This window comes from Odocoileus virginianus, chromosome 15, assembly GCF_023699985.2.
Source record: "Odocoileus virginianus isolate 20LAN1187 ecotype Illinois chromosome 15, Ovbor_1.2, whole genome shotgun sequence".
NCBI lineage: Eukaryota > Metazoa > Chordata > Mammalia > Artiodactyla > Cervidae > Odocoileus > Odocoileus virginianus.
Genome location: NC_069688.1, coordinates 55,220,254 through 55,364,432, shown reverse-complemented (window position 1 = coordinate 55,364,432; position 144,179 = coordinate 55,220,254). Strand labels below are relative to the sequence as shown.

At 42.7% G+C, this 144,179-nt stretch overlaps 2 protein-coding genes and 1 long non-coding RNA gene across 6 annotated transcripts; 1 reads left to right on the top strand and 2 right to left on the bottom strand.

The window, feature by feature from the left end:
* Positions 1–18,796: 18,796 nt before the first annotated feature.
* Positions 18,797–22,448, bottom strand: LOC110132990 (uncharacterized). Of its 3 annotated transcripts, none has more exons than XR_002312624.2 (3): positions 22,143–22,448; positions 20,007–20,095; positions 18,797–19,183 (listed from the first exon to the last, which is right to left on the bottom strand). It is a non-coding gene; the product is annotated as an uncharacterized lncRNA (long non-coding RNA). The 3 variants fall into 3 exon arrangements; XR_002312625.2 differs by having other exon boundaries at positions 18,797–19,180; XR_002312626.2 differs by having other exon boundaries at positions 22,229–22,448.
* A 7,553-nt stretch (positions 22,449–30,001) lies between these two features.
* CDH17 (cadherin 17) lies at positions 30,002–117,922 on the bottom strand. Of its 2 annotated transcripts, XM_070477393.1 has the most exons (18): positions 117,842–117,922; positions 97,227–97,297; positions 91,561–91,659; positions 78,845–78,979; positions 77,811–77,949; positions 75,252–75,410; positions 74,945–75,144; positions 70,397–70,528; positions 69,926–70,076; positions 65,462–65,677; positions 61,595–61,671; positions 58,877–59,068; positions 45,560–45,804; positions 40,514–40,644; positions 37,843–38,082; positions 33,241–33,357; positions 32,990–33,103; positions 30,002–30,840 (listed from the first exon to the last, which is right to left on the bottom strand). In XM_070477393.1, exons 2-18 carry the CDS (start codon positions 97,275–97,277, stop codon positions 30,740–30,742), a joined length of 2,499 nt encoding a protein of 832 aa, XP_070333494.1. In that variant the 5' UTR covers positions 97,278–97,297; positions 117,842–117,922; the 3' UTR covers positions 30,002–30,739. The 2 variants fall into 2 exon arrangements, with proteins under 2 accessions (XP_070333494.1, XP_070333496.1); XM_070477395.1 differs by lacking the exons at positions 74,945–75,144; positions 77,811–77,949; positions 78,845–78,979; ... (1 more) ...; positions 97,227–97,297; positions 117,842–117,922 and having other exon boundaries at positions 75,252–75,308.
* Positions 117,923–132,041: 14,119 nt separating this feature from the next.
* On the top strand, positions 132,042–133,343 carry LOC110132989 (MKI67 FHA domain-interacting nucleolar phosphoprotein-like). The gene is given in 1 exon segment (XM_070477392.1): positions 132,042–133,343. A coding segment is annotated over 1 exon segment (891 nt). The 5' UTR covers positions 132,042–132,075; the 3' UTR covers positions 132,967–133,343.
* The last annotated feature ends 10,836 nt before the right edge of the window (positions 133,344–144,179 follow it).

Sequence of the window (144,179 nt, the reverse complement as noted above, 5' to 3'; positions counted from 1 at the left end):
ACTATCCTCAAGAAAAAGAAATGCAAAAAGGCAAAATGGTTGTCTGAGGGAGACTTACAAATAGCTGAGAGAAGAAAGAGTGAAAGGCAAAGGAGAAAAGAAAAGATATATCCATCTGAATGCAGAGTTCCAAGGAATAGCAAGGAGAGAAGAGAGCCTTCCTCAGTGATCAAAGCAAAAAAATTAGAGGAAAACAATAGAATGGGAAAGACTAGAGATCTCTTCAAGAAAATTAGAGATACCAAGGGAACATTTTATGCAAAGATGGACACATAAAGGACAGGAATGGTATGGACCTAACAGAAGCAGAACAGATTAAGAAGAAGTGCAGGAATACACAGAAGAACTGTAAGAGAGCCTTGGAGAAGGCTCTTCAGAGTCCTGTGACAACAAGATCAAATCAGTCAACCCTAAAGGAAACCAACCCTGAATATTCATTGGAAAAATCATCAGAAGGACTGATGCTGAAGCTCCAATACTTTGGCCACCTAATGTCAAGAGCTGACTCACTTGAAAAGCCCCTGATGCTGAGAAAGATTGAAGGCAGGAAGAGAAGGTGGTGACAGAGGATGAGATGGTTGGATGGCATCACCAACATGATAGACATGAGTTTGAGTGAGCTCCAGGAGTTGGTGATGGACAGGGAAGCCTTGCGTGCTGCAGTCCTTGGAGTCGCAAAGAGTCGGACACGACTGAGCGACTGAACAACAATATGGCTAGTAGTGGGATTGCTGAGTCATATAGTGTTGATGTTTGTTTTTACTAAAAGCTAAAAAATATGATACAAAAAGTAAAAATTACCTATAATCCCAATAGCCAGACGTAACCACTGTTAACTACTGAGATAATCTCATTTAACTTGTGGCAAATTGTCAACAGTTGAAGGAGTTCATTATACTTTCAACTTTTCTGTGTTTGAAATTTTTTATAATAAAACATTGCAAATAATGGTGCAATGATTAACTCTTTTGTATATATTTTTTTGTCCATGTCTCTGATTTAATCCTTAATTTTCTGTATGATTAATTCCAAACTAGAGCCATTGGGTCAAAAAGTATGGCCTTAATACACACTCTCAAAGTGCCCTTTCAGAAGGTTGCTCCACAACATGTGAAAACCTTCATCTCATTCTCTCTATGCCATCATTGAATGACATGATTTCTTATGACTATTTGTTATTTTAATAGGAAAAATAGTACATCATTGGATTTCTTTGGCTATTAATAACTTTGAATTATTTTTCTTATTTTCATTAGCTCTTTGTATTTCTTGAATTGTAGTCTTGACCTATTTTTCTGTTGAAAACTTAATGTTTACTCATGTCCTTGAATGGATTTTTTTTAAGATTATTGTTTATTTTTTTCTGAGCAATATATGGACCAAATATACCATTTAACATTTAATTGTAGGATGAACTAGTAGTCCCTGCTCTACTTCCCCCACCCCCAGGGATGACCTCTTTAAAGAGATTTTTAAAAAGAGCTATTTCTTCCTGTGTTTTCTCTAAGTAACATGCTTCTTCTTCTTCTTTTTTTTTTTTTTACTGATTTCAAATTCATTAAGGTATAGCTTACATACAATAAAATGCACATATTTTAACTGTACTGTTGATGAGGGTTTTTTGTTGTTCAGTTGCTGAGTTGTGTCTGACTCTTTGTGACCCCATAAACTGCAGCACACCAGGCTTCCCTGTCCTTCACTATCTCCAGCAGTTTGCTCAGATTCTTGTCCATTGAATCAGTGATACCATCTAACCGTCTTATCCTCTGTTGCCCCCTTCTTTTCCTGCCCTCAATCTTTCCCAGCATCAGGTCTTTTCCAACTAGTTGGCTCTTCACATCAGGTGGCCAAAGTATTGGAGCTTCAGCTTCAGCATCTTCCAGTGATCTTTCCAATGAATGTTCAAGGTTGATTTCCTTTAGGATTGACTGGTTTGATCCCCTTGCTGTCAAGGGACTCTCAAGAGTCTTCTCCAACACTACAGTTCGAAAGCATCAATTCTTTGGTGCTCGGCCTTCTTTATGGTCCAACTCTCACATCCATACATGACCACTGGAAAACCATAGCTTTGACTATACAGACATTTTTGCCAGCAAAGTGACGTCTCTGCTCTTTAATACTCTGTCTAGGTTTGTCATAGCTTTTCTTCCAAGGAGCAAGTGTCTTTTAATTATGAATCCTTTTAAATTAGGTTAAAAAACATAACACAACATTTACCTTAACCATTTTTAAGTGTACAGTTCAGTGGTGTGAACTATACTTACTGTGTTGTGCAACAGATCTCTAGAACTTTTTCATCTTGCAAAACTGCAACTCTGTACACACTGACCAACACTCTCCATACACTCTTCCCCATCAGCCCCTGACAATACCATTCTACTTTCTGTTTCTGTGAATTTGACTAGTTATCTTATATAAGTGGACTCATGCAGTATTTGTCTCTTCGTTTATTTCACTTAGCATAATGTCCTCCAGAATCACCCATGTGAACATAAATGGCAGAACTGCCTTCTTTTCAAAGGCTACATAATATTCCATTGTGTTTGTATACCACATTTTATTTCTCCATATATTCACCTATGGATATTCACTTTTGGCTGTTGTGAATAAGGCCGCAATGAACATTAGCATACAAATACCTCTTCAAGACCCTGCTTTCACTTCTTTTGGATATATATGTGCTGTGTGTGCTAAGTCACCTCAGTCGTGTCCAACTTGGTGCAACCCGATAGACTATAGCCTGCCAGGCTCCTCTGCCCATGGGATTCTTCAAGCAAGAACAGGTTGCCATTTCCTTCTCCAGAGGATCTTCCCAACCCAAGGCTCAAACCCATGTCTCTCGTGTCTCCTACATTGGCAGGTGGGTTCTTTACCACTAGCACCACATAGGAAGCCAGATATATATTTAGAAGAGGAATTACTGAATTATGTGGTGATTCTATTTTTAATTTTCTATGGAATCTCTGTAGTGTCTAAATATTTAACAGAAATTTCTTGCTATTTTTCCTGATTTTATAGACATTATTGATTGACTTTATACCCTGAAAGATAAGCTATATGATACTTCTCTTCCATCTCCATGGGCTTCCCTGATAGCTCAGATGCTGAAGAATCCACCTGCAATGCAGGAGACCCCAGTTCGATTCCTGGGTTGGGAAGATCCCTTGGAGAAGGGATAGGCTACTCACTCCAGTATTCTTAGGCTTCCATTGTGGCTCAGCTGGTAAAGAATCCGCCTGCAATGCGCGAGACCTGGGTTTAATCCCTGGGTTGGGAAGATCCTCTGGAGAAGGGAAAGACTACCCACTCCAGTATTCTGGCCTAGAGAATTCCATCGACTGTATAGTCCATGGGGTTGCAGAGTCGGACACAACTGAGCGACTTTCACTTTCACTTCACTTTCATCTCTATACATTTTTCAAGTATATTCATATCCAAAGTATGTTTATATCCCAAGTTCTGGTTAAAATACTATTTTGTGTTTATATTTTTATATCTAGTCAAGCATTGTTTATTTTGCTTTCCTGTAGAAGGGCTTGTTTTTCTTGGAATTAAGGATCATGTTTTTTTTTTTTATTCCTTTAGTTTATGTTTTGTATTTACCACCAATTTACAGCCAGTCACACTTACAAAGCTGTAAAGTTTCCCTCAACGTGATCAAACACATCAGGCAACCTATTTTTTTAAATAGTTTTATTTGTGTATTTACTTTTGGCTGTGCTGGGTCTTGGTTGCTGTGCTGGCTTTTCCCCAGTGGCGGTGAGTGGTGGCTGCTCTCCGGGTGCGGTGTGCAGGGCTTCTCCCTGGAATGGCTTCTCTGGTTGCAGAGAGTGGGCTCCAGGGGGCCTGGGCTTCAGTAGTTGGGGCACACAGGCTTAGTTGCTCTGGGGCATGTGGGATCCTCCCAGACCAGGGATCAAATCCATGTCTCCTGCATTTGCAAGCAGATGCTTTACCCCTGAGCCGCCAGGGGAGCCCCAGGTAACCTATCAATCACACTTTTCCTCGGAGACACCCTCTCTTCTTCTGCTTCTTCACCTCTGGTCTCTTTGTAGGCCTGCTGCAGGCCTGAGCTGTGGTCCTGGGACTGACTTTTACCATCATCCTGGTTATCTTCTCCATCTCCTTGTGTTAGGTTCCCTATATCCTGGATCTTAAGACATAGCTTTCCTCAAGGCTGCTGATCCTTGGTTGCTTGTTTATATTTAAGAGTTGAAGCTATGCCTTTACATAGAGACTGACAGGGCAAAGACTGATTGCATATTATGTCCCAGACACTACTGAGTCCATGCGGCTTGAAAGCTAAATAAGACTCAAAAGGAAAGAAATGCAAATACATAATTATAAATATGGAATAAAGATATGGCTATAGTATTCCAGGATAACAGTGGCACAGGGAAGGAATAACTAGCTCCTCTTGGGCAGCCTTCTCCTTTAGAATATCCTAATAATATTATCAGTTGTGGTATCACTATCAGTTATAAATGCCCACTCTGTACAAGCACCATTATCCATTTAAGACCAAAGTTTTTCTTTGGTTTTGAAATGATGACCTTTCTGAATTTTGCGAACAGAATGCTATTGCCTTGAGAAGAATGTGTCATATATCAAAAATATTTGAAGAATCAGCATAGGTTGACAAGTGGTGTTTTGAATCTTTGTTTCTCCTTCAGTCTCTATCTTTTAAAATGAAACAAAGGTACAGCTTTATTAAAAGAAGTGCCCTTGTGCAGGGCACTGTGTATGATATATCATTTGCACGGATATTTTTGCATAAATCCATATTTGGCAAACATTTTTCTAGAAAGACAGGGCTTCCTTGGTGGCGCAGACAGTAAAGAAACTAACTGCCTGCAATGCAGGAGATCTGGGTTCCATCCCTGGTTTGGGAAGACTCTCTGAAGAAGGGCTTGGCAACTCACTCCAGTATTCTTGCCTGGAGAATTCCATGGACAGACATCCTGGTGGGCTACAGTCCATGGACTTGCAAAGAGTTGGACACGACTGAGTGACTTCTTTTTTTCTAGAAGGACACACAATAGACTGTGGACACCCCCCAGAAAGGGTTGGGACTTTTAAACATAGGTAAGTTGGGAGAGAGCTTTTTCATAACTTTTCTGTGCTTTTGATCATTTTAAATCACGTACATTTGCTTCTGCGTTCAGTCCCTTGGTCTTGTCCAACTCTTTGCAATGCTATGGACTACAGCCCACCAGGCTCCTCTGCCCGTGGGATCCTCCAGGCAAGAATACTGGAGTGAGCTGCCATTTCCTCCTCCAGGGGATCCTCCCGACCCAGGAACTGAACCCAGATCTCCTGCATCTCTTGCACTGGCAGGCGGATACTTTGCCACTGAGCCACATGGGAAGCCTCATGTAAATTTATTTTACTTTTATAATTAAAAGCTAATTTAAGAGATTTCCCTGGTGGTCCAGTGGTTAAGAATCTGCCTGGCAATGCAGGGGGCATGGGTTCAATCCCTGGTCGGGGACCTGAGATCCCACGTGCCACGAAGCAACGAAGCCTGTGAGCTGCAACTACCGAACCCGTGCGCCACAGCTAGAGAGTCCATGTGCTGCCCGGAAAGATCCCAAATGGTGCGTGAAGGTCCGGGGTGCAGCAACTGAGACCTGACACGACCAAATAAATAAATATTTTTAAAAAACTAATTTGACATAAAATAAAAATATAAACATGTAAAATGTCATCACAACATAGTAGATGAGTGATCATACTGGGAAACACCACCGACATAATTCTCAGGGCTGTTCCCAGGTCACTGGGAGGGGAGCGTGACAGCCTGCTGCCCAGGTCAGAGAGAGGAGTAGGGAAAATGCGATGAAAGGCAGGTTTTAGGAGTCTCACCACTGCTCTGCGTGTCATCGCTGCCCTGCAGGGACTCCCAGCCTGTTGGTGGTGGTGGCTCAGGTCAGAGCTCGGTCCATCCGGTTCCTCCCTGCTGTCACCTCGGTGCCCCTTCCTCCAGAGCAGGGATCACAACCTGGACGAGAGCCAGGGCTGCTGATATCCGGGTTCGCTTTGGGGCTGGAAATAGGGTGAGGACTGAAGCAAAAAATCATGGACTGAGCAGGCAGAAATGAGCCAGTCTGACGGCAAAACCAGTTGGTGGAAACAAGAAGTCAGGAGTGGTTAAGGCTTAGGTTCAGACTATATCTGTGAATGCACACAGGTGCCAAGAGTCGGACACGACTGAGAGACTGAACTGACTGATCCCTGTGAATGCAGAAGTCCAAGCAGGTGTCAACACCAAGGAGAAGAGGCAGAGCCAACTCCTCAGGGGTTCACTTGACTGATCATTCCAATGACTCTATGATGTCAGCTCAGTTGAGTTGCTCAGTCGTGTCCGACTCTTTGTGACCCCGTGGACTGCAGCACACCAGGCCTCCCTGTCCATCACCAACTGCCAGAGTTCACCCAAACTCATGTCCATCGAGTCAGTGATGCCATCCAACCATCTCATCCTCTGTCATCACCTTCTCCTCCTGCCTTCAATCTTTCCCAGCATATGGGTTTTTTCCAATGAGTCAGTTCTTTCCATCAGGTGGCCAAAGTATTGGAGTTTCAGCATTAGTCTTTCCAATGAATGTTCAGGACTGATTTTTTTTTAGGATGGACTGGTTGGATCTCCTTGCAGTCCAAAGGATCTTAAGAGTCTTCTCCAACACCACAGTTCAAAAGCGTCAGTTCTATTCTAATGCCATTTTATAGATGAATAAACGGAGGGACAGGCAGATGTGGTGGTTTGCCCTTGTTATACAGCTGGTAGGTGTCAGAAATAAGATTTAAGTCCCAAGAGGTCAGCTCGAGAGCCAGGAACTGTGTTAACAATGGGGATAAAACACTCACTGCATTAACTACTGACTTATTGCTAATAAATGTGATTACAAGCTGAGGTAAGAGGTTTGAAGAGAGATACAGACCTACACTGCAGGGTTAGGTGAAGCTGGGTAAAGGAAAACTTGAACTGAGATCTAAATATTGAGTTACTAAGATAAAAGGCTGGAGGAAGGGGAGTCAGGAGGAGAGAGCTCCAGAGGGAAGGCGGAGCACTTGGAAAGGTTCTGAGGTGAAAGAGAGAAGGCCGAGTTTGAGAAGAGCAAGTCCAGCAAGTGCTGACTGGTCTCAGGGAGAGCGGGAAGCAGTGACAGAACCTCTTGGAGGTTTGTGGAGGTTAAGACTGGATAGCAGACTTCATACCTGGGATCCAGGGTAAAGAAGGGCTCTGGGGTGAAGCACTCAGACCCTCTGTGGGCATTTCATGTGAGTGTGTGTGTCAGCCTCTGGCACGAAGCTTGCAGGCACATTGGCTTGTTCTTCTACGAGCCCCCCATTCTTCACTTCCGCTACATTCCTGATTCTGTGGCTCAGACAGAAGTGAGTAGCCATGCCCAGTTTGCGCCAAGACCTGGGATGTGGTTAGGCCGGTTCCACATCTTTGCAAAAAGGCCCCTTTCCTCCTGCCGCCTCCCCTGTTGAGAATGACTCAGCGCAGCGGAGAGGCAGGCAGCAGGAGAGCCTTTGGCCAAGGCCAATAGCATATTGTGTTGCGGAGCCCGTTGGCTCTCCCTACCTCGGGCTTTCAAAAGCAATCCAAATGAAGACGAGCTAGGTGCCCGGTTCATTGATCTGCATCTGTCACAATTGAGGCGGATGGCAGCCGTGTCCCCATTTGGCAGCCCCCTTCCATGGCTGTGCCAGAAAGGCGCTGGAGGATGCCTACCGGGGGTGCGATGGAAAGCTGGCTGTCTGGCTTCCACTCACTTTGTTCATCTGGGTCTCTGCCTAGTGGCACGGCCACTACCCAGCACAGAACTGCGATGCTAGGATGGTTTAGCTTTGGCACCTTCTCTTGTTTTCATTCCTATGAGTAAAAGATTATTCATTGAATAATCAGGGGTCAATTGGTTACTCAAGAACATTCTGTAAGTGTTACAGGATCAGTCCTTGACTTTTAGAAATAAAGAAAACAGATCTTCAGAGACTGGGTAAGATCCAGCTTAGAAACTGCGGTCAAAAGGGGGAGGATGTTAGCAAGGTCCTTCCAAAACCCCCTCGAACCTGGACTGGCTTTGGAGAGCTCAGGGCTGTTATAGCAGAGCTGTTTCTTTACCCATGTAGAATCCCAAACGCTGAAAAGTATACAAAAACAATATTCACTAACTACCTAACACTGAGCCCAGCCCTGTTCAAGGTCCTGGAATCCCAGAAGGAGAGGCTCCTGGTGGAGTGAGGACAGGTGTTAACTCTTGGTTTCCTCAGAGGAACCATCAATGACCCTAGCAGAAGTTCACACAAGATGAAATGAGAGCAGGGCAAAGCCAGGCATATGTGTTGGTGGAAGAGACCATCAGAAAAAGACTCAGCAATCTCTCTGATCCTCACACCCTTCTTCACAAGGGCCTTGTGAAAGCCTTTCATTTCTAAGGGAATTCCTTTACAACACCTTTGGTTTATGATCCCCTTTCTCCACTTCTATCCCTGTGATGCCCTCACCAGAGAGAGGCCTCTGATTGGGCTCTTGGCTTAGTGGGAATAATTTGACATTTATTGAATTCTTACCAGGAACCAGCCATTGCCCTACATAAGCCATATCTCATTCAATTTTAGAACATTTCCATGAAGCACCTTTTATCCCCATTCCCGCTTACAGATAAGAAATCTAACAGTTGGAGGGATTAAGTGAATTGACCAAGGTCCCACAGTTGGAGGCAGTGGGGTTGTAACACGGGCAGTCTCATGGCAGAGACCTCACTCTAAACCAAGAGTCGGCAAATTATGGCTGGTGGGCCAAATCTGGCCCGCAGCTTGTTTTTATAAATAAAGTTTTATTGTAACACAGCCATGTCCATTTGTTTACTATTGTCTATGGCTGTTCTTGTGCTGCAAAGGCAGAATTGAGTAGTTGTTACAGAGATGTTATGGCTTACAGGGCCTGAAATATTTACTGTATCACTCTTTTCAGAAAAAGTTTGCTGACCCCTGCTCTCCATCAGCCTCCCTTCAAATTAAACCAAAATCTCTCAGAAGGCATAGACTGTCTCATTCATCCTGGCTATCTCCTCAGCGTCCAACCTGGGAGATTCTATTATTGATGGTTGCACTTCAATGGACCTTTACATATTTGCTCAATTAAATGGGTTTAATCTGTATTTAAACAATCCTAGACCTCCTTCTAAAACTGTAAATATTCAGGCAAAAATCGTATTGGCTGCAATCTTCATTAGGTGAGACAAATCCCAGAGGTCAAGACTGGTGCTCTAACAGGACAGCAAGGACAATCCTAAATTAAAGTATGTGCTACATTTGTAGCAACCTCTTTCTAAAATTAGTTATTCTGTGAGTGGCTCTGCAATAAACTGCATGGAAAGAAGAAAAAAAAACAATATATCTTTCAGCACTTTGGAAACTGGAAAGTATACATAAGCAAAACCTCAAGGAGACAAGAATAAATAAAGCCTACACTAAGTCTCTGGTGCTTTGCAGACAGCCCAGGAAGAAAGCAGAAGCAAAGGATGATGTGCAAAGTGGGTGTCCATTTGCAGCAGTGGGGAGGGAAGGGGGACCTGGACAGGGTTGCACATTCTGTTGGGTGCCTTTGAATCAAGGGGGACCACACCCCCAACCCCACTCAGTCTTTATCACGGTACATGTGTGCATGCCAACTAGCTTCAGCATGTCCAACTCTTTGTGACCTTATGGACTGTAGTCTGCTAGGCTCTGTCTGTCCGTGGGATTCTCCAGGCAAGAATACTGGAGTGGGTTGCCATGCCCTTCTCCAGGGGATCTTCCTGACCCAGGGATCAAACCTGTGTCTCTTAAGTCTCCTGCATTGGCAGGCAGATTCTTTACCACTAGTGTTTATCCTGGTATTTACCCAATTTTGGTGAGTACCCAGTCAAGGACTGCAGTGGCATTGGGAGGAGCATTGGGCTGGTATGGAAGCTCTGGGGTCAAGTCCCAGCTGCTGTATGCCCTGATGACTTCCTGGCCATGTCACCTCGCCCAGAACCTGACTCTGAGTAAGTCAATGAATGGGTGTCTAACACAATGAGATGTACACAAGTGCTGGAGCCAGAGAGCTCTGTATTTAAATCTCAACTCTGCCTTCACTCTTTTAAAAATTTATTTTATTGAAGTATAGTTGGTTTACAATGTTATGTTGATTTCTGCCTTGACTCTTTTTTTGCCTTTACTTGTAATATCTTGTCCAAGACAGTGACAACATCCTGTTTATCTTTGTATTCCCAACTCCTAGGAAATAATTGGTGCTGAACATTGAATGAATGGATGTCTCTTTTTAACTTTTCTTTGTATAGTTGGTATATTGGTATAGCATTGTTGATTTACAATATTGTGTTAGCTACAGGTGTACAACAAAGTGAGTCAGTTATGCACTCTTTTTGAGATTCTTTTCCCATACAGGCCTTTACCGAGTACTGAGTGGGGTCCCCTGTGCCCTACAGTAGGTCCTTATTAGTCATCTCTTTTATATGTAGTTGTGTGTATATGTCAATCCCAACCTTCCAATTTATCCCTCCCCCAGCTCTTTTGCCTCCTAGTAACCATAAGTTTATTTTCTCTGTGACTCTATTTTTATGTTGTAAATAAGTCCACTTGGACATTTTTTAGATTCTACATATAAGTGACATCATATGCTATTTGCTTTTCTCTGACTTACTTTACTCAGTAAGACACTCTCAAGGTCCATCCACGTTCCTGCAAATGGCCTTATTTCATTCTTTTTTATGGATGGTTGATATTCCATTGTGTATCTGTACCACATCTTTTTTTAAAAATATCCACTGGCTATCTATTTTACATATGGTAATATTCATGCTTCCATGCTTTCCTCTCAATTCGTCCCACCTTCTCCTTCCCCCACTGTGTCCCCAAGTCTGTTCTCTGTGTCCACCTCTCCAGTGATGCCCTGCAAATAGGTTCACCAGTACCATCTTTCTAGATTCCAAATATATGCATTAATATATAACACTTGTTTTTGTCTTTCTGACCAAATTCACTCTGTATGAGAGGCTCTAGGTTGGTCCACCTCATTGAATCACTGATTCAAATGGGGTCTTTGTTATGGCTGAGTAATATTCCATTGTATATATGTACGACAACTTCTTTATCTATTTACCTGTCCGTGGACATCTAGGTGACTTCCATGTCCTAGCTATTGCAAATAGTGCTGCAGTGAACACGGGTACACATGTCTCTGTTAATTATGGTTTCCTCAGGGTGCATACCCAGTAGCAGGGTTGTTGGGTCATATGATAGTCTTATTCCTAGTTTTTTTTTAAGGAATCGCCATACTGACTATATCAATTTACATTCCCACCAACAGTGCAAGAGGATTCCCTTTTCTCCACTACCTCTCCAGCATGTATTGTTTGTAGACTGTTTTGATGGTGACCATTCTGACTGGAGTGAAGTGCTACTTTATTGGAGTTTCTATTTTCTTTTCTCTAATAATTAATGATGTTGAGGATCTTTTTCGTGTACTTTTTCGCCATTTGTATGTGTTCTTTGGAGAAATATTTATTTAGCCACAGGGGAAGACCTCTGGGAAAGGAAAGAATCATCTCTCCGAGAATATCACAAATCACAAGACAGTCCACAAAGTTCTTGTTTCTAACAAATGTCAGAACAGAAAGTTGTGTTGGAGAGTTGTAAAAAAGAAAGAAAAAGAACCCTTAAAAGTATTTCCATGGAAGTTCATTAAAGAATAAATCTTTTTGATTGCAGGAAAAATTTTGGAGAAGATAGGAGCTCAGTGAATAGTTTTAAACAGAATTGGAGGCAATACAAGTAAAGATGCATAAAATTCAGCTTGGCTAAAGATGAAATCAAAAGTGGATTAGAATTAAGTGTATCTCAGGGAGTGGAAAAAATGTTCTAAGAGTTCATATTAATAGAATGGGTTTATCTGAGGAGCAGATAGATAGCCAATGACTCTTTTATTATGAAGTAGAAAAACAGAAGGATTGGGTGACTCTAGATTATTTTAGGAAGGAGTGGGACGGTGTCTGTTACAGGTTTATCCCTTTATATTCTCTTATAACTCCCCTGCCATTGTGAGAACTCAGCATTTGTTTCTCTCCTAAGCTTGACTTTAGTGCACCACTGACAATGTTTCTGTGACTGGTCTGTGCTGGCTGCTTCTCCAAAAAGACTCCCTTGAAAACAATTAGAACTGCCTTACCCAGCATGTTCCTATCCTGCAAAATTGGGTTTCAGTAAAAAAGGTTCAGTGCTTTTATTTATGTTACATCCCCTACTCATAACTTGGAATAGACTCCTATACTTGTTTCTAAGGTGACATCATGGGCAAAACGTGACCTAGAAATAACAGCTAGTATTTGTAGTGGCACGTGTACCATACGCCAGGCAGGGCTTTACATACATACATGACTGCATTCAATCCTGATAGTCACCCTCTATGTAATCTCTGTCTCTTACTAGCTATGTGACCTCAGGAAGGTTCTTACCCTTTCTTCAACTTTTTTCAACTTAAAATGCAATAATGATAATAGAGTCTACACCATGGAGTTGTGAAGGTTGCAGGAGTTTAACATACTTAGTGTGCTTATAATAGTGTTCTGTATGAAGTAAATCTCAATAAAGTTATTATTATTAAAGTTGCTGATTGTTGTTTAGGTGCTAAGTAGTGTCTGACTTTTTTGCAACCCCATGGACAGTAGTCAGCCAGGCTCCTCTGTCTATGGGATTTCCCAGGCAAGAATAATGGAGCAGGGTGTCATTTCCTTCTCTGGGGGATTTTCCCAGATGTAGGGATTAAACCTGTGTCTCGTGCATTGTCAGGCAGATTCTTTACCCCTGAGCCACCAGGGAAGCCCATTATTACTATGGAAGAGCTATTATCATCCTTATTTTACATATGACAAAACTGAGACACAACTTGGTTTTTTCCCCCAATGTCAACACAGCCAGGTGGTAAGTGGTGGAGCTGGATGATACCAGAGCAGAATCCAGTTAGTGCATGCTCCACTGTGTCAGACTCTTTGCAACCCAATGGGAGACTGCAGTCCACCAGGCTCCTCTGTCCATGGGGTTTTCCAGGCAAGCATACTGGAATGGGTTGCCATTTCCTACTTCAGAGGATCTTCCAGACCCAGGGATTGAACCTGTGTCTCTTGGGTCGGCAGATGGATTCTTTACCACTGTGCCACATGGGAAGCCAGAAAGCAATTAGACTAGAGAGCAAATAAAGCTCCATGCTTCAAGAAAGAAAGGTAAGGCATCATGGTTGTGTGGATCCCAATCTCACCGCCCTTCCTTGTCACCTGGAGGTGGCACATGACTCTCCTGCTCCTTTTGCTTACATGCCCGGGTGGTTTGCATGGATTTCCTTGGGCACTAGCAGTCTTTTGAAATTCTGTGAGCTTTACTTTCCTCCAAGTGGATAGAGCACAAGCCATTTATGGGAGAAAAAAGTCTTCTCTGAACCTTGACCACAAATATCTTCTACACAGGGAGTTATTCTGGGGGGAACCTTGGTGGTTTTTCATGTAAAAAGAAACATGAGTCATGGGATTTGCAGTGAATCATAGAGGCAAAGATTCCTTCATATGAAATATTGTCACAGGCTTCTGTTGGGGAAACATTGAATGCGACTTCATTTACTTTTCCCGATCCCCTTAGGAGCTGACTCCTTGTTAGCATATGTACCTCTAAAAAAACCTCAATACTCTTCTTCACGCTACAACTGAGGCTTAATCAAGTTTCATTATGCCACATGGAGAATCTCAGTCTTGATTTAGCCATTCTGATGTGTAGAAACTTCCTGTCCTGGTATAGTGTCTTTCCAGTGGCCAAAAGGGATTCTGAAGCCTCTCGTTTATTTCTTCTCTCAGCACTGTTTTTACTACATAGCTATTATTGTTGCTGCTAATCTGCTGGTGTCAAAACTCAGGCTCACTGATGCTAAGGAATGGTTCTAAGATTTTACAGCCAATCAAGGGAAGAGTTGAATGACAGTCCCCTTCTGTCTTCGTTGTTTCCTTGGTTATGGGGGGTATTTAAAGGTGCCCTAGTCTTCTCTTGGGCTTCCTTGGTGGCTCAGCAGTAAAGAATCCACCTGCCAATGCACAAGATGCGATAGACATGGGTTTGATCCATGGGTCAGCAAGATCCCCTGGAGAAGGAAATGGCAATCCACTCCAGGAGTCTTGCCTGGGGAATTCCATGGTCAGAGGAGCCTGGCAGGCTACAGTCCATCAGGTCGCGAAAGAGTCGGACACAACTTAGCAACTAAATAGTAACAGCAAGTCTTCTGTTAAGACTGCTCAGTTGCAAGTAAATGAAAGCTCAATATGGACTGTTTAAATAAAGAGGGGTTTTTTTCTTACATATCAATAGTAAAAAAATCCATAAGAAGCCCATTATTTCCATTACCAATTCAACAGCTAAAAGATGTTAGGACTACTGTCCCTGCCATTTTCTTATTTGCAAGAGAGCTGCTGAACTTTTTCACCTTTTATCAAGGTAATTCCCCCACTCTTTAGCAGATATCTGCTTATAATTCTTGCCAGGTTGGTGCATTTGGCCACCTTCATCTAGCTGCAAAGAAGGCTTAGAAAATAAGCAAGAGAGAAGGGGATTGGGAATGGCTGTCAAGTAAGCCAACGCAGTGTCTTCACATCTAAATCTTGAAGGCTAGGTTTGTAAAACTCCTAGACAATTGACTCAGGCCATTCAGCAACTCCATGGAAACTATCTGGAGATGTGTTTGGTGGTGCAGTGTTCAATTGCTGTTGCATATTTTATTGTTTAATGGGTTTGACTTTATTTGGACACCCTAATTCTGGCTTTCCATATTCACTCAGAGGTAAAGAATCTGTCTGCCAATGCAGGAGACTCAGGAAACATGGGTTTGATCCCTGGGTCAGGAAGATCCCCTGGAGAAGGAAATGGCAATTCACTTCAGTATTATTGCCTGGAAAACCCATGGACAGAGGAACCTGGTAGGCTACAGCCCTACTCGAAAAAAGTAGGACACGACCTAGTGTCTAAAACAACAAAAACAAACAACCCTGCTCAAATCTTCTATAATTTTGGTCCACTGATGTATTTAGATAAAATCTAATCAAAACCAATGGTTTTCAATAACATGCAGTGAATCAGTGCTCGGGTGACTCCATACGAATCAGATATTCATTCCTGAGTCAGTTTTGATAATTTGAGTCTTTCAAGAATTTGTCCATTTTGTCTAAATTTTTTAGTTTGCTGGCATAAAGTTGTCCGTAACCTCAGTTTAACGTCTGCAAGATCTACAGTGATATTTCTCCCTTCCTTTCTGATGTTGGTAATGTGTGTCTTCTCCCTGTGTCTCTGTGTGTGTGTCTCTCTCCCTTTTTGACCAGTGATCTTTTCAAAGAATCAGCTTTTACACGAACTGATTTTAGCTACTTTTTTTAAGTTTTTGGCTTTTTATTATTTCTTTTTTCTGTTTACTTTGGGTTTAACTTACTCTTCATCTCGTTTTTTAAGGTGAGATTTTAGATCAGCAATTTTGGCCATCTTTTCTAATATAACTCTGTGTGTGTGTGTGTGTGTGTGTGTGTGTGTACTCTACTGTGTCCGACTCTTTGCGACCCCTTAGATGGACTGTAGCCCGCCAGGTTCCTCAGGCCATGGGATTTTCCAGGCAAGAATACTGGAGTAGGTTTCCATTTCCTTCTGCAGGGGATCTTGCTGACCATGAATCAAACCCCTGTCTATTGCATCTTCTGCATTGCAAGCAGATTCTTCACTGCTGCGCCACCAGGGAAGCTAGGGTAGTCTAGCCACTCCAAAGTAATAGAGTCCTGTTACTATGATGTGATTCTTCTGGGCCCTCTACCGAATGTTGCTGATGATGTAAAGGATTCATCAGACTGACTGACCAGATTTCAAATTTTTCCCTCCCTGTGTGAGCTTTGGGAATTATTCAGTTTATAACTCTGGTCATTCTGTACGCAGGCTTGTGGAATTTCACACTTTATACAGCATAGTACTCAGCAGAGACTCAAAGGAATCCCTACACAAGTAAGTTCTTTTTCTGTGTTACTCCCTCCTTTCTGGAAGTCTGTCCCATAAGCTCAGCCACCTCCGTCTCCGCCAAACTTTGTCTCTATCTCTTCAACTCAGCAAGTCTCTAGATTCCCTCCTGCCATATTACTGATCCATAAATTGCCTGTGGGCAGAAGGTTGGGGGATTCACAGGGCTCATCTTATCTCTTTTACTTCTCTCAAGAATCAATGTGCTACCTGTTGTCCAATGCATGAAAACAACTGTTTCATCTATTTTACCCTATTTTCTAGTTGTTTATGGTCTGAAGTTAAATCCAAACCTCCTTACTCTTCACAGGAAAAGTGAAATTTTTCTCCTTAAGCTTCACAGGAAGGTGAAATTTTTCTAGATGGTTCTTAATATGCAACCATGTTTGGAAATTCCTAATATTAACAACTTTACATAGTTCTTTTTTGTTTTTGGCCACATCACATGGCATGTGAGCCTGTAGGACCTTAGCTTCCCAACCAGGGAACAAAACCATGTCCCCCCACAGGGGAAGCATGGAATCTTAACCACTGGACCACCAGGGAAATCCTAATAATTCTCATCTATATTTTATCAGCTTATGATGTTATCAATGGAATTGCCTTCCTAGATTCAACTTAAACATACACATTTCTGATAACAATACTACTAGTATAATATAGGATTATATTATCTTGAATTCTTAACCACTATATTACAGAGTGGTTTATGCTAATATTATATATTTTATTATAGAGGATTAAAATAGTGTATAGTATTATATACTATATTATAGAGTATATTATCTTATATTCTTAACCATTACATTATAGTGCATTCCAGAGAGCACTTCATGTAACTGCTATCCATCTACGTTTAAATCTGGAAAACATTTACATAAGTTATATTAGTGGATATTACACATTTTGAGTAAGGTCACATAAGCAAAGAGATATTAGCAAAAATAATATACCCCCAAGTACTTAACAATTTGCAATGGCCATATTGATAATCAGATTATTTGAATATCCCCCCAAATTGTGCCACTAAAATTTTACATTTTAAATATCATTCTATAGTACTCTGAAATTGTCATCTTTACCAAACCCCTAAGTTTCATCTCATCATCAACTACTACCTAGAAATTAAGATCAGAGTGATCCAGGATGAGGGAGGGTCAGGACAGAAAGATCCACTAATTTACTGGGCATATCACTTGGAAATTTTTAAAAATAAACAGCATTTTTCATTTTCATCGGAATACTGGGATCAAAACAGTTACATCAAAACACTTCCTAAATCAAAATAACCACATCCAAATGGCTGTGTTAATCGGTTCTGTTAAACTGTTTTCCTTCAGGTTATCTTTTTTCAAAAGAGAAAGTGACTTAAAAATAAACCTTATTTTAAAAGATCACAGTTTCTGAAATATTTTGTTTTGGCTCTTAGTCATCTATTTTTGTCTATCGAGTCAAAACAGATTGGAATTTTCTAAACAGACCTTGAAATGGTAAGTGAAACCATGAATTAGGAGACTAAAGAGTAAATTGAATGTGAAAGGACATCTATCTTCTTTGCTCGGTCATTGAGAAAGGCTATCTTGCACGTTTATCCTTAAGCCCATAGGGCCATCACTCTTTGCTGTTAGGTCGGGGAATGGCTGCAATGTGATTTTCAGTAATATTAATAGCACAGTAGTACTTCTTGAGATAAATGAAAGCAATCCATGTCTATTAATACATATTCCTAACACAGTAAATGACTATAGGAATGTGCTTGGATGCCCATGGCTGCTGGCAGGCCTCGGGTTCACCCTGGCTATCACCCAGAAACAGGAGGGTTTTTGTCACATGACTGTCTCCTTAGGACAGCTCCAGGGTGGCAGCCGGCTTCCACAGAGCAAGCAAATCAGAGAGTGAGAATGAGAGGGCAGCCCAAGAGAGAAACCACAGTCTTTCTCTTACCTAATATCAGAAGTGACACCCGTCACTTCTTCCAGACTCTATTCACTAGTATTCCGTCACTAAACCCCACCCACACTCTTGTTAAGGGGATGATACCAGGGAATGCATAGGGAGTTGGAGGCAACATCTACTTAATTTATCTTGCATGCAAATTGAAACTATCATCTTCCAGATCACCAGGTTGTTATTAAATTTGCTTGACACTGATCAGTCCAAGGCATCTCACTACAGTTGAGCTTGTCAACCACTTACTCCTTTTTATGATTTTCTTCTCTGACTTTTGTCAGCACTTTAGTCTGCAAGATTTTGTCTTATTTTTTGGCCTCTGTTTTTATTCTTTCATAGGGATACTTACTCTGCCAAGAGTTTTCACCTTATTCTCACCACAGATATTATTTATCCGTGTGTTTGTATATCACTGAAATGAACATTACTGAAATCTAGCACGTATTAAGTGTCCTGACATCAACCACTCTAATTGGCAGAACCATTTAAAGATTAAACTCCTTTGAGTCAGTAGCCCAAGCTTATTATTTTTACATATTTGGCTCTGAGGGCAGACGTACTGGAGATGTCTTTGTATTAAATCTGAAATCACCTGCATAAACAGGTGGGAGTAGGAACAGACCACTCTGCTTTATTGTTTTCCATTTTACTTTTGGAACATATGATGTGGTTTAAAAGCCTGGGTTTGTTCTGCATTTGCTCATCTGAAAGTGATTTCAGTTGAGTAATTTAATGATTGGAACATTTCAGAGCTTTTTCCAGGGCACCAAAACTTTTAATATGGTTTATGAATTTCTGCATCACTTTCTAGCTGACTGTTCTCAGCTGCTGGGGAGTCTACCAAGTATCTCCGTAACTCCATAGTTCTGACCTCAATAAAGGGATTTTCATACCTTTTATTTCCTTAAAATGTTTGCCAAATGATCTTAGACTCTGATCGTGGTGAAATACCAGAGATAGGAACAGTCCAAGGTGGGCAAAGATTACTGTAAACATTTACTTAATAACCTTTTGGTGGAACAGTCCTTAAACCTGGAGTCAGGGAACATCCAAAATTCCTTCCAAAGACTTGACAGTAGTGGAGTGAAATGACTGATAGAAGGAAACTTCATGAGCAAAGGCATACGGTTGTCATCACTGCTTCTGCCTACTTCTTAGGAATAAAAAAAAAGTAATAGTCATTTGTGGATTAACTGAATAATGCATGAACCTAAAGAAGATAATCCTTAGCTAAATTCAGAGTGTCCTAATTCAGGGGGCAAATGTCATGTCAATCACTGGGCTGACTCTTTGGATAAGGCTGTCATTGACAGAGCAGTTTTCATCATGCACTCTTGTTGAGGGTTCACTCATCCTCAACAAATGCTTTCCTCCTTACTTTCCTTTCCTTTCCCTTACTCTGAGCATCTTTCCACGCTTCCTTTATATTTTAAACATGATTTTATAAAGAAACTATGAGCATTACTAATGCTAAGCTGTTTTAAAGAGCTGGGCATATGTCAAGAAGAAAACTATTTCGGCACAGTTCCAGAAAACACATGCCCAAATGACTTCATTCCTAGCTCCATTGCATGGTATTGTCCTTGGCAGAAATGTGGCAATTAAATCCCTACAAATTCTGAAATAGCTAGATTCCTGGGTTGAGGTTTGTGGCAAAGAGTTTTGCTTAGAGTTTTAAATTGTTATTTCACTATAGCAGAAAGTTATTTTTAACTTTCAGTTCATTTTTCTGTATTCTTGTTCAATAATGTCTAATCGTGGGTAAGGCGAGGCTTCCCAAATTAAGTCACAGACCAGTTAAAGCTAAAATGAGATCTCTGCCCTTTAACAGTCTTTGACAAGAAGGACACGGATTTTGGATTATACAGTTAAGAGGCAAACAACCTTGGGCTCAGGTGAATTGAGGCAACTTTGCTAAAAAAGGGAACTGAACTTCTGGAAGGTCTTAGAATGCTTCAGTTTAATTCAACACTTACCAAGAAACTGTTTAAGATTCTTTGCTGGCAGCAGAGTTACAATGATAATAAGACCTGGTCTCCTGCCCTCAAGTTGTGCAGAGTGTGTGCTGGATAGGGATGGGGTGAGGGGAAGTGAACACATGAATAAATAATTAAAGTAAGACTTAATGCTTTACAGACATCCTTCTAGACATGTAAGATGAATAAGGCAGAACATGTGTAAAATGGTAACAAGTCTTAACTTTCAAAATGTACAGTGTGGAAATTCATGAAATTCAATGTTGTGCAAGTACAGCTCTTAAGCAAGTGAATCAAATAACATGCTCTATTAGACCTCGATGTGGGGTGGGGGAGAATAGCTGACTGAAGACACTATAATTGATGAATTATATCTGTGTCTACATTCCTTGAAGGGCTTCTAAAATATGACCATCTGAGGTCCTTTCTGGACTTTGTGTGTTAGTCGCTCAGTCGTGTCCAACTCTTGCAATTCCATGGATTGTAGCCCACCAGGCTCCTCTGTCCATGGAATTTTCCAGGCAAGAATACTGGAGTGGGTAGCCATTTCCTTCTCCAAGAGATCTTCCCCACCCAAGGACTGAACCCAGGTCTCCTGCTTTGCAGGCTGATTCTTTACCCTCTGAGCCACGGACTCTGGGGATCACTCTTCATGAGGTGAGGCAGCATCCATGCTGGTTTTCCCCCAAACATCCTCATTCCTGAGCTGAGCCATAGGCGAGTTCAATCTCAGGGTTGTGTTTGGTCCCCCAAGGGAGTCCACCAGAGCACTCTGGGGAAGGAAGTTTGGACAACTGGCCACTGTGGCCTTTGCTCATGTTCCAGTAAGTAGGAGGAGGGCGCACGGGGTAAGTAAAGCTAGACGGATTGCAGGTACTGAAACTGAAGGTGCTTCAAACCTGTAGGGAAGAGAAAACTATTTTTGTGTTCTCCCACAGACTGGATTTTCTCTCCTAGCTGGTTCTTCTCCAGGGTTATCCCTATGTCTTTGGATTCTGCCCACCCTGTTCAATGCTTGTACCTCCTTGACATTTTCTGCCCACATTTTCTCTCCATTCATTGAAAGTTCAGCAGCTAACTCTTCTCTGCCATCGATGTATATCTTGGCTCCATAATTAGATTCTAAGTTAAGCTATTCACTTATTCAAATACAGAGCCTCTCCTACATGCCAGCACCATGCTCAGTGATGGGACACAACAGCGAACAAGGTTTCTGCCCCTAAAGATGCAAACTAATAAAGGATATAATATACACTATGAAAGTGCTAGGAAGAAAATTAACAGGTGTAAAAATAACAGACAGGACAGCTTGGAGGAGACCAACTTAACACTGAGACCTAAAGCAAGAGAAAAGGGCAGACACCAAAAAGGGGGGTTAGAAATAGGAGAATCTTCCAGGCAGAGGCACATGTAAAGGAACAGAAGGGGAAGGAATTTGCCCCCTCAAGGAAGTGCCAGATGGTCGGTGTGACTAACGCATGGTGAGTAAGAGGGAGGAGGCAGGAGATGAGGTCAGAGCGGGTAGGGGTTGGATAAGAGAGGCCTGCAAAGGAATTCAATGTTATATTTCATTCAAGGAACATTTGATGCTCAGTCCACGACTTCATTCAAAAGTCCTCTGGATGCCCAGCACAGATCTTTGCCTGAGATGAGCTTTCAGCAAAGACTTGCTCATTGAAATGACTGAGTGCCCCCAATCTTGCACCAACGCTTGCAGAACCTCCTGCCCATCACTCATCCTCTGCCCAACTTCAGAGTTAGGTCTTTGCTATGCCAAAGGTCTCTCTTCAACCCTTGGGTTGGACAATGCTTAGCCCTCACACGTGCTTTTCCCAGGAAATGGAGAGCTCAGTGGATAAGAGTGATCTTGGTGAGCAGGTCTCATCACCAATCCTCTTCTTTTTTTTTTCCATTTTATTGAGAAATATAGCAATGGACAAATAACAGCAAGAGACTTAAAAGTATACAAAGTGATGAGTTGATATACGTACGTGTTATGAAAGAATTCTTCCCACTGAACTAATTAATCAACACAGCCATCACCTCACATATTTACCTTCTGTGTGTGAGAGAGAACATTGAAATTCTACTCTCTTAGCAAATTTCTGGTGTACAGTACATTGTTCTAAGACTAACCTGCTTCCCAGAGGTGGCTCTGCGGTGTAGTTAAAACCTGAGAGTTGGGAGCTGGGCTGCCAGAGATCCTTATCCTGGTACATTACCTATTAGTTGTGCTGTAGGAGATGAATCTGTTCACCTCCTGAGCCTTGGGATTCTTCCTCGTAAGGGTGCTTTCTCAAAGGGTTTCTGTGAAGATTAAATGGGATTATGCATGGAAAGCCCTAAACATGGTGCCTGACACGTGGTGAAGACTAAACGATTAGCTATTGTTAGCTACTGCTGGTTATTAATAGCATTCTTATTAGCAACCATGGCCCTTAAAACACCCCAGATTTCCCAATTCTATCCTTCCCTTCCCTATTTGGAGAAATCCTAAGGCAAAGCTGGGCACCACTTCTGCGATGGGTTCCCAGACCCTCAGATAGAAGTGAAGACCGCCCCTTTCTGCCACCGAAGCAGTCCGTGTGTGCACCACCTTGGTGTGACTTGATGCTCAGCTCACTGCACGACAATCATTGAAGTTGTCTCCCTTGTGCAACTGTGCCGTAGAACAGAGACAGTGCCTCTTTGTAACAATGATCAATTCAAGACTTGCTTTCTTTTTCACACTTTAACCTCTCTGCAGTTGAGGATGCATCTTACTAATAATGGAATGGCAAAGTTGATCTGCAGAGCTCTTTTCTTTCTTCTCTGGTGGCTCAAATAGTAAAGCGTCTGCCTGCAGTTCAGGAGACCTGGGTTCGATCCTTGGGTTGGGAAGATCCCCTGGAGAAGGAAATGGCTATCCACTTCAGTACTCTTGCCTGAAAAATCCCATGGACAGAGGAGCCTGGTGGGCTACAGTCCATGGGGTCGCAAAGAGTCAAGACACGACTGATCGACTTCACTTTCTTTCTTTCTTAGTGTCACTTGAAATAACAGTGCATCTTATAAGAGCTGGTTCCTTAGATTAGATGAAATATGGTAGTTTGGGACATGGACTTCAGAGTTACGACTTCTAGGGTTGTTTACTTGGTATGAGACCTTGAGCAAGTTACATACTTCACCTTTCTCTATTACAGTTTCTGATCTGTACAATAGACATAATAATTGTACCTCCCTCATACAGTTGTTGTAAGGATCCAATGACAATATTTTGCAAGGCGTTGAGAACAGTACAGGGCACATGATAAATGCTGTAGAATTACTAGCTAATGTGATTTGTGTTCCCAGTGCCTAGTTCAGTATCAGGCCTTGATGTGGTTGTTGTTATTTTAAGTCTCCAAGTAGTGCTGGACTCCTTGTGACCCCATGGACTGTAGCCCCCAGGCTCCTCCGTCCACGGGATTTTCCAGGCAAGAATACTGGAGTGTATTTTATTCTATTTCATTTCTCCAGAGGATCTTTCCTCAGAGATTGAACCTGAGTCTCCTATATTGGCAGGAGGATTCTTTACCTCTAGCCATGGTGGAGACTCGACAAATATCTGGCCTAATGGATAAGCAAAAGGACAAGATGGTCACCTAACTATGACAGCCATGGGATAGGGGTGGGGGCAGGCTCAGATGTTCCCTCAAGAGGCCCCCTCACTGCAGGAGCTGGAGGATCGCCACCTCCACCTTCAGATCACATCCCCAGTCAGCAGCCTGGCGGAGCAGGGGTTCTGAGATCAGAGGCTTCTGAGATCAGAAGCCCAACGTGGGCTTCTCCAACAGTCTTTGCTTCGAGCTCGGCCTAGGCCTGGCCCCGGGCTCTCAGAGCTGCACAGCGGGCCTGAGGCTCCTCCTAAAGGTCTTCCCGCCCTCCTTGGCTCCTTTAACACCCAGCACCCGTCGGTCACAGCCCGGGCTCCCCTTACCCTCGCGGTTCCTTCCCTCCATCCCTCACAGGCCTTGCCTCCCACAGAACTTCTCCTTGCCTGGTTCTTTCTCAGCCTTCACTTCCTGAAGGGCCTTCCCGGAGAACACACGGGCCCAAGTAACCCTTCAGGTCACCGAAACTGAGCTGGGAGGATGCGGAGCAACCGGGGAAGAACTCACACCCCGAGGAAGCCTTACCCCAGGACCGACTTCCGGCTCAGCCGGAACCGGAACCGGGACTCCAAGAAGTGATCCAGCGCGGAGTCGCGTGGCCTGCTTACTCCAGGGACGGCCTCCCTTTCAGAGGCCCCACAAAGGCGCTCTGAGATCCCCGCACAGAGGCCCACACTCGGCAGGGAGCCCTCCGAGGCCTCTCCCCTCCTGCCCCTCAGGGGACCTTCCCCGGTTCTTTGTGTCTGCAGCCAGCCAAGGCTGTGGCAGACCCCTGGAAATTCCGCCTCTGGGATCTTCTCTCGGCCAAGAGCCAGAAAGTCTCAGTTTAACTTCTGTTACTAAAAATAGGTTCTGTTTCCTCCCAGTCCTGTGCTTAATTCAACTAAAATGCTGCGAGCACACAGGTGCTATTTTTATTCCCACCTCCCTCTCGTCTGCCCTCCTCCCCTTCCAGAGTAGCTTTCCAACTCCGGGACTTACCCCTCAGCCCAGCTGTTGCAATGGAAAAAGTGAGAACTCTTTCTCCCCATCAGAGGAGCCCTTGTTTCCATAGCCCGGCTTCACTCCTCTTTCTGTCCAACCACGCACTCCCAGGATGAGGATCTGGTGTAAAAAGGTGGGGGGTGGGCTTTGATTTCTGTCCCCAAACACCAAGGGCTGTTGGAGACAAGTAACTCGTGGAGGCCCCAAGTGTGACTTGTGCCCTAGCTGTGGACATTGTTACCCCTGGGTTCCAGGACAGTCCCTTCTCCTTTAGAATTATCTACCCTGTCAGGATGCAGCCTTCCTTGTCCCAAGGGCCCAGATGGCTGATACATGACTAGCACGTAGCATACAGTCCTTTTGACATGTCGAATGGTGCCTGAACCGTGCTCGAGGTACAAGTGGAAAACCAATAAAATGGGAAGTGAAAAACAGAGACATTACTTTGTCCACTAAGGTCTGTCTAGTCAATGCTATGATTTTCCCAGTGGTCATGTATGGATGTGAGATTTGGACTATAAAGAAAGCTGAGCACAGAAGAATTGATGCTTTTGAACTGTGGTGTTGGAGAAGACTCTTGAGAGTCCCTTGGACTGCAAAGAGATCCAACCAGTCCATCCTAAAGGAGATCAGTCCTGGGTGTTCATTGGTACGACTGATTTTGAAGCTGAAACTTCAATACTTTGGCCACCTGATGCAAAGAGCTGACTCATTGGAAAAGACCCTGATGCTGGGAAAGATGGAGGGCAGGAGGAGAAGGGGATGACAGAGGATGAGATGGTTGGATGGCATCACCGACTCAATGGACATGGGTTTGGGTGGACTCTGGGAGTTGGTGCTGGACAGGGAGGCCTGGTGTGCTGTGGTTCATGGGGTCGCAAAGAGTCATACATGACTGAGCGACTGAACTGAATTGTGTTATGAAAAATATTGTTTGTCTTTAACACTGCCAGGAAGTAGTGTTAGTCGTTCAGTCGTATCCGACTCTTTGCAATCCCATGGACTGTAGCCCGCCAGGCTCATCTGTCCATGGGATTCTCCGGGCAAGAATACTGGAGTGGACTGCCATTTCCTTCTCCAAGGGATCTTCCTGACCTAGGGATCAAACCCAGTCTCCTGTGTTGCTGGCAGATTCTTTACCATGTGAGCTATAGGGAAGACTGTCAGGAATGTCCCTTTAAATAACCAAGTCTCCAAGCACAAGAAGATCACTTTACAGGAATGTGTGTTTTCAGAGTAATTTTTGCTCTAGTCTACAAAATTTCTGCTCTTCCACAGGTGAAAGCCATATCTTTCTTTTCAGCTTCATGGTTGGAGTTCACAGGCTCCAAAATGCCGGCAGGGTGACCTGGGTCTGAACCCACAAGGCCTCTCTCAGCAGAAGGATCTTTGAGGGCTGAGGAATGGCTCTCTTGACAGCACCCACCCCCACTCCCCCACCTTCCCTGAGCTCTAGGTCATGGTCCGTGTTTCCAGCTGGGATAAGATTAAGGCCTGATTAAGGTTAAAGGTGCCAGAAAGTTGAGAGGCTTGGGAAGCTGATGTTCTGAAGAAAGATGCTGATTCAGACCCCACAGAGGATCATATTCCACACCAGCCTGGTGCTAACCCCTCTGAGGATTGCCTGGAATAAGGGATTTCAGCCGTGGTTGCACATTAGACTCACATGGGGATTTTTTTTTTCTCCAGAATATTAAAGTTTAAACACCCTGCCCAGAGATGCTGACTCATTCGGGGATGGGGCTCTGGAGTGAGTATTTTTTAAAAACTCCCCCAGGTGATTCTAACATGTGTCCACTGAGCACCCCTGTGGTAGAGAGCTGGCCATCCAACAGCTGCCCATAGTCTTGGGATTCAGCCAGAAGGATACAGGCTTCAGTGAGAAGAAATTTAGGAGCAGTGAGACTGTGTGTGTGTTTGGAGAACCCACATGCATTGTGTATGCATTGTATGGATATCTTCATAGATGTGTAAAATGTAGATCTACGTGTAGAAGGCCATTTGCAGCAGAATCAAAAGTGGCATTAGCTTTGAGACAGTCTCCTCGTAAGATAACTCCTAGGTTTGAATGCTGTTTTTTCTCTCTTACTATTTTAAAACCTGTTTGAAAACACTGATATGATGAACAAATAGTGTATGATACCTGATTCATGGAGGCAGAAGGTCAGAACAGTTGTTGCCAGGGACTAGGGGTAGGAAGGGATGAGGAGTTCATGTTTAATTGTTTCATTTAGAAACTCTACACATTCATGAAAAAGTTCTAGAGATGGGTGATGGTGATGGTTGTCCAATAATGTGAATGGACTTAATGCTACTGAACTGTACCTTTTCAAATAGTTTAAATGAATTTTAAAAATAAAATTGTAAGACATCATTTCTTTTCAGGTAATTCTTAAGTTTCCAAGTTTAACAAGTTCCCATGATGCATATAGCATCACACAGAACCTTGAAAACAAATTCCTTCCTTCTAGCCCTGGATACTTCTTGCCCTGGATACCTCCCAAGGTAAACTTAGCTTCCTGCCTGTGAGTATCTGGACCATGGACCACCCCCAGCCCATCGCCGCTACCACCACCACCCGAGATCTGGCCTCTTCATTTACTGCGGTTCAGAAACCCCCAAGGCTTTCCTTAGAGCTTCTCCCGGGAGTAACCCCACCCCCGCTCCTGAGACCCTCTCTCTCTCTCACAGCCACTTGTCAATCATCCAGAAACTCTTGTGGGCTTTGTCACTCACAGGCCTCACTCACCACTGCTTTCAGCTCCGAGGATGTCTGAACGGTGCATCAGTTTACATGTAGGGAAAAGCAGGGTGGTAAAGTGGGAGCTTAAGGGATCCTTGAAGATACCGTAACTAAACACAGAATGGATTAGTTTCGATTTTGTCTGATGGGTGCCCCTTAAATGACAATAGCATAAATGGCTTAAATGAATCAGGTATTTCATATATTCATTCTTTTTTTTTTCCATTTATTTTTATTAGTTGGAGGCTAATTACTTTACAACATTGCAGTGGTTTTTGTCATACATTGAAATGAATTAGCCATGGATTTACATGTATTCCCCATCCCGGTCCCCCCTCCCACCTCCCTCTCCACCCGATCCCTCTGGGTCTTCCCAGGGCACCAGGCTCGAGCACTTGTCTCATGCATCCAACCTGGGCTGGTGATCTGTTTCACCCTAGAAAATATACATGTTTCGCTGCTGTTCTCTTGAAACATCCCACCCTCGCCTTCTCCCACAGAGTCCACAAGTCTGATCTATACATCTGAGTCTCTTTTTCTGTTTTGCATATAGGGTTATCATTACCATCTTTCTAAAGTCCATATATATGTGTTAGTATACTGTAATGGTCTTTATCTTTCTGGCTTACTTCGCTCTGTATAATGGGCTCCAGTTTCATCCATCTCATTAGAACTGATTCAAATGAATTCTTCTTAATGGCTGAGTAATATTCCATGGTGTATATGTACCACAGCTTCCTCATCCATTCGTCTGCTGATGGGCATCTAGGTTGCTTCCATGTCCTGGCTATTATAAACAGTGCTGCGATGAACATTGGGGTGCACGTGTCTCTTTCAGATCTGGTTTCCTCGGTGTGTATGCCCAGAAGTGGGATCATATATTCATTCTTTAAAAACTTACGGAGGGGCTGCTATGAGCCAAGACTTGTCAGAGAGACACTGAAAGGATTCAGAGAAACCCCAGACTAGTTGGGGAGGTCAAACGTGCTCCAGTTGTGGAACAGAAGGTCCACAAATAAGTTACAAACATCCAGTCTTCTACTTGCCAGGGCAGAAGTCCACTGAGTTTTAAGTAAAAAGGAACATACTGCCTCACAGGATGGCAAAGTCCAGAGCAAGGCTGCCCTCAGACAGAGCTGGAACAGGCACTCAGCATTTTCAAAGCCTCCTCTGAGCTCTTGTGGGCCTTGCTCTGAAACAGGCTTACCTCTTATGGTGACGAGAATGCTCTAAGCTTATTTTCTACTAGTTTAGCAAATTGTACTTAAAGAGAGCTGTTTTCTGAGAGTTTCGACACAATTCTAGAAGTGAGTCTAGGGACATGAGGAAAAACAGGAAATTGACGCCTCAAACTGTACAGATGGGGTGTGGAAAAGCTGGAGAATGCGGAGGGGAAGATGTCTTCCAGTGGAAATGGAACCAATCTCACCCGCAGAGGGAATAGATCCTGGCATTTTCCTCACCACAGTGTAGAGGTTTAGAGGAGATGGTGGCCGGGTCCCTGTAGTTTCCTCAGAGAAGGCTTCCCAAAGGGACCAGTATTTGAATTGGTCTTGAAGACTCTAAGAATGGGTAGGATCTGGTCATGAAAGGAGTAGAAGGTTTAGAGGGAGGGCCCCCAAGGGGAAAAAGCATGAATAGTAATCAGTGATTTTAGATGAGAAGGTTATGTGTGATCAGTCTACTATTAGGTGATACAAGTTGGTCTAGAGAGGACAACCCTGAACTGAGGCAGGAAGGTTCTTGAGCCCCTTGAGCAGACCTGCACGGAAGTGCCTGTCTTTCAGGAGTGATAAAGGGATCTGGCATTCTGAAGTCCGTGGGGTTGCAAAAAGTCGGGCACAACTGAGAAACTGACCAACAACAAGGATGCAATTTTAAGTGACCTAGATCACAGTCACTTTTGGTCAAAAACCCACAAGAAAATTTCCTATAGAAGTTAGACCATTCTTTAGGCTGGGGTATAATTTGTGCAGTAGATTTGCTTTTGGCGCTCCTAGATTTTTGTTTTCTTTTGTTTGGTCTTTCAGCATTTGGTGAGACAAGAGCGAACCTCACCCATCATGAGACTTCCAGTGAGTCTTGTGTGAAAAAATAACAGGTAAAAAAGCTCAGTATGATGCTGAGACACAGGATAACATTATGCAAGAAAGTAATACTGAGGTCTTAGAAACAGAGTTTACATGATTTCTTTTGTCTTTTTTGCTTTCAAAAAAATATAAAGCCCACAAAGAGGGTTATTTATGAAAAACAGAATTCCACAGCCTGCTTTAATCATCAGTGTAGGAGCACCTTTTCAGATGCAAGTTGTTTTCCCCAAAATTCTTGAAAATTCTGAGAGGTTGTGTAATATTGAATGATTTCAAAGACTCAAATCGGGAGCCAGACAACAGCTCCAGGTCCTAGAAGTGCTTCCAAATCTAAGGTTTTCTTATTTAAAAATTTAAAATTACTCATGTATCTGCCTTGAACATCCCAATCCATGATCATAAGCACAGTGAATTTTTATTTCATTGTGGACCCCTCTTTATGGGTTAATTCTACATGAGAGGTAATTTTGATTAATGATAGGTAACCACTGCTATCTAGTCCTTCCCTCAAGAAATGCAAAGAACCATGAAGTAGAACCAAAGAAATCCAAGAAACAAAACCACAGCCAATGTTTATTCTTGATTGTTGTCACTACATCTTTCATGCTTCCTTATTTTCCTTCACCATTAAATATATAATAACCAAAACTTTATTAATATACACATAAAAGAAACGTGCACAGCACACAAGCATGGTAGGTAGTGAGTAAACATGGTGAGTGGTTGGTGCTTGCAACCAGGGTCTGTGACTCAGGCCTCTTCAAACGATGAAGTGTTTCTGTTCAAACTGAGGGACAGGTCTGCCCTTTTATTTTTTTTTTTCCTGAGATTCTGCTTTGTTCTTTTCTCCAACAAATGTTTTAAAATTAGTGAAATACCAAGGGAGATATGGTGGAAGGAGACACAGGATGGAATTAGAAAAAAGCATAAATGGAATCCTGAAAGCTCTGTGATGGGTGACTGATAAAACCTCTTGAGGAAGCAAAAATAAACAGAGTATTTCATCAGCCCCTCATTCCCTAAGAGGGAAAAACACACACATTTTTGTTTTTGGAGAAATAGCTATGGCATTTGCAGAGCAGAAAAGTGTCATGAGAAATTGGAAAATATCTCTAATGTCTATAGCACATGAAATATCTAAAAGTAATAAAATATCGAAAGACAAGAGAGTTTCTCTGTAAAACTGACCATGCACATGTTGGGTGAAAAGTAAAAGTATGGCATTAAATGGTTGTGTCACTGAAATAGCACTTGGTACATAAACTCAAACATTTTTTTTCACATTCAGTTTCTCAGAGGCTTGACTTCAGATGCCTGAGCACTTTCAGCATTATGTTGGCCTTTATCCCTCTTCATCCGGAAAAACACCACTGCTAAAATTATCCCTAAAAGAGAAAAATCAGAGTCAAATAGATGAAATCTTACAATGTACTGTCACATTCATTTATAAAGTAGCACTCTGGTAGGAAAAAATGACTCATATAATTTCACTTTGTGAGTGGGTCAACAAAGCTTCGTTGTCATGGTGATTAAGGGCTTCTAGGCATGGGTTTTCTTGGATAAGTACGATTATCACTTATCTTGCTGTCAGTGTGTAACAAGTCCCAAGTTATATGTAAGCTGATGACTATCCCCAGGCCTCTGTCAAGGGATATAGGACTTTATGCCTGCACTACCCTGAAGACTAAGTGTATGAGCAGCTGACAGAGCTCCTGAACTGAGGACACAGTCAATAGATGTTGATTCCAGTCCTCCTTCTCCTTCCCTGGAGGAAATAGTCCAGTGAGAACAACCAAAGAGCTTTTCTTGGATTTGTCTACCTACCTAAAGCCTACTTTCACCAAGTATCACATTTTCTTTCACACCTTCCTCATGGCTCCAGCTTGAGTAGACTACCTAACCTCTCTGCTTCCCCTCATCTCTGACCTCGTACAAAATTACATTGTGTGTTTTAGCACAAACCAGAGACCTATATGGAAAAGGAGATTGTTTTTAGGAAATTAACCTGGCATTAGGGTCACAGGAGGAATAATGGCAGAAAAGACTGGATGCTCAGAGGCCCATTAAGAATCTTACAATAATCCCAATCCTCCTATTTTGAAAAAAAGTAAGGATATGAAACTACAAGATCCTATTACTTCTATCTGTAGATCACCAAACTCATCCAATCTTTAACTTGTGGTAAAATTTTGAGAGTCAATGGTCATGCTAGAAAACCATGGCATGTAAGCTCAAAAATCCTTTCAAGTTGAGAAGACTAATAGAATAAGGAAAGGCATAGACGTAGAGGGGAGTTTGGTAAGTGAGTAAACCTCAAAAGCCAGCTCAATTAGCATAGATTTGCAGCAAACTGTTGTCAGAGAGAAATAATGGTCACCATGCACATATTAGGGACTTCCTTGTAGCTCAGACAGTGAAGAATCTGCCTAAATGCAGGAGACCCAGGTTTGATCCTTTGGTTGGGAAGATCCTCTGGAGAAGTGAATGGCAACCCACTCCAGTATTCTTGCCTGGAGGAGCCTGGTGGGCTATGGTCTGTGGGGTCGCAAAGGGTTGGACACAACTGAGCGAGTAACACTACTATTACTATGAACAGATTAGGATGGGCCATGGTCAAGTCACAAAACCCCTTCTATGTCATAGTAATGAGGAATACAAACAGAAGGGTATAAGGAAATGAGATCCCTTTTAGAACTATGAATCAGAATCCAGGGTGGTAGACCGAATGATGGCAGAAAAGAACAGATGCCAAGAGAACAATGAAGAAGACTTAGAATAACTCCAGCTCTTCCTTTAAAAGAGAAAGGATGTGAAACTGTGTCAACTTCTTCACTCAGGTGCATGTGAACTGATGAAGTATCTATTTCTAATACTTAATTTGTGGTGAGAACAACCGTTGAAAGAGGGTAAAGACTAGAGTAGACACTGAGCTGTTTACAAAAAAGAAGACAGGGAACTCTGCTCTCTAGGGGCCGAGGCAGAGTGAGGCCTGCGATGCAGTGGAATTATTCTGAGATAATAAAGAATCAAGGTCCACAGTCACATTAACACAAAAGGGGGAGTTCTGCAACGTGTCAGGTACTTCGGACATGCCCGCGTCTCCACTGGAAGGCTAGCTTCTACCTATTCCAACAATGGCGGACTAGACCCTAAGCTCTGTGAGTGAAAGATCCGTTTATGTCACCGTGTCTCCCACCAGGCACAGTACCTGACACATAGCAGAGGCATAGCTACTGCATTTCTTTCTCCTTCATCATGAAAGCTTGGCAACTCTGAGTGAGATACAATCATTTATTCTTTAAAGCTGCATATGTGGTGTCTCCCAAATTAACCAGCAAGGCAGTGATGGATGGAGGGTATACCAAAGCAGTAACTCCCAACCAGGAAGGCTGGCTGTGGTTTACTGGTGATCTATATTCTTGGTTATTGCTCAGGTTGCCATTTGAGCAGCCCCAGCTTAGCCTATGAAGTCAGACCCTCGTGTAAGCTCATGTTTCTGAGGCCCAGGGCAGAAATCCTTGAAACTATACTCACCAATGACCAACAAGGTGGCAAGGAGTATGCCAACTGCCATGCCCACCGGGGGTATCCCAGGCATGTGAGCCGCTGGCTGGAAACACCTATTTTCCACACACTTGCAGAAAGTAACTGAGAAACAGAATAATATTTGGTAGATAAATTTTCAAGCAAACAACTGCAGGATCCTGTATTAAAGATAAGAATTCTCACAAGTTACCATATTGAGAGACAACATTATCCCAAGTTGCCTGCAGCAAAATATCTACCTGGTAAAGAGACAGTCCCTTCCATGGGTTGCCGGCCACTGTCACTGATGCGGATGGGGATGTTGTAAACTCTCTCCTCAAAGCTCGTGTGCTTGGTGGAGAGGTGGGCATGAGTTCCTGTCAGAATAGGGGAAAAAAATGACTGACGTGAAAACACAACTGTGGGCCCCTAGATGACCAGGAATAAAGCTAATCTCTGCCTCATATATGAATGGTTAGATGAAAGGGTGAGTTAAACTACCACAAGTATCACCACTCCACAGGTACCCCACATAATGTTAAAAAGGATGCTGAAGTATCCAACAAATTCTCAATTCCTGACTTCGCTGTAGAAATGAACACTAAATGCAGTAGGTTGTCATTACTCCTGGTAGTTATGTTCCATAAAGTGGCCACAAACACTGAATTAGAAAACATATTTGAAGAAGTAATTGCTAACATCTTTCCAAATTTGATGAAAACTCTACATCCTCAGATCCAAGAAGATCAGCAAATCTCAGGAAAAAGAAAAGTGAACACAACTACACCAAGGTACATAATACTCAATTTACTGAAAATTAGTGAAAAAGAAAATCTTAAAGGTATCCAGAGAAAAAAATAAAGAAGAACCAACACAATCCAGAACACAGTGAAGAAATGTCTATAAAGTACTGAAAGAAAAACTCTGAGTAAGTTTTTTTTTTTTTCCATTTATTTTTATTAGCTGGAGGCTAATTACTCCACAGCATTGCAGTGGTTTTTGTCATACATTGAATTAGCCATGGATTTACATGTATTCCCCATCCCGGTCCCCCCTCCCACCTCCCTCTCCACCCCATCCCTCCGGGTTCTGAGTAAGTTTAAAAGTACTCCAATCACATGTTCTCAGGTCACTATGGAATTAAACTAGAAATCAGTAACCAGGAAAATGTGGGCAGTCCCTACATATATGAGAACCAAATAGCCTACTTCTAAATAACCCATGTGTCACAGGAGAACTCTAAAGGGAAATTAGAAAGTGTTTTGAACTGAATGAAAATAATACATCAAACTTTATGGAATATAGCTACTAAGACACTGAGATCAATTATAACACCAAATGCCTACATTAACAAAGAAAAAAATTTTCAGTTGCTTCAGCTTCCACCTTAATCAAAACAGAACCAAAAAGCAAGTTAAAAACAACATAAGAAGAATATAGGAAATAATAAAGATCCGAGCAATGAAATATAAAACAAAAAATAAGGCAAAATCAATGAAACCAAAAGTTCATTCAGTGAGATTAATAACCTCTAGCCAGACTGTTCAGGACCAAAATAGAGGCAAAACTTTCCAATATTAGAATGAGGTGATATCACTACATATTCTGTAATTATTAAAAGTAATAAAATATTATGAACAACTTTGTGCCAATGAATTAGACAAATTAATTGAAACAGAGAAATCATTTGAAAGATACAAACTAGCAAGCTCAACCAAAAATAAATCTATAACTTGAGTAGTCCCTTGTCTATTAAAGAAATCGAATTTGCAGTTAAGACTTCCTACAAAGAAAACTTTGGGCCAGAAGGCTTCACTGGTGAATTCTATCAAACTTTAAGGAAAAAATAAAAAGCAATTTTACACAAATTCTTCCAGATAATTGAAGAGGTAGAACACTTTCTAAATCATTCTATGAAGCCAGCACTACTCTGATACCAAAATCAGACAAAGGCACTATAAGGGAAAAATATAGGCCAATGTCCCTTATGAATATAGATAGAAATATTCTTAAAATTTTAGCAAATCGAATCCAATCAGTTATAAAAATGCTAATATTTCACATCAAGTAGGCCTTATCTCAGGAAAAGACTGAATTAAGATATAAAAGTTGATTGAAATATTTCACCAACTAACAGACAAAAACAACAAAAACCTAAATTAACCAACAACCATCTAAATAGATGCAGAAAAAACACCTGAAATTTTTAGCATCATACTTCATTTTTAAAAAAAACAACAACCTCTCAGCAAGTTAGGAATAAAAGATAAAATCCTCACTCTGATAATGGACATCTACAAAAACTTATAGCTAATTTTATACTTAACAGTGAGAGACCATGAATGCCTTCTCCCTGAGATCAGAAGCCAAATTGTTTCTTCTCTCACTACCGTCATTTAACATTGTTCTGGCGATTTTGACCAGTAAGAAAGCAAGCTAAATATATAAAAAGCCATCCAGATTGGAAAGGAAATAAAGCTATTATGATTCACAGACAACATGTAGAAAAACTATGAAAATGTAAGGAAAAGGGGGAGAGAGAACTTACAAGTGAGGTCAGCAATATTATATGCTACAAGATCAGTACAAGAAAATCATCAGTTATATTTCTATATCCTGGAATTAAAATTTTTAAGTATTTATAACAGCATAAAAATATGAAGCGCTTAGGGGAAATTCTGTAAAACTATACTTAGAAAATTAAAACACATTGCTCAGAAAAATTAGGAAGACCTAAATAAGTGGAGACATAATCATATTCATGGATTGGGAAATTCAATTTTGTTAAGATTTAAATTCTCCCCCAGATTCAGGCACAGATTCATACTATCTCAGTCACAACCGGCATAGGTTTTGGGGGTAAAAACAGACAAGCTAAATTCTAAAATTTATATATAAATGCAAAATAAACTTGAAAAAGAACAAAGAGAGGACATTTACACTACCCGATTTCAAGTCGTATTATTGAGCTGCAATTATCAAAACATTATGGTGTCACTATAAAGATAGACAAAGAACTCAATGAAACAGTAAAGAGAGAGTCCAGAAATAGACCCATATATATGTGGTCACTTGATTTTTGACAAAGCTGCCAAGACAATTCAATGTGAAAAGGATATTTTCAATAAAGTGTTTAATTAATTAGATAGCCATATTAAAAAAAAATGAACTTGACATTCACCATACATGCACAAAAAAATTAACTTAAAATGGATCATAGAGCTAACTGTAAAAGCTAAAACCATAGCTTCCTTTTCTCTGGAAGAAAAAAAATAAGAAAAATTTAATGACCTTGACAAAAACTTCTTAAAGAATATGCAAAAAAGTCACAAATTATGAGGGAAAAATATCAGTAAATTAGATGTCATCAGAAAAATTTAATTTGCTCTTCAAAAGGTACTGTTACAAAATAAAAATGTAACAGTGCCTGGGAAGAAATATTTGTAAACATATATCTGACAAATAAAGACAACAATAGAAGTAAAATCTTTGCTAAATTTTTTAAGCAGGCACAATATTTGACCAGACACTACACCAATGAGGATATATGGATGGCAAATAAGCTTATGAAAAGCCGTTCAACACCATCAGTCATTGCTGCCGCTGCTGCTAAGTCGCTTCAGTCGTGTCTGACTCTGTGAGACCCCATAGACGGCAGCCCACCAGGCTCCGCCGTCCCTGGGATTCTCCAGGCAAGAACACTGGAGTGGGCTGCCATTTCCTTGGGCCATGTAAATTAAAACCATAACGAAATACTACACTCCCACTTCAATGGCTAAAATTAAAAAGACTGAGCATAGCAAGCATTGAGAATATTAAGCAACAAGAATTCTCATTCACTGGTGGGAATGTAAAGTGTTACAGACTATTTGGGAAGCAATTTGATATCCTCTTAAAAATTTGACCATATAGCTACCATATGACCACTTCCAGGTATTTAACCATGACAAATGGAAGCACAGGCTCTTACAAAGTACTTCACAAATGTTCATAGCGGCTTTATTTGAAATGGCAAAGACTGGAAGCAATTTAAGTAATAATCAATAAGTCAGTGAATAATAAATCATAATATACAATGGAAAACTCCTCTGTAATACAAATGAGTGCTGTGCTGATAATATGCAACAACACGGTGAAATCTCCAAATAAGTATACTAAGTGAAATTAACCAAACAAAAAAAGAGTACACACTGTTATTTTATTCACATAAAACTCTTGAAAATGCAAACCAATTTACAGTGACAGGAAGCAGATCAGTGGTTACTCGAGGGAGATGGACAGGAAAGCCTGGCCTGCTGCAGTCCATGGGGTCACAGAGTTGGACACGACTGAGCAGCTGAGCTGACTGAGGGATGGATGAACAGCCTGGGGTGGGAAATAGGGATTGCAACAGACTACGAACAAACCGGTGGAGCTGGTGGAGCTGTTCTTACCTGATTGTGCAGATGGCTGCAGTGGCGCATACATATGTCAACTTTTATAAAACTGTATGCTTTAAATGTATGCTGTTAATTGCATGTCAATGATATTTCAATAAAGCTGTTTTTAAAAGATCATGACAAAATCTGTTTCTCAGCTGCCACTGGTTGCTCTGCAATGCTGCTCTGATTGCAAAACCATGCATGTACACCAACTACTGTCCAACTGTTCGTGTACACCAAAGGGGACACTGAGCATTAACAATCTGTCCTTTCCCAACCTTGGGGGCTTTCACCCCTCTGGGGAGCTTGCCTGTGCAAGTCTCCACGGCATGAACTTCCTTTCGGGAGCTCTGTGCCGAGTGCTGCACACACACCAAGGCAAATTAAAAACTCATCTCATCGCCCATCGGTGTTTTTCTCAAGGTTCTTTTGACAACTCACCATTGATTTTGGAAACTTCCCAGTCTTTTTGTAAGCTTTCGCTGCCAAGGGAAAACGTAAAGTGTTGACCCCGAAATGTCGGTTGATCATCATCGGTGGCCTCAAAAATGAGACTTCCGGGTGCTTTGAGGGGATAGCAAAAGAACAAGCCTGTGTACTCCTTGACCAGCCGTGGGGCGTTGTCGTTCACATCCGTAAGGGTCAGGTGGAATTGTGCCGTGGAACTCAAGGAGGATCCACCTAAGGAATTGAATCATTGAAATACGGTGTCTGCTCTCATTCTCCTCTCAATCAGAAAGGCTATTTCCTTTCCTTAAAAAAAAATTTACAATTCAGACCTAGTTTCATTTTCTGCTTTAAAAGTCTTGATAATAAAAATAACTAAGAATTATGAATCTGCCTGCCATCGTAGGAGACGCAGGAGACACAGTTTCGATCCCTGGGTTGGGAAGATTCCCTGAAGGAGGAAATCGCAACCCACGCCAGTATTATTGCCTGGAAAATTCCAAAGACAAAAAAGCCTGGTGGGCTACAGTCCATGGAATTGCAAAGAGTCAGACACAACTGAGCACACACTCACACACCCAAGAATTATGAGCTAATGTTTTATACACGTTACTTCAAAACAATACCGGCATACATTTATTGCTGAGAAGACTGGAGCTCAGAGAAGTTGTGTGACTTGCCCAAGGTCACACAGCAGTGGAGAGTCTTCCAACTCGGGAGATCTGACTCTAGAGCCCACAACTTCAGTTGCTCCTCATCACTGACTTAGGCATGGTTAAGTTTTCTAAGCCTCAGGACTTCCCTGTGGTCCCGTGGCTGAGACTTTGCCTTCTAGCCCAGAGGGTGAGGATTTGATTTCTGGTCGGGGAACTAAGATCCCACCGGCTGCAAGGCAACTAAATCTGTACTCCACAACTACCGAGCTGAGCCTGCACACCACAGCTAGAGGGAAGTCCAAGTGCCACAACTAAGACCCGAGGCAGCCAAATATAAGTGAATAAATATATATTTTTTAAAATTTTCTAAGCCTCATTTCTTCAGCTATAAAATGTGACTTTATGAGGATCCAACGTGTAGTATTCTTAGAAAATTGTACAGAGCTGTACAAATGTTATTTGCTGGGGTATCATGGTAAAAATTTTGACCTTGCTGCCTGAGCAATTAGTAGCTGTGTGATCACTGGTGAGTTACTTATCAGTATCTTGGTTTCTGTATCAAATATGATCAATTATAATCCCTCCCCATAGTGTTGTGTGAGAGGTAAGTTGCTTAGAAGGAGATGGTTAGTATAGTGGGAACACTGATGGTTCTCATTCTCCCTGATGTTTCTACAATTTCTGACTCCAACCTGCTTCAATTCCATAAATTCTATTTGCCTGCTTTTCCCGTCAGCTGTCTCCTTAACCAAAGGAGGAAGAGCTACCGTGTTCTTGAAGTCATTTCATCGACATGGATCACGAGAGGGCCAACAGCTGCACACCAGGCGGGGTTTTGAACCCTGTTTTTGATTCCCGACACTTCTAAACCGTGAGAGGCTTTAGGACATGTCTAAAGTGAAGTGCTGACCCCACGGTATATTTTAGCAGAAGGCGGAGCACAAAGACTTCACCAGAAACTTCCTGCTGATGAAATCAGGAGCTTTTTAAATCAAGAGTTAAATGTGTAGAGTGTAATAGTGGTATGTGTTAGCAGCACATTAACTAGAAGCAAGAGAGAGAGCGCCCCCAACCCACCTCATCGAGGTCCGTGCGCTCACCCGCAACCATTTCAAATTCAGCACACACATCTGCAGGTCCAGCCTCTTTGGTTTAACATGACTATAGTACTTTTGCTCCTCTTCATCTTCTCACAGACGGGGACCATTTTCATGATTCCCACCTACTGGAATTTTCCCTATTCCTATTCCCAAACCTGGGCTTTATGTTTTGAAAGTTTCTTTCTTTGCTCTAAATCTGTGTTTATTTAGTCATACTTTGCTCAGTTCTCTCTTTCTTTTTTTTTTTTTTTTGGTATGTCAGGCAGGTATATTACTATATATTATATAATTCTGGGGCTTCCCTCATAGCTCAGTTGGTAAAGAATCTGCCTGCAATGCAGAAGACCTGGGTTCAATTTCCTGGGTCGGGAAGATCCCCTGGAGAAGGAATAGCAACCCACTCCAGTATTCTTGCCTGGACAATTCCATGGACGGAGGACCCTGGCGGGCTACAGTCCATGGGTCCAAGGGTCAGACACTACTTAGTGACTAAACCACCATCACCATATAACTCTGTATTACTACACAGTGCTTTGATCCCGCTCCCTGGAGAAACCCACAGCCACTTTGGAGGAAGGCGGGGTAGTTCGGTGGGGGCACAGGAAGCTTCCTAGAAGCCGTGGTCCCTGCAGGACCCCACAGAGGGAGCAGCAGCCCTAAATCCTGCCAGCCTCCAGGGGCAGCCCGGCCTGAAAGAGCCCTGTTGCAGGCACAAGTGTTCTCACCCGGATCACAGCCAAGGAGGGGTGAGCCCTGCCCTCCCTGTTGGGACTCTTCTCGTTTCTCCACTGTCAGATGTTCCGGCCATTTGACCCAGTAGGGTTTCCCACTCACCTCGCCTTCCCTCCCACTTCTACGGGCATAGCCCCGATCACTTGTGTTACCTTTTACGTATTTGTGTCGGCTCACCTACTTCCGTTGCCACCACTTGTACCCGATACAGACTTTCAGCTTCCCTGTCCAGCGGTGCCGCACTGAAGATCTCACCAGTGACGGGGTTGATTCTTAGCCAGCCTCTCTTGTCACCTCTCAGTGAATAACTTCAGTAAGAGAAAAGAGCAAAAGAAAGCCCACGTTACCCTGCATGAAAATGTGGAGATAGTTTATGCACCTCTATGCTGTTATATCAGCACTGTCCCTTGCAGACTATTGACAACATATGTAAAGAAGCATAATTTAGTATTACTAATGCTTGGCAACCCACTCCAGTACTCTCGCCTGGAAAATCCCATGGATGGAAGAGCCTGGTAGGCTACAGTCCATGGGGTCTCAAAGAGTCGGACAAAATTAAGTGACTTCACCTTCACCTTCAATGCTTTCTTTGCCTACTGTCTGCCTTCAAAAGAAGGATTTGTTCATCCCTACAAAGTGGTTTTTGTACTTGTTTTAATTATTTAAAAAAAGGTAGAGTCACAAACTCTAGTGAAAAAAGTTAAACTTCCTTTTCAAATAAAACAACCTTGAATTGTCTATTAAAACCACTCTCTCTATGAAAACATGAACACTCATTGGTGGAAACATGTGAATAGGTAAATACTCAGAGGCATGGTTTACTCTTCATTCAACAGACATCTGCTGAGAGATAGCAAACATCAGGCTGTGGACCAAGAGAGGAAATTACCAAAGGGCCAGTGGAGGAGACAGAGACAGATAATTCTAGTGTGATGGTTATCAGGGTCCATGTGGAATCCCAGATAAGGTAATGGGAATCAGAGAAGTCTTCTGAAAGAGTGTGCTGTGCTGTGCTTAGTCGCTCAGTCATGTCTGACTTGTTGCAACTCCATGGACTGCACCCCACCAGGCTCCTCCGTTCATGGAGATTCTCCAGGACAGAATACTGGAGTGGGTTACCATGCTCTCCTCCAGTGGATCTTCCCAACTCAGGGGTCAAACCCAGGCATCCCACATTGCAGGCAGATTCTTTACCAGCTCAGGCACCAGGGAAGCCCCTCCTGAAAGAGTTCAGTTCAGTTCAGTTGCTCAGTCGTGTCCGACTCTTTGCGACCCCATTAACCACAGCATGCCAGGCCTCCCTGTCCATCACCAACTCCCAGAGTCCACCCAAACTCATGTCCATTGAGTTGGTGATGCCATCCAACCATCTCATCCTCTTTTGTCCCCTTCTCCTCTTGCCTTCAATCTTTCCCAACATCAGGGTCTTTTCCAATGAGTCAACTCTTTGCATCAGGTGGCCAAAGTATTGGAGCTTCAGCTTCAACATCAGTCCTTCCAGTGAACACCCAGGACTAATCTCCTTTAGGATGGGCTGGTTGGATCTCCTTGCAGTCCAAGGGACTCTCAAGAGTCTTCTCCAACACCACAATTCAAAAGTATCGATTCTTCAGCACTCAGCTTTCTTCACAGTCCAACTCTCACATCCATACATGACCACTGGAAAAACCATAGCCTTGACTAGATGGCCCTTCGTTGGCCAAGTAATGTCTCTGCTTTTTAATATGCTGTCTAGGTTGGTCATAACTTTCCTTCCAAGGAGTAAGCGTCTTTTAATTTCATGCTGCAATCACCATCTGCAGTGATTTTGGAACTCCCCAAAAATGAAGTCAGCCACTGTTTCCACTGTTTCCCCATCTATTTGCCATGAAGTGATGGGACCAGAGGCCATGATCTTATTTTTTTCTGAATGTTGAGCTTTAAGCCAGCCTTTTCACTCTCCTCTTTCACTTTCATCAAGAGGCTCTTTAGTTCTTCTTCACTTTCTGCCTTAAGGGTAGTGTCATCTGCATATCTGAAGTTATTGATTTTTCTCCCAGCAATCTTGATTCCAGCTTGTGCTTCTTCCAGCCCAGCATTTCTCATGATGTACTCTGCATATAAGTTAAATAAGCAGGGTGACAATATACAGCCTTGACATACTCCTTTTCCTATTTGGAACCAGTCTGTTGTTCCATGTCTAGTTCTAACTCTTGCTTCCTGACCTGCATACGGGTTTCTCAAGAGGCAGGTCAGGTGGTCTGGTATTTCCATCTCTTTCAGAATTTTCCACAGTTTATTGTGATCCACACAGTCAAAGGCTTTGGCATAGTCAATAAAGCAGAAATAGATGTTTTTCTGAAACATTTGAAACAGTAGATGTTAACTAAAGCGAGAAAAAGAAGGATGCTTTAAGCAGAAGAAATTGAAGGAACTAAGGCAGAGAGGCCAAGGAGTAGCTAAGGGTGTGGGGGCATCAGACGTTCCAGGCGTGAAGGGATAAAAATAGGACACAGTGGACGGCAAAGGATGAAGCTCAAGGGATGGAAGGAGCTGGGCCACGGGAAGCAATGGACAGTCAGGGGATGGTGACCTAGTCATGTCTGTGTTTTCAGTAGAACTCATTGCTAGGTGCATGAAAGGTGAATTTGAGTGAGAAAAATCTAGAACCAAAGAAAATCAGATGGCTACAGCCTTTTGGGAACAAAGTGTCATAGCCGTAAGGATGTCTATATCTTTAAATTTAAAAAACCCCACGTCTGGAAATTTTCTCCCAGTAAAAAACAATTTAATAGAAGTTTTAAAAACAAATTATAGGGGGACTGGGATGGGGAAAAAAAAAAAAGAAAAAAAATAAAATAAAATAAAACACCAGTGTATATAAAAAAAAAAAAAACAAATTCTACACATACATTCAAAACTTTTCTATAACTTAAAAAATACTGGAAACAACCTACTTGTCTGGGAGTATGAGAATGATTAAAAAGTAATGATGTTGTTGGTTCAAACTAATTTTTTCCCAGTGTTAGAATATTCTATATGTCAAGCACTATGTTAGGCTCCTTGTATGGGCAATAAATTAAAAATTGCCTGTGTTTGGTTGGATGGCATCACTGACTCAATGGGCATGAGTTTGAACAAGCTCTGGGAGTTGGTGATGGACAGGGAAGCCTGGCATGCTGCAGTCCATGGGATCGCAAAGAGTCGGACACGACTGAGCGACTGAACTGAACTGATGTAGTCGGGATTTCTGAGTAAGATGGAAACCCTCTGGAGGGTTTTCAGAGGAGTTACGTGATTTTACTTTCTTAAAGACCTGCCCTCATTGCAGTGAATGGATGGGTGGAAGATATGATAATGTGGCCTGGATCACTGCGGAAGTGATGAGAAGCAGCTGAATTCTGGATATATTTCAATGAAAGAATCACTAATATTTACTGATAGATTGGATTAGGATCCATTTGGTGCTAATGGATTCCAAGTTTGTGGATCTAAAAGAAAGAGAATTAAATTGCTCAGGTTTCAGCAGCAGCTTTGGAGTTGACTTACTCCTAGCATCCCAACTGTTGATTACTCTTCATTCATGAAGTACTCTTTTCATTTGTTTCTTCCAGGACATTATCCTTCTATTTATCTTCCTGATTTTAACTTAATGGTACATACATCATATCTTTTCCTCAGATGAAAGAATGAACATCTATCTGAGGAATGTTCTTAAATGACTTAGTTTTCTCCCCTCATAAACTCAAATTTGTATTCACTTGCCTCTGACTAATGACTTTCTCACAGCATTCTCATGAAGGAGATAGAAGCATTTGTTAAAGAGTAAACTGTTGTAAAATTAGGAACATTTCGTGCCCCATCACGCTTAGTAACTCTGACATACAGAGTAGTATCTACACTAACCATGCAGTACAACACGTCTTTTTTCTTATTTGTCTTTGTGAAAGTTGATAAGTGCTTGCAGTGTAAAATAGTAGGTGGGAACTTTACTCTGACAAACAATCAGAAAAATGTCTTGAAACTGATTCCAAGTGCCAAAAGGATCACTCAGTGGGAGGCAAGACTCCCCTCAAATATTTAGAGACACTTAAGGAATTGTCATTCATAACATTCATAATCACTTGCATAGGTTTTAAGCCATGCTAAAATATTTGTCATGCCAGGGACAGTAGGGCTGATGTTATACAATAGAAACAAAAGATCCAGGTTCAAGTCCTGTCCTTGGGCTTATTAACGAGATGATCTTAAGAAGGTTATAGATATTGATACAGACATGAATGTATACACATCCATCTGTTATCTTGGAAAATTTGATTTATTGTTGCACATATTTAAGGAAAATCTGCGTGGGTTCTATCACCCTGAAAAAAAACAATGAGAACTACTAAAATGGAAATACTTACACATCTTGTGTAACCATCTCTGCCCACGTACTCACCTTTCCAGGGCTGAGCTCCAGAATGAACCTTGTTGCCCTGGACCTGCTCTGAAGAGCCCCTCAAGGAGACGGTTCCCTTCACCCGCTCAGGCAGTTGAATCCACCCCGTCAGGTTGCTGCTTTGTTTTGCTGTCTAGAACGCCCGCCTGCCTCAGGAGCTGGAGCTCGTCTCCGGACCTGGCCCTGTGACCGGCCCAGACCCAGGGCCTACCTCTTGGCAGTCTCCAGCCCCACCTGCGGACTCCCCAGCTCTCAGCGGAGACCTGCAGTAGGCAGGCCGGGCTGGAATCTGACCTGCTTCCCACTCCGGAGACTGGATGCTCCCCGATGCCCCCCAGGTGACTGGCACCTGCCGAAACCAAGGGCAGATTCACCAAGTTTCTTCAGATCCCTTAAGGGAGAGCCCTCGAGTCAGGCCAGCTTCTCTCCCCTGCCCCCCAGTCCTTCCTTCTCCCACTGGCCGTGACCACGGCACCCAGCCAAGCTCCCCACACGGCTCCACAAACCAAGGGCAGATTCACCAAGTTTCTTCAGATCCCCTAGGGGAGAGCCCTCGAGTCAGGCCAGCTTCTCTCCCCCCGCCCCCAGCCCTTCCTTCTCCCACGGGCCGTGACCACGGCACCCAGCCAAGCTTCCCCACACGGCTCCACAAACCAAGGGCAGATTCACCAAGTTTCTTCAGATCCCTTAGGGGAGAGCCCTCGAGTCAGGCCAGCTTCTCTCCCCCGCCCCACAGCCCTTCCTTCTCCCACGGGCCGTGACCACGGCACCCAGCCAAGCTTCCCCGCACGGCTCCACTCTACCTGACGTCCAGACCTTCCGGATCCGTGGCAGTCACGTTGCCCACTTTTGTGCCTTTAGCCACAGCCTCACTGACTGTCGCTTCAAATACTTGTTGGGAAAATTGCGGGGCCTCATTCACGTCTGTCACCGTCAGTCTGAAGGTAGCAGAAGAGCTGGCGTTGTACTGTACGCCAGGCACCAGAGGCTCGGGATTTTCTGCTTGGACGACAATATTATGAATGGCGACTGTTTCAAAATCAAGAGGCTGCACAGGGGGAAAAAGAAGGTAAATCAATTGGGGGATAATTACCTCCCTTAAAACTCACCCCCTCGGCGCCCTGAAAAACACTCTGACAGAGCATCTGTTCTTAAACTAGTGTCAGTAAAAACTTCCTTCTCTGGATAGCAGAGCCATGGAGAAGTTTCTGCTACAGGACTTACCAGGACTTCTAACATGCTAATGTGTGTTCTGACCCTCCTAGAAGAGGCAATCAGTACAGCACTCCTCCGATTTATTTAATCCTGGGATCATTCATTCATTCAGCAGAAACTTACTGAGACCCTCAAGACAGTTCTCAGAAGTCACTGGGAAACGCTTATACAGAGATTTCCACGTGGTGTGGGCCTTCTCTGGTGGCTCAGTGGTAAAGAATTCCACCTGCCAATGCGGGAGACGCAAGTTCAAACCCTGGGTTGAGGGGACCCCCTAGAGAAGGAAATGGGAATCCACTCCAGTATTCTTGCCTGGAGAATCCCAGGGACAGAGGCGTCCGAAGCAGCTACAGTCCATGGGTTTGCAGAGCTGGACACGGCAGCAGCTAAAGAGCAACCACATTGTATGGAGGATGATTTCCCAGAAACCTCAGGATTCGAATTTCAAAATAAAACAACTTAAACTCATGGCGGTTGGGAGAGGTTAGCATAAACTCGAGCATACCTGCTCATTTTACATCTAAAAACTGTCTCAGAAACTATAAATACCTACCCCTCAAAATGGCCAAAACCTTACTAAAGACAACCTAGACTTTTGTGCATGAGAACTTGGTGTAACATCAAACTGGGCCCCATGTTTGGGGCCCCAAACATGGCTGAACAGAAAGAAAAGGAGGTTAAACTCCATACGCTGCTAAGGTTCCTAGCAAACTGCTGTCTTAAGGGGAATTACAATGGTCATTAAGAGGAATGTTCCAATTAGACAAGAGCATTTAAGAAGAGCACTTAAAAGCAAGGAATACCTATTTTAACTGGCATGCAGAAGCCTCCAAAAGACTTCAAATTCCAAAATAGTTTCATTGAAAATTTCATTGCAAAAGCCAGATAAAAAATTAGAGATATAAAAGGTATCCAAAAAAAGACTATAGGACTGATGTAATTCCTACTGCTCCCCTCCACAGAAGTTCACTGAACATCTAGATCACTTCTAAACAAGATAAAATACTAAAACTTTAATTACTGAACATAAATTTTACCCACTTTGGTTTCCTTTTGCAGAGGAACTAAAGATATTTGGATCTATTAGTAAATATGGTTAGTGCCACATTAAAAATGTTTACTATGAGGAAGCATGTTTTTCTAAAAATTATGAAATGTATTCATAAATTTACTAGTCTAAAGAATGCTAGGGTAACAGTTCTTAATTGCTTAGCAAGTGTTCACTACAAATTAAGGCTTCTAAGGGTTAAGAATTCTAACGTGTGCAAGCTCAGTCACTCATGTAATTTAAAACAATAAGAAATAATTGGGTATGCAAGGAAAATAGGATGTATCTTTTGTTTCAGAGGCTTTTTTTTTTGGTTTAAAACGGTATGTGGTATGGCAATATATTTTGTTGAGGGAAATAATAGTGGTTTTTTTCTAAAGTAAAGCTCGTTATTTTAAAATAGGAAGGAGAAAAATTACGGAAAAACTATGGACATAGAAAATAAAGAAGAATGAAAGAAAGAAAAAGAGGAAAAAAGAGGAAACCCTGTGTGGTCAAGTTAGCTAAAAAAAATAATTGTTATTATAAGAGTTTTAAAATAAGCTTAAATACTAAAATATTCTTATGCAAAACTAAAACTTAATTTTCTTTCATCTGCTAAAAGGGCAAATTTTATTAGATCTATTAATAAAAAAGATCTACTCCTTATGAGAAATTTGAAAAGCTTTCCTTTATCTTTAAAACAGTCTGTTTAGAAAGCAAAGACTTTGTGTTTTATCAAAATAATTTTTTTTGCTTTATATCTTTATTATCAAGTCTTTGATTATTTAAGTAAACTGAGTCATCTCAATATTTAAAAAGCGAAGTTTGGCTCAGAAGTATGTAACTTACTGCATTTGCTCTTGAAAACCTCCATTCTATTCTATTTGAATAATTAAGTGGGTAATTAGATATTGTTTCATAATGATCTGTGATCCTTTTTAGTTGTGTCCAAATCTTTTTAATTTTTTGGCAGAACTTCCCAAAATCAAATTCTAAGTGAAGTCTTTTTGACCTGGAAATAAGTTTGGGATTTTCCAGAGGTACTTTGGAAAAATCAGAAAGGCATTTTCTTTCTCCTTATAAAAAGAGAGCTGTTACACTAATTAAGATTATTTGATATGTTAAATTACATGGAAAACTTTGTCAAACAAGTAATACTAAGCTTTTTTTTTTTAATGATTTGAGTGTTCAGGCTTTTTTCTTTTTTAAAAAAAATTTATTTATTTTTGGCTGCGCTGGGTCTTCATTGCTGCACACAGGCTTTCTCTAGTTGCAGCGAGTGGGGCTACACTCTAGTTGTGGTCCTCAGGCTTCTCACGAAGAGCAACGGCTCTAAATTGCACGGGCTTTAGCAGTCGTAGTGCACGGTTTTAATGTGTCATGTGGAATCTTCCCAGAGCAGGGTTCGAACCCATGTCCCCTGCATTAGCAGGCGGATTTTTAACCATTGGACCACTAGGGAAGTCCAAACCTTCTTCATGTTATATTTACATAGGTATGTGTTATGGAAATTGTATGAACTTCCTGGAAATCTATTATTTCCTGGTATGATGTTATCAGTCATAATTCTATTTATCGTAAACATTACTCATGGCAAAGATTACCAAATTTCCTGGTCAATTCCATTACCATGAATTCTTATCAGATATTTAATAATGGGCATCTTAAGGATTTTGTCATTTACAATAGTTAATTGTTTTATTCTGATGCTTTTGCAAAAGTGTTCCTACAAAACTGTTTCATCTTCAGAGAAATCCATAAAAAGAACTCTGAACTCTAACAGGTATTCTAGAGTACAGGTTTCTGATCATTTTAAAATCATAAAACTAAACTGGGTAAGAATTCCAGAATAATGGAAAAACTAGATTCAAATAGAGCCAGTATTAATTACATTGAATTAAATAAACTGAGGAGGTTGATTATAATTTGTATGAGTTTTTGTTCTAATACAGTGCGTATTTCTTCATGTTTTATTTTTCCAGATTTAAAGAAATATTTTCTTTTAAATAATCTATGACTTACAGCAATAAATAAAGCATACCTTTTTAAACAAAAATGACATTTTTTTTTCCTACGTGATCTCTCCAGAATTCAGAAACTCTCAATACATTCTTTTCATGGCAATATAGGTAGTCATTCACATATGTTCAAAAAGAATCTGTTCTCCTCGTAATGGAACACAATTGGAAACACTGATTACAATACCAAGGCTTGGACTGGATTGTCACATTGGAGAGAGATGTACATAGACTCAGAGAGGACCTTGCTTTCAAGGTTCCAGCAAAGCAATCGTAAAAAGAGCTTACATGGTCAATCACTATTCTTGCTGCGCTTATGTAAATAATCAAGCCAAATTTAATGAAAAAAAATTTAAGTTTTACTGGGATTATTCTTGTAAAGAATTTTTTACAAAGCAGGAATAATTGTAGGGAGAAAAATTTTATTTGAACCTTTATGTTCCCCATGGCCAGAGGAGCCTGGCAGGCTACAGTCCATGGGATCCACAGAGTCGAACATGACTGGGCGACTAAGCACAGCAGAGCAAATCGGACTTCGGGGGTCCCAGGTGGCGCTAGTGGTAAAGAACCCGACTGTCAATGCAGGAGACATGAAAGACAAGGGCTGACCCCTGGTCAGGAAGATCCCCTGGAGGAGGGCATGACAACCCACTCCAGTATTCTTGCCTGGAGAATCCCATGGACAGAGGAGCCTGGCAAGGTACAGTCCATAGGGTTGCAAAGAGTCGGACATGACAGAAGCGACTTAGCAGCGACTAGGACACATATACCCATAAACTGGACTGAATCCTGAATTTTTCTGGTTTCCTCAAATATCTGGCTACAACTCTCCAAGCTAACGTTTCAATTGTCTCCCACCTTTCTGAATTGGAGTCAGTGAGAACGAAGACTGCCCCTGAACCTCCTTGGAAGGGACTCTATCAGGTCCTCCTTGCTACCTGCATGGCAGCCAGTCTCTAGGGTCTTAAACCTTACATATACATCTCACAGCTGAAGATCCACCTGACATCCGGTCTTGTAAAATACTGAATCTCTAAATCAACTTGAGTAGGAAGAGAGGCAGCTGACAGTGAGGTGGACATCAGATCAGGACATCAGATCAACACTTCATACTTCAACTGAACATGAAATTCTCTCTCTCTCTTTTTTTTTCCTTTCCCTTTCTTTCACTCTGGCATAGGCCTGAGAAGGTAAACCATCATCTGTATCTCCCAGGCCGCTGATAAGGGAGGTAGCCTCTGGAACTTAAAACAACTATGATTTGGGGCTAGGAGAAAACCTAACTGACATCTAACTTGAATAGGCATATGCAGCTAACTATCCCTGTGAGTGAATCCACTAGCAGCGCTGCCTTGACGGAAGTGATTTGTGTCCTGGCAGGGTTTACCTTTGTCTGTGATGGCTGTCATTCTCCGTATGTACCTAGATGGCTGGTACATGGTCATCAGGCGGTCTCTCAGGCTGTCTAACTGTGACCCTGAGTGCTCACAGACAAACTGAGATACCTCATTGGTTGAACTCCCTGGATTTACATCAGTGAGTTAGAAAGGAAGTGTCAAGAGGTATCCATGACTCAGGATTCACTTTCTTTAGTGGGTCCATTCTTCTCTGGTTAAGTGAAGTGAAGTGAAAGTCGCTCAGTCATGTCCAACTCTTTGCCACCCCATGGACTATACAGTATATGGAATTCTCCAGGCCAGAATACTGGAGTGGGTGGCCTTTCCCTTCTCCAGGGGATCTTCTCAACGCAGGGATGGAACCCAGGTCTCCCACATTGCAGGCGGATTCTTTACCAGCTGAGCCACCAGGCAAGCCCTCCCTGGTTAAGAGTGCATGTACACCAGAATATGATTAGGAACCTTTCCTTAATTCTTGAAAATATTGAAAAACTCACGGTTAGAGCAATAGCTGCCCAACAAAAATCCTAAGGCTTTCTGGCCAAAGTTGCTCTTGATATAAGATAGCCCTTGATTCTCTCCCAGTTGAGCAAGGAAGTATCTGTGCTGTAGCCACCACTACCTGCTGGACCTGGAGTGACACTTTCGGGGCAGCTGAAATTCTGGAACATCACATCACTGAGCAAGTCACTTGCCTTCAAAGCGTGACTCCTGCAATGGAGTCTTTCTTTGAATTATTTGCATTTGATTGGTTTGGGACTTGGGGACCATGGCTCAAAGGTACACGCCGAACACAAGGAATTATCCTGCTTGTTAGAATCAGGGTACTCTCTCTTATGTGCTGCATTCTCTCAAAAGCTTTAAATATATGCTCATAACCACTCACTACCGAGTCTCACGAAGACTAAGAACATCAGAAAGGGGGCAGAGAGAATGACCAACTTAAAAACTCTAAACCTGAAACTGACACCTGTGACTATCGCAGGGATTAATTTTAAAAAAAAATTACGACCTGTGACTATCACACAGAAGATCAACAGAAGCTGAAAGAACTAAAGAGCAGTATCTGATAATGACACTTAACGCTTTACGTTTTTATCACAATTCTCAGATAAGCGAGAATCCGATCAAAATGGGGAATCTGCTAAAGGGCCTCCCTAGTGGTTCATCAGTAAGGCATCTACCTGCAGTGCAGGAGATGCAGGAGACTTGGGTTCGATCCCTGAGTCAGGAAGATCCCCTGGAGAAGGAAATGGCAACCCATTCCTGTATTCTTGCCAGGAGAATCTCATGGACAGAAGAGCCTCGTGGGCTACAGTCCACAAAGAGCTGGACTCGTTGGGGTTGCAAAAAGTCAGACACAACTGAGCACGCACACACTTTAAAGAAACAACAGGCCCAAAACAGAATCACTTGTGCTAAACCCCGTGTCAGCAACAAAACCTAATACCTAACTTATTGCATTCTCAATCCCTGCCCCAGGAATGCAACTTTACCCAGTGAGCCTTAAATCTGGTTGGCCCTAGTGAGGTAATCCACCCAGTAGGCCCTTTGTTCCTTTTAGGAGGGCAACCTTGTCTGAAACAAGACATTCTTTGCCAATAATTTCCTTTTTCCACTCCCATTCTCCCTTTAAAAATCTTTCCTTTTCTACAGCTTGGTGGAGCTCCTTTCTGTTTGCTAGATGGAATGACAATTGATTTATGAGTTATTTAATAAATCCAATTTGATCCTTAAATTTACTCCATTGAATTTTTGTTATTTGTGCATAAGTGAATTTTTTCATCAGGAGAGGTTATGTAGCTTTTGCCAGAGTCTCAAAGGTACCCGTGACCTCAAAAAGATGAAGGAACCCAAGGAAAGCTCAGAAAGCACATTATAGATTCTGGGAACTGCACTGTTCTATTCACTCTTCAGGCCTGGAGGACCCAGGATCTCTTGGGGAGCTGTCAGTTCCTTGACTTGAGTTTATATCAGTTTCTCATCAGTTAAACAAAAATGGTATTTTCCTTTCATGAAGAGGAAACGCTGACACATGACTGCATTAGCTCAGCCTGCTCTTCCCCAACATCTGAAAAAATTCTCCCCATCAGGCGAAAGTTGGCTCAGTGCTGTCCTCTCCATATCATCTTCCCCGAATCCCACTCTGTATCCCCAAATAGATGAGCTCCATGCCCTCTGTAATCTCACAGTACTTACCTCAGGATTCTAATTGTTTGCTTCTCTATTCCAGACCCTTACTGACCATGAGCTCTCTGAGAAGAGGAACTGTATTATATTCTTTGCTTCTCATCACTTCCCTGACAAACAGTGCCCATATAGTATATCCATTAGGAAATATAAAAGTGAGAAGGTCTTGGTCCTTCTCAAGCCCTTGCAGGCTCCAGTGGGAAAGCGATTCTGAAGAAAATCTTCACTCTCTAGAAACCGTCTTCTCCATGAACACACAAACACACACAGCATCGCAACCCAATTGATAGTTCAAAAGGAAGATAGAAAATGTCCTTATATGAAAGAAAAAGAATGATGTGTAAAGACTAAAGGTCATTTGAGAATCAATTGGCTCTTGCTAAAATGCAGAATATAAAATTTTGTAATCCACCTGACATGTAAAAAGAGAGGTTTTTTGTAGAGATAAGCACCCGGTGTCTACAGGGTATGACCCCATGATGACCTCTTGGTCACGACTTCATGGTGGGATAGGACTCCCCACCCAAGGGAGTTGGGGAAGGGTGTGTGCAAGCTGGAGCTGACTCCCAGGGGCCACCCATCATCTCAGGGGAGGGAGGCAGGGCTGTCGAACGAGAAAGTCTGGTGGATGGAACAGGAAGGCAGCAGCCCCCAGAGCAAGCCCGCCATGTGGATCAAGGATGCGGCACCCTGTTCCTTGGGGTCCAGCCAAGCCCAGGCTCAGACAGGCAGCACAGCTCTCTGGGCTCAGGCAGAGGACGTGCACCCCATCCTTACATCAAACAGGCCCTCAGTCCCCTCCCTGGCTTTCCGATCCTTTCACGACGCCACCGGAGGTGAGGGATAAAGAAATGAAATGGTGTGCCTGCAAATGAGAGCAGCGAGAGTTATCAGGACAGAACGTGTGACCTGAGAGAAGAGAGAGGTGATGGAGAAGACAGTGCGCATCAAGCTAACAAGCTGGGACTTGATGCCTGATGAGCAGAGAGAAGTGGTCAGCACAGGACTGACAAGGTGGGATTTGGGTTGAAGGAAGTTAACTCTGGGAGCAGCTAGGGGAGGTGGGTTTGAACTGATCTGACCTGGGCAGGGAGGCCCGTTAGGAGGGGGCGTCCGTGCTCCTTCAAAACTTACTGAGTGGAAGTAACAGCTTGCCATCAGTCAGTCCGCTGAACTTTCACACCAGGAAAGCACATGGGACCACATTTTCCAGGAATAAAATTAGAAATGGAAGAATCTAAAATTAGCAAGTGATAATCAGCAGAGTTTAATCAAGAACAAGCTTTGTCAAACCACGTGCCCTGTCTTTCACGACACGGGGATATGCCTGCAGAGTCAAGTCAAGAGACCCTCACAACTTTTCTCATCAGGTAGGAAGAAAACACACACTCATGCCACAATCCCTCTTGCGTACGTGACTGCTTGGAAGGTCAACCCCATGATTTAGATTCAACCTCGAAGCAGAGATAAAGTGCTGAAGGAAAGGAGCTGAGACCAGGAACATTTAACATTTTCATCAATAATCAGTGAAGAGAAAAAAGTGCACATTAGTTTTCCACATGGTACTCTAGCTGCTTAAAAACACATCATGTACTGAGAATTTAAAAGAACCAACCATAATGAGGAAGTGACAAAATTTGTATCACAAAAAAAAAAAAAACAACATTAAAGCCAAAACAAACGTCTGAATTTCAATTTCAGGAGAGTTATTGATGAGTGCAGCAGGGCTCAGAGAAATAGCCTTCCTGGCTCTTGATACCTGCTTGGTCTCAAGAATATGTTGATCTATCACACAATAGGCCAGAGCTCAGGGTGGCAGTAAAGACAGAGAGGACAGCAGTTCTAAATCGTGTTTATTCCCAAGCATCACTTGGGGCATGTGAATTGATAGAAAAAGTATTTCTTGGTCTTTTCCTCTGGTTCCTGACACTGAGCTCCTAAATCCCTTGCAATTTCCTGGGTGATGGGAGTGTCTTTTGTCCTAATGAGGTGACTCTTGGTGGCTCCTTGGATGGTTTCAGGAGGGAGACTGGTTATCAGACCAAGACAAAGCCATGGTTAGAAGCTTGGAATTTTCAGCACAACTCCTCCCATATCCCAGGAAGGGGAGAGGGGCTGGAGATTGAGTTCATGATCAATCATGTCTACATGATGGAGGCTCAATAAACAGCCCCAGAGTAAGGCATTCAGAGAGCTTCTGGTTTAGTGAGCACATTCACAAGCTGGGGAAGTGACATACAACTCAACTCCATGAGATGGAAGCTCCTGCTCTCAGGGCCCTCCCAGACCTCACTCCATGTACCTCTTCATCTGGCTGCTCAGCTGGATCCTTCATCATATCCCTTATTACGTGATACATTGGTAAATACGTTTCCTTGAGCTCTGTGAGCTGTTCTAGCAAATGCTGGAAACTAAGGAGGCAGTCGTGAACCTTTGATGTATAGCCAGTCAGTCAGAAGAACAGGTGACAACCTGAGACTTGCGGTTGGCTTCTGAAGAGGGGCTGGATAGTGGGACTGAGCCCTTAACCTGGGGGTCGGATGCTGTCTCCCAACAGATAGTGTCAGAATTGAGTTACGTCGTAGGACCCCAGGCTGGCGTTGGAGAATTGATAGGTGTGTGGAAAGCCCACACGCCTGGCATCCACCGTGAAGTGCAGTGGTTACTCAAGAGTGGAGGAGACAGCCTTTGCAGGGCGCTTGCTAAAATGACTGATTTCCAGGCCCTCCCCCAGAGAGCCTGAGTCAGCTGTCCGCAGTGGGCACCGTTTGACTCTGGGATCGGGCAAGTTCGGCCCCCTTGGCAAGAAGAGAAAACGACTCATCTGTCCACAGCCAGAGTCCTAACTTCTGCCCTCCCTCCAGTTAATTAGAATTAAGATAATGCTGAACATTTATGAAGTTGGCTACCACTTGCTAGGGGCTGTCTTAAGAGCTACGTGTGTGTTTTTTCACTGAATCCTCCAGGGTCCTCATCAGCAAGGTTCTACCAGTTCGCCAGTTTTTCAGATCAGAAAACTGAGGTCTGAGGTCACAACACTTGTGTCAAGGTCGCAGAGTTAGTACATGGCAATGCCAGGCCCCCATAGCAGTTCTTTCCTGAAAGGAGTCAGAAGCCAGGGGTCAAGTTCCCAGCTCCGCCATCTAGTAGAGGGGCTGACTGTAACTTGTGAGCCCAAACCTCAGCTGGACGATGGGACTGTTTCTGCCTCCCTTGGGGTTAGCGTGAGAAGCAAAGGAGTAAGCGAAAGGGGCTACAGTTGTGGAGTATGCGCTCCTCGGTGAATTTTATCGGTTGCCATTTGCACATTTAGGGCTTCCCTCATAGCTCAGTTGGTAAAGAATCTGCCTGCAATGCAGGAGACCCTGGTTCAATTCCTGGGTCGGGAAGATCCCCTGGAGAAGGGATAGACTACCCACTCCAGTATTCTTGGGTTTCCCTTGTGGCTCAGCTGGTGAAGAATCTGCCTGCAATGTGGGAGATCTGGGTTCGATCCCTAGGTTGGGAAGATCCCCTGGAGAAGGGAAAGGCTACCCACTCCAGTATTCTGGCCTAGAGAATTCCAGGGACTGTATAGTCCATGGGGTCGCAAAGAGTCGGACTCGACTGAGCGAGTTTCACTTTTATTTGCACATTTAATTCAGGTGAACAGGTGCTGATAGAATCATGATAGCTTACATTGGGATTTAAATTTTTTTTAATGATCAGTACAATGGTTCTGAAGCAATAAGGCTAAGCTATGCAAGAGAAACCACATACATGTGTGCTCAGTCGCTTCTGTCGTGTCTGACTCTTTGTGACCCCATGGACTGTAGCCCACCAGGCTCCCCTGTCCATGGGGTTCTCCAGGCAAGAATACTGGAGTGGGATGCCATGCCCTCTTCCAGGGGATCTTCCCAACCCAGGGATGGAACCCACACCTCCTGCATCTCCTGCATTGCAGGCAGATTCTTTACCTCTGAGCCACCAGAGAAACCACATAATAGAGTCTAATTTATTTTTTAAAAACTGAAAACTGCATGAACACATCTGTCATGGTGAGGACACACATCCTAGGGGCAGTTGGCTGACATTCAGGGTATCCTGGTCAAGGATCCACACCTCTGGGCTGGCTGTCACTTAGCATTTGAAAGATCCCAATCAGAGCCACACCCCAGAGGCAGCTGTTACAGGCTCGGAGCTAGCACTGTCTCAAGCTACACTAGAAGGTCTGTTAATTACCAAAGTGATCTTGCGAAGAGGTTTTTGAGATATCAGTGGTATTCAAGACATGCAATTTGGTGGAAAAATACATTCTTGAAGAAGAATGTAGCCTCTGGCTAGTCTAGCAGCTTATACCCTTCAGCGTTCCAGGACTCCAGTTCTGTTCTATCGTCGTCACCTTTTCTATGGACAGTCAGATGAATCCTCTTCCTAGACTACTGTGATCACAGTGCCTGCGGGACGGAGAGCCAGGAAAGCACAAACCTAAAGCCTAAAGCACAAGTTGAATGATGGTTTTCATACCTGCTTGTTATTTATTGCACATGGGACAGAATTCAACTATGTATTCAGGCAACCAAGATTTATTGAACCTACACTATGTGCAAATATTCTGGATACTTGGTATACAATCACAAACAAAATAAAGATGTGACCAAGATTTTGGCCAGAGGCCCGCTGCTGGAACACACCCCCTCATGTCAAGGAGGGTGTGGGAAGATACTTAGAGCCTTCACCTACTGCTGATCATCAAGGTTACCAACTTTTCCCTATAGGTGCCCATTAGCCACAGATTGTCAAATTAACTTACATTAGTTTACAACAAGCCACCGTGAAAAGTTACCGAGTTTCATACTGAGATGGACAGCCCTTTTATCTCTTAGACATCTAGAGGGTGCTGGTCCTGGGGAAGGAAGGATGCTATCTGCCCTCACCTCCTGCCACAGGACCAGGCCTGCTGCCCGGACCTGCTGAGCAGGCCTCGCACACTCAGGGCCCTGGCCTTTCCTTCTGGGTTCTTTGAGTCCATGTAGGCAGCCATGAATAGCGGGGGAAGATGTAACGGCGCCTTTTTCAAAGGTCAGACTCACACAAAATACTACTGGCTTTAAGTAGATCCACGCACAAACCTTGCAGCTGAAACCCAGTGAGGCCGTTTGTCAGAGGCGGGGTGTGTGGTCAGAACGCTACCAGAATTCTGAGATTCTGCTCCAGGGTTTCCTTCAGCACTGGCACTTTTTTCCCCATGCTTCTAGCCATTTTTCGTAAAATTATTTTGTCTTCATTTTCAGTTTCTACCTTTATTCTGGGTCAAAACTTCCCTTCAGAGCTTTCTGATGCAGCCTCCCACACACTGTACTACAAACTCTCAGCATTCAGCCAGGTCTGCAGAGTCTCTATTGCTGTAACTCTGATCTCTTTTCATTCTAAAGATATTGGACGACATTGAGTGCCGCTTCCTGTTCAGTCATCTGATACACAGTTAACATGCATAAATGAGGCAGCCAGGGAGGAGAGGGTCAAACTTCAGGTCTATACAGTAGGGGATAGGAGTAGATTGAGCCAAGAATGGGAAGACCCTCTACAAAGAAGCAAGTATCACGGTAATCAAGATTTTGGCTTCCAGACTACCCAGTCCTTACAAAAGGAGAGACGAAGCAGGAGCCAGTGGACTTAGCAGCGCCATAAAAGATGAAGGTAAGGGGTGGGCAGGAAGAAGGTATAAGAGAATAAATTTGATTATTATAACTTGCCTATTAAAGGAGACCTGCCAATCTCCAGTCATTATTAAAGAGAGGAGCCTATGGCTGGTCCACTAGTATAAACAGCCTACATCCTAAAGGGTTCATGGGACTCATCTAGTCTAACATCCCACACTTGCAAAGGGAAAAATAAAACCCTGAGCACCACCTTGCCCAAGATTTAGTAAATAAAAAGAAAGAATGCCTGGTTAAATTGGAATTTCAGATAAACAGTAAGCGATTTTTTAGTGTAAGCATGTCCCCATTATTACATGGGACATAGTAATACTAAAAATGATCCATTCTATAATTTTTATGGCAATCCTGCCTCCCTCTGCAAAGGTTACTTGGTCATCTAGTGACAGACCCAGAGCTAGAATCCTGGCCTCTGTCTTTCACGAGGACAGGAATCACTGAGGGTGTTCCAGCAGTCCATCATGCGCCTGAGAGGTCACCACCAATTCATCACCTCTGCTTATAGGTCCTCGAATGGTCCTAAAGAAACTAATCTATGAAAAAGACAAATTCCATTCAATGGGCGATTTACCTTTTTAAGCTTGACATATCCAGTATTGGTTTGGGGATCTGTTTCAATCTCCAAACGTCCCTCACTGTCTCCCTGTGTAATTCGATACAAGATTTTAGAACTCCCAGTATGTGGTTCATCAGCGTCTGTGGCCTGGATGGTTAAGATGACAGATCCCACAGCTGTGTCTTCAGGGAAAGTTAGGTTTCCATACTAAGAAGGAAATAGGGGAAAGAAACAATGAGAATGTCCATTGTCATCAAGCACAATTGTCAAAGAACAAACTTGCCTCAGGTTTCAGAATGGACACAAGTCATAGTTTACATCAATACTTACCAAGCATGTTTTTCCTGTTGATGAGCAGAATGCAGTTGCTTTTGACCACAGTCACACTTGTAGACTGATACCCGTTATACCAAGAAACAGTGTCTCAGGGAGCTACTGATAGGATTCTAAAACAGATTCTCCCACCCGCATCCAATATATTTAATAACTGCAACTATCATTATAGTTATTAGTAATGAGACAGATAAATAGCAACTATGTATCGAGTACCTACAATGTGACAGGCACTTTACATATATCATTTTAATTAATTCTTAATCAATCAGAGAATAGTTGTTAAGAGCCTGAACTTTGGAGTCAAATGGCCTCAGTATGAATCCTAGGCTTGCCACTTATTACCTGGGTGAATTGAAATAAGTTATCTGATTTTTTAAAGTCTCAAGTTCATCCTCTGTCCATTGGACATAATAAAAATGGAAGCTATTTTACATTTTCTGTTTGGATTTACAGAGATAATACATATAAAACCTCTGGATGCCTGGCACATGATAAGTGCTCAATAAAGATAAGCAACAAGACAAAATGCCCTACTGAAGAGCCGTGTTATCATCTCCATTTGACAGAGAAGAAAAGATTGGAGAGGTAAAACCCACTCAAAGGGATGGGATGGGGAAGGAGGTGGGAAGGGGGCTCAGGATGGGGAACACATGTAAATCCATGGCTGATTCATGTCAATGTATGGCAAAAACCACTACAATATTGTAAAGTAATTAGCCTCCAACTAATAAAAATAATTGGGAAGGAAAAAAAAAAAAAACCCACTCAAGACCACACAGCTAGCTGGTCGCAGAATTGGGTTTCAAATCCATGCTTGTCCACCTCCAAAGCAGGTGCTATTAATCTCTCACTCCTCCACTGAAACTCCCCCAGGTCACGTCTCTTGACATCACGATCATGAAGATGATAACAGGCAGGGTCCAGGAGTGGACCATGGCAGTGAAAGAAGTGGACTCACACTTTCTAGAGCCCCATTTGCCTTTCCAAGCTCTGAGACTCCTAAAGCAGAACTCTTGTCCTCAGTCTAAAAGCACTGTCTAGATGTAATGCGAGGAAACTATAACACAGAGAAAAGATCAAATACCCAAGAGAATGGAGGCAGAGAAGAGACAGGCTCTTAATCTCATGCCCACTTAACCTCAGTGCCTGCTACACAAGTTATATTGTCACACCTTTTACCTCTGCAAACCCTCCTGTAAATCAATTCCCTTTCTTTGTCACAGCTTTATCCTTATTTTGATTTATGAACATCATCACAAGGCTCTGGGCTGCCTCATCACTGACTTCAAACATAACAATCTAGTCAAAACAGCTTCTCTCTCCTCCAGAATAAATAAATAGAGGCATCCATTTTAAGGGAAGCAATGATAAAACTACTGCCAAGTTCAAAGCCCACATTAACAATAAATTAGCTTGAATTCTTCTTGATGTAGTCAACTGATCTTTTTCCTCCTGCTCTTTTTGCCCAGTTCTTCTCATTTTTGCAAGTGTCATGAACACATTCTTTTGGCATAAACCAGAGATTAGCTTTTTCTTTGCCTTTGTTGTTGTTGTTCAGTTGTTCAGTCATGTCTGACTTTTTGTAACCTCATGGACTGAAGCACGCCAGGCTCCCCTGTCCTTCACCATCTCCCAGAATTTGCACTGAGTCAATGATGCCATCCAACCATCTTATCCTCTGTCATCCCCTTCTCTTCCTGCCTTCAATCTTTCCCAGCATCAGGGTCTTTTCCAATGAACTGACTCTTTGCATCAGGTGGCCAAAGTATTGGAGCTTCAGCTTCAGCATTAGTCCTTCCAATGAATATTCAGGGTTGATTTCCTTTAGGATTGACTGGTTTGATCTCCTTGTAGTCCAAGGGACGCTTAAGAGTCTTCTCTAGCACCACAGTTCGAAGGCATCAATTCTTCGGCTCTCAGCCTTCAGATATTCTTACATCCGTATATGACTACAGGACTCTTATTCAATTATTGCAAGGTGGGTTTAAATTGCCAATATTTTGCCAGATTTTAAATTTTGGCTAAAAATTCTTGTTTGAGAATCTAGCAATAATCTATTTATTGTCCTATACACACAAAATATATAAAGGCAAACTGCAAGCAGCCACTCAATTCGTCTCAGTTTGACAAAGACTGTGCTTGTAGCTTTCAAGCAGTCCTTGAAATAAATGAGCTGTTGGCAAAAGTTTATAAACAGATGCTCACAGATACTATAACAGTGAATGTTACTGTTCCCAGAAGATTTGCACTGAAGACGAGGCCTGAGTTTACTACCAGCATATTAACTAAGATATTAAATCTGGCATTATCCCTAACTGCTATTTGTGTCTCTATTCCAGAAGTAGGGGTCACGTAATATAAACAAAGTAAAGCAAAAACAAGGTGACAACTACTCACATCTGACTTTTCAAAGATGGGGATCTGATCGTTGATATCAATAACATTGATTTGCACAAAGCAGAGGGTCTTGAAGTCTGAAAATCAAAAGCATATCACAAAAATTTTCACTGAAAATCTTGCATTAAGATCAGAAATCTGCAAGGAAAACAATTGGCAATTTCTGTGACAGCCATGCCACAATCTGACTAGTGACCTGCGAAGTGCGTAGCAAGGAGTTTCTCTGCTCCTCACCAACACCCACGTGTAGGTCACCAAGGTGGGGCAGAAGAAAACCCTGGGAGAGGCTCCTCTGGGCTTCCCACTCCATCCACCTGCCTCCTCCTAGGTAAAATCTTGTTCCTGAGCCAGGCTTTCTGGGAAGCAGCCTCTCTTTTCTGACTAGTGAAACTTACGTAGCCTTCAAAGCCCAGTGCAAAACTATCCTTCTAGAAAGCTTCTTTGAGCATCCCAGACAGTTGTCTTTCCTTCTCTGAACACTTCCAGCACTCACTGTCCTTATCTCTTCTGCCGCCATAAAGGGAAGGCCCAAGTGAGGGAGGCAAGGTACAATTGTGTGTCTGTGTACAAAGTCGCTTCAGTCGTGTCCGACTCTTTACGACCTTATGGACTGTAGCCTTCCAGGCTCCTCTGTCCATGGGATTTCCCAGGCAAGAGGACTGGAATGGGTTGCCATGTCCTCCTCCAGGGGAATCTTCCTGACCCAGTATTTTACCCATGTCTCTTACGTATCCTGCATCGGCAGGTGGGTTCTTTACCCCTAGCACCACCTGGGAAGCCCACAATACAATTAGCCCTCTTCCAAGGGCATGCCTACCCAGAGGCAGCTCACAGAACCCTGGAAAGTGGCTTTGAGGTGTGGGTTTGACAGTTCAGAGACCTAGTCAGAGACAGAAGTCAACCTGGATCCAATGTGAGCATGGAGTATGGGTAGGGATGGGATCCCCAGAAAAACAGCCACATGAAGACCAACAGGATGGGATCCATGTTTCCATTATTCCAACTATGAAGCCTGTATTATACAATGGCTAAACTTTGGGCTCTGGAACCCCACTGCTGAAATTCTGTCTCTGCTACTTATCAGATGTGTAAGAGGTTGGGCATGTTACTTGAAATCAGTGTGTGGTAGTCAGTTTACAAAATGTAGATAGCAACAAAATCAAGGTTCTCATCATAACAGACACTGCTGGCACTCTCTGTGTATCAGGCACGGTATTAAGTGCTTTGCTTACATGACTCACTTCATCTTCACTCTGACTCTGTGATGTAGGTACTATTACCATTTTCATTTAGTTCACAACCAAGGAAGCCAAGGGTAACTTGACCAAGGTCCCACAGCTAGCTCATGGTCGAGCCAGAATTTGAATCCATGTGCTCCTCAGTCCTCTCCATCTGCTCCCCGCCCTTCACCCTGCTCTGTGCCCTGGAGGCTGACCTTAGGAACAGCATCATCGGGCATCCTGGCCCTCTGGGTAGCAGCTGAGTTCTACCAGGGGGAGACTGGCAGGAGGTCTGAGGAAGGGCAGGAGCATGGAGTCAGAGTCTGGCTCCCACTGCCAGCAGCTTCCTCTAGAGTCACAGCCCCAGGCCCAGGGCCTGCTCCTTCAGGGGAGGGCCCTTCCGTTGCCCCTTCAAACCTTGGGGTAAAAATGACTCTATTGTGCTTCACATCTCCTGCTGGCTTTCCATAACCCCTACCCACAGCTTTACAGACAATCCCTTCTTGACTCTCCTTTTGGTTACTTCTTTGAAGGGGGCTTTCTTTTCCTGGGATGCTGACAAACATACTCAGGCTGCCTAGCTCCAGAGCTTGTTCTCAACACACCAGACACAAGGCCAGGCATGTAACCTAATAATAACCATCTTATAAATAAGTGGATGCTAATTAAAGCTGGGTCCAGTCCCAAGGACATTTGTAGACAGCAAGAATGTCTGGAGATTTGGAGAGGTCCCAGGGCCTGAACTTACCACTTGCCTACTCCAAGTAAGCCTCATTTGGACCAGCAGTGAGCCTTGTGGTTTTAGGTAAATAAAATCACTTCCCTGAATTTATGTAAAACTATGCTAATTATAGCCTACTGACTAATTTTCTGTAGTACACAATTGAATGTTTAATTCCATCAACACACATATATTTACATATAAATATATTGCATAATCTGGTCCATATAATCTATAGATGTATTCATGTATATAGACAATTTGTAATCTGATTTCCACTTTATGCTCTTATGGCATCAAACTGCTTTAGGTCTCCAAGCATTTGCACATGGACTTTCTTCTCCTCTGTAAGCCTTCTCCTCTGTTTTGTAACATGTCATATTCATCCTCTGAAACTCATTAATGACACCTCTTCCAGAAAGCTTTATCAGTTCTCTCTCCCTCTCCACTGAGTCACTCATTGCTTTCATGGGCTACCTTGTACGTATTCCTTATAATTTATTTATTCACTTCTCCATCTCCTCTAACAAAAAGTGCTCCTTGAGGACAGACACCAGGTCTTATTTATTTGCGCATTCCCAGTACCTTGAATGGTGCCTCAATCAAGGTAAATATTCAGTAACTACTAGAAGAATGGCTGGCTAATGGTGTGAAATTGTCAGCTCATCACAGACAGGGATGATTTATTACACCCACTTTCGTTGTACCTCTTAGCATAATGCTAAGCATTATGTTAGGCCCTCTATATTTGCCAAATTACTATGTCTCAAACTTCCTGCTTTGGGGGCTGGGTAAACCCCAGTACTCTTAGATCTCTTTAGTATCTCAACATCTGGATAAAGAAAAAAAATATGAAGCACAATGTGAAATGACACTCTGTACTACAGCATACCTATATAATCTTTCTCTCCTAGCGTAATAATTACTGAACTACTTGGTTATTTAAGACAGTACCAGTTAGCTCAAAGAAAGATTCTTAACTTAGAAGTATTAATGATCCTAAAATAAGCCTGTCTCTGAGGTCGAGTATGTTTGTGTGTCTGTGCAATTTATCTGAGAACGTATGCATTTGTTTAGGAATTCATAGTTTCCATCAGATTCTCAAAGGGTCTCATGACTTAGCAAAGATTAAAAACCACTTGCTTTGAAATTGTATAAAATATAAAGATGAATGTTTCCTGATATCATCAAACAGCCAATTAGAAGCTAATAGGAAAAGGCAAAGCTTTCCAGAAGTTCCTTCACTGTCATATAGTAAAAGCCTTTGAGTCTGAAAGGGAGACTTGAGAAATACAGCTAACTTTCTTGTTTGTGATCACGGTGGCCATGACAACGAGGCTTGCCAATGACTTCTAACAACAGGGATCTTAATTGACAACAAGCTGCCGGGCTCTGAAACCCATCACCACGTGTGCACCAAGACATTGCTTCCCATTGGCTGCCCCAGCAGTGCCTGAACAAGGCAGGCAGGCTAAGGTAGGCCTGCCTTTGGGGACCACAGATTCCTTCCACAGCCAACCGCGGACCTCCGATGGCCTTGCCGAACTTCCCTTTGACCGGGAGCTTCCCCAGCACTTTCATTCCTTCCCTCCTCCACTCAGGGTCAGGCTCGGATTGAGGTCTGACAGTTCTTCCAGCCTCCTCTGTATCCCTTTCCATTTTTTCTCATAGGCAGTTCCCCTAATAAAATCCTTATATATTTAATCCCCTCTTGGGCATCTACTTTCTCAGGAAACAAACATAATCACATTTTCTGAGCTGCAACTCTGGCCGTTCCCATGCTGGCTTCTGGGCTTGTTTTACGTGGGAAGCAATACCTTTTTCAATGGCAGCCTTTGCAACACACCCAGGCATTAGAGCATCCTAACAATCACAACTAGAAAGAAGACAAGTGTTTTCACTCGACACCGTGAAAGTGATACTAACCTTCGTTAGACACCTCTACGGTCAGGTTGTACTGCGGAGCGTCCCGCTTGTGCAACGACTGCACCACTAACTGGATTGTTCCATGGTATGTGTGGACCAGGAACAGCCCATCTCGAGGAACTTTGGGAGTTTGATCCACAATTCTGTATTCTAAAACACTGTTGACAGTGTTTTCTTCATCCATGTCATGAGCAATAAGAGTTCCAATACTGCTCCCTGTAGGGAAAGAAAGAAGGAAACCCATCCGTTATTCTTTTTAGCCTATTAAAAAATGGCTTCCATGGAGAATCGGGTTCCTAGAAGGCACTGGAAGTAACCGTGAGAAGCAGAATAAAGTTCTTAGATTGATGCTGGTGCTTCTAACCTTTTCAGCAGTGCAGTGTGTGGAGCAGCGTCTTAGTCGGCTGCATATGTGTGTGTTAGTCACTAAGTCGCATCCAATTCTTTGCGACCCCATGGACTGTAGCCCGCAGGGCTCCGCCGTCCGTGGAGTTCTCCAGGCCAGAATACTGGAGTGGGTTACTGCTCCCTTCTCCAGGGATGTTCCAACCCAGGGATGGAACCTGGGTCTCCTGCATTGCAGGCGGATGCTTTACCGCCTGAGCCACCAGGGAAGGCCATTTTTAGCTGGCTAGGGCTTGCCATAAAAAAAAAAAGTGACCACACAATGGATGGCTTTCACAACAGCAATTTATTTTCTCAGTTTCTGGAGACTAGAAGTCTGGGAGCAAGGTGTGGTAGGACTGATTTCTTCAGAGATCTCTGGCTTATAGATGGCCATCTGCTGCATGTGTTTGCACATGGTCTTCCCCCGTCCTGTCTATCTAGATTTTCTCTTCTCAGAAGGACACCAGTCATATTGGGTTAAGACTCACGCTAATGACATTGAAGACCCTGTCTCTAAACAATAGTCCCCCTTTGAGGTGCTGGGGGCTAGGACTTCACCTTCTGAATTCAGGAGGACCCAAGTCAGGGTCTTGAGGTGAACCATCCTGGATGTGGATTGGGCCCTAAATCCAGAAAAGGCAACAGAGACACTCACGGAGGAGGAGGCAATGTGAAGAAGAGGGCAGAGACTGCGGCGTGACCACCAGGAGCAGCCAACGAATGCCAGGAGCCACCAGGGGCCAGGATTCTCCCGTCACGGGCACCTTGATCGCAGACTTGTAGCCACCAGAACTGTGTGCGAATACATTTCTGTTGTTTCAAGTCTCCGAGTCGGTGGTCACTTGTTATAGCCGCCCTTTTGCACATTTGCACAAGGCAAATGGTAACACTAAGAAGGACAAGCCAGCTGTGCTGAATTCTAAGCAAGTTTCTGAAACAACGGCAGAGACTGACTCCACCCCAGAGATAAAGACCGCACGGGGCGGAGAGCAGGCAGGCGTCCTCTCTGCTTCGCAGCAGTTTATGAACCTAAGTTTGAATTCTGTGAGCATCTCAGTCCAGGGAGCTCTAGAAGTCTGGTCACAGCACAGTGCTCTGCCCAGGTCTGTCTGGATGAGCTCTGGTAGATGCTGGGTCATCTTGCTGCATTAGATGGGAATTGTGCGTTTCTCTACACACAGCCAGAATCCCACGTGAGGCTGGAACTTGGATATGTATCCCCCTTGCGGAGTCTGGCTTTATCCCCGCGCCCTGTTACTTTGCATCTACTGATTCACAGGGAGATTTGGAGGGTTTTGTGAGGGAAGGAATGGAAGTACTTAGGTTATGCCTCTAAGGGGGTTGCTCTGGCTGACGTGTCTCCTGGCCAGGGGCGGAGAGGCATCAGAACGTGTGTCTAGCGTGGTAGTAGCTGCCATTTCTGCGTCCTCACAAGCAACCAAGTCACCTTTGGAATCTGCATCTGCCCTTGTAAGAAAAGCACCTGTGTGCTGGAATGAAAGTGCGTCTCTAAATTCTGTGATGGTTTGGTGTCTGAGGGCTTCCCTTGTGGCCCAGCTGGTAAAGAACCCGCCTGCAATGGGGCAGACCTGGGTTCGATCCCTGGGTTGGAAAGATCACCTGGAGAAGGGAAAGGCTACCCACTCCAGTATTCTGGACTGGAGAATTCCATGGACTCTATATAGTCCATGGGGTTGCAAAGAGTTGGACACGACTGAGAGACTTTCACTTTCACTTTGGCGTCTGAGCAGCCCTGCTCGGGACCCTTCCCCCGGCAAGTGAGCTGAGCCTAACACAGAGGACGCCGGTCTTCCCTCACTGTGGGGGAACCCTCCAGCTGTCAGAGACACCAGGACTGTTTAGTATCAATGACAGGGAAATTCTGGTAGGGAGCACCACTCAGTGGGAGCGGAGAACTTTATGAATGAGCCAGGAGTGAAAGGATAAGGAAGCTCTGGTACATATACATCAGTTCTAATGAGATGGATGAAACTGGAGCCCATTATACAGAGCGAAGTAAGCCAGAAAGATAAAGACCAATACAGTATACTAACACATATATATGGAATTTAGAAAGATGGTAACGATAACCCTATATGCAAAACAGAAATAGAGACACAGATGTACAGAACAGACTTTTGGACTCTGTGGGAGAAGGCAAGGGTGGGATGTTTCGAGAGAACAGCATCAAAACATGTATATTATTTATAGTGAAACAGATCACCAGTCCAGGTTGGATGCATGAGACAAGTGCTCGGGCCTGGTGCCCTGGGAAGACCCAGAGGGATCGGGTGGAGAGGGAGGTGGGAGGGGGGACCAGGATGGGGAATACATGTAAATCCATGGCTGATTCATGTCAATGTATGACAAAAACCACTACAATATTGTAAAGTAATTAGCCTCCAACTAATAAAAAATAAATGGGGGAAAAAAAAAAGAAGTGTCTTATCTCCGAGTGACAAATGCCAGGAACAAGTGGCAGCCCAAACTGATTTAGAGATATATACAGCATTTCTTGGGGCACTGAGAAATACTTTGGGGAGGTGGGGCTTTTATGAGAGGATAAAGTTCTGGTGTGAACACAAAGGTGTTGGTGGCAAGTGGGATTTCAGAATTAAAGTTGGCGCTGCTGAGACTTGGGGACGTGAGTCTCACAAGTTTCTGGCCGATACAAGACACCAAACTGGAGAATATAAATATATGAAAGGATAATTTAGTATTTTAGCAAGCTAGATAGTAAGACCCCAAAAGGCAGGGACATTTTTGGGGGTGCCTTTTTTAGGCTATATATTAGAATAGACTCATTCTGTGTTGATTTATGAGAATTCCTGGTCCATTAAGTCCACAACTCAAGACTGCAAAACATTGTTACAAAATAAATTATCACTTTTGGAGAGGCTGTACCCTTGAACAATTTGTTTTACCAACAGTGACATCCTCACTAGTCTCAGAAAACTAGTGCTATCCTCCCTAGTAAGGCAGGCCACCACTATGATGACCCCCAGCAATCACCCAACCCCTGACAGTGATGCCTTGGTGTAACTGCCTCCTTTTGAGTGTCAGCTGGGCCTAGTGACTGATTTCTAATGAATATGGCAAAAGCTATGGGATGTCACTTGTGAGATTAGGTTAGAAAAAGACTGACTTTCATCTTACTTTTTTTAACTCTCTCTCTTTCTGAATGAAAGGTACTCACCCCATGTCCAGATCCCTGACCCAGAGAAACTGTGAGATTATCAATGTTTGTTGTTTTAAGCTGCTAAATTTTGGAGCAGTTTGTTACGCAGCATAGATGACTAATACGCTAAATGCTGGGCCCTACGCAAAGATAATTGAGGTATCATCTACAGAGGTTTTCAAAGATCTTCTGCACAACCAATGAGCTCAGCAGTAAGGAGTAATAGACAAGAGGTGTCCCAAATCCAGTGAAGTCATAAAACTCCCAGAAATCAGTGTTCTAACAGTAGTTGTTCCTGCCCAAAACTAAAGCTATCTTGGCACAGTACAAAGAAACGAAGCAGGTCAAGAACAAAAGGATAGAAACAGATAGAAATTGAACTTCATCTTCAAGCCCCATGAGCTTTTATCAGCTTCCTAGAGAGGGTGAATTGCAGGGTATCTAACATGGAGTGTGAACGTTTGCTTAAATTATTTAGCAAATTTGATGGGATTACATCTGTCACTGACTTTTTTGGAAGGCAAATAAGAATCTATGGGGAAAGTGTGCAGATGAGATAACCTTACACATTTATGCAGGACACTGGTGTAAGTGGTCATGGCGCTCACGGTAGGTGTAAGGGTTGTAGCAGTAACAGTAATAGCAGTAGTAGAAATGGCAGTGGCACTAAAAGTGCTATGAGTAGGGGTGGTAGTTAGAAAACTCCAATTTTGGGACACTTCTCGGATATTCCCTGAACTGAAATACTGTACCTATGTGCGTCCCAAAATGCATTCTACCTCTATGCTGTGCTGGGCTTGGACAGCCAGTCCCCAGTCAGGTTTACCTGCCCACCATTTACCCAGCAGGGAGGAGAAAGCGATTACAGAGTTGAAGAAGACAGACACACACTTTCTTACCTATTTGTTCATTCTCCTGGACCTCAAGTACAGTCACTGGAGATGGACACGTAGGTGGATTATCATTAATGTCTTTCACTTTCACTTGAATTTCCAGTGGTTTTGAGAGTAGTTTTCCCTGCTCATCCCTTGCAACCGCATAGAAAACATACTATAAGAAGATCAGAGGTAAAACATGAGTCCTTCATCATCCTCTTTAAAAGGCAGAGAAAACAACTATTTCAAGACTATTTCATTTATCCCCTTATTTTCAACTCATTTAGAACTGGGAAATGAGAAAATATAAAATGGATCAGATTTGTGGGGTTATTTCCATGTCTTTGAGAGCAATAAGGCACTGAGGTTCAGAACACAGTTTGGGGGCTTGGGGGTGGTGGTGTGGGTGTTAAGAAAAATCCCTTTTGCTCTCAGATCTCCATGGGCACAAGAGCTTGCCTTGTCACCGGTGAACCTCCTCTTAGTTTTACTTACTTCGTCCTTTTCTTCTCGGTCCAAGGGCTGAGTCACATAAATATCTCCTTCCTGGTCGATCGAAAATGGAAATCGTGGTGTGTTCTCCTTGCCCACTAAGGAGTATAGAGCACCTGGATCATTCCACTGCACCTACAGGACCCAGAGCGAAATGTGAGGAAAGACAGACCCCGACGGAGAGAACTGTAAAGGAAATAAGCAATTTTCTAGCTCTCCATTTGAAATTTCTGACGACCTTGTTTGGATGTCTGTGGTTTCTCATAACTGCTAAATTACATTTTTAGTTTTCAACCTAAAATAATCCCTCTCCTTTTTTGCCTTTTCACTGTTATGTTGCTCCAAATAAGCAAAGAGTGGTGTTTCCCTTCCCTAAAGCAATTCTTTGTGAACCCTCTGAAGAGTCTATAGGTTGTTCATTTGGAAGGCTGGCTGTGAAGACTTCCTGTCATGAAACACCAGTTTAAGAAACAAGATATACTTAGTATCTGGCATTATCTGAGGACAAAGCCATGATGAATGACAAGCTCCTAAAACTCCCCAGTAAAGATAGGAGACGCTTTCAATTCTTCACCATGCTGTTATTTAAGACAAGTGATACATAAATAAAGAACATCTCTCCCCTAAATATTTAATCTCATAGACTTTAGGGATAAGAATATTTGCCAACGCCCAGTGTTGTTTTGTAAATAACTTGGCAAAAAAATAAATAAAAATCAATAAACTCAATAGTAAGTCCCATCTACTTGCTACAGAGAGAGCCTAGCCTATATGATAATCTACTTACTACTAATAACAATACTTATTGAGGGTTGTGCCCCATTCCAGACATAATTCTAAATACTTTAAAGTATCTCATTAAATCCGCAAACAGTCTCATGAGGTAGACACTATTGTTATCCCCATCTTATAAATGGAGCAACTAGCACACAGAATATTTACACAACTTGCCTAAAGTCCTACACTTAGGTTTACACTTAGGTCCTATACTTAGTTCAGTGTAGAAATTTCTACACTAAACTATTTTCTCAAAGACAGCTTCAGAAGGGTATCAAGGAGCCACCACTGTCCTTTTCTAGTTATTTAAGCTCCAAGCCAAAGATCATGTTCTTGGTTGTAAGCAAGCTCCCATTATGCCCTACAAATTCAGCCCACGTTCTTCCATCTTGTCCCCCTGCACTCTTCTTCCTCAGTTTGAAGACACACGGAGTACTTTTCCCAGGCCTGGGTATTGGCTGTGGCTCTTTATATTTTCTTTTCTTTGACAAAATGAAAAAATAAGTATATGCATTTTTTTTTAGGATTTACAAATCCTTATGAAGGCAACCTGAATAATAAATAGGAAGACTTTCATAAAGGAAACCAAACTGAAATTCTTTGGGTAGTGAGTCCTGATATACTTTATTATCTGGTAAAGCAGAATACTTCTTGCTTTCATTTTTTTTCTTCTGAAGGTGAAATTCATTAACTCAACATTCAATAAGTGGGAAGCTGCTATGTAACACAGGGAGCCCAGCCTGGCGCACTGTGAGGGCTGGGATAGGGGGCAGAGGGGTCGGTGAGAGAGGAGCTTCAGAGGGAAGGGATATATATACAGTTATGACTGATTCTCATTGTTGTATGGCAGAAAACAAACACAACATTGTATAGAAATTATCCTCCAATTAAATAAATAATTAAATAAATAAAAGGAGGTGAAACACTTTTCACATTAAAAAACTTTAATAAATAAAAATCTTAAGTTAGATGATAGATACGGTGGGATGGGCCATTCCAGGACCCCTTAACAATAGCAGCGCCATTAAACAAAAAATAGGAGTACTAGACACTAGAACTGCCTCATGACGTCAATACCTTTTATCCACTTTCACAGATACTAATTAATTTCCGCCACACCCCAAAGAGCTGTCGTTATCCCCGTTTTATTGGTGAGAAGTTGCCTCAACTCCTCATAAATAATAAATGTCTTGTTTATGCTTTCCTGGAGGCTCAGACGGTAAAGAGTCTGCCTTCAGTGCGGGAGACCTGGGTTCAATCCCTGGGTCAGGAAGATCCTCTGGAGAAGGAAATGGCAACCCACTCTAGTATCCTTGCCTAGAAAATCCCATGGACGGAGGAGTCTGGCAGGCTACAGTCCATGGGGTCACAGAGTCAGACAGGACTGAGCAACTTCACTTTCACTTTCTTTATGATCAGTCCTTGAGATAATAGAGCAAGAATGTGGTTTTACTTCAGTTCAGTTCAGTTCAGTCGCTCAGTCATCTTCGACTCTTTGCGACCCCATGAATCGCAGCACTTCAGGCCTCCCTGTCCATTACCAGCTCCCGAAGTTTACTCAAACTCATGCCCATCGAGTCGGTGATGTCATCTAGCCATCTCATCCTGTGTCGTCCCCTTCTCCACCTGCCCCCAATCCCTCCCAGCATCAGGGTCTTTTCCAATGAGTCAACTCTTCGCATCAGGTGGCCAAAGTATTGGAGTTTCAGCCTCAGCATCAGTCCTTCCAAGGAACACCCAGGACTGATCTCCTTTAGGATGGACTGGTTGGATCTCCTTGCAGTCCAAGGGACTCTCAAGAGTCTTCTCCAACACCACAGTTCAAAAGCATCAATTCTTTGGCACTCAGCTTTCTTCACAGTCCAACTCTCATATCCATACATGACCACTGGAAAAACCATAGCCTTGACCAGACGGACATTTGTTGGCAAACTAATGTCTCTGCTTTTTAATATGCTATCTAGGTTGGTCCTAACTTTCCTTCCAAGGAGTAAGCGTCTTTTAATTTCATGCTGCAATCACCATCTGCAGTGATTTTGGAGCCCAAAAAAATGAAGTCTAACACTGTTTTCACTGTCTCTCCATCTATTTCCCATGAGGTGATGGGACCAGATGCCATGATCTTAGTTTTCTGAATGTTGAGCTTTAAGCCAACTTTTTCACTCTCCTCTTTCACTTTCATCAAGAGGCTTTTTAGTTCCTCTTCACTCTCTTCCATAAGGGTGGTGTCATCTGCATATCTGAGGTTATTGATTTTTCTCCCAGCAATCTTGATTCCAGCTTGTGCTTCTTCCAGCCCAGCGTTTCTCATGATGTACTCTGCATATAAGTTAAATAAGCAGGGTGACAATATACAGCCTGGACGTACTTCTTTTCCTATTTGGAACCAGTCTGTTGTTCCATGTCCAGTTCTAACTCTTGCTTCCTCACCTGCATACAGATTTCTCAAGAGGCAGGTCAGGTGGTCTGGTATTCCCATCTCTTTCAGAATTTTCCACAGTTTATTGTGATCCACACAGTCGAAGGCTTTGGCATAGTCAATAAAGCAGAAATAGATATTTTTCCAGAACTCTCTTGCTTTTTGATGATCCAGCGGATGTTGGCAATTTGATTTTTGGTTCCTCTGCCTTTTCTAAAACCAGCTTGAACATCTGGAAGTTCTCAGTTCACGTATTGCTGAAGCCTGGCTTGGAGAATTTTGAGCATTACTTTACTAGCACGTGAGATGAGTGCGATTGTGCAGTAGTTTGAGCATTCTTTGGGATTGTCTTTCTTTGGGATTGGAATGAAAACTGACCTTTTCCAGTCCTGTGGCCACTGCTGAGTTTTCTAAATTTGCTGGCATATTGAGTGCAGCAGTGGTTTTACTTATCTGCTTCCAAATCCAGTGCTCTTCCACCGACTCACAGCTCTTTCAGTGTCAAGAAATCTCCTGATCTCCCAGGAAAGATCAGATCTGGGTGGGCCCCAGAGTGGATTTCCAGGAGTTAAAGCAGGAAGAGGAGGCTCAGAGTGAGACACAGGTGGGACCAGCGGAGGGCCTGAAGGGAGAGGGGAGGTACCTACAGGGGATGGCGTTGGGAAGGGGGTGGGCTCCAAAGACAAAAGTTGTCTACTCAGCTCTTACTCTTGGCCGGTCCTATCTCTGCCCCTCAGCCTATGATGGGGCGAATCTTTCACATCAAGATTTTCCCCACCGGAATAAGAAGCAACCTTTCAAAAATAATTCGCAGTCTCAAATTCAAATCATGCACAAGTACCACATACAACTCAACCATATCCTACACTACAGACAAGAAAAAGAAAACAGCGTTATCTACTTAGAAAATGAAGGTGAGTAAAGTTCTCTTTTAAAATTCAAATATATGTAAGTTGGGCTTCCCTAGTAGCTCAGATGATAAAGAATCTGCCTGCCATGCAGGAAACTTGGATTCGATCCCTGGGTCAGAAAGATACCCCGCAGAAGGAAATGGTGACCTGTTCCACTACTCTTGCTCGGAAAATCCCATGGACAGAGGAGCCTGGTGGGCTATAGTCCATAGGGTCACAAAGAGTCAGACATGACTGAAGTGACTTAGCACACATGAATCTAAGTTGGTACAGTTCAGAGTTCGCCCATGATGGCAAACTCCAGAGACTTGGGGCCAGAGATTTTGTTTGTTTAGTTTGCTTTATAATGATACTATGCAAAAACATCAGTGAAGACCGTGAGGGTGGGCCCCGACAATGTGAGTGCACTGATTGGGCAGGCTGTTAGCATTCCTTGGGCACTACCTGAGTGATTTTAATGGGGTAAGGTTGAGTCAAGTTTTCTTCAATCTCCACAGGTTCTGGCGCTTTCCAAATATTCTCCTTCACCGTAATAACCACAGGTGCGCTGTCACTAAAGGAATGCTCATTCAGGCCTCCCATATCTTCCACTGAGACCACCAGCCTGTAGGAAGGATTCTTCAAAGGATCCAATTCCTGGGATCCTATGGGAAGTAGGAGAGAAAAGAAAAGGAAATGTCTCTGAAGATGATACGGATCTAGGTCCTTTGCATTGATTCAGAGAATCCCATGAGAGCATCACTTAACTCACCTTGTGGAGTAAGTGAAATTCCTCCCGTTTGGTTGTTGATCTGAAAGTACATGACATCGTTGACCTTAGGAAGCTGCATGAGAATCTGATAAATAAGTTGGCCATTGAGTGTGGCTGGATCATCCAAGTCTGTAGCATTGACATACATAAAGGGCCTTCCTGTTTAACAAAATGCACCCAGGGGAAAAAAAAAAGATATTAAATGAAACCCAAACCAACCATAGACACATTTGCCTTCCAAGGGGCAGAAATAGCGTGGAGGAATGTGCCATAATTCATATTAGTGTGGGATAAACTTTTATTCTGCTCTTTTTTCCTAGGATGAAGTTCCTTAAAGTATGATCCAGGAAACTCTAGGGGTCTTTGAGACAGTTTTTAAGGTCATACATGTATAAAAGACCCACCCAAATCACAAGATAAATTGATGCACTTTAGCATAAAGGAATACCCCCAAAAAACATTGATACGGTTTCAGATTCCACATTGCAACCAACAATAAAGAAACCATCCCTTGCTGATTTTTGTCTGGTGTCAAAGAGTATTCACAATTATCTGAAAACACTGTTACAATACTCCTTTTTCCAACTACATATCTGAGAGTTTTTCTTTAAATGTTTCAACCAAAACAGTATATGGCCACAAAATGAATGCAGAAATAGACATAAGAATCCAATTGTTCTCAACTAATCCAAACATTAAAGGATGTGCCAAGACTAAAACAATGCCATGTTCTTAATAATTCCTTCTATCTTCAAAAATACAGTTTTTTATTAGAATGTGATACTTTAAATCAATTACTAAATAATTTTTCAATTTCTTTCTCAGTTTTGATTTCAAATATGATAGCTATTGGTAGATATAACCAGTGATATAGTGGAGCCAACTTGTACAACCCAGTTGAATTTCCAGGAATTCTGTGAGTCAATTATTAACACCATTGGTAGTTTAAAATGGGTTATGGTGGGAGTACTTATACCACAGAAATTGACAAATGCTACAAATCAAAGGTTTTTTTCCTGCCCCCCCCCCCCCCCCCAGAGAGACAGCTATTAACATTTGCCAGCATACCACTGGATATAAGCCACATACCCTTAAAAAAGTTCCTTGGAGGCTGTAATAATTTTTAGGAGAATACAAGGGCCCTAAGACCAAAAAGTTTGAGAACCACTGAACTAGAAAATCCTATTGGTGAAGAATAAGACCTGCAAGATTATTACTTAGCACAGTTCAGCAGTGAACCTTTGGTATGCAACCTCAGGTACAGAGACACAAGAAATTACATAATAAAGTGAAAGGAATATTCTTCCTGAGTTACTGGAAGTGGACATTGAAAAATGAGACAGAACATTAAGTAACACAGAAGGAAGCTTGAGAGTGAGTCAATGGAAATGGCCAAGAGTCTTTCTGAGAACTCGAAATCTAATATTCATGTTTATTTTGTGCACTGTTATGACAAGATGCTCCTTCGTTTCTCTAAATCTTTAGTAAAGCCTACCACACACACCTAGGTTTTGATGAGGGGATTTCCTGGAGACGAAAGGTAAGAGAATTGTGAAAGGATGAGCCATAGCTAGGAGTTGGAAGTAAGGGAAGAAAAAGAACTGGGAGCCAGCAGTGACCATGAGAATGTGGATTCCTGGGAGGATGTGGGAAAGTAAGCTTACCCTTCCAGAGTGTTCTAGAGCTGTGTGTGTGTGTGTTAATCACTCAGTCATGTTCTACTCTTGACAACAACATGGACTGTAGCCGCCAGGCTCCTCTGTCCACGGAATTCTCTAGGCAAGAATACTGGAGTGGGTTGCCATTCTCTTCTTCAGGGGATCTTCCCCACCTAGGGATTGAACCTGGGCCTCCCACGTTGCAGGCAGAGTCTTTTCTGTCTGAGCCACCAGGGAACCCCCTCTAGAGCTGGAAGGTATTCTAAAATCTCGCCTAAGATAGTGCCTTAACTGGGGGTGATTTTGCCCCCAAGAGATATTTGGCAATGTCTGAAGACATCTCTGCTATCAAAGCAGAAAGAAGGGAAGTGTTGCTCCTGGCATCCGATGTGTAGATAGATATCAGGGAAGCTGCTAACATCCTATAATGCACAGAACAGCAGCCCCTGACCAAAAAAAGAAAACACACAACAACACAAAAAAGAATTATAGAGCCTAAGATGTCAGTAGTGCCAAGGGTGAGAAATTGTGCCTTTGAGAAATGGGGGTAATAAAACAAATCCTGGAGGATTGTTGTGAAATTTAAATAAGATAAGTAAGTGTTAGTCGCTCAGTAGTGCCTGACTCTTTGCGACCCCATGGACTGCAGCCCACCAGGCTCCCCTGTCCATGAGATTTTCCAGGCAAGGATACTGGAGGGGGTTGCCACTTCCTTCTCCAGGGGATCTTCCCTACCCAGGGATCGAACCCGGGTCTCCTGCACTGCAGGCAGAGTCTTTACCAACTAAGCTACAAGGGAAGCCCTTAAATAAGATAGTAAGCGCTTAATGAATGATAGCCATAGCTGTTAACCACACAAATCTGACATTCTGCCAAATATCTCCAGGCTCCTGCCTATTACCTGGGCGAGAATTCTGCCTTACTGAGCCTTCATAATGTTGCTGGAGAAAAACAGGTCGGTTGTCATTGATGTCCTTCACTTCGATGGTGACAGGGACCGGGCCCTCCACTGTATTGCCCTGAGCATCCAGGGCTGAGACCTGATGTTGACAGGAAAAGGAAACCTTCTTGGTAAGTCTGAACCTCATATCACACACCCAAAATTCACTTGAAGGAAATTAGAGCCCAAATAACCAATAATCTGATAACTACAGGGGAGGAAGACACCCATAAAAGCTCAAATTGGGGGCTGCTAAAATAGAGGCCCTATCAGTTAAGCCAAGCTAATCATGACTGTGTTTTTCCAGCAGTGGAATATGCTGGACACTGGACATGCTCTTTTCTAAATAGCTAGAATCAGTGAAATAAGAACACTCTGACCCTTGAGGGTATGGAAACGTCACGTGCTGTTACAGAGGCACTTTAGTGGTCAGTCTGCAGATTTACCAACAGAAAGCTTCTGGTCTGCTCTTTACCCACAGTTAGCTCTCTACCATTTCTGTGTATTCAGATACAAACCATGAAATCTAAGGGAGAAAGAGAGGGAGGAGGTCTCTTTAGTCAGACTCTGACTTTGGTCATCGGTTACTGCTGCTTCTTGCAAGGCCCAAAGGTGTGCCATCTAGCACCAATGCTGCCTTCTTTGCAGAGCCAGAGCCCACCCAACAGCCAGAGCAAGACATCAGTGAAACATCAGAGAAGTGTCGAGTGGTTTTGATCCAGGTGCCTAAGTAGGGCCTTGCTTGGGATGAGTGACCCATCTGAGAGACTTGGCAGTATAACTTGGGTTACCCTGGTCAAAAAGCCTAAAAACGAGGCTACCTTTACCAAATCACTCTCTAGTTGGTTTAAAAAAAAATGTGGACAAATGAGATGTGCAAACAGGTCATCAGGGTCAGGAGAGTGGAAATGGTATTCTGTGCTGGGGATGAGTGTCAGTGATATTTCCGGTGCTCAGAGATTGGAGTTAGTGTCCGGTGTCTGGCGTCAGCTCACCTGCAGTCTGTGAACAGCTCTTGTTTCCCTGTCCAGGGTTTTGTTGTGATATAGAAGTCCATCAGGTTGTATCTGAAATATGCCATCTGTCTCCCCCATTAGTTTGAAAGTCACAGCAGGAGGATTGGCCTTAAACTGGGAAAAAGCAAAAATTAGATTAAGTCACAAGGAAAAGCAATGTTGTAGAATTTGTAGTAAGTCACCAATTTCAGGAAACATTTTCATTTGTACAATCACCAAAATAATTGCTAAGCTTTTAAAGGGATACATTCTAAAAGTTTGCTTTAATATTAATTAACATTCAAACTACATTTCCCTCAAGAAACAATATATGACATAATTCAATATATTTACAAAAATCAATTGATACTTTACATTATAGCTAGAGTTAGATGAGATTTTTCTGGGAATATCTGAGAACCATATTACTACTAGCTTCTAAGAAACATTAAGAAGTGTAGTTTCAAAAACCACTACAATATTGTAAAGTAATTAGCTTTCAACTAATAAAAATAAACAATAATTAAAAAAAAAGAAGTGTAGTTTCACTGCTAGGATGAAAAAGACAGCATTTAGTACTTCTAAAAACTGTGACATAGATTAAGAGATATTTTAATATTAAGGAAAACAACTTTAAAGTGGTTTTATTTGATAAAATTATGTATGAAAATCTCACTTTTTCAGAAATGAAGAAAATGTCAATGATCATTCACAGGATAGCTACAGTACTTTTAAGACCACAGAAGAGAAAATTCATGTAAAATGGAGCAGACATAAAAGTCATTCAACCTCATTAACAATTTTAATATATTTTTCTATATTCACAAATTAAAAATCAATAATAGCAATGTTGTAAAAGCTCCTATAAAGAATGTAAAGAAACACATATATTATTAATGAAAATATAAATTAGCATAATCCTTTTGGAAATAACTTGAGGCATAAAATGTTTTTAGCCTTTAATAGCAAACATTGCTAAACAGAATTTATCTTAAGGAAATATTTTTTAAACAATAAATGGCTTGTGTTCCACAAAAAAGAAGCCACTGCAATGAGAAGCCCTCTCATGGCAATAAAGAGTAGCCCCTTCTCACCACAACTAGAGAAAGTCCGCATGTAGCAATGAAGACCCAGTGCAGCCATAAATAAATTAAAAAATATTTTTAAAAAGAAACTAAATAAATGATGACTAAACTACCCAAAGCAAGCAGAAGGAAATATAAAGTGGAAGTTAATGAAAAGCAAAGGAGAAAATCAACAAAACCAAAAGTTTGTTTGTTTGTTTGTTTTTAAAGATCAATACAGAGAAAAGAAATCTTCAACTGGACTTACCTCAACCAGTTCAATATCTGGTTGAGTAACTAAGAACCTGCAAGCCACACATGGAACAACCAAAAAAAAAAAAATGGAACATCACTACCAAACTTAGAGAGATCAAAAAATCTAAATAGAATACCACGAGCAATTGTTTTCTCACAAATCAGACAACCTAGGTGAAATGGATGAATTCTTAGACAAAAACTACCAAAATTGACTATGCCAAAGCCTTGGACTGTGTGGGTCACCACAACTGTGGAAAATTCTTTAAGAGATGGGAATACCAGACCATCTGATCTGCCTCCTGGGAAATCTGTATGCAGGTCAATAAGCAACAGTTAGAATTGGACATGGAACAACAGACTGGTTCCAAATTGGGAAAGGAGTATGTCAAGGCTGTATGTTGTCACTCTGCTTATTCAACTTATACGCAGAGTACATCATGAGAAACGCTGGGCTGGATGAAGCACAAGCTGGAATCAAGATTGCCAGGGAAATATCAATAACCTCAGATATGCAGATGACACCACCTTTATGGCAGAAAGCAAAGAAGAACTAAAGATAAAGAACTAAAGAGACTCTTGATGAAAGTGAAAGAGGAGAGTGAAAAAGTTGGCTTAAAACTCAACATTCAGACAACTAAGATCATGGCATCTGGTTCCAACACTTCATGGCAAACAGATGGGGAAATAGTTTATTTTGGGGGGCTCCAAAATCACTGCAGATGGTGACTGCAGCTATGAAATTAAAAGACACTTGCTTGGAAGAAAAGTTATGACCAATCTAGACAGCTTATTAAAAAGCAGAGACATTACTTTGCCAACAAAGGTCCGTTTAGTCAAAGCTATGTTTTTTCTAGTAGTCATGTATGGATGTGAGAGTTGGACTATAAAGAAAGCTGAGCGCCAAAGAATTGATGCTTTTGAACTGTGGTGTTGGAGAATACTCTTGAGAGTTCCTTGGACTGCAAGGAGATCCAACCAGTACATCCTAAAGGAATTCAGTCCTGAATATCCACTGGAAGGATTGATGCTGAAGCTGAAATTCCAATACTTTGGCCACCGTATGCAAAGAACTGACTCATTTGAAAAGACCTAGATGCTGAGAAAGATTGAAGGCAGGAAGAGAAGGGGATGATAGAGGATAAGATGGTTGGATGGCATCACAGACTCAATTGACATGAGTTTGAGTAAACTCTGGAAGTTGGTGATGGACAGGGAGGCCTGGCATGCTGCAGTCCATGGGGTCACAAGAGTCAGACAGGATTGAATGACTGAATTGAACTGAACTGAACCAAAACTGACAAAAGAATAAAAGAACTATAGCAAGTAAAGAGATTGAGCTAGTAATTTAAAAAATTCCCACAAAGGAAAGTCCAGGTCTAGATAACTTCACTGGTGAATTCTACTTAACAAGTATGGGAGAATTAACACCAAAGTTTCACAAATACTTCCAAAAAAAAAAATAATATGGAACACTTCCTAACTTGTTCTTTGAGGCCAATATCATCCTTATATGTAAACCAGAAAAAATACAATAAAACTGCAGAGCAATATCTTATAAATACAGATGCAAAAATTTTCAACAAAATACTAGCAAACTGAAACTAGCAACTATAAAAAATTATATATCATGACCAAATGGCATTCATCCCAGAATACAAGGCTGGTTCAACATACAAAAATCAATTAATTTAATACTCCATATTAATAGAATAAACGACAAAACCAGACGAGTATCTCAATAGAGGCAGAAAATCATTCCACAAAATCCAATATCCTTTCATGATGAAAAATATGCAACAATTCAGGAATAGAAGGTAAATTCCTCAACCTGATAAAGGATATATAAGAAAAACCCACAGTTAATATTAATATTATACTTAGTGGTGAAAGACTGAAAGCTTTCCCCATATGATCAGGAACAAGAAAATGAAGCCCAATCATGTCACTTCTACCTAGTAAGTCCCCTTCAAGTGTGAGCTCTCAAAGATTCGAATATGCGCTTTTGCGTCTTAAGTTAGCTCACTTATCTGGCGCACATTATCACGTGTGTGCATCCTCTACAAGTGGTTGCGCTTTTGTGTCGTTTACAGTTCTGTCGAGAATGGGCTTCTCAGATGGCTCAGTAGTGAAAAGAACCTGCCTTCCAATGTAGGAGACACAGGAGATGCTAGTTCAAGCCCTGGGTTGGGAAGATCCCCTGGAGGAGGAACTAGTAACCCATTCCAGTATTCTTGTCTGGAGAATCCCAGGGACAGAAGAGCCTGGTGGGCTACAGTCCATGGGGTCGCAAAGAGTCAGATACGACTGAGCATGCACGCACTGTATAGAGTGAGTAGTACAGTGTCTTAATTTCAAGCCCAAGATATCATCTATGATGAGAAAAAAAGAGGCACGACCCAGACATCACTGGATCATTTTATCAAAAGGGTAGGTAGAACTAAATCCAGCAAGGAACCAGAACCTGTGCTATCAACATCAGGCGGGAGTGAAATTGCAGCTCGCCCTCCGTCTCCTACTGCTGACAATGCTTCAGCTCTATCATCTCCCACCTCCTCTCCCTCTTCAGATCAGTAACTCTTCTTGCCTATTCACTCTGTACCAGCCTCTGTAGGTCAGGTGTTGTCCTGTACTTCTCAAGGTATTATTCTGTAAGGTTAAAAATGTTTTCCTTATTTTTCATGTTTGTTTTTTGCATTTTATTTGTGTGAAAAGTATTATAAATCAATTATAATATGGTACTCTATAGCCAACTGTGTTAGTTGGGTGCTTAGGCTAACTTTGTTGGACTTATGAACAAATTGGACTTAAGAATGCACTTTTGGAACAGAACTCATTCGTATGTAGGGGACTTCCTATCTAATATTATACTCGAGATCCTAGGCAAGAGGAAAAATAAAAGTCATCCAGATTGGAAAGTAAAAGTACCTCTATTCACAGGAGACATGATCTTATATATGGAAAATCCTAAGGGATCTAAAAAGAATTTTACAGCAAATAAACAAGTCCAGAGAGGCTACAGGACAAAAGATCAATATACAAAACTCAATACTATTTCTATACACTAGCAAAAATAAATCTGAAAGTGACGTTATGAAAACAACTCCATACACAATAAGATTAAAAAGAATAACATACTTCAAAATAAATTTAACCTAAGAAATACAAGAGCTGTAAACTGAAAACTACAAAACATTGTTGAAAGAAATTAAAGATCTAAATAAATGCAAAACACCCCATGCTTAAAAACGGAAAAACAAGATTTTCAAGATAGTAATATTCCCTAAGTTGAGATATTGATTCAACACAATCCCTATCAAAATTACCTTTGTCTTGTTTGTGGAATTAACAGGATGATCCTAAAATTTAGGTAAAAATGTAAAAGACCCAGAATAACCAAAACAATCTTGAAAAAGAAGAACCAAGCTGGGAGACTTAACAGTGCCTAATTTCCAACTTTACTACAAAGGTACAATATTAGAACTGTATAAGAATTTCTTTCTTTCATTTTGGAGGATATGTTAATAACCCAAGGATCAACCTCATGGGGCAATAAGCTTATGGCACTGGCATAAGGATAGACATATAGACCAGTGGAACCAAAATCAAGAGTACAGCATAAACTTTTGTATTTACTGTCAAATTAATTTCCAACAAAGGTGCTAAGATTATTCAAGGGGAAAAGAATAGTGTTTTCAACAAATGATGCTTGAACAACTGCATTCTCACATGCAAAAGAAAATGAAGTTAGATCCCTACCTTGCACCATGCACAATAAAACTAAAAATAGATCAAAGGCCTAAATGTTAGAGTTAAAACTATAAAACTTTGAGAAGAAAACACAGGCATAAAACTTTATGACTCTTGATCAGGCAATAGTTTTTAAGATCATATCAAAAGCACAAACAGAGAATAAAATAAATAAATTGAACTTTAAAATTAAAAGCTTTCGGGCTTCAAATGATATCACCAAGAAACTGGAAAGATAACCTATGGAATGTGAGAAAGTATTTGCAAATTATGTGTATGATAAGGAACTTTATGCAGAATATATAAACAGCTCTTACAACAATAAAAAGACATAATCCAATTCAAAAATAGGCAAAGGATTTGAAGAGACATTTCTCCAAAGAACAGATACAAATAGCTCATAAGTACATTAAAAGATATTAACATTAATCATTAGGGAAATGCAAACCCAAACCACAAAGAAACCACTCTACTCCACTAGAATAGCTTTAATTAAAAAAAAAAAAATGGTAACAAGTGTTGCCAAGGATGTGGAGAAATCAGAGCACTTATATAATGCTGGTGGGAATGTAAAATAGTTCAGTTGTTTTGCAGACCAATTTTACAGTTATTCAAAAGGCTAAATATTAAATTAATCATGACTTAGAAATTTTACTCTTAGGTATATATTCAAGAGAATGGAAAATATATGTCCTCACAAAAAATTGTATATGAATGTCCATAATACCATTACTTTGTAATAGCCATAAATGTCCATCAAATGATAAATGGATATTCAAAAGGTAGTATATTCACACAATGGAATATTATTCAGCTATAAAAAAGGAGTGGATACTAATACCTGCTACAATACAGATGAACCTTGAAAATATTATGCTAAGTAAAAGAAACTATACACAAAAGGTCACATGTTATATGATTTCATTTTTATGAAGTGTCTGTAAAGGCAAATCTATAGAGACTGAAAGTAAATTAGTGTTTTCCAGGAGTTGGGAGGAGAGGAAAGAGTGACTGCCAGTGGGTACAGGGTTTCTTTGAGGCTGGAGAAAGTGTTCTGGGATCAGACAGTGGTGATGGTTGCATATTTTTATGATATATTAAAAACAAAAGAATTGGCCACTTTAAAAGGGCAAATCTTAAGATATGTGAGTTACATCTCATACATTACAAAGAGAAAAGGCAAAAAATGACCTATCTCAGAAATGTATCGTACAATTCTTTCATCTGGAAGCCCCTAAGAGTACAGAGCTGGGGCAGTTGCAAATCTTCAGTGAAAGAAGTTGTAGATGTGTAGTTCCTTCCTTCCTTTTCTCTCTTTCTTGTTTAGAAGATGTGTTAACAGCGCAAGGATCAACCTCATGGGCAACAAGCTTGTTTTTTGTGTCTCCCTGACTTAAGGTAAGAAGCTCTTTGAGTGGTACAGGTGAGGGGACTGGGACAACTCCTTGCTGCCACTGGAATAAAGAGCTCAGAGTACATCTTACCAAAGCTGAGTTTTCCACATCATCTCTACATCCAAAGATGGAGAGAGTATGAAGTGCTTTTTTTTTCTGAGATGTCAGATTTTATTTTATTTTTTGCCATGTAACCTACTTTTTAATTTAAATTGAAGCACAATATTACATGGGCTTCCCTGGTGGCTCAGGCGATAAAGAATTCACCTGCAATGCAGGAAACCTGGGTTCGTTCTCTGGGTTAGGAAGATCCCCTGGAGGAGGGCATGGCCACCCACTCCAGTATTCTTGCCTGGAGAATCCCATGGACAGAGAAGCCGGGAGGACTACAGTCCATGGGGTCACAGAGAGTCGGACAAGACTGAGCAACTAAGCAAAGCACAGCACAGCACACAATATTACATAAATTATAGGGTACAACATAGTGATTCACAAGGTTTAAAGGTTATATTCCACTAATAGTTATGACAAAATACTGGTCCTCTTCCCTGTGTTGTACAATACATCCCTGTAGATTATTTGTTCTTGTTCAGTTGCTAAGTTGTGTCCAACTCTTTGTTACTCCATTAACTGCAGCACACCAGGCTTCCCTGTCCTTCACTGTCTCCTGGAGTTTGCTCAAACTCATCTCCATTGAGTCAATGATGCTATCCAACCATCTCATCCTCTGTCGTCCCCTTCTCCTTCTGCCCTCAATCTTTCCCAGCATCAGGGTCTTTTCCAATGAGTCAGCTCTTTGCATCAAGTGGCCAAAGTATTGGAGTATCAGCTTCAACATCAGTCCTTCTAAGGAATATTCAGGGTTGATTTCCTTTAGGATGGACTGGTTTGATCCACTTGCTGTCCATAATAGTTTGTACCTGTTAATCCCCTACTTCTATCTTGCCCCCTCCTTTCCCCCAACCTGTCACTGGTAACCACTAGTTTGTTCTCTGTGCCTATGAGTCTTTTTTGTTGTAGTCACTAGTTTGTTTTGTTTTTCAGATTCCACATATAAATGATTTCATACAATATTTCTCTTTTTCTGTCTGATTTATTTCACTTAGCATAATACCCTATCAGTCCATCCATATTGCTGCAAATGGCAAATTTTCATTCTTTTTATGAAAGTGAAAGTGTTAGTCGCTCAGTCATATCTGACTGTTTGCAACCCCATGGTCTGTAGCCGGCCAGACTTCTCTGTCCATGAGATTTTCCAGGCAAGAATACAGGAATTGGTTGCCATTCCCTTTCCAGGGGATCTTCCTGACTCAGGGATTAAACCCGGTTCTCTTGCACTGCAGGCAAATCCTTTACAGTCTGTGCCACCAGGGAAGTTCTTTTTATGGTTGAGTAGTATTCCATTGGGCAACCCACTCCAGTGCTCTTGCCTGGAAAATCCCATGGATGGAGGAGCCTGGTAGGCTGCAGTCCATGGCGTCGCAAAGAGTCAGACACAACTGAGCGACTTCACTTTCACTTTTCACTTTCATGCATTGGAGAAGGAAATGGCAGCCCACTCCAGTATTGTTGTTTGGAGAATCCCAGGGACGGCGGAGCCTGGTGGGCTGCCGTCTAAGGGGTCACACAGAGTCGGACAGGACTGAAGCAACTTAGCAGCAGCAGCAGTATTCCATTGTGTGTGTGTGTTTCACATATTTTGTATCCATTCATCCACTGATGGACACTTAGTTTGCTTCCATATCTTGGCGACTATAAATACTATTACTATGAATATTGGGGTGCATGTATCTTTCTGAATTACTGTTTCCATTTTTTTTCACATATACCCAGGAGTGGAATCACTGGGTCATATGGTAGTTCTATTTTTCAAGAAACCTTCATACAATTTTCCATAGTGGCTGCACCAATTTATATTCCCAATAAAAAGTGAACAAGCAGTTCCCTTCTCTCCACATCCTCACCAGCGTTTGTTATCTGTGCTCTTTCTGAGGATAGCCATTCTGACAGCTTGAGGTGCTATCTGTGGTTTAAATTTGCATTTCTCAAGACTACACTTTCAGGGATCATTTCTAGAGTTTATTAACTTACATTTTTCTGATGGTTAACAATGTTGAATATCTTTCATGTGCCTGTTGGCCTTCTGCATGTCCTCTTTGGAAAAATGTCTATCTCAGTCTTCCACCCATTTTTTAGTTAGGTTGTTTTCTGATATTGAGTTGTATGAGCTTTTTGTATATTTTAGATATTAACCCCTTATCAGTTATATCATTTGGAAACATTTTCTCCCATTCTGTAGGTTGTCTTTTCATTTTATCAATGATTTCCTTTGCTGTGCAAAAGCTTTGGAGTTTAATCAGGTTTAACTTGCTTGTTTTTGCTTTCATTTCCTTTGCTTTAGGAAAGAGATATGATTTATATCAAAGAGTGTTCTGCTTATGTTTTCTTCTAGGAGTTTTATGGTTTTGGTCTTACATCTAGGTTTTTAATCTGTTTTGAGTTAATTTTTGCATATGGTGTTGCATGAATCTCAGTCACTTCAGTAGTGCCTGACTCTGTGTGACCCTATAGACTATAGCCCGCCAGGCTCCTCTGTTCATGGGATTCTCCAGGCAAGAATACCGGAGTGTGTTGCCATGCCCTTCTCCAGGGGATCTTCCCAAGCCCAGGGATTGAACCCACGTCCCTTATTTCTACCTGCACTGATAGGCAGGTTCTTTACCACTAGCACCACCTGGGAAGCCATACATGGTGTTAGGTAGCATGACGTACTCGACTAGAACATGAGAACAGCAGGGTTGTGATATCAGTTACACCATTGACTTATTTAAGCCTCATTTCCCTATCTGTAAAATAAGCAGTTGGTACAAAAAGTCTCTAAGGTGTTTTCTAGCACAAAGACTCTGAGATTCTAGAAGGAAATCTCCTTCATCTCCTACTTCTCCACTGTAACACACACACCCAAGAACTCTCAGCCATGACAACGGGACTCTCATTTCCTGCCTAGAAGAGATAAGCCTTGTAGCATGACTGATGGAAAAACACAGAAAATACAGTGGAGCAACCCAAAGAATGATTTTACTGGCTGGGATCCTCAGAGACTGTTGAAAGAGTCCTAAGAAGCAATTTCTAGGTCTGTGATGTTTGTAAGCTGGAGATCGTGCAGTTCAGTCCATCAGAACTATACACAGTTCTGATTCTGTTCAATGAGACGTGGACCTGTACTCACAGAACATCCATTCCTTTCTGCCCCAAGAAGTGACGGCAGACTCTCTGGCCCACAGATACCTTTTGCTTTGATTATAGGATGATTTTTTCTTTTAACTGTGCCAATATTCTTAGATTTTTATTCTTAGGAAATATCTAGATTCTTAGGAAATTCTACAGAAATATAAAAATGTCTGACTTTTGTGGAAAAAATCATGAAATCCTGTAATACCATACACAAATTCTGATTTGAGAAATTATCTGGAATTGCACTGAGCCTCTGAGGCACCCACAGTTTGTCACGCTCCCCACTGTTCCCTGCATCCCACAGGCTGAAACCAAATGTTAGAAGACTTTTAATTTCACATTTGCACAGTTGGGGGTTTTCTACATCTGTTTTTTTGCTATTGCCTTTCTTATCCCAAGATAGTACCATTCCTCGTCTACCTGGCCCCTGTGGGTAGTTGAGGTACTCACTACAGATGGGATTTCAAATCCAAGCCCTGGATTAGCAACTGTGAGAGAAAGACTCCCCAGCCTACAGCTCCAGACTCATGTGGCCACTGTCTCCTAAACATATCCACCTCACTAACCCCACAGATTAAATTCAATGAGCCTAAAACTTACTTTCCCATAAACTTTCCATCCTCTCCTTCTCTCTCTCTCTCTTTGAATGACACCATGAACCAGCCAGTCAAGCAATCCAGAGACCCCAGAGTTACCCTCAACACCTTCTCTCACGGCCTGCACTCACTCAGTAACCAATTCCAGCACGCGGGACCCCCTGGCATGGCTCCCACCCCTCCGCTCCCCTCCATTCCCGTTTATACTTGCTTATACCAGGCTTCCATCACGTCCCACTGGTTCTATGGCAAACGGTGTCCCAAGACCCTTCCCACCTCCAGGCTCACTCCCCTCATCACACACTCAAAGTGATCACAGAGTAGGTCTGGGCAAACACAGCCTAACTCCTTCACCCCTTCCTTAACGTCCCAGTGGGCCCTGCCGCCTGGCACAGGTTAAACAGCCAGTCTGGACCCCCACGCCGACCCCCGCCCTCAGCAGTCTCTCCTTCTCCTCACACCCTCTCCCACCCTGAACCACCTGCCATCTTTCATTTTCTTGCTAAATGCATGCCCCCTTATTTTTTTTCCACCTAGTCCTCAAGGCCTGCTTTCTGTTGGGGAGTGCCTGATCAACTTTAAATACTCAGTTCAGGGGTCCAGTGAAACCTTCTCTGTCCAACGACTACCCTCTGCTCTTAAAATCGACCACTCTTTCTCCGCCTGCACTCGGCCCCCTCTGCAGCCCACCAGACTCCAGTCAGAACCCGCCACTGCCCTGTTTGCTTTCTGGTTAGTCTCCTTCTGCTACCCAAGAGCTCTCTGGGGGCAGGGGTGCTGTGGGTCTCATCCTGCACCCCCAGGACCCAGCACAGCATCTTGTAACAGCAGGCACTTTCTGCACAGTTCATAAAAGGAGATGAATGTGTGCCCAGCCCACAGCATTCTTACCAACTTATGAAGCATAAAAACACACAAATGAAAAGGACTTTCCAAACGTAAATGAGAAATCTCTAACTAAATGCTCCCTGGCGAGGGAGACAGAGTCAGTTAACCAGGAGATCTTCTCCTAAGTGGCCCTCGCCGGAGACTCCCAACCGGTTTCCTGGCATCCTCTCCCGTTTTCCAGCTCCCTCCACTTTGCAGCCCTGAATGGAGACTTGATTCAGGCCTGCTCCTCTGGAGGGGGGGAATCTAAGAACCTTAGAAGTCAGGGTCCTTCCCTCTCTGCGGCCTCCACTCCTACCTCCTTCTCCAGGCCCGCAGCTTCCCGGCCTCACTGGCCTTCTGCCAGAACCCAGGCACGCCCTGCCCTCTCCCAGCGCAGGGCAGGTGTCCCAGCTGTGCCTTTGCTGGAATGCTCTTCTGTCCAAGCTCTCAAAGCATTTGCTTCTCCCTCAGGGCCTGACTCCCCTGACAGGAGAGGTCAAAGCCTCTGCAACGCCCCACCGCGGGGCACAGAGATACCTGTGCACCCCCACCAGCTCCCATAATAGGGCCACTTCGCGCTGATCTGGTATCAAATGACAGGAGGTGGGAAGAGGCCGCTTTCAGGCCCTCCTCTGTGGATGGGAACTGTCCACAAAAGAGGTGTGGGGAACTTAACAGAAGGCATACCTGCCTCAGACAGTAGTTTAGCAACCCTGTTGCTCCCCCAGTGCATGGGGCAGGGAGTCATGGGCACCCCCTAAGGCCCATCAAAGCCTCTTCAACCACTCCAGGGCCAAGCAGGCTTCCCCAGGGGGTTTCTGACCAACGCAGTAGTATGTTTTTCTCCCTCTCTCCATTATGTTTCCAGGATTATTTCAGTGCTCCTAAAGCTGAAGTCTCTTGCCCTTCAAGCCCCTGCCGTCCACCCTCCATCTGAGGCTTCACTCAGATTGTAAGCAAGATGCCTGCCTCCCACAGCGTCTCGGCCAATGCCTGGGTGAGGCCTAGAGACGGGCGCAGAGGAGGCAGCGGGGAAGGCAGGCTGTGTGTGTGTTAGTTGCTTAGTCGTGTCCGACCCTTTGCAACCCCATAGACTGTAGCCCACCAGGCTCCTCTGTCCACGGGATTCTCCAGGCAAGAATACTGGAGTGGGTTGCCATTTCCTTCTCCAGGAAGGCAGGCTATTCCAGCGCTAATCCAGAGAATTTGCATCTTCAAACGCAGCAAGCAGCCCGCTCACGGAACAGACCGAGACTCAGATAACCACCCCCTTCCAAGACTGGTTCCCTGCCCACCCCCGCAGAGGGGCGGAGTCTACAGGCCCTAAGGTCCCCACCTCAGGGATGGGGGATACCCCAGATACCACTGAGGAAGTCCGAATTAGGATGCCTGGTATTACTGAGGCTGCTCGTCTCTTGGCTCCTGAAACCATTCTCCATAATGAGATCTCCTAGGCCTCTATTTTATTTCAGGGTGTCCAGTAGATAAAGGAGTAAAAGTCCATGGAGAGAGCCTGCAAAATCAAGATGACAAGGACTAAGAGTAGCCCTTACCTGGAATATGAGTTGACTTGGTTCTTGGCCTTCAAAAATGGAAAAAGTCATGGGTTTTAGGGGTCCACTAAACTTTCCCTCTTGCCCATATCCAGTTGTCTGTTAAAAGATGAAAGAAAAAGAGAAAATTAGCAACACCATGTACTATGAATGTATATGGGCCACTTGATGATTTTCTTATGGTTCCAGGAGTGATATATGACATCTAAGATTCTAACATGGCTCCAGAAAAAAAAAAAAAGTGAAATCAAATCAAAATAGGCAGGAAGGGTTCTCACATTTGTTGAGGCTCCACTATGTCAAGATGGTTTCCCAGCAGCCTAGCATTGCTTTTCTCATTCAAGGTGATTCAAGCAATCAGCCTGAGGGGGAACATTAACACTGCGGTGCTTTCAGTGAGGCTCACAGAGGGTTAGTCACTTGACCAGGGTAGAACCCATGAGCAGCTGACATGGCACATATACTAGGTTCTAGCTGAAGGAAAACGTGATTGTCGTCCCACAAGGCCACGATGCCATTCAATTCTACCTGGTTGACACCAGCTTCTTAAAACCCCTCCATTCCACTCTTGTTGGTTTATAAGGAAATCCATGGCAGATCCCCAGCTTGCTAGAGCTCAGGCACCTCGCAGACAATTGAATCCGTAAGGGGAGAAAATACGTGGACCTGTTCAGTACAATGCTTGCCCGGCACACAGCAGAAAGAGCTCACATTCGCTACGTCAGTGTATGCTGAGCTTTGTCCTAAGCACATTTAACCACGTTAACAATCCTACAGGGTAAATTATCATCACTAGCTCTGTTTCGCCAGCGATGAGACTGAGATGCAGAATGGTTAAGTCATTTGCTCACAGTGCAGGAAGCAGGATTCAAACCTACAATTCCAGACCACTCTTAGCCGCTCTAAGCCACAGCCCCACTACCCACTAGAAGGAGCACAGGTGGCTGAGGCAGTCTGGCAGGAAATCTGCAGCACGGGGAGTGTGCAGGGGGCACATTCAGCAGTAGTTCCTGCCATCCCTTTGTCTCCCCCCAACGAGGATCACTGAAGGAAATTGGGAGGCAGAGCAGCACGCAGGAAGGGACCGCCAGCTATAAACCCACCACAGTGGGCACCCCTGGAATGAGGCATCTAGCACGACACCCGATGCCAGTGCCCCTCCTGAGCGGTCCTTCCGCTCTCCTCCTGTGGCGGGAGTCAGGGGTGGGATAGATTAGTATGAGATGGGAAGTTAATGGTTTGGAGAACTGGATAGGTAAGACCAAAAAAAGGAAGAAAAACTGGGGAGAAGAGATTTATTTTCCATTTCTTTATATGGAGCAAGTACACTCTGGCCGCAGAAACACTGGCGATAAATAACCCAAAAACAATTAGGATGAAATGATGGGGAAAAAGATCTTGTACTATGGCTCATTAAACCTTGACTGAGTTGATCTGGGTGTCCAACAAAAAAGCAGTAACGAACAAGAACACAGAGGTTTTGGAATTTGGAACTTCTCTCCCCTTCACAGTTAGCTGCCCCTGCAGCCATTGTCAACCTCTATCCCTTGGAAAGACAAGTGATCTCTTTCCCAGTCTCCTCTGCAGGAAAGATCATGGCCAAGTGACTCAGTTCTGGTTCATGAAACAAAAGGTGGAATCTGCTGGGTCGGGGTGTGGGTGGGGGGATGTTTCTAGTCAAGCTTTTATTCTCCTGATGAGAAGGGGACAACAGAGGATGAGATGGTTGGATGGCATCACCAATTCAATGGACATGAGTTTGGGTAAACTCCAGGAGTTAGTGATGGGCAGGGAGGCCTGGCGTACTGCAGTCTGTGGGGTCACAAAGAGTCGGACACGACTGAGCGACTGAACTGACCTGACCTGAGCTGATGAAAAAGAACAGATGTGGGTGGCATGGCCCTTCCTCTTTCCTTGTTCTTGTTCAGGCAGTGGTCCCCTATCTGTAGCTGTGGCAGCCATCATGAAACCATGGGGGATAAACCAGCTCAAATAATGGTGGAGCAAAGATAAAGAAGCCCGGGTCTCTGATAACATCACAGAACTGCTAAACCTGCCCAGGACTGCCCACTACAGGATTCTTGTTGTCTAACGAAAAAATAAATCCCTGTTGACTGGAGACACTGTAAATTTGCTCATAGCTAAAGGACTTCTTAACTGACACAATAACTATACAGACTCCTAGCTCATCAGTTCCTTTCAAGGTGTATCTTCCTCTGAGGGCTCATCTTCCCTCCCGTGTCTTTCCACATCTTCTGCAGCTCCACTGGCCCCTCTGGAAGGCAGGGCACAGGAAGTGGGCACTGTGGTGGATACAGGATGAGGGCAGTACTTTTTGAGGGGCTGCTGCTTAATAGCAAACTGCTTTCATCAACTTTCTGCTCACATCAGTAAGGAGTCCGTCTTGTGGCTCAACTGGTAAAGAATCTACCTGCAATGCAGGAGACCTGGGTTCGATCCCTGGGTTGGGAAGATCCCCTGGAGAAGGGAAAGGCTACCCACTCCAGTATTCTGGCCTGGAGAATTCCATGGAGAATGGAATTGAAATGGAGAATTCCATGGACTGTATACTCCTTGGGGTCGCAAAGAGTCAGGCACAACTGAGTGACTTTCATTCATTTCATAAGCTTTCTGCTCACATCAGTAAGCAGTCCGTCTTTCAGCTGATCACACCGGTGGCGGCCCCTCCAGGAAAACTACATTAGTCAGGCAAACCTCACTCTCACCCAGGAAAAAAGCCTGCATTTTTCCTCAGTGGAAAAGCTGGCTCACCTATCAGGAAAAAAGGAGAGGTCTCAGTGGCAAGGTTCAAAGTAGGGTTGGGTTCTCATATCAGGGCCATTTGAGCTATAAAGATTTCAAAATGCACAAGTCAATGAGCCATCCTGCCAGAACTGGGAAGAATGTTACGGTGATAACTTGTGAAGGAGTTGGAGGAATAAAACCCACCGTCTTGCATAAAGAGGTGAAAGGTAGGAAGCAAATGGAACTATTTTTGAGTGTTTCCTGCTATGGAATGAGACCCTCCACACATGTCATTTCTTAAGATCCTCATCAATATCAGGGAAGTCTCTCAAGAGAATCCCCTAGCAGAGGCACAGATAGTTGGTGTTACACTGGAATGGTGCCAATGGGCTGGACTACCAAGCCCCAACTCTCCACCACGTGGCCCCACTGCCTTCCAGACCACCGAGCCCCAACTCTCCACCACGTGGCCCCAGTGCCTTCCAGACCACCGAGCCCCAACTCTCCACCACGTGGCCCCAGTGCCTTCCAGACCACCGAGCCCCAACTCTCCACCACGTGGCCCCACTGCCTTACAGACCACCGAGCCCCAAGTCTCCACCACGTGGCCCCACTGCCTTCCAGACCACCGAGCCCCAACTCTCCACCACGTGGCCCCAGTGCCTTCCAGACCACCGAGCCCCAACTCTCCACCACGTGGCCCCACTGCCTTCCAGACCACCGAGCCCCAAGTCTCCACCACGTGGCCCCACTGCCTTCCAGACCACCGAGCCCCAACTCTCCACCACGTGGCCCCAGTGCCTTCCAGACCAGCAGAGGACACTCACGGTTGTCAGATCTGCCTGCCTAGGAGCCACCTCCATTGCACTTTACGGCAAGAGTTCTCTGCGTTGGTTACACAGTAAGTATTTCAAGCTCTTCTTCCTTCTGCAGGAAGCAGAGTCCCAGGCACAATTCTAAAAGAGTTGGCTTCTCCCTGATTTCCCTGCATCCCTACTCAGCACGCTCCCAAATCCTCTCTTCAGTGCCCTTCCAATATATTCATACAGTGTTTCTAATCCCCTAAGAGAACCAGTTCTCAGAAAAGAACGGGAGAACCACTATAGTATGTAATAAATGATAAATAACCTCTGCCAGATAAAAGCCTGATGCTGAAAGAAAGAAGCACCAAGTGAAGTTGCAGTCTTTACAGGAGAGGTCTGGGCATAGGGGTGAGGGGGCAGAAGAGACACAGCTCCGCCCAATGCCCCTGAGACCCCACCCCACAGGTCACAGCCTCCTCCTTCACCCAGAGACAGCTATGCACGGGGCTGTCTCCCAGGCAACGTTCTTGCTGCCAGCAGTGGTTTGGGCCGTATTGCTTATTCCAGGTAGAAACCTCACTACGGTGAGAGTAAGGAAAATGAAAGTAAGGAAAAGGAAAACTTATTTTCACCCTCTACCTAGGAAGAAAAATGCATAGCCCCATCTCAGATCAGAAGCTGTTGAGCCTGCTAATGTTAAATTATCATGATAGAATCTTCTCTCTCTTTCTTAGAGCTCCCTGTTGTTTCCTAATATGAATCCATAATTATGTATTTAACTTCTACCTTGTTCCTGGCACTGTGCTATGTGCTGAGGCTACAAAGATGACTAAAACACAGTCTTCCTCATGGAGGCCAGGGTCCATATGAGTGTAATTACTGAATATTTAAAATGTGGTAGTAATAATTATAGCTAATATTTATCAAGACCTTAGACTGTGCCAGTCACTGATCCAAGGGCTTTGTATGATCTAATTTAGTTGCCACACAAGGCAAGTCCTCTTGTCAGACCCATTTCACCAGGCAGAAAGCTGAGGTTCAGAGTGTAGTAACTCACCCAAGTTCTTATCACCAGTCAACAGCAGTGCCAAGTTTGAACTAGGCACTGATTTCACCATTCTGCCATAATATAGATAGCAAAGCACATATGAGAAGGTAGGAAGAAGAGATAAGTCATATGGTGTTTTTTGGCAGTCCTAAGAACAAGCTTCGAGGCCTAGGCTGTAAGGATGCACAGTGCTCATAAGGTTCAAATTGCAGCTTTTCCCCTCAAAAGGAATGCTCTGGCAAGTTTACAAGTACGGCTAGATGTCACTCTAAATATTTTGAACTGTGTAGACTCTCAAGGGCTCTCTGGAACTTGAAATTCAATGTTATATTTGGGTTTTCAAAGAAAGGAACCAAGATTAGAGGTAAGAGGATCTAGTAGCTTCCTTCTAAGGAGAAAGCAAATGCTTCCCCATAATTTTGCTTCATAACACAACAAATCTGGCAAGTGTATGACCCTTATGAACCTCATGACAAAAGGGAAGACAGCATCCCTCTATCTACCTGAGGTCTGGGCTGATCTCCCCACGTTCCACTCAGCTCCAACTTCTAGAAGCCTGAGTCGATAGGGTTAGCTCAACAAGTGACTAAGGGCAAATTTGGCCAAAAAGAGTCCAAGCCATATATGGGAACAAAAGTACAGAGCAGAGCAGAGTCAAAAATGGAGAAAATGCTTTTCTTAATTTCGGTGGTAATTTAACCACGGTTAAGGAAAAAATAAATAAAATCAAGACTAAGGGACATAGACTAACACATGTATCAGTATACTTTTCTTTCCAGATTCCCTGAGCTGTATGTGAAGGTCTAAAACTGAGTAGATGAATTGTTTAAGACTTGCCCGTGAAGGGGCATTGGCTTATAAGAGCTGAGGGGAAAACGTCTCCCTGGTTGAAAGTTAGACATATAACTTACAGCCATTTCATCAAAAGCAGCCCATTGGGGTAAGCTGTGTGCTTTGTTCACAATAAGTTAATCTGATAGGCTTTTTTTTAACTGATGATAGCTGTTGCTTCCCTGATATGGGCTAGAAATATTCCACTAAATACAGAAAGAACAATTCTCTTCTCTTACCAAGTAAAGTGTGAGGAGACAGAAGCAGTGTAGCTGGGCTTGCTTTGTCATAATTTTCCTTATTCAAACTCCTGTGAATAAACCAGAGACAAGTTGATTAGTTCCCATCCTGTTAAAACCATGTTTACCCAAGCACAAAGGATCACTGGACGATACTCAGTTATAAACCTAGCAGGATGGCATCCTTGAAGGCCAGCCTCTCCTCTGTGGAACAGTCTGGTATTCCCAAGCTCCCTGGTACCAAATCAATATCCCAAAACAAGCTTATGCTGACTCCGTCTTTACCGCTTCACTTTATCAGTCTTTTTCCCTTAAAGATTCTTAAATGGGGACTTCCCCGGTGGTCCAGTGGTTAAGAATCTGCCTTCCTAATGCTGGGGATGAGGGTTCAATCCCTAGTAGAGGAACTAAGAGCCCACGTGCCTGGAGGCAAATAGAGAAACCGCAACTGGTGAGCCTCTGCACCACAACTAGAGAAGTCCCTGTGTGCTGCAATGAAGATCCTCATTATATGGATGGAGGAGATGCGCAAACGCCAAAATAACAAGATGCTAAAATTTTAGTGGTTCTGATTCACAGCTGCAAATATATGAGATTCTTCAAGGAGGAAGAACCCAAGAATGTTCCCAATCCTTCATTCAACAACCTCACCAGCCACCTCTTTGGTCTTCTAAACCTTTCTGTTAACTGTACAATACACCAAAGGAAAAAATGTATTTATTACTCCCAAAGCAACCCAATAAAAATCCAGACCCTGCCCCTCTTCTCTCCTACTCAACATTATTTTTCCTCTTTCCTTGTGCCTTCACATTTCACAGAAAATATACCTTTCACCCTAAGATACATCATGACTAACCGATTTTTTTCCTATTCTTATTTTTTCATGACTAACTGATTTTAAGATCTGAGACAAATTTTCCACATGGTCTATAAAGCAGGACTGTTGCCTATCATAATATTGGACTGCTAAAACAAAACAACAAAAAAAAACAAGGAAATGAAGAATGCATTCACTTCACTAAAATTCCAATTATTTTATTGCCTCGAGGAATTGTAGATGATCTTGTTTTACTTCTTTTTTAAATCTTTTAAAGTTTTCTACATTGAACTTACATTGCTAATATAATCGGCATGGGGAAATTGTTATAAAATTCTAACTATCTAAAAATTTAAACCCTGAAAATTTTTAATTCCCTATACTTATATTTGAACTTTAAGAAAGGTCAAAGTACTACAACAATTTAGCTTCACAAATGTCCTGGGAAATAAAGATAGAAATTAGTGTTTATTAAGAATCACCCCTGGTGGGTCAGATACTAAAAAAAACAATCTGCCTGCCATGTGGGAGGCCTGGGTTCGATACCTGAGTTGGGAAGATCCCCTGAAGAAGGGCATGGCTACCCACTCCAGTGTTCTTGCCTGGAGAATCCCATGGACAGAGGAGACTGACCGGCTACAGTCCATGGGGTAGTGAAGAGTTGGACACGACTGACCAACTAAGCCCAGCACAATACATAGGGTAGATCAGTGGAGGGACCTTTACAGACAGAATGACAGAGGCCCAGAAGGTGTACTCTGAGTCAGAGAGTCTGGACCAGAAACCCAGTGCAGCCTTTCATTAGCTGTGTGGCCACGCGGGTATTACTTAATCTCTCTGTGTGCCTCAGTTTACTCAAATGGAAAATACATAGCAATTGCTCAATAGTAAGTGAGCACTCTTACGAGTTTCTCACAGTCATAACAAATTAGGAAATGTTACCCTTGTTTTATACGCGAGGAAACTGAAGTTCAAAGTTAAGCCATTCACCTAAAGACACAGCTAGGAAGTAATATTGCCTTGTTGCCAACCAGATCTGCCAGAGGCCAAAGTTCAAAGAACTTCTCCTCTCTTTCTGCTCTACCCTGTACTGTGTGGTAGCTGAAGAGGCGTAGATGTAGGTATAGAGATGTACATGCTGTTTGCACATGCTGGGTAAATGAAGCAAAATGTCCCAGGGCTACAGCTATTTTAAGAAAGAGCTACGATTAAAACCCTTCAGGACAGTCAGATCTGTAAATTCTGTGAATGTTTAGAAATGAGCTTTTGCAACAGAATTAGTCTGGTCTATGTGTCCAAACATCATTTTAGGACTGGCTCCTTGTCAAACACAAACAAGACATTTTTTCTAGTGCTTTAGACTGCTTATGTGGTTTGGAAACATACAGAAACAAATAACAAGCCCAGGTTCTAGCATACTACAATATATCTAAAATGAATCAATTGGTATTATTAAATCTAACTAGTCATTTTTTTTGTATTAGTAAAATGAACACGATCAGCTAGCAACCAATATTTGCTTAAGAGAAGTAAAAATACAGACAATATAATATAGATATTTGGGGATCTTTCTCCTCAAAACCTCACCATCAAGATCTTTTAAATGTTGGTCCCCAGTTGCTCTTCTGGCCTTATCTCGCACACCCGCCGCACCCAGGAATGCCAAGCACTTCATGGACTTTGCACCCAGCTTCCCTGTCTCCATGCTTTGGCACTGGCTGTTCTTCCCACCCAGCAAAGGGCCCCACCCAGAGTATATGACAACTGATATTTGCTGAATCAAGCTGGATTGAGGATTATGTGTTCTCATTTTTCCTTACATACTTGACCATCTAGGGCCAACTTATTTATTTTAAAATCACTGAATTTAACAATTCTATTATGTGCCAGATACTGGGCTAAAATCTGGGAAAACAAAATAAGGGGGATAGCATCTGCTTCATGGAGCTAGAAATTATGCCCTTCATGCAATCTCTCTGATTTCCAGCCAGAAGCTCTCAAAGCCCCTCCTACCTGCATTTTATTTTTTATCGCTTATTTACATGTCTGTGTTGCTGCCTCTACTAGAAAACAAAATCCTTCAAAGCAGAGGCCTTATTTTAAAATTATATATTTTTAACCTCTCCCAGCTCTTCGTACTATGGCTTGCATATATTACGCTCTCAACAGATGTTTATTAAATTCTAAAACATTTGTGATTGTCTAACATTGGTATTCTGTGAATTTCTCCAATTAATAAGAGCTTTCAGAATAAACAGAAAACATTAAAGGAAACTAACTTGAGATCTAAAGATTTATTTTGATGCACAGTAATAAATTCTTATTGTTGATGAAAAGGATTATTTTTCTTTTAAATACACAAACAGATTTCTTCTCAATAAATAGGTTAAGAACGGGTTAATATATACCATCTCCACTTGAACTGATTTTTTAGCACTTCCAATCTTCCAAAGACATGCAAGTTGAATGACAGAAAAGCAAATTAAAATAAATGCCTTATTTTAGCTAGCTGCTCAACAGGCCACCATTTGAGGTGCTTAATGAAACCTAAAAAGTAAACAAACCATTAAACTCATTCTTTATTTTGTCATTTACATTTGGTTTAACCCCTCACAGAAAGGTTTCCAGTGGGAAACAGAAGCAATTGCTTTCCGATCCCATGCCTAGGGTCTCGTGATTTCTTTATGGATGAATAAGTCACACAATGCAATTGTTAGATTGACTGGTTTGAATCCTGGCTCCTCCACTCATCTGTAAAGCGAGGATAATAGTATCTACTTTGTGGACCTCAATAAGTGAATATTTTGAACAGTTAATATTTTTTGTCAAATACAACTTTCTTCTGCCACCCAAGTTTATTAGTCAGAACTTTAAATGTTGTCCTACAAGACAGTTCCTGTCACAATTTCCGGCTTTTGATGGCCCTGGCCACAAGGATACTAGAAGCAGCCTTCACAGCAACACCCTCACGGCCAAATGAAGTGGCTAAGCAAAGCCTTTGTCTGAATGATCCAATGCAAGGTACGCCATGCTAGGATTATGCCCGAGGAGGACTCCATCCTCACAAACAAGTCTCGCCTATCTTTCCTCTTTGCACAGACATAATTTCACTAATGAATATTACATCCTGGCTGGAAGGAAACCATAGTTTGTAACTGAAACTGACTAAAACCACCAAGCCATACACACTTCATAGACTACTTCACCAACCCTACTTGGCAAAGGATTGGAGTAGATTTCCAGATAATTCAGTGACATTTTATCTGAACTATCTGAAATAGTTGATCCAACCATCTGCTAGGAATTTTTGCTATCTGTCAGAGTTTCCCTTAGGCACAAAGACTAAATTCACACAGTCTCTATGCAACTATCTGAGAGGCCAAATACATCCTTAGCAACGGAGGTTAAAGGTCTGGGAGAGTTTTGAAAAGCCACCATCAATTGCTTTAACCGTGGACCATTTTCAAACGCAGAATCAGGGCTGCTGGCCTTGACGATTAGAGCTGATGGCTTCGTTTAATTCACCACAGCCCAGAAAACACGAAACCCCTCCATACTCTGAATCTATGTCCAGCCAGGATAACAACACAAAGGCAGCTAACACTTGCTAGAAGCCCTTTGTCTCAGCACGTGCTGAGACTTTTATGTGAATTACTGATTTTTCCTAAGAACCCTATGAAGCAGGCACTGTTGAAATGTATCTCTTAAAGGGGCTTCCCTGGTGGCTCAGCGATAAAGAACCCACCTGCCAATGAAGAAGACATGGGTTCAATCCCCGATCTGGAAACATCCCATCTGCCTGTCTTGGAGCACCTAAGCCCATGTGCCACAACAATTGGGTCTGTGTTCTAGACCCCAGGAGCCACAACAACTGAGTCCACACCCTAGAGCCTGTGCTCCACAAAAAAAGAATCTCCTGCCATGAGAAGCCCATGCACCACAACTAGAGAAAAGCCCACACAGCAGTAAGACCCAGCACAGCCAAAAATAAATATAAAATTATTTTTTAATGTAAAAAAATTTTACCTCATAAAGATCAAAAATCAAAGAAGTTATAAGACATTGTCCAAGATCACACTGTCTGGCTAACTTCATACCTAAGCTCTCATTCATATATTAGTTTCTCTGAAAGCACGAACATCCTTACAAATAAGATGGTTAGTGTCACTGAGTCTATTACGTTATCTTGCTAAAATTTCAAAAAGTTTTGTTTTTCACTCCATGGCGGCGCTTCCTCTTCAGACGCTAACACGCGTCCACCTTCTCAGAGGACCAACGGCCTCGGAGATCCGGCTCCTACCGCACAACTGTTTCTCTTTCGTACTCTCTCCTCCTTCACTCTCTGACCTTCACCCCAGTCCTTTCTTAGTTTTTAATCGAGCTAAGTGTTATGGGTTGAAGAGTGACCCTTGCCTCAACATTCATGTTGGAGTCCTGACTCCCAAGTACCTCAAAATGTGATCTGACTTGGAGACGCAAGTCTTCACAGAGGTAATGCGGTTAGAATGGAGTTGTCAGGGTGGGTCTGCTCCAGTATGACTGGTGGGCTCACCGAAAGGGGGAACTTGGCCGCAGAGACACACATAGAGGAAAGAGGATATGAAGAGCCACGGGGAAAGACAAGCCAAGGGGAGAGAGAGGCCTCAGACCTGTTCTCAAGGTCCTCAGAAGGAGTCAGCCCCGCAGATGCCTTGATTTTGGACTTCGAGCCTCTAGAGCTGTGAGACGATAAATTTCTTTTGCTTGAGCCACTCTATCTGTGGTACTTTGTTATAGCATCCCTACCAAACTAATACATCAAGGGGCCCTAGTTTTGACTGACAAAGGCACTGCCATCCTCAGGACAGAGGTGGCCTCAGATGGGGCCTCATCCAGTCACTATATAGGCAGTCGCCACTGCATCCCAGGGCCTCCACTCCAAGCTGATTGAATCTCCTGCTGGGCTCCAGTGCCTCCAAGAGGTATTTTTAGACTCCCCTGTCATTTCCCCATTTATCTGAGTAAGGGCAAGCAATTTCTAGGTCCCAGGTCTCAAAACCTGCAAGTAAATCAATACACAAGCATTGATTTTTTTTTCCTCTCTTTCAAAAAGCTAAATGATAGGCAAACCTTAAATCAAGTCAGCCATACTCATCCTTTTTGTTTAAAAAAAGGAAAGTTAAGGGCTTTGAATTAAAGTAATTCAAATTAAAGTAATTAATATAAAGTAATAAAGTAATTAAAGTAATGCTCTAGGGCTGAACCATTCATTTCCAAAGAACAATGAAGGTACAGAAGGAGAGGGGTGCAAAATTTGCTCTCAAATATCATAGGCGATGTGGCCAAGGAAAGAATGTGACTAGAATTCATAACACCATCAGGATCAAATAATAGAGCCAAATAGTCTGTGTGCCATTTAATTCACCTCTGCATTGTATATTGCTAAGAGCAGCATAAATTGGACAGAAAGTCCAGATAGGAATAAAAATCAGATTAAAAGCTTGCTCACATTGTTCATCAAGTAATGTTCAGATCAATCATGCCCATCTTTGTGGGCTTCTTGCTCACAAATCTCTGGCATCCCGTTACATCATTTAAGGTTTAGAAAAAAATCACAGAAGGATCTGACCAATTTGCATTCTTGGCAAATTAAGGACCCAATTAAAGTGGCTAATAATAAGCTAGAAACAAACAGGAAGGTGTAAAATCTGGGCTGCAGTCTTCCACTTCAGGCTAATTAGAAAGGAGGAAGGAAGGTCCAAAGAAGGAAAAGGAAGGGTGGCTTGCCCTTTCCCCACCCAATGCACACATAAAGGCAGGCCCTTTGTTCTCTCGCTGAATTTTGCAATAGAGATATGCCCATCTTACAGCATATGAAAATCTGAGTTTACACGCAAGCAAAATTGAGGGTGATTTCCTACTTTATCAGTAGGTGAATAATTGGTTATATAGTCTTATGAGAGGGTAGAGGACTATTTCGGGAAATGTGCTCATACTTACCCCCACCCAGCACTCCCCTCAGAGTGAGCTAGGGAAGGGGCAGCTCGGGTGAGGAGGTCAGGGGGAAGGGAGGCCCTCGCATGGGGTCACAGATGGCTATCCTCTCCCCCATGGTACCTCTCCGACCTCTTAAGCAGGTTGGCAGTAAGGGCAACAGTGTTGAGTTCTCTAAGGTGTTTAGGTTCCCACCTCAGAAACCTGAGGCAGAGATAGGACTTCTTTCCTCCATATCTAGCACAACAACATCACAAGGGTCTTTTCCAGCCTAAAAGGAGGGTTTTGTTGTTGTTTAGTCGCTCTGTGGTGTCCAACTTTTGTGACCCCATGGACTGTAGCCCACCAGGCTCCTCTGTTCATGGGATTCTCCAGACAAGAGTACTGGAGTGGGTTGCCATTTCCTTCTCCAGGGGATCTTCCCGACCCAGGGATCGAACCTGGGCCTCCTATGCTGCAGGTGGTCTCCTGCATTGCAGGCGGATTCTTAACTGACTAAGCCACCGAAAGGAGAGTAGAAACCAATGTTTCTCAAAAAAGTGGCTGAATTATTTTTGACAGTGTTTCTTCGTGCTTTATACATTTCTTTGCATATTATGAAGTGCACAGGTGAATACTTTGTCAAGATAATACATTCTGACCTTAGAAATTCAATATGAGGTAAATCTAAATTAGATCCCATCCCATATGATTTAAGGGCTTCCCTGGTGGATAGACAGTAAAGAATCTGCCTGCATTGCAGGAGACCCAGGTTCGATTCCTGGGTCAGGAAGATCTGCTAAAAAGGGAACGGCTACCCACTCCTGTATTCTTACCTGCAGAATTCCATGGACAGAGGAGCCTGGCGGGCTACAGTCCATGGGGTCGCAAAGAGTCAGACATGACTGAGTGACTAACACTTTAACTTTCACATATGGTTTAAACACTGAGATTTAAAACAAAACAAAAGACTTGCTATAATACTAGCTCTCGTACAAGATGAACTTCAGGCAAGGACTCTAAAAACAAAAATGTGCAGTCCTCCTCAAGTGTGGCAGGCTAACTTTCTGACTCTGTAATTAAGTCATAATTGACAACTGGGATGGACAAGAAAGTAAGGGGAAAATAAATTTAATTCTATCTCCATAAAGGGTGCTATACCACTATGAAAACTCCCTCATGAGTTGGTTTTTTATAATTGAAACCTTTACAAAAAAAAAAAAAATAAGCTAGCATTTAGTGAATATTTACCAAGTTATGTACTTTGGATGACTTATTTCATTTAGTTTCACAATGTTCCCATAGACAGGACCTGTTGTCATCCCACAGGGCAGGAAACAGCTCAGCGAGGTTGAGGAAGGAGCATCAGTCTGATCACAAAGACCAAGCACGTCACCCTCCACATGCGGAAGGCATGCTCATCCTGAGTTTAACATTCCTTAAGGGCACAAGTCTACCCTTCCGATTTCTCTCTCACTCAGAAACACAAGTCCTATGTTTTAAAATAATTAAAATGCAGTAAGAAATCACTGACTCAGAATATCATGGATGAGAGAATTCAATGTCGGTCTTACAGAATATTGTAAGAGAAATTAGGTTTTATTTGTGCCGCATACACAATACCCGTGGACAGCTTGATCTGTTACACATGCAGAAATGTAAAGCTCAGCTTGAGTGTATGAGTTTAAACCTCAACCACTGGGTGAGTATCAGCTTTTGCTAACAACATTTCTTGTACCTAAATAAACATTCTTGTTTGTTCTCACAAGTAACAAATAGGTAGACTGACATTCCCTTAACAAACTTCAGTACCTCTTCTTGCTTAATCATTGAAGAGAGCACAGAACAACTAGCCCTTGCTAAATTCAACACCAGTTATTTCTGAAGGAATACCACCTTATGCCAACAAATAAATCTGTATATTTCTACCCGTGTAAACTAACAGCCATAAAGGCACTTGCCAGCCTCAAAGAAAGGAGCACAATGGTGCTCAGCTTTCCTCCTGAGCAGAGTCCCCTCTCTTGACCTGAAAGAAAAGTGGGAGCCCACTCTCCTTTCCAGAGAGATCCTTTGACAAAGGAACAGGAAGTCAAGTTGTTGTCGGGGTATATTTTGCCTTTTATAAAAGAAGGGAGAAGGTATTGGATATGCAATCTTCATCTTGAATGACAGCAATGATTTTTCCCAGGGGACATCTTAGCAAGTCTCAAAGGATACCACAACCCCTTCTCACTGAAGATATATGTGAAACATCAGACATTCATTAAAATGCTTTATTTAAAAAAAGCAAAAGTAAAGTGTTTTCTCATTATCTCATATTTTGGGACCCTGCTTCTTTGGCATAGAATTAGTTTCTCCCTTGCACAATGGTAGATGTAGTTACTGCAACATTACTGTTGGTTTCTTTCCCTAGAGATTGAAAGAGCAACTTCTCAGTCTGACCTGAATCACCTACTTGAAAGGTAGAGTTAACATCTTTTCTCATGGAAAGTAGAGTTAACATTCATTAAATGTCTATTGTGTGCCAAACAATATACTGAGTTCTTGACATGCTGATCTAATTTTTAACTTACTCTCACAACTACTTGGTGAGGCAGGTATCTCCATTCTGTAGGTGAGAAATTTAAGGTACAGGGAGCTTAAGCAATCTGCTTGGTGTCCACTGGCTGGTAAATGATGAAACTGGCCTAACCCATCTGCCCAACCCTGAAGACTCATAAACTATATACTCTGTAGTCCATGATAAACCCTCACTCAGCAAGACTCATTTCATTTCCTGGTGAAGGCTGAATGCCATTCATTTTCCATGTCATTGAAACATATGCTTTCTTCTTCTTTCAAATTATTCCTCTCTTGCTATCTGAGTTTTTGAAGAAACAGAAAGACAAGAAAATGTTAGAGAATGCATTGCCCGTCTGCTGCTTGGCATCTGCCAGCCCAGAGGGCATCTGTTTCAAAGTCACTCACAATGAAGAAAAAACTGGGACATAGACAGGGACTGCACCTTTGAAGACACTAACAAGCTGTACATGTCTTGACATCTCAAAATAATCACTCGTTAGTTAATGCTACATCCACCGATGTGGCTGAAAGAAGGACCAGAAACTGACCAATACACGCACCAACCTTGCTTTCCCAATTGGGAAGTCAGATCTGTCTCTTGGTTTTCAATTCCTATTCCACTACTTTTAACAAAGGACTTTTTCTCCTCCTACACATTTCCCTTTCTCTGCTCTGTCCCAGGCAGTCCTATGAATCCCTAAATTGAATCTCACTCTCTAAGAAGTAAATAAAATGCAGTTTTTAAAGACCACCTCTGAGAGATGACACTTTGTGAAAATGAGATTCCGGCCCTGATTTCTAGAGTATGAGAGTCCCAGGGGCTCTCAGGGCTGGGCACTTTTTATATTTTAATTACAAGGAATGGGGGTAATCCACATGTAAATATCCAAAGTATTATGCTTTCCTTTAATTCTACTACTAAGCTTGATTTAACCCAAACCACTTTATGAAATGGATTTATAGAAGATATAGACTAATAAAAAGAACTTGCAAAAGAAATTATGCTCCAGAAGCATAACTTATTACACTAGGAATAAACTTTTCCTTCCCAGTAAATCCTACCCAGCACCGCTCAAGGAATACTTTTGTCCAGCAACTTAAGTAAGCCCCTTCGCCATCTATTGTGTTCTTCTTAAAAAAATACATTATCAGCATAGTTAAGACATACCGAAGCTTACCTTTCTGTAAGTAACAAAAATGGTGGTTAAAGGTTATTTTCTTCCATTCAGCTGCTGGGACCCTTGCTGGGACTCAAGTATCTTCCCCAGAGGCCACACCCAGTGCACAACTCTGGTTCCCCAGCCTCTCCCTTCCCCTTCAGTCAAACATTAACCATCGACTGGTTTTATTGATTTTCATCAGATGTCATAAATGGAATCATAATCCAGGAAAGAAATGTGTTTGTACCAAAAGCAGTTCATTCACATCTAATACATCTCAGAACAAGTTTCTGAATTTCAGAATGTAGGTTAAATAAAATAGAAGACAAGGAGAAGTTAGCATGGAATAACTTTCTGTGTATTCAACTGTCTGGAGAGTGTGAGTTCCCTGACATCTCTGAATTTCATCCATATTTTGCTCTCCCAACCCTTGTGCATTTAGTCGCTCAGTCGTGTCCAACTCTTGGCGACCCCGTGGACTGTAGCCCCCCAGGCTCCTCTGTCCATGGGATTCCCCAGGCAAGAATACTGGAGGGGCTTGCCATTTCCTTCTCCAGGGGATCTTCCTGACTCAAGAATTGAACCCACATCTCCTGTGTCTCCTGCACTGTAGGTAGATTCTTTACCCAATGAACCAGAGAGGAAGTCCTCTTTCCCAGCACCTGGCACAGAAGAATAATTGACAGATACCTGTGTAGATTCCATCTTAAACACAGACGAGTACAGGGTGTCATGTCTGAGCAGTGACTCAGTTCTCTGATAACCAGGTACAAGAGACGGGGGAAATGATTCAGACGGTGCAACCCAGGATGCAATCTGACAGCACCTGCTTCTGAAGCCCAAAGGCCCTCTTCAAAGTCTGCATGAGACAGCCGGCAGTAGCCTCCCCCAAAACACAAACCAAGTCCTTTTTCTCACCTCTCTGAAAATGGACTTATTAAGAACAAGTTATCACTTTTTCCACTCAAAATGAGGTTTCCAATTAAACAATAAAAGCCTATTGCCCAGATTTCTTAAGTCAAGGGCTCTTTTTGACGGATTCCTCATTCCCACCCCTCAGTCACTCTAGAAACCTACCCTAAAGATGCAAATCAAGGTCACTTTTATGTCAAATGTGATAGTCATTCTGATGTGCATTTCTGGGCTTCTCCTGAGCTGCACTGTGTTCGCCATCTGTCTCTAGTGTTTATCTAGAACTACCAAAGCACAAGAGCATAGCCCACTGTCTAGATGGGCTTCTTCCTTCTCGATCCCCTTGAGAAGACTAAGCCTCACTTGTCTTGGGGACCCTGAGGTGAAACCATCTAGTTGTGGGCCAGCGGTCCACACGCCCGGTGGACCAGCAGGCCCAGCAAGGATCCTTCTTCCTCTGTCTCACAACACAGCTACATTTAGAAAAATGAGGTCAGTGAGGCCAAGCAGCTCTCACATTCTTAACACCTCTGCCCTCCCGTGAACCAAATAGAATAACCTTGTTCCACAGATCAAAGAACTTTCACTTGTATGTTTTACTTCCTGAATCAATGGCAAGAATCTCAAGGTATTGCTCTGAGTTTGCTTCTTCTTCAGAAACTTGTGGTCCTTTTTAATAATGCATGCAAAAAGTACGTTTAAATCTACAAGCTTTTCTTCAAAAGCACATGTATATATGTACCACCTTTTTTTTCATTTATTTTTATTAGTTAGAGGCTAATTACTTTACAATATTGTAGTGGTTTTTGTCATACATTGACATGAATCAGCCATGGATTTACAAGTATTCCCCATCCCGATCCCCCCTCCCACATCCCTCTCTACCCGATTCGTCTGGGTCTTCCCAGTGCACCAGGGCCGAGCACTTGTCTCATGCATCCAGCCTGGACTGGTGATCTGTTTCACCCTAGATAATATACATGTTTTGATGCTGTTCTTCCGAAACATCCTACCCTCGCCTTCTCCCACAGAGTCCAAAATTCTGTTCTGTACATCTGTGTCTCTTTTTCTGTTTTGCATATAGGGTTATCGTTACCATCTTTCTAAATTCCTTTTAATCACTGTTTCTTAGCAATGATCAAGATTATAGAATCAGGACTCCAGCCTTGGTCTGTCTGATTCAAAGCCTAACCTATTCACCACCACAGCTGTTGAATCGGCCAGATTGTTTTTCTTCTGGTTGCATTTAGGAAGAAATCCATTTGTATGATCCCGTTCCTGATGGGAGATTGCCAGCTTCCTAAAGTGGGCTTCCCTTTATATATTTTATGTTCTAGGTTCCTAGATTCTCAAGTCAGAGAATTCGATTGATTAAACTCTAAAAAGGCCAAAACCGCCCATCAGAGAAATTAACAGGTAATTACATCTCTGTCTTATAAAGGCTTCTGTGCTTGCCATGATAATAGGTTAGCATAGTTTTCAGAGCTGTGTGTTCACCATTCATACATTAAATTTACATTTATAAGTTATAAAATTATCTGGGTTTATAATTATAGATTAAAATTATCTGGATTTATAATTCTAGATTAAATTCTGCCCTGTGTTTCAGAGTGAACACCTTTGCATTTTAGGAACCTTTTATTATGTAAAAATGAGGCATTCCCGGTTCAACAGTTTAATACTGACAGCAATAATAAGGAAATTTTAATCGATAAAGATTACAAATTCCTTTTATCAGAGCAAAGTAGATATAAATTGTTTATATGATGGAAACAAGTGAACAATTGGAAAAGTTTGGACAAATACTTCTGACTAACAGCTTCATGGTATTAGAACATATTAACTATTAATATTAATAGTGTTTTAACCATTCCTCCAACATTAGTCATAGAAAATATATAAGCAGTGTTTGATTTATAGACTGTGCTAGTTAGCTAGTTAGCAAGTAATAAAGTTTGGATAGCCTCCCAGACAAAAGCTTGATAAAAATTTGAAATGATTCTTAAATTTCAAAGAATGTTACATTTCTAATATACTTATTATTTAAAGCTCAAAGTAAATTTATAAATGTTAAGTTTTTCCATTTTTCATTCACTTGCACTTTAACTTGGGCTTTATTTGCATTACATATCATGTATTTTAAGAACATTTTATCATGCATCTATCAACTAGAGCCTCATCTAATAGGAGTTATATAATACACATCTATAACAACACTTTTTTTTTTTTTTTTTATTTGTTGGAGGCTAATTATTTACAACATTGCAGTGGTTTCTGTCATACATTGAAATGAATTAGCCATGGATTTGCATGTATTCCCCATCCCGGTCCCCCCTCCCACCTCCCTCTCCACCCCATCCCTCTGGGTCTTCCCAGTGCACCAGGCCTGAGCACTTGTCTCATGCATCCAACCTGGGCTGGTGATCAGTTTCACCCTAGATATACATGTTTCGATGCTTATAACAACACTTTTAATTACTTAATATCTGTCTTACTCATGTTACTGATGGCAGAACCTGTCTTCCATTCACTTCAGTTCAGTTGCTCAGTTGTGTCTGACTCTTTGTGACCCCATGAATCACAGCACACCAGGCTTCCCTGTCCATCACCAACTCCCGGATGCTACACAAACTCATGTCCATTGAGTCGGGATGCCATCCAGCCATCTAATCCTCTGTCGTCCCCTTCTCCTCCTGCTCCCAATCCCTCCCAGCATCAGGGTCTTTTCCAATGAGTCAACTCTTCACATGAGGTGGCCAAAGGATTGGAGTTTCAGCTTCAGCATCAGTCCTTCCAATGAACACCCAGGACTGATCTCCTTTAGAATGGACTGGTTGGATCTCCTTGCAGTCCAAGGGACTCTCAAGAGTCTTCTCCAACACCACAGTGCAAAACATCAATTCTTTGGCACTCAGCTTTCTTCACAGTCCAACTCTCACATCCATACATGACCACTGGAAAAACCATAGCCTTGACCAGACAGACCTTTGTTGGCAAAGTAATGTCTCTGCTTTTTAATATGCTATCTAGGTTGGTCATAACTTTCCTTCCAAGAGGTAAGCGTCTTTTAATTTCATGGCTGCAATCACCATCTGCAGTGATTTTGGAGCCCCCCCCAAAAATAAAGTCTGACACTGTTTCCACTGTATAATCATAAGGGATTTGATTTAGGTCATACCTGAATGGTCTAGTGGTTTTCCCTACTTTCTTCAATTTAAGTCTGAATTTGGCAATAAGGAGTTCATAATCTGAGCCACAGTCAGCTCCCAGTCTTGTATTTGCTGACTGTATAGAGCTTCTCCATCTTTGGCTGCAAAGTATATAATCAATCTGATTTCGGTGTTGACCATCTGGTGATGTCCATGTGTAGAGTCTTCTCTTGTGTTCTTGGAAGAGGGTGTTTGCTAATGACCAGTGCGTTCTCTTGGCAAAACTCTATTAGCCTTTGCCCTGCTTCATTCCGTACTCCAAGGCCAAATTTGCCTGTTACTCCAGGTGTTTCTTGACTTCCTACTTTTGCATTCTAGTCCCCTATAATGAAAAGGACATCTTTTTGGGGTGTTAATTTTAAAGGTCTTGTAAGTCTTCATAGAACTATTCAACTTCAGCTTCTTCAGCTTTACTGGTTGGGGCATAGGCTTGGATCACCGTGATATTGAATGGTTTGCCTTGGAAACAAGAGATCATTCTGTCGTTTTTGAGATTGCATCCAAGTACTGCACTTTGGACTCTTTTGCTGACCGTGATGGCTACTCCATTTCTTCTAAGGAATTCCTGCCCACAGTAGTAGATACAATGGTCATCTGTCTTCCATTAGCACTGAGTAAATTCTTATTATTTTATTTATTTATTGTTTGACTGAGCCGTGCAATTTGCAGGATCTTAGTACCCAGACCAGGGATTGAACCTGGGCCCTCAGCAGGGGGAGTACAATGGCCTAACCACTTGCCCACCAGGAAATCCTCAGTAAATACTTTTTAGAATTAAACTCTTTTGAGTTATTTAATTCAATAACTCCAAATAGTCAGGATTGCATGCAGGCTCAACCAAAGCTAATGGGAACAGAGATAAGTGAATGATTTTGGATCCTCTCAAGGCTATATTTTACATCTTCTATTCCATATTTATTTAGTGGGATGACGTGAAACTAATTTTCTGCTAGTGAATGTTTTAGACCAAAGCAGAATTTTCTCTAATTCCTTTCACTGGCTAAGGCAGTGTCCATTTTCTGATAAATGTAAGCAACATAGCCCCTACTCTTACATTGCCCTTACTCTTGTCCTTGAGTTTGTTTGGGTTTTTTATTGTTTTTCCTGTTATTGTTTTGGGAAATTTCCCAAACCAGAACACTTTAAGGAATCATTAAGTGATTGAAGACTTAGATATTAAAATAAAACAATAATGCCAAGTAAAAAACACTGAACCATACATAATGAAGTTTCAAATCTTAGCTATGACCTGTGCTCATCCTAAAAATATTCAAAAAAGACTGTTTGAAGCTAATGAGAAGTTTTTTCCCTGTTTTCAATTTTGACAGAAGTGGATCCAGTTTGCAGTTGTTTATTTGAGAAATATTTTAACTCCATCTACAGAAGGTCGCTCCAGGCAATTGCCTAGTAGGCAATTGGTCCTAACAGGCAATAGGTCCTTAATCTGGCTCCAGTTACCCCTATGAGGAAAGTGCTCGAGAACCCTATGACTGGAATGGTTAGTAAGTATCCACATCAGACATATATTGGACAAATGCTTTCTAGAGCTTTCTAAATCTGGACAGTTTATTAAAACTTGGCCTCCTATGATGAGATCCTGACTCAACTTGGCCTCCTATGATGAGATCCTGACTCAGGGGCCCCTATGATGTGCATCCCAGGGATCAACATTTTTATAAAGCCCTCTGGATTCCTGATGCAGGTAATCACATGGACCCTTCTCTGAGAAAAACAGCTTAGTGATTCTGTGCTCTATCTGTAAGTAAATATTCTTTAACAAGGTCTGTCCTTGATATTAATTTTCCCCCACCATTTCTGCAGGACCTGTCTCAGACAACAATGTGGTTGAGTTGATGTCGTCCATGCAGACTGAATCTGGCAAACACAAAAATGTTTATCTTGCCTCAAACATTTTTTTCACAGTCTACTGAACATTTCATTTGACCTCAAATTTTTTTCTTAATTCCAAGAAATTACAATAATCTTGTTGTCTTTCTGAGTCTGATCTCTGTCTCTCTTACCAGATTTCATCAGCATTGGTCTTGGCTCACATCCAGTTCAATGCTCAGACTATTGCATCTTGTTTCCACCTCCAGTATCCCATGGAAGCTGCATTTGTCAAGGCAATAACAACCCCATTTGATAATCAGAAACACTGCACCTTACCAGATCTCTCACAACATGTGACACTATCAATAGCCTTCCCTAAACTGCCCTTTATCCTTGGTTTATTTGCGAATACTCTGTTCTGGTTTCTTTTCTACCTCTCAAGCCAACCTCTGGCAGTCCCATTTGTAGCCTCACCAGACTCCTTGGGTCAATGCCGGGTTATCTTGCCTTGTCACTCATTCTAGGAGGTTGGATCTGTTCCCATCTGTACAGCAAAGTCTCAAGTCTCTCAGCCTAGATCCCTCCCCTGGCCTGGGTTTCAGTCTTTTTACACTAACCAGTTATTGCCAAAGCTCCCTTCAAAGGTCCCCAACACACTACAAACTCAACATATCCAAAATTAACCTCACCATTTCACTCTCTCCCAAACTGAGCCTCTTGGGACACTACCCCTTCACGTTAGCCCTGGTAGTCACCAAGCCTTAGCCAGGGTGCTGTGGTTGATTAGTAATTCTTGTCATGGGTACAAATAGGAGGCTGGCAGTGAATATGCCTGGGAATTACAGACCTTGCCTAGGAAGGACTCCATGAGTTGGACAGGAGGGCTCAGTAAACTCTGGATTCCCTTCTCTACTTATGGGTATCTCTCTAGAAAACAAAACATTGGGATTACCTCTGAAAATGTTGTCCTTAAGAAGTATATCCTGGATAAAAATAGTATTTTCAACATATGATGATGAAATAACTGCATACCCACATGCAAAGAAATGAAGTCAAACTCCTACATCATACCATCCAGAAAAATGAACTCAGAGTGGATTAAAGACCTGAAATTAGAGACTCTACAAAACTCTTAGAAGAAAACAGTGGTAAATCTGGATGTCCTTGGATTTGGCAATGGTTTCTTAGACATAACAGCAAAAGCACAAACAACAAGAGAAAAACAAATTGGACTTCATCAAAATTAAGAACTTGTGCTTCAAAGAACACTCTTAAACGTGAGGGACTTTTCTGGTGGCCCAGTGGCTAAGGCTCCCCACTCCCAATGCAGGGGGCCCAGGTTCAAGCCCTGGTCAGGGAATCAGATCCCACATGCCACAACTAAGAGTTTGCATGCCACAACTATAATCAGATTCCACGTGCTGCAACATAGACCCAGTGCAGCCAAATAAATAAAAATAATTTTTTTTTTTTTAAGTGGAAAGGCCACCCACAGGATGAGAGCAAACCACATATCTGAGAAGGGAACTGTAGCTAGAACACACTTTAAAAAAAAACTCTTAGAATTCAAAAATAGCTAGATTAAAATCCATCAGAAATGGACAAAGGATGAGAATGGATATTATTAAAGAAGGTATTCAAATAGCTAACAAAGACATGAAAAGATGGTCAACATCATTAGGCATAACATGATGTAAATAAAAACCGCAGTAAGATAGTATTTTATACCCACTAAGATAGCTATAGCAAAAAGGACATATAACAGCAAGTATCGGAGAGGACATAGAGAAATCAGAATCTTTGTATACTCAATAGGAATGTAAATGATAAAGTCACTTTGGAAAAAAAATCTGGAAATTTCTTCAAAAACTTAAACCATCTGACCTAACAATGTCATTTTTATGTATGTATCTAAGAAAAAATGACGTATGTCCACATAAAAATTGGTACATGAATGGTCATGGCAGCATTATGCATAATAACTGAAAGTAAAAAGAACCAAATATACACTCAACCAACAAATGGATAAACAAAATGTGGTATAGGCAGGTAATAGGGTATTCTTCAGCCATAAAAAAAAAAAAAAAAATGGAGCACTGGCATATGCTACAACATAGATGAAGTAAAAGTAGCCAGACAAAAAAAGGCCAAACACTGTATGATTCCATTCATGTGAAATGCCCAGAACAGGCAAGTTCACAGAGCTAGAAAGTAGATTAATGGTTGCCTGAGGTCAGGGAGTGGGTCGATGGGGTTAGAAGTTTATGTTAAAGGATATGGGGTTTCTTTTTGTAGTGATGAAAATGTTCTAAAATTCGTTGCAGTGACGGTTGCACGATTCTATAAATATACTAAAAACAACTATTGAGTTCCGTACTTTAAATCAGTAAATTTTATGTACATCAATTTTTATCTCAGTAAAGCTGTTACCAAAAAAAGGGAAGAGGTAATTGCTACAACCAAACTCACCCTGATACAAAATACAAGACACAGGCTTAAACATTTCCAGTTACCTCAAACCAGGAACTTCAGAACCAATTCATCGTGTTCTACTATCATAGATGATTTGAGGGGTTTTAATCATGTCAGTCTCACCTAAATATATTTGCTTAGCTTATTTTACTTATTGTTTGACCTCATCTTTTATGTTTTACTTTTTAAAATGTCTATAAAAACACTTCCATTCTTGAAAGTTCTCTGCCCTGAGCAAAGAAGGAAGGAAAAGAGGACCTAGTTACCACAGGCCTTTCAGTCTTTCTCCTAGCGTTTGAGGTCAGTCAGGACGGCACTAGAGAAACTCTTTGAATTCACTGCCCCCCAAAAAGGGAAGTCTATTTTCTTTCAACATGACCAAATCTAGTAACTCGGAAAACAAAAGAGAAATTTTTTTCTTCCTTTTGTCTTCCGGCTCAGGGTAATACTAAGCCTAGTATCACGTACACACACAGTAATAACACAGGAGAATTTCTGGAAAAGCTCTGTCATCTTCAGCCTGAAATTCTCCGGTTGCTACATGAGAAAATCCAGGAATGAAATCTTACACCTGAGATTCACTTCGCTGTTCTTCAGGAGAAACCTGAAGGAGGAGGAAAGTGGGAAGCCACTGGGGAAAGATTCTTGGGGGTCACCAGTGAGCGGTCAGGTAATGCCAGGTCCCCTCACAAAGGATGGGGGAGGCCCCACAGACCGTTTTTGATTAAACTGTTAGGGTCCCACTCACACCATGCCCCTATTTTAAACCAGCTGGTCTTGTCCGGTGAGTCCCAGAGGCAAGGCTCCAGAGAGACTATTTTACCCCCATATCCTCCCAGTTCTGCTCCTAAGCATGAGAAGCAAAAGGAGTTGCCTGGAACCAGGACTGTATCCAATCAGATTGATTTACAAGACAGAGGTGTCTGTACCTTCTCCAAGTTACCACCTTACACAAAAGAAAACTAATCACAGTTAACAACTCAGGACTTGACTAAAATTTAACCGAAAACCACCACTCTTTACTATCCTCTGAGCTTTCCGAAAACAATTAATTTTTAATACTGAGGTTCTTAACCCTGGATGCACAGAAACAAAGTGATTCTAACTGGATTGGTGTCTGATGATCTGACAACAGCCATCTCTATGTTCTCCTTGGTACCAAAGGCTCAAATGAGTTTGAGACTTACCGATCCAAGCCCTGCCCTTTGTCAGGCACTTTTCTAACTGGTCTCAGCGTATTACACTCACAACAATGCTGTGAGGTCATTATTTTTATTACTTTGCAAATAAAGAAAGCGAGAAAAAAAGAAGATAAAAATAGACTCACCAAGGCTTGAATCCAGGTGTGAATTTAAAAATATATATATATATATCAGAGCATTTCTTAGCTACCCGGGACTGAGCCTCTTTAATAGCCCACAGGGTGCCTCTCCTATGCAGCTCTACTTATGCACCAGGCACCAGAATCAGAGGCAGCTCAGACGCATCAGCTCATAGAACCAAGCCCAAACAACTACGCTCCCACCCCGACAACATTCCCACCAACTGTCCCTTCGCTCCACCTTTTCTGAGAGTTCCTTCCCTGGGAATCCTGCTGTGGTCTCATTGCCATTCACAGATCACACCAACTACTTTACCCCCTAGAGAACGTTCTACCCAGATCTCCTCCCCAGCTGGTATCCTCTTAGACATGCCCCTGACCTTTCTCGTCGCGGACTGAGAGCATCACCTGGCCGACTTGGATCCAGTCTCTCTCTCAGCTGGTCTGGAGGAAGGTCACCCTGTCTCAGAGCTAATGAGGAAGTGGTTAGCTTTACTGGAGATCAGCTCAGACCAGCCCAGCCCAGCAGCCGATATTGTTCAAAGAATTAGACACCAGGCCAGGTGCACTTTGCCCCAGCAGTCACTCAATTATCCCTGACTTCCTGGGCTTTTTACATGTTGTTCATTGTTTAGTCACTCAGTTGTGTCTGATTCTTTTGCAACCCCCAAGGAAATGGCAACCCACTCCAGTATTCTTGCCTGGAGAATCCCATGGAGGGAGGAGCCTGGTAGGCTACAGTCCATGGGGTCGCAAAGAGTCGGACACGACTGAGCGACTTCACTTGACTTGACTTGACTTGGACTTGCAGCAGGCCAGGCTCCTCTGTCCATGGGCTTTTCCAGGCAAGAATACAGAATGGGTTGCCATTCCTTCTCCAGGGGATCTTTCTGACCCATGAGGGTCAGAAATCCACGGATCCAACCAGCATCTCCTGCTTGACAGGTGGATTCTTTACCGGTGAGCCACCTGGGAAGCCCCTTCCCCCAGTAACTGAACATCATCTCCGTTACTGGGGTATCACATGGCTCCCAGTACAACAGTGCCAATGTGCTGACCTTCCTTCTGGAATTTAACAGGGACCTTGGACTTTGACTTGAACTTGGACTTCCCTGGTAGCTCAGCTGGTAAAGAATCCGCCTACAATGCGGGAAACCTGGGTTCAATTTCTGGGTTCAGAAGATTCCCCTGGAGAAGGGAAAGGCTACCCACTCCAGTATTCTGGCCTGGAGAATTCCATGGACTGTATAGTCCATGCGGTCGCAAAGAGTCTGAGTGACATGCACTTTGGACTTTGAAATTAATTTTCTCCTGTCTTTGGAATAGAGGACCCTTTGGTCTTTTTCTTTGTTGACCATGAGGAAAAGAATGGAGGGAGAATTACCACAGAGCCAGTCCCAGGGTTCTCAGTGTCAGGGACACATTTCCTGAGCCTGACACGGGCAATGAGAACTTATTTCTCCCCATTTTTAGTCAGCTCCCTAATAAACTATTAGTCTCCTATTCTTTGTGGAGAAGGAAATGGCAACCCACTCCAGTAGTCTTGCCTGGAAAATTCCATGGACAGAGGAACCCAGCGGGCTACACTCCATGGGGTCACAAAGAGTCGGACACAACTGAGAGGCTGACACATGCACATTGTTCTTTGAGTCAAGATGTTTAAGACCACAGCCTTTGGGGACTGGCAAATTAGGATCCAAATCCTGATTCCAATGCTATTCTTTGACTCTTCTATTTATCACCAACAAGGATTTGGAAATCTCAGACTAGACCTTCCATAACTGAACCACCTACTCTGTGCTCATAACAGCAGTGGCACAATTAAGGGGTTTAAAAAACTAAGGTGCAATAGGGGTGTTGGTAGGGAGCTCTGAACTCTGCCTTAAAATGGTACCACGATACGTGAGAATATACTGAAGGTAGAAAGAGGAGATTCCAACATCTTCCATTAATTACTTTTCTAAGGAGCCTTTCAACCCTACTCTACCTGCCTTGAGAGTGTTTTGCCATTTGCCTCCCAACCTCACTCAGACCAGGAACCAATAGCAATTAGCCTCATCTACCACAAGCCTAGAAGGCTTAATCACCCCAATCTCGTGGTATTGCAAAGGCTGCTAGGAAACTAAAATTGGTGTTGTTAATAAGCAAACCAAATACAAAGGAAGCCACAGAAAGCTAAGTTCAAATTCTCATTTAAGTTTCTATTTTAAAAGCTAAAATACAGCAAACATCAGTAGAAAGCTTGAAATAAGTCATTAGGCTTCTCAACAGACATAATTTGGACATATTTCTCACCAAATGACTTCTGAAAGTGCAGTGAGAACTCTGATTTCTATTGGTAGCTGACTAGAGAGCTGCCCTGACTTTATAATTCTGCAGCAACATCTTTGCATTTGGTGGACATACAATTCTCTCCAGTAAGAACCTTCCACAGTTTTCAAATGCAGCCCATGTGATTGCTCCAGAAGTTGATTTGCCACCCAATGTGTTCAGCCCTGAATCTAAGGATGGTCCCCAATTCCAACTTAACTATTTAGTCTGATCATTAAGCAGTTCCATTGTCTTTCTTCCATTTATTGCTTTACTTATGCCTTCTCCCCCGCCCCACCAAACTTTCAGTCCATCCCTCTCCCACCCCACCTCCACCTTGGCAACCACAAGACTATTGTCTGTGTCTGTGAGTTTGCTTCTGTTTCGTAGATGAGCTCATCTGTGTCATATTTCAGATTCCACATATAAGTGGTATCATATGTTATTTGCTTTTTTCTGAATTACTTCTAAATGATGATGAGGTCTATTTAGCAAGTATCTATTCTGTGCCAGATGCTGGGCAAAGTGCTTGGCTTATCTTATCTCTAATGTACACAAGACCAAAAGGTAGATCACAGTCTCCAACCCCAATTACAGAAACTGAGGTTCAGGGAAATCAAATACCTTGTTCTTAGACATGTAATTGGTGGTTACAGAGCTAAGATTTGGATTCAGATAACTCAGGATCTTTGTCATTGTGAACACTGCTCCTGATTTATAGAAATGTCCTAGTCACAGCTTCTACCCTGGACACCAGGACCACATCCTTTCTCCTATTACTTGGCCTTGAGTGGCTCAACCAATCAGAAGAGGCCTTAGTATACGACTAACTGTTTCAGATAATCAAAAAAAATTTCTGGAGAACTTACATCAAAACCAAAATTGTTGCTTTGGGCAAATTCACTAATGTTGAAGTAGGCAACATTAAACCAGCCCTGTTTCTTCATCTACTTCTATATTCTCTCCAGGACCTATTTATATGAATTCATCCAGCCTGCTCTGTCCAAATGCCATCCTCTCCATTTCAGAAGCTTACTAAGGTTCTGCTGAGGTTGAGGAAGGTGGCAACCACTCTTAGTATTTTCCAGGCTTAAAGCATGCCAGCCATTCTGTGAGGAGAGGAACTCTAGGGTCATGAGGAAAAGTTCCTCTTATAGATGTCTTTCAGCAAACAAATGAAGTGACAATGATATAATTTGAATGTTGTGGGTGTGTGTGTTAGTCGCTCAGTCATGTCCAACTCTTTGTGATCCCATGGACTGTGGCCTGCCATGCTCCTCTGTCCATGGGATTCTCCAGGCAAGAATACTGGAGTGGGTTGCCATTTCCTTCTCCAGAGGAACTTCCCAACCCAGGGATCGAACCCTGGTCTCCTGCATCGCAGGCAGTTTCTTTACCATTTGAGCTATAGGGAAGTCCTGTATGCTTGAATTTGAATGTTACCATTTTATAAATGCCTAGTGAAATAATGCGTCTAGGTAAAGACTAGACTGCCCCATCACAAGTTGGCAAACTGGTCACTAGATGCCTTCTGGTAGAAGTATGCAATACCATTTATACAGGATTATTGCTGGGAAAATGTACCTGAATCAGATCAAACCTCAATTCTAGAGTGTATATCCAACAATGTAATTTTTTTTGCATTGACTGTATAAAAGATGTACATTCACTATAAGAGTATCTCTTACATCCATCATTGATGAAAGCAAAGGACATAACATGAAAAAGTAACTTAATAAAAAGGCTTTTCCACTGGAATTTAAATTAATGAGGTCCATCTAAGATAATCTCTCTGCTGGTGATTAATTTGATTCAAGGATAGATGTAGAAGGCCCACAGGAGTATCTGTAGTCTATGGTTGGATACCAAATGCTTCAGTCAGGCTGTGTGTGTATGTGTGTGTGTGTGTGTGTGTGTGACTTGAATTCTCTTATTGTAACATTTTGCAGTGCAAAAATTTAAACATAAACAGAAGTAGAGAGATTAATGTAATGAACACATGTACCAACCTCCAGCTTCAGCAGTTGACAGCTCATGTCCAGCTTTGTTCCATCTGTATTTCCCTTGAAACACATGACCTGATCCCTCACCCTAGAGCATTTAAACTGACTTCTTAAGAAAAAAGAAATAGTGGTCTTGCCTGGAGGCAGACTTCTGGTCAACTCTGCTAGAGGTCAAATGGTCCTGCATCACCTGGACTATAGGCCAAGCTTCTCAATTCATAAAATTACATCAGCTTTTCTCTCTACCTGACAGGCATCCAATGAACAGAAGCTCTTCTACTTTGGAACTGGTTGGGTTCTTGGAAGCTTTTTCCAAATCTCTTTGTGCTAGGGCCTGAAGAGGCACCGTGCAAGTTACTCTTAACATCACTTGTTTGTGGTAGACAATTTTGAGGAATTTTTGCTCTCTGAACCACAGAAGTTCATGAGTTGAAAAAATGACTTATAGCTGCCTCTGGTCAACAACTGAGAGGAACTGACTTTCAGGCTCTAACCAAACAGCTGAGTCTTTGCTTGGCTGTTGCTACCCAGAACACTGCTATATTTAAAGTGGTTAATCAACAAGGACCTACTGTAGAGCACATGGAACTCTGCTCAATGCCATGTGACAGCCTGGATGGGAGGGGAGTTTGGGTAAGAAGGGATATATCTATATCTATGGCTGAGTCCCTTCACTGTTCACCTGAAACTATCACAACATTGTTTGTTAACTGGCTATACCTCAATACAAAATAAAAGGTTTAAAATAAAATAAGTAAAACCAAAAGAAAGTCTATATATTTAATAGTATGCTACCATCACTCATCTAGAGCCAGACATCCTGGAGTCAGAAGTCAAGTGGGCCTTAGGAAGCATCACTACCAACAAAGCTAGTGGAGGTGATGGAATTCCAGCTGAGTTATTTCAAGTCCTAAAAGATGATGCTGTTAAAGTGCTGCACTCAATAGGCTACCAAATTTGGAAAAATTCAGCAGTGGCCACAGGACTGGAAAAGGTCAGGTTTCATTCCAATCCCAAAGAATGACAATGCCAAAGAGTGTTCAAACTACTGCACAATTGCACTCATCTCACATGCTAGTAAAGTAATGCTCAAAATTCTCCAAGCCAGCCTTCAACAGTACATGAACTATGAACTTCCAGATGTTCAAGCTGGATTTACAAAAGGCAGAGGAACCAGAGATCAAATTGCCAACATCTGTTGGATCATTGAAAAAGCAAGAGAGTTCCAGGAAAACATCTGCTACTGCTTTATTGACTATGCCAAAGCCTTTGTGTGGATCACAACAAACTGTGGAAAATTCTAAAGAGATGGGAATACCAGACCACCTTTCCTGCCTCCTGAGAAATCTGAATGCAGGTCAAGAAGCAGCAGTTGGAACCAGACATGGAACAATGAACTGGTTCCAAATCAGGAAAGGAGTACATCAAGGCTGTATATTGTCACCCTGCTTATTTAACTTACATGCAGAGTACATTATGTGAAATTCTGGGCTGGATGAAGCACAAGCTGGAATCAAGAATGCCGGGAGAAATATCAATAAACTCAGATATGCAGATGGCAGAAAGTGAAGAGGAACTAAAGAGCCTCTTGATGAAAGTGAAAGAGGAGAGTGAAAAAGCTGCTTAAAGCTCAACCTTCAAAAAACTAAGATCATGGCACCCGGTCCCATCACTTCATGGTAAATAGATGGGGAAACAATGGAAACAGTGAGAAACTTTATTTTGGGAGGCTCCAAAATCACTGCAGATGGTGACTGCAGCTGTGAAATTAAAAGACACTGGCTCCTTTGAAGGAAAGCTATAACCCACCTACCAGGCTCCTCCGTCCAGGGGATTTTCCCAGGCAAGAATACTGGAGTGGGTTGCCATTTTCTTCTCCAGGGGATCTTCCTGACCCAGGGATCAAACCCAGATCTCCAGCATTGTAGGCAGACGCTTTACCATCTGAGCCACCAGGAAAGTCATAACCAAGCTAGACAGCATATTAAAAAGCAGAGACATTACTTTGCCAACAAAGGTCCGTCTAGTCAAAGCCATGGTTTTTCCAGTGGTTATGTATGGATATGAGAGTTGAACCATAAAGAAAGCTGAGCACCGGAGAAGCGATGCTGTTGAGCTGTGGTGTTGGAGAAGACTTTTGAGAGTCCCTTGGACTGCAAGGAGATCCAACAAGTCCATCCTAAAGGAGATCAGTCCTGAGTACTCATTGGAAGGACTGATGCTGAAGCTGAAACTCCAGTACTTTGGCCACCTGATGCGAAGAGCTGACTCATTGGAAAAGACCCTGATGCTGGGAAATATTGAAAGCAGGAGGAGAAGGGGAAAACAGAGGATGAGATAGTTGGATGGCATTACTGACTCAGTGGACATGAATTTGAGTAAACTCCAGGAGCTGGTGATGGACAGGGAAGCCTGGTGTGCTGCAGTCCATGGGATGGCAAAGAGTCAGACACGACTGAGAGACTGAACTGAACTGAACTGAACCATTTACCGAATACTGAAGAAGGGGAAGATACAAATTCATATATTTGTATATATATAATTATGCATATATATAAACACATACAGGTATACATTTACTTATACTTTAGAAAATAGAAGGATAAAGCACATTTGTTTAGTAGTTATCATAGGGGAAGCTAGAGATCAAAGTGGAGAGAATAAGAACAGAAGCTAGAACTTCTCTGAATATAACTGACTGTATAGATTTGACATTAGAACCATGAAAATTCTTTACATAACTACAAAACAACCTTAGGTCAAAATTAAAAGAAAGCCACTCTTAAATGGAAAGCAAATGAAACAAACAAACTTCGTTGTGTATTGAATGAGAAGCATAGCCTGAGAGGAAATAATTCAAATGATTTTAAAATAGCAATTTCACTGTGAACCCTGGTGGGTTAGATCCTAAGGACAAAAATCACCTTAAAAATCTTAACTGTTAACTCCATGGCTGATTCATGTCAATGTATGACAAAACCCACTGAAATGTTGTGAAGTAATTAGCCTCCAACTAATAAAAATAAATGAAAAAAAATCTTAACTGTTTTCAGAAATCATTCTACTAGCAATGATATTAATATCATCATTCTGAAACACAGCTAGTAAAGCCAAAGTAATTATATTAACATTGCTTGGAATGAAGATTTTAGGCATAAAGAAAGTATACAAATACAAAATCAAAGAAGTTAAATAGAAGTCCTACAACACTAAGTCCAAATTCAAAATTTTAACAGGAACTCATGATGTATTTTCTCCTAAATAATTTTTATCATTCTGTCCGCTGAAACAACCTAGAAACAATGACCAGCTCATAAGCAATGAGCAGCCCTAAAGCCAACTTGTGATCTTTAAACATCATTTCTCACAAAAGGAGCTAAGTCTCCTTGAAGAAATTGCTGATTCTTGGTCTGCAGCAGGAAATGTACAAAATGTACCTAGAACATTTGTCATAATGGACAGCAGTTATCAAAAACCACTGGGGTTGTATTCAAAGAATTCAGCAAACAGAAAGAGACTCTCAGAGGCAAAAGATGGAAATTTTTGAAAACCAGCAAGAATAATGACTAAAATGAACTGAAACACATCAAATATGTTAAAATCCATGAGGCCATAATTATACTCAACAACAAAAACTCATTGATCACCCGTGGAGGATGACTGAGAACCAAGTCATTATTCTGAAGAGTTAAGAATAAAGGACTTAACCTGCCCTTACTGTGCAAACTGTATCTTGGGGTAACCAAAGAGTTTTAAGGGAAAGTTTCTCTTTATAGAAGACTTCCATCAAATAAATGAAGGAATGATAGAATTAGACTATTATCATTTTGCAACCCCTAGTGAAAAATGAATCTATCAAAGATGATGAACTACAACAAACAGACAACTTGTCGCACCATTGCCCCCTGAGAGAAATTTGAAAATTATGAAAACTTGAAAATTATGAAATTTGAAATTATGAAAATTTCTTGATAGAAAATTGTATCTAAACCAGATAAAACTTTCCATTCTAGACTGTAGGTCTAAAGAATTAGTCTACAGGAAATGCTGGTGAGAGGAACAAGTTACAGATGAAATGACACTCAGGGTTGCAAAATAGAAAATGTGAAATACTACAGATGACTCTGTTTCTTCCATGCATACATTGAAAAGGAAAAAAGGTTAAACAGTTATAGATTAAAAGAAAATTAAAAGAAGGCATGGACCAATTCTCTGTTGTGGTTTTGTTTTTTTCTTTTTGGCCGCACCATGCAGCATGGGAGATTTTAGCTCCCGAACCAGCGACTGAACCCAGGTCAGTGAGAGTTCAGTCCTAACCACTGGACTGCCAGGGAATTCCCCAAACAAATTCTTTTTTTTAATTATAAAAATAGGTAAATTCCATTCCATTTTCACAGGGGTGTGAAAATGGTTATGTGGTTTCAGTTCTTTAAGGGTCCTTATTTAGCGATATGTATAGAGTTATGGATGAAGTGATTTGCTGTCTTAGATTTGCTTCCTAAGAATCCATTCTGGTTGTAAGGGAAGGGAGTGTGGTACAGGGCAGCAGAAATGAAACAAGCCTAGGCACAAGCTAAATGCCAAAGCAATTGGGCAATGATGGCACATAGGAGTTTATTACATTATTCTCTTTGTGTTGATTTTGACATGCTTTATTAGTAAACTTTAAAATGAGAACATTTTAGTTACACACACACATGCACACCCTGAGTTTCCCTAACTTCTAGTTCTTATTTTGAGCAAAGGATCTGGGTCAATAAGGGGTGAGTGGTGTTTTTTTGGCTCCAACCATCAAGGTATTTATTTCTTTAGAGACAGTGTTAGGCACATTCTCATTGGACAGTTTCCAGAGAAGGGACTGTCCCACCATAACGCCATGTGCCAATCCTCTAATTTCACATTCTGAATCTTGCCTTTCAGAAAATGTTAAATGAAGTCTCCTGAATTGGAAGGCAAATTTGGAGTTCAGAGCACTACAATATTAGTATTGAAACATAAGAACTGTTCTCCTGTGTTAGCGTCTCAAGGATATAAGGATCTCGGCCAGCGGGCGCAGAGAGAAACAGAAGTAGCCCGCTTATAGATACAGGAGCCTGTGACCTGGAAGCAAAAGGGGTGTAGAAGGAAGGGGCAGCTTGCCCAACTTGAGGTTAGGTCTCAGGCATCTGCAGGTATCTTGGGGGTGTCTTTAGCCTCCTCACAGTGTGATTTGAGATTCTGTGTCTCCAATGGTCAGAGAAATCTGAGCTGATGGCAGGGCTACAAGCAATTAGATCCACTGCCATTCATGAATTATCATTCCAGACCATGTACTAAGCATTTTATATACATTTCCTCCTTGAATCATTCCAGTCTCCCCTCTCCCATGGCACAGGCATTACCACCACAATTTTACAGGTAAGAAAAAGGAGGTTCAGAGAGGTTGAGTTATTCTCTCAGGGTCACACAGCCCGCAAGTGACTTCATTTGTCCTCTAACTTACAGAATTCTGCCTTCAAAAGCCTTCCCCCACTGTCTGGATTTGGCAGGCCGCAGGTGGCATTTTGTGGGCACCAAAGCCCAGAGCATTTCCTGGGTGAAAATCCTGCCCACTGAAATAAGGCCAACAGCACCATCAGGGAAAGGATGAAGACCTGTTACCAAAGGTCAATGACTTCAGAGACAACTGGTATCTCTGTTGCTTCTCTGGGCAGCAAATCCAGGACAAAAACATCCAGAAAACCCAGCAGGGGCTGGTGGGCAGTGAGGAAGGAAAAAGTATATTTCACAGCTCCTTTTTCCCACCACCTTCCATCACTTTTAAATAAATTGACCACAAATGATATTTTATAGACCCAAGCAGCCCCTCGTCCCTCGCGGCAAGTAATGCACTAAAGGCTCACTTATTTAGCGTCCTATTGATTAGCAAGTAGTGCACTGCCGTGTGTGAAAACAGACAGCCTGTGGGAAGCTGCCGTATAACACACGGAGCCCAGCGTTCTGTGGTGACCTCAATGGTGGGGATGCGGACAGGCTGGGACAGGGGTCTAACAGGGAAGGGGTACATGTATACATATGGCTGATCCATTTCACTGTACAGCAAACTAACACAATATTGTGAGCAACTATACTCCACTTTTTTAAAAAACAGAAAGTAGTGATACATACAGTGAGAACTGATGACTGTGAAGATGACCCAGAGACAGCGAGATATCCTCAAGAGGTTTATGACCCACAAAATGCTATTACATTCCAGAGGCAGAGCATTAAATGTATCTTATTGAATTAAATTTATCTGACAACTGTTCAGCCGCATATGGTTATGTGAAATCTATGTAACCAGAATACTTGATTACCCAGGATAAACATGTCCTCTGACTATACTGGCTTTTCTGCTGCTGGATAACGATAAACACAACCTCCACCATATATAGTTATTCTACCACATGAAGAGTGGAAGACAGATAAAACTGAACTGGAACAAATCTGGTAGAAAATAACCAAGAAATTGTCCTTTCAAAATGTATCATTTAGGACTTCCCTGGTGGTGCAGTGGTTAGGAATTCGCCTGCCAATGTAAGAGACACAGGTTCAATCCCTGGTCCAGAAAGATCCTACACGTCTCAAGGCAACTAAGCCCACGCGCCACAACTACTGAAGCCCGAGTGTCCTGGAGCCTGTGCTTGGCAACAAGAGTAGCCACCTAAATGAGAGGTCCACACACAACTGGGGCAGCCCTCACTCACTGCCACTAGAGAAAGCCCACACACAGCAACAAAGTCCCAGCACAGTCAAAACTTAAAAAAGTAAAATTCAAAGAAATGTATCATTTGTAGGGAGAAATTAAGCACTAAAATTTAGGGGCCTGCAGTGGTTCTCCAGTACATTTGGGAAGGCCTCCCACAACTATTATCATGTTTAAGGAAATAATATATGTAAATTCTTGAATATGCCCAATAATTGGTAAGGGCTTCTGTGTCGGGCTTCCCTTGTGGCTCAGCTGGTATCCGCCTGCAATGCGGGAGACCTGGGTTCAATCCCTGGGTTGGGAAGATCCCCTGGAGAAGGGAACAGCTACCCACTCCAGTGTTCTGGCCTGGAGAATTCCATGGACCATATAGTCCTTGGGGTCACAGAGTTGGAATGGACTAAGCAACTTTCACTTTCATTTTCTTTCTAAGAGTCAGCTATTGTTATTACTATTATAATTATTAAAATGATCCTTGCTTTGCAGGTCCTTAGAACTATGGTGATGGAAACTGTCCTGTATTGTCTTTTATTTTGTCTTCAGAAGAGGAGTGGGTGTGTGTCTTTGGTCTTAGTTTGAGTTAAGATTCCTTTGAACATAGTACAGTCTAGTAATGACCATTGTATTCCCTGTTTTATGTTTTTAACTTATCCTAAATAAGAAAATAATGAAAAGCAGGCACAAGACAAAAACACTACAGTATTTCAAAAATGCAGAATCACTGAAAAAAAGCACTACGAGCAGGTTTGTCAAGTGAAGTTCCTCAGATGCTATAAGCCAGCAGAGAATGCTGATACCCTTCTTGTCTCTCCAGAATCAGTCAGGGTTCTTCAAGGAAGTAGAACCAACAGAAAGATTTCTTTTAAAAAAAAATGGCTCATGCAATTATGGCTCTGGCAAATCCAAAATCTGCAAGGTGGATCAGCAGGCTGGAGAATCAGGAAGAGCGAATGTTGCAGTTCAAATCCAAAGGCCATTGACTGACAGAATTCATGCTTGACCCAGGGAAATCAGTCTTGTTTTATTCAGGCCTCCAACTGATTGGGTAAGGCTGACCACACTAGGGAGATCAATCTCCTTTATTCAAGCCCACTAATTTAAATTTTAGTTCAGTTCAGTTCAGTCGCTCAGTCCTGTCTGACTCTTTGCGACCCCATGAACCGCAGCACACCAGGCCTCCCTGTCCCCATCTCAAAACAATCTCACAGAAGCACATATGTTTGACAACATATCTGGGCAGCACAGCCCAGCCAAATTGTCCTTTAACTGTCACAATCTCTCTTTTTCATACACACACACACACGCACATGCACACTTGATCATGATTCATCACAAAGTGAGGAAGGAAGTACCTAGGTCATAATGCCAAGCTACCAGGGATTTTCTGGAGCCCTCCATAGAGGTTACTTGTCTGATGAGACCATCAGCATATCAATTTCAAGATATGATTTTTTTTCTTCTTTCATGAGAAAAATAATCCATTGATTCAGAAAACAGGCACTATTTAACTAAGATCCTTTTTTTCAGCACCTCCGAGGTAAATATTGCTATATCCCTATTTTCACAAACTCTTCAGTTAAGTGATTTGTCCCAGCATCCTTCAGTTAATAGAAGAACCTGAATTTGAACACAGGTCTTCAGCCTCCACGTAACCTGTGATTTCTCTTCATGCTGCCCAAGAGGTAAGGAAAGAAAGAAGATCAGAAAAATTCTTCTAACAGAAGAAACCCGTGATGGTAAGTGTGCAATATTCCATGCTATTCCCTTATTTCATCTCTGTTTAGGGGTCTTATGGGGAGGAATACTCACTCAGGTAAACAACCAAACCTGTAGACTGCAACCCATACCTCCTCTTCTAAAGGGATTTGGGGATGCCTTTGGTAACAAGACATGCCCATATTTCCAGTCCATTACACCCTCTTGACAATTGTCGGTTGCAGATTCTTACTGAGGCCCTGGAAAGGCTCTCATCCAGGCCATCTGCCTGGCCTCTTATCTCTGCCAGCCCCAAATTTAGACTAACGGTTGCTCATATTTGTGGCAGAGCTATTCCAAAGAACCACTTGCTCACAGGCAGGCAGCTGGTGACAAGGGTGCACTTTGATCTCTTGCTGGCCCCTTCTAGAGCCTGGGTGACCTACAGCAGGGCTTCATCTGTCTTCAGCTCATGCTCAGAATCACCCTTGTTTGTGGCTGGGTGCTTTGAGTGTGGAAACACTGAGTTGGAGTTACGTTAACAGGAGGATAGTAATAGAATCATGTGTGCTGTTCGCTTATAAAAACTTGTGTTGGACCAAGGGGGATGGGGAGTGGGGCTAAACTGGGAGATCAGAATTGACATATATGCACCACCATGTATAAAAGGGGCATCCCCGGTGGCTCAGACAGTAAAGAATCTGCCTGCAATGCAGAAGATCTGGGTTCGATCCCTGGGTCGGGAAGATCCCCTGGAGAAGGGAATAGCAACCCATTCCAGTATTCTCGCCTGGAGAATTCCATGGACAGAGGAGCCTGATGGGCTACCATCCCATGGGGTCACAAAGAGTTGGACGTGACTGAGCAACTAACACTGTCATTTACACTTACATATATAAAATAGATAACTAATAAGGGCCTACTGCATAGAATAGGCAACTCTACTCAATACTCTGTAATGATCTATATGGGAAAAGAATCTAAAAAAGAGTCAGTGTATGTTTATGCATAACCAATTCACTCTTCCGTACAGCAGAAACTAACACAATATCTTAAATCAACTCTGATGGCTCTGCGGGTAAAGAATCCACCTGCTATGCAGGAGACAAAGGAGATGAGACACAGGTTTAATCCCTGGGTCAAGAAGATACCCTGGAGGAGGAAATAGCAACCCACTCCAGTATTCTTGCCTGAACAATTCCATAGAAAGGGTAGCCCGGTGGGCTATAATCCAAAGGGTCACAAAGAGTTGGACACGACTGAGTGAGTAAACACACATACTCCAGCAAAAATCAATTTTTTAAAAAAGTTTGTGTTGGTATTTGGGCTAGGAAAGTAGTCTATCTCTGTATTCTCCCTGTGGCCCCCAGATAACCGTATTACTGCTTTAGTCTAGTGCCTGGTCTCCAGGAAGACCAGGAGTAAGAGGCAGAGTGCTTGGTAGAGTCATGAGCTCGCTGAGTGCAGACATGAAAATAAAATACCCATCTGTGAAGTGTGACCAACAGCCACGTCCAGAGCAAGAGGATCTGCCGTGGCCACCTTCTGGTGGGGTAAAACAGGAGATCCTGCCTTCTCCCCCACTGCTGCTGCAACAGTAGGACAGTGCACATTTGCCAAAGCTCTGCAAATCATGACTTATATGAAAAACAACGCAAGAGCACTCAGTCTAAGCCAAGGCAATCATGGGCAAGTGGTAAATTTAAATCGACAAGAGGTAATCCTAGTCTGATGCAAAGATAATAACCAGAAACCAGGAACGCAGTTGCCTTAATTCAAAAAATGTGTTATCAGCAATAAGGCAATAATTCAGAGAGGATTCCTATTAAGAGAATCCTGGGGTGTACCGCATGGGTCTCGTCAGCGTACGAGCGGCGGGATGGCGGCGTTCGATGGCCCGGCAAAGCCGCTCCTGTCCCTAAACCCGCAGGAGGATGCCAAATTTAAAAAGGAGGTGGCGCAGGTTCATCGGCGTGCGACCAAGCAACAGGAGAAACGAAAACTTACTCCTGGAGTAATCTATGTGGGCCACTTACCACCATCCCTTTATGAAACCCAGATCCGAGCGTATTTTTCCCAATTTGGCACTGTTACAAGATTGAGACTGTCCAGGAGTATAAAGACTGGAAATAGCAAAGGCTACGGCTTTGTGGAGTTTGAATCTGAAGATGTTGCCAAAATAGCTGCTGAAACAATGAACAACTACCTTTTTGGTGAAAGACTCTTGAAGTGTCATTTTATACCACCTGAAAAGGTACATGAAGAACTTTTTAGAGAGTGGCATATGCCATTTAAAAGGCCATCATATCCAGCAGTGAAACAGTACAATCAGAATCGGTCACTTGTTCAAAAGCTACGGATGGAGGAGCGGTTTAAAAAGAAGGAAAAATTACTCAGAAAGAGATTGGCTAAAAAGGGGATTGATTATGATTTCCCTTCATTGGTTAAGGTGTTACATAAAACTGAGGAAAATGCTTCAAACACTGGTCCTCAAAACTCCAGAAAGTACCAGGCTTTGCGTAAGAAGAAGAAGGCCGCTTCAGTCGCCGCCGAGACTCCCGAGAAGGCTGTGGATAGCCGGGGTCCCACACCAGTGTGTACACCAACATTTTTGGAGAAATGAAAATCTGAAGTGGCCAAACTGAATGATGATGATAAAGATAATGAAATAGTTTTCAAACAGCCCGTATCTGGTGTCAAAGAAGAAACACAGGAGACTCAACCACCTACAAGTTCAAAGAAAAAAAGACAAAGAAAACACAATCAGTGATTTTTTTAATGTATTGTGTATAGTTCTTCTGAAAAGATGATTTTCTTATGAAGACTAATTCTTTATATTTAACTAGATATAGTGGAATGCAACCAGTAACAAGATGGTTGGGGAAAAACTGTCAATTCAAGTCACCGAGGAAAGCAGTCAGTGATCCTGGCTTCCCTGCCCTTGCTGCAATGCAGGGGTGCACGCCAGCTTACAGCAGCCAGGCTCCCGCTGCCTCTTGTCCTGTCTCTAGTTTTCTTTGCAGTTTTCACAGCTGCTTTTAGTCACTCTGCCTGGAGAGAAGATCGCTATTAACTGCTGACCTAAGTACTAAACTGTAGCCTCTGTTGTTACCATCAAATAAATAAAATCTTGCTTGACCATCAGAATAGTTCTCTGTTAGACCAAGCACATTTAAGCCGTCAGATGGCTGAAACTAGAAGTCAGATTCTGTGGGGAGTGAGAAGGAGGTATCAGTACTAATAGAGACTCATTTATGTATATACGATCATTTTTACCAATGTTAAATTAGTTTGTGGTGGGCTGGCATGGATTAATTAATAACTACCATCTTATATCAGTATCATCAATCAGGAATTTGGTTTCAAGATTCATGTAGTGACCACCAGATAAACTTTTTCTGTTTTTTTTGTACGCAAGAGCAATTTGGATGTCTTGAAATAAAAAAATGTTGGGTTTGCCTTTCAAAAAAAAAAAAGAGAGAGAGAATCCTGCACCGGGAAGAAGACAGCAAGGCATTAATTCATTCAGATCTCAAAACAACATTATGAATCAGGAATATATCATTAGCACTATTTTCTTGATAAGGAAATAGGTCCAGAGAAGTTAAGTAAACTTACACAAAGTAACACACTAGTGACATGATACTACCAGGATATGAAACCACAAAGTATGACTCCCACATCTAAAGACTTAACTACTCAACTTACATGGCACCCTTATTTTGTAATTTTTTTATGCTTACGAGACATTAATAAGGCTGTTGAGATTTTTCTTTTCTTTTTCCCATCTCACTTTGCATAAAAATATCACATACATTGATGTATAATATAGAAAATAATAAAATTGCATATTTTATAAATATTTTATAATTTGGACTTCTTTCCAGCAAATAAGATCTTGTCTGTGCCCTTTCTTCCAGAATTTTCCATATATGTGACTTGTACTGGGCTGGCCAAGTTTTAAGCTAAATTAGTTTTTTGAAACATGAGATCACAGTGCTCATTTACCCTATACTATGTTGCCTCTTTCAGGTCATGTTGAGTTTTAGCTTCTTTCAAGAATGATTCCATTGTATCAGAAATTAAAACCTTAAATTAAGCTCTAATTTATTTTCACATATCAGTGAGTAAGGTGAGAGGAAACTGAAGCAAGATTTGGGTTTTCTGATTTTCAGATTTTGGAAAGAAATTTTTTCTTCTTAGGGTCTTCCTAAAATCATACTGTGGAGCTAATCTCATTCTGCCTCTTCAAAAAGGGGAATAGAAATTTTATAGAAAAATTTTTAAGTCACTCCAATGGCTTTAAACTGTCCTGTGCTGTCACAGGTTAGCTGTATGGTGACCTAACTTTTAGTTTAGTTGCAGTAATATTGTAATTTCTTGAAGCCTCAGTTTTCCCAGCTACAAAATGGAGACAATATTCCCTGTTTTCTAAAGCTGAGAGATACAATTGAAGTAGTAAAGATGAAGACCCAACACAAGCCTGGCCCAAGAAAGGACACAGTAACAGTTAAAATGCCTGTAGTCTGAGCTCTACCAGTCACCAGCAATGTGACTCTAGATATGCTTGATTTTTTTTATGTGGGTCTAGACATCAAAGAGCCCTACTGACTCTCTTTGTGATTCCAAGATGTCCTCGGTCCTACCCACCACCCCCTCAGAGTGCTGACTGCACCCCACCACCCAGGCTGGCACTCAGACCTGGTCCACGCTCCTAGCAGATTCTTGCATCCTCATTCACATTTATTATCTCCACGACATCTGAACTGAGCTAAACGTGCTAATTATGCACTCCTCAAGTAATTGTACAAGTTTGAAGTTGCCTCCATTAAAATGAATGGGCTGAAGAAAACTTCAGCTTGGAAAAGAAAGAAGATTCCCAATTTTGCCAGAGAATTTTCTTAATGCCATGACTAATCTAGACTTGAGCTAGACTAATGACTAATCTAGACTAATCTAGACTAACATGACTAATCTAGACTAATCTAGACTAACACGACTAATCTAGACTAACATAACTAATCTAGAGCTGAGAGATTCCCCAAGCAAGCTCTCTTCTGTATCTTCCCAACCCCAGCACACTCCAGTGAAACTGCACCACCACTTTTCCCCATCCACTGTCATCATATTTTATTTGGAAACAAACTGGTCCAAAGAGAAAGAAAACTATGCTTGGTAAAAAAAAAAGGGGGGGGGGTGCTGAAAGAATAAAACAATAATTACTTAGTACCCACCATTTATTGAACATCTACTCTGTGTTGAAGGTCAATCATTAAGACATTTAACCCTCACAACAATCCTGGAGGTAAGTAGATATTAATGAAGTAATAATTTTAATTATGTTCATTTTACAAATGAGGAAACTGAGCCAGAGAGGAGAAGTGGTCTGACTTCAGAAACCACATTCCTTACCAGCACATTGTCTTATCCTTGATGGCAATAGTAACGGTGATAATAGCTCATATTTAGTGAGTACCTTCAATACGCTAAACACTACACAATGTAACATAAAGAGGGGATTTGCTCATTAAAAAAAAAAAACAGCTTCTAAGATGCCCATATTTTAAAGAAGGAGCAAAATTTATCTGAGAGATACATGGTGCTTTTGTTTATTCCAGTGGTTTTCAACCTTAGCTACATATTAGAACCACCTGGAGAGAATTTTTTTAAATACCAACATCCAAAACCTAGCCCAGACCTGGGGGTGCAACTAAAGGCATCAGTAGTTTTTTAAAGCTTTGCAAGTGATTCTGATGCCCAGGTCGAGAACCAGTGGTATACTTTAATCAACACACAGGATAATTTTTTGGTGAGAATGTGACTGGAAAGGAAAACACTGTCAATATAGAAAAATAAACATTCTGCATAATAAAGTTACAGGAAATCAGAGTCTTCTTCAAATCAGAAGAGGGATTTGAAGAGGGAGAAATGATCTCTCTGGAAAGAGATCCAGACAGTCCAGGAGGAGAGACTGACGATCCAACAATAAGACAATAGGAGAGACCCTGAGGGGGAGAGATGGAGCAGGAGATTAAAAAACATGGATACAGTATTTCACTCTGCCCTCTATCCACACCCTTTGCCATCTGGATTTGTAGCTCCTCACATCCAAAAATATATTTATTTTCCCCTACTTGAATCTGGATTGCTTCTAAGAGTTGCTTTGACCAACAGAATGCAGTAAAAGTAATGGAGTGCCATTTCTGAGCCTACATTTCAGAAACCTTGTATGCTTCCACTCACTTGACATATGACCAACTAACTGCTGAAAGTTGAAAGACCACATAAAAGAACCAATGTATCCCAGTCAAGCTCCCTGACATGTGAGAATTCAACCAGGATCAGCAAACTGACCACTGGTAACTAATGACCCATATGAGAGTTCTGATGAAACCAGAAGAACCACATGACTGATTCTCAGTTGCTAATGCACAGAATTGTTACCACTATGTTGGGGGGTAATTTGTTATGCAGCAATAGCTAACTGATACAGATGACTAGTGAGATGGCCTGTGGAATGGCTGAGACAACAGAAGGGTCATACCTATTGCTTAGTTTTAGGTTGTTCTCTGGACTGTGTTATAAACTCTCCTGAAGCAGCCCCAACTAGGCCCAGAACTTCAATAAACACAACCACCTGGACTAATGATACTTTTCCTAGTAACTAAAGGTGAAGGAGAGTGCCGAGTCATAGGAAGTCAGTTACAGCTGGAAAGATGCAGAAGAGGCTTAAAAATTCTTCAGAGACAGGAAATCAGAGGGAGAAATCATCAGGAGGCAAACAAAATTCCCCCAAGAATGCTGAGAGCCCAAAAGGAGGGGAGATGGGAGGAGTCACACCTTGCGGACTGGACCTCAGGGAAGTCTCTTGGGATGTCAAGGAAAAAGGGAAGTCTCGGGGCTGGAGGCCTCAGGACACCCCTGCAGTGAACCCCTGGGTAAGCTGGTACAATATAATTCCGTGTGACTCTCACTTCAGCCCTAACAGGGAGATATTTATTACCCTCATATTATAAGGATAAGATAGAAGGTTAAATAACCTCCCCAGGATGACTCAACAGGAAGGAGGGCGGTGGAACCAGGTCTGACTCAAGCTTTCTGGGTAAAATCTGATTAGGAGGTAAGAGTTCTGAACCCTTCTTCCCTGAAACTCCAAACTTCCGGGCTTCCCAGGATGTGGCATTCTGCTGTACCCCGGCTGAATAAAAGGGACCCCAAACCCTCGCATTCCGTTCAGACGCCATCCCAACCAGCCCTGGGATTTTTCTCTCTAGTGAACAATTTCATTGGCTCCCTACCCCCCCCCCCCCCCGCCCCGATCCCATCCGCTTGCTTTCAACAAGAGCCAGTGCTTCAGGGTTCCTGTGACCCCAGCCCGTGTTCTCCACGACGACGACGACGACGACGACATGGCAGGACTGGGCTCTGAGATCCAGAGACCAGCCCGGGGGTCACGTTAGCGTTCCCGCTCTCTCCGGTGACGCAATTCCGCCCCAAGATGGCGGCGCTTCTCCGTCAGAGCCCGCGCGGCCCGGAGCCAGCCTCCCGCTCTCTAGCGTGCTAGCCGGACCCTCAGTGAGGCGCAGGGGAGGGGGAAACCAAGACCCCGGTCTATCAAAGTCAGGAAGTCCCAGAAAACATCAGGAACCCAGGGCTTGTGCCCCCGCCCCGCTCCCTCTGCCACTACAGGGTCAACATCATTTCTGGATGCTGGAAAACTTTTCCCCTAAAAAAACTATGCTTTTTTGAGGAAAAAAAACCTGTGCCACCGGATTTCTTTTTCAAACTAAAAAGAAAAAAAACAAAATCCACCAGGCTCGATTTAAGCCTCCCCAGGTCTCCAGGGGGTGGGACAGAAGACAGTGACGCTCAGTATTCCCCATCTGCGCCATTTGCTCGTGTCACAAACAACTGCTCTTCAGTCTGGGAGGACCCGGTTCCGCAGCTCCCTCCGGCCCTGGCAGAGAACCGAATCCTTAGAGCAGCGGGAGCCAAGCTCTGTTGCCAGGAGATCAGGCAGGTCAGATAAAAATTAATTGAACGTGAAGCACCTTCTCTTCATGCTAATTGCAAACCCAGCATGGAGCCTCCCATTTGTAAGAAGCTTTTGTCATAATTAATCATGTATTTTATAGGAGGGTGGCTCTGGTGACAGCTCGGTGCAGGGTCCCTGGGTTTGGGAGTAAGCCTGTGATTCTCTTCCGCCGTGACTCACAGATGCATGCCTCATGCCCAGCTCCATGGAGGCCGTGACCTTTGTCCATTAGCATCTGTCCCCCGATGGTGACTTCACCAGCTGTCAGAGCCTCCTCTCCTGGGGCCCTGCGGCTTGCAGATTGTCTCTAGGCAGTTCTGCTCACTCCCCTTGAGCTGCGGGTTACCTTAAAGGTCCCTCCAAAGCCTCTGCACATCCCACACACTTCCTGTTGCTAAGGAATGAGCCTAAGCTTATCTTGGCTGCTTGCATGATAATTAAAATCCAGGGCCTGGAGGGTCAGCTAAAGATCTGTAGTTAGTCCTCCCGTTCCCAGCCAACCTCCATAAGGACCCATCCGGGCTTCACTCACATCCGGGTTACTATTTTCTACTGTGAACCCAGGTGTTGGTTGTTGTTCAGTAGCTCAGTCGTGTTGAATTCTTTGCAACCCCATGGACAGCAGCTCGCCAGGTCTCCCTGTCCTTCACCATTTCCCAGAGTTTGCTCAAACTCATGTCCATTGAGTCAGTGATGCCATCCAACCATCTTGTCCTCTGTTGTCCCCTTCTCCTCCTGCCTTCAGTCTTTCCCAGCATCAGGGTCTTGAACCAGAACACTGGTAGCTCTAGTGGTAAAGAACCCGCCTTTCTATGTAGGAGACATAAGAGACTTGAGTTGGAACCCTGGGTCGGGAAGATCCCCTGGAGGAGGGCATGGCAACCCACTCCAGTATCCTTGCCTGGAGAATCCCATGGACAGAGGAGCCTGGCAGGCTACAGTCCATGGTGTCACAAAGAGTTGGACATGACTGAAACGACTTGGCGTGCATACACCGTGAACCTGAAGTTAGGAAAGTCACAGGGTGGCAGTGAAGGGAGGGACAGTGAGGCGCAGCGGAGGGACCCAGAGGGTCCTGAGCTTGAATCCTCCCCTAGTTCTCTAGCCAAGTGGTCTTGAGCAAGTTATTTAAACCCTCCAGGCTCAAGGCTCCTCATTTGTAGCATGGAGACAGTACTACTGGCCTCCGTGGGTGGTTGTAGATGAGTTAAGCGCCTAAAAAATAAACTAAGGTGTGAGCCACAGTTACCCCAGGTTTCAGGGGCCAGCTCTGCACCCTGCCCTTGGGAACCAAGTCCGGGCTTCAGGCCTGATTCCTGCTGGTGGTGAGTGAGTTGAGCTAGTTCCTTTCCTTTAAGCCCACACGTACTCCCCATCTGTTTACTGGGGTGCACTCTACTACTTTCAGCCTTCCCACAAGGGCATGAGGCTAAGCAGAAGCCCTGAGGTGAGGTTAATTTGTCCCCAGCCAGCTTGAGGTTAATTTGTCCCCAGAGCCTCCAAGCACTGGATGAAGAGAGCACCACAGGCAGGCTTTAGGAAGAGGAAAGGCCATCTGGGGTCTTGAGGGTGGGAGGAGGGAGCCAGGATGGCAGGCACAGGGGGAAGGGAGGGCCTCGACCCCCAGAAGCATCTTCCCCAGCCAGTCCACATCATCCCTTCTGGAAAATGACAGGATGCTCCTGCTTTTCAGCTGACACCTACGGGGGCCTCTGGGCCTGAGACCTGGAATGTCTCTGGAGTCTTGGAAGTCTGTCATATTTCCCCATGAAGCCCCCAAACTCAGGACCTTCAGCCCAGGAGAGGGCACTGACCAAGGCCTCTTCACAGCTCCCTCAAGTCCTATGGCTTTCTCAGTTTTCTCCAGAGGGAACCAACAAAGACACAAAGGCCCAACCTTCAATTCTCTAGGAAAGAACAGGGTTCAGGGTCTTCCCGGTCTTCTCTCTCAGTGATCCCAGAAGGCAGTACAGTTGAGCAGCTCGGCAGACCTGGGATCCAACGTCACTGCCAGGCTGTGTGACTCTGTGTAAGGCTCTCAACCTCACTGAGCCCTGGTTTCCTCCTCCTTAAAATGACAGTAACAGTAACTACCTAGTAACCGTGCTGTTAGATTTCCACAAGATAATGCTTGCAGCAGGACCCAAAGTAAGCGCTTGGCAAAAGATAGGCCTTATTTCACTGGGTGGAAAAAAAATCTGGAAGGAAGGAGCAATCACAGCAAGCTAAAGAGCCGAGAGCACAGGACTGAGAAACAGAAACTCGGATTCAAATCCAGCCCTGTTGCTTCACAGCGGTGTATCCTTAGACAAGTCACTTGACCCCCATGCAGTGGGAGGGTGACTCATCTCAAGTGCAGATGTGATAATGTGTGTGAAAGCACAGTGTTCGGAGGCTGCGCTTGAGCAGACATCGCTCATAGACTCATAGAATGCAGGCGCGTCTGAAGACCTTGGAGAGCATCATTACAAAGGCATGCATCAGGTTTTATTTAATGTCACTTCCCTCCAGCACAGAGCCGAGTGCATCATCAAGCTCAGTAAATGTTTATCTTTGAATTAACAGATTTGGCCCAACCCTCCCGCTTTCTAGAGGAAAATACCCTGAAGCATAGAAGTGACGAGACATTCATGGAAGAGTTGAGGCTGGTCCCGGGCCTCAGTGCTCTGCTTCCTGGTTCACATTCTAGAAAACACTATCCTCAGTACCAGGAGCATGCCCACTGCCCATTCTCATTGGCCCTAGCTTATTGCACACAAAGTGTGAGTCATTCATCCTCAAACCTGGCCCTCTGGGGAGCAAGGCTGATCCAAGCCTCGAGAGGCTCCCAGCAAAACCATGATTCCTCCCTTCCGAAACCCATCCTCAGAGGGCCCTGAATTACCCCACCACCAGGCCTTAAGTTTTGGAGTTAAAAAGCAATCATTGCCCCCTTTCCTGAGCTGAGGGGATTAATGCAGTCCTGGTGGACAGCCATTCATTTCTTGAACACCAGGATTTATGAAACAATAGAAATATGGATGCCTGCATGGAATTTGGAGAAGAGAGGGTGCTGGCAACAAAATAAAAAGACACCCCTTCTGAAAGTCACAAAAGATCCCCAAATCAATGACAGATTCATAATGTGCCCTGGGGAAGACAAGCCACACCCATGAACACAGCCCCTCTGCCCCCCACCCCCACCCCCATTTCAAGCCGGCAGCCTGTCAGACACAAAGGTAGCAACCCAGGCACTCAGCCAAGGTCCTGCCGATACCTGCCAGGCTTCAACAGAGACACAGAGAAATAGAAACATGATAGAAACACAGAGGCTCTCTTCTCTGTATTTACGGGGAATTCCAAAACACAGATCTACAGAGGTGAGTCATGGCAAATTGGATGAGGTTATGGAAATTTAATCATATGGGTTATTTTGATATGTTGCTCCTTTAGAAGCATACTGTCCATTTTGGAAGCTGGGAGACCAGCTCTGACATCTCCAAAGACTGAACTCTCTCTATTCTACCCGCTACGCTTGCCCAGGAGACTTGTCTGGCTTTTGTCCCCAGGATGAGGCCGGAGCCCTTCAAGTATGGTCGGAAGATGTGCTGGATCAGACTCTCTGACAGTGTGTTCTGGTGCCCGCCGCTCTGGAACTGAATCAGAACCTCTATGGATAGCACCCTGGGAGCTCCAAAACCCCCAGGAGACTGAAATTCCATTAGAGCTGCACTCCCCTTACCCCAAATGCTGGATCACTAAGAGCCAGAGTAGGAGGAGATGGAGGTGTTGATGCTTTGAAGTAAGAAAGAGAAATGACTCAATGTCAAATGGAGTTGAAATCCCATATCCTGGGGAGGGGATGCGGCTTCCATGGGACTACCCCAGCCTTCCATTGTGCCACCCCACATGCAAGAGGACTTGACTCAAGAGGACTTGAGTTTGGGTTTAGCTCTGCTACTAAGAGATTTGGCAAGCCACACTGACAGCCCCAGGCCGAGCATAAGGTCAGTGAAGAAGAGCATTCTGAGGGGTGGGGCGCCTCTCAGGAGCCCACCTAGCATGTCAGCACCCAATACGAGGGGGACCAGCACCCAGTGAAGGCACCCAGAAAGCACAGCAGTGATGAAGATGACCAGTCCCTAGAGACCAGCTATTTGGGCCTTGAATAAGTCCCATGGTGTCATGAATAATCCAAAAGAGTGGTGGTCTCCCAAAAAGACCAGACCTGCTGAGACAGGGCTAGATGGAGATTTAATTTTATTTTTAAAATATTAAGGAACATGTCATTTCTCACATCAAAGTGTCACAGAGAAATGTATTCCCATCACACAGATAATATGTACACTAAAAAATATTGTGGATGATATTTCTGCTTGGCTTATGTGAAGTCATCTTTACTCTATGAGTGTATGAGAGAGGGTTACTTGAATCTGACCTCTAGCTTCCAAGCACAAACTTGGGATGTCCAGACCAACTTCAGCTCAGTGCTTTGATGTATGTGATGTGTGTGTGTCCTTGCTCTTTGGGTAAGCCGTGTCTAATTTACGAACTGAAGAAAAGAGTACAACCAGAATTGAACTTCAGTTCAGTTCAGTTCGCTCAGTCATGTCCGACTCCTTGTGACCCCACGAATCACAGCACGCCAGGTCTCCCTGTCCATCACCAACTCCTGGAGTCTACCCAAACCCATGTTCATCGAGTCGGTGATGCCATCCAGCCATCTCATCCTGTGTCATCCCCTTCTCCTCCTGCCCCCAGTCCTTCCCAGCATCAGGGTCTTTTCCAATGAGTCAACTCTTCACATGAGGTGGCCAGAGTACTGGAGTTTCAGCTTCAACATCAGTCCTTGCAATGAACACCCAGGACTGATCTCCTTTAGGATGGACTGGTTGGATCTCCTTGCAGTCAAAGGGACTCTCAAGAGTCTTCTCCAACACCACAGTTCAAAAGCATCAATTCTTTGGTGCTCAGCTTTCTTCACCATCCAACTCTGTTGACATTCACTCTTGCCATCTCCTGTTTGACCACTTCCAATTTGCCTTGATTCATGGACCTAACATTCCAGGTTCCTATGCAATACTGCTGTTTACAGCATTGGACCTTGCTTCTATCACCAGTCACATCCACAGCTGGTTATTGTTTTTGCTTTGGCTCCATCCCTTCATTCTTTCTGGAGTTATTTCTCCACTGATCTCCATTAGCATATTGGGCACCTACCGACCTGGGAAGTTCCTCTTTCAGTATTCTATCATTTTGCCTTCTCGTACTGTTTGTGGGGTTCTCAAGGCAAGAATACTGAAGTGGTTTGCCCTTCCCTTCTCCAGTGGACCACATTCTGTCAGACCTCTCCACCGTGCCCCCACACGTGTGGGTGGCCCCACACGGCATGGATTAGCTTCACTGAGTTAGACACGACTGTGGTCCTGTGATCAGATTGGCTAGTTTTCTGTGATTATGGTTTTAGTGTGTCTGCCCTCTGATGCCCTCTCACAACACCTACCGTCTTGCTTGGGTTTCTCTTACCTTGGACATGGGGTATCTCTTCACGGCTGCTCCAGCAAAGCGCAGCCGCTGCTCCTTACCTTGGATGGGGGGTATCTCCTCACGGCCGCCCCTCCTGACCTTGAACGTGGCGTAGCTCCTCTCGGCCCTCCTGTGCCTGTGCAGCCGCTGCTCCTTGGAGGTGGGGTTGCTCCTCTCGGCCGCCGCCCCTGATCTCGGGCATGGAACTTGCTATTGTACAAGTACAGAGTTCTTTTTATTAACATGTGAAAGCACTTCCCAAAACATGTTCTATGGAACATCAATCCTGTAAGATGCACTTAAAAGTATTCTGGACAAATAGGTGTGGAAAACATGGCATACTCTCTTGCTGGCTACTCGAGATTCGCAATGCAATATCAATCAATATCTGAGAAAGTTTTCAGTGAGTATCTATTGTTTGGCCTAGCCAGTATCCCTTCCCA

Bases quoted from the DNA above. Each gene is read 5' to 3' on its own strand.
- CDH17 (XM_070477393.1), bottom strand. From the start codon at position 97,277: ATGACAAAGCAAGCCCAGCTACACTGCTTCTGTCTCCTCACACTTTAC. The intron at 70,529-74,944 runs GTAGTGCCCAAG...TGGGTCCTGTAG, and splicing joins ACCCCATTAAAATCACTCAG to GTGCAGTGGAATGATCCAGG. The intron at 59,069-61,594 runs GTGAGTAGTTGT...TTTCCTTCTTAG, and splicing joins CCATCTTTGAAAAGTCAGAT to TATGGAAACCTAACTTTCCC.